This window comes from Catharus ustulatus, chromosome 9 (assembly GCF_009819885.2).
Source record: "Catharus ustulatus isolate bCatUst1 chromosome 9, bCatUst1.pri.v2, whole genome shotgun sequence".
Lineage (NCBI taxonomy): Eukaryota > Metazoa > Chordata > Aves > Passeriformes > Turdidae > Catharus > Catharus ustulatus.
Genome location: NC_046229.1, coordinates 23,498,463 through 23,642,641, shown reverse-complemented (window position 1 = coordinate 23,642,641; position 144,179 = coordinate 23,498,463). Strand labels below are relative to the sequence as shown.

General features: G+C 37.9%; 1 long non-coding RNA gene across 12 annotated transcripts; it reads right to left on the bottom strand.

Moving 5' to 3' along the window:
- Positions 1–24,223: 24,223 nt before the first annotated feature.
- LOC116999969 lies at positions 24,224–85,896 on the bottom strand. 12 transcript variants are annotated; one of them, XR_004418678.2, is made up of 6 exons: positions 85,517–85,895; positions 55,794–55,901; positions 49,969–50,087; positions 28,539–28,599; positions 25,247–25,321; positions 24,224–25,165 (listed from the first exon to the last, which is right to left on the bottom strand). It is a non-coding gene; the product is annotated as an uncharacterized LOC116999969 (long non-coding RNA). The 12 variants fall into 12 exon arrangements; XR_004418671.2 differs by having other exon boundaries at positions 24,224–25,009; positions 25,094–46,032; positions 85,517–85,896; XR_004418670.2 differs by having other exon boundaries at positions 25,247–46,032; positions 85,517–85,896.
- Positions 85,897–144,179: the final 58,283 nt, after the last annotated feature.

Here is a 144,179-nt window from a genome sequence, read left to right as displayed (position 1 = left end):
GGCCGAGGCCAAGCCCATCAGCAACAGTGGGGGTGCTCTGGGGTAATATGTTTGGAGAGGGAGGGAAACATTGTGCAGTTGCGTATGGAGAGAGGGGAAAGGAGTGACAATAAGTGAGAGGAGCAGCTCTGCAGACACTGAGGTCGGTGAGGAAGGAGGGGCAGGAGGTGCCCCAGGCACCTGAGCAGATGCCCCTGTTGAGGCAGCTGTGCTCCTGCAGCCCAGGGAGGGCACGGGGAGCAGGGATCCATCTGCAGCCCGTAGAGGACCCACATCAGAGCAGGTGCATGCCCAAAAGAGGCTGTGCCCTCAGAGGAAGCCCACACTGGAGCAGGTTTGCTGACAGGAGTTTTGAATCCCCTGGGGACCCGTGCTGGGTCTTGTTGCTGAGGGACTGCATCCCATGGAAGAGATCACGCTGGCATTGGGGAAGTGTGAGGAGTCCTCCCCCTGAGGAGGATGTAGTAGCCAAGACAACATGTGATGAACTGAAAGCAGCATCTGTTCCCCATCCCCCTGCACTACTGGCAGGGAGGAGGTAGAGAAGTCAGAAGTGAAGGAAATAAGGAAGGGCTGGGGGAAAGGTGTTTTAAGATTTCTTCTTATCCTACTGCAGTTTGATTATTAACAATTTAATTTCCCCAATTCAAGTCTGTTCTGTCACAGTGCCCACTGCTGAGTGATCTCTGTCCTGTCTTAACCCAGAGGCCTTTGTTATATTTTCTCTGCCCTGCCCAAGTGAGGAGGAGAACGACTGAGTGGCTCTGGTGGACATATGGTATTCATAGTCCACCCACTGCATATGTCCCTGATCACTTAAAAAAGAATTTTCTAATGTTGTCTCAGCTAGATAGACAGTAGAGGACTTCTGGGTCCCACTCATATATACTTTCTAGACAACATTTGTCATGTGTGACAGTTTCAGGTTTCAATGTCAGGCTCGCAGAACCTCACGATCCCATGGCTTTTCTTTTAGATGGATCCACAAATCATGGTGTAACAGAACAAACTTATTTTTTGCTGCAGGATACAATTTTATGCTGGGTCTGCCCTGCCCATCTCACAGAAGCTTTCTTCAAAAAAAAAGCTATTTATATTTGCTTTGCTATTCAGGGTGTTTTGACCTTGAATTGCTTTGGGCACAGCAAGAAGCAGCAGCTGGAGAAGGAAGCAAAAGGCAGGCAGAGAAATGTCTGCTGTGAGTTCCCTCAAGAAGCCTGGGCTGCCCAAAATGAAGGAAAACCCTCATCTGCTATGAGGAATGAAGGAAAAAGTACATGGTCTTTGACAGAAGTAAAAGCTCTTGACTATTGCCAGGAGCTTTGCATTGCTTGCTGATTGACATTATGTCTGCTGACTGTTTGCCCATGGACCCTAGCTCCAGGATTTCTCTCTGACTCAGAGACAACAGCTCCCACGCAGCTGCACCAGCCTTTGCAACATTCACCTCGGCTGCAGGCACGGGCAGCCCAGGAGAGAGCTGGCAGGACACTCAGCCCCTGTTTCTGGGCAAAAAAGGGGTCAGCAGGCAACAACTAGGTCATGCAGGAGGTGAGGGGGTCAAACCAAAGACTAGGAAAGTTTATTCAGGTTGACTGCGGAGCAAACACCATGGCTGTTGCTCCCAATGCGGATGTGTTTGGAATGCCTTGTGGCTCTGAACTTAAAAGTATTTTAAAGGGATTGCATTATATATCCTTTCTAGTACTTTATGAAGCTATTTATAATAGTTGAATACCAGGAGTTTAGGATTAAAAAAAACCTGAAACACCCAAACAAAAACCCCACAGCAATTCTAGAAGTAGCCTTTCTTTTCTTCAATCTTATGGTTTTATGTCAGATGGATAACACAGAATTAGCCATATTACTATTTCAAATTGGCATGTTCTGTTGAAAATGAGTCAGGAGCTACCCTGTAATACCTCCTGAATCCAGGAGAGCTAATGCAGACTTACACTAACATTACTGTGAGGAGAAATTGGCCTTTTTTGGACATCAATGATTTCCAAGCAAAGAGATACGTAGTATCTCCAATAGGGCTTCATAACCCCTCATTAATGAGATTTGTGAAATTTGAAGAGAAAACAGACTGCTGAGCAACAACTTTATTCTTTGCAATCTGTGCAAGCTAGTGCTATATACAGTTTACATTTAATAACAAAATACCTGCCTCGAGCACCTTTTACACTTTAGCTTGTACGTGCATTGTGTCATAGTATTTTATTCCAATTTCTATCAGATAACTCTGCTGTCTGTACACATGGGGAGTTTTTACAAGGCTTAGTAAAGCTCTGAGTCCCTGAGGCTGGATTTTTAGTTCTCAACCAGGGCATTCTCTGCCATAACTTTCCATCACTGCATCCAACATTCTTTGTGTCCTTTGAAAATCATGGCTGATTAAAAGTCCAATGCAACAGCTGTTTGTGATCATATGATTGATATGTTTTCTAGACAGATGCTGAGTATTAGATGCAGAATCATTTTTGCAGAGCTCATGAAATTTGGAATTGATGTTATTTTAAAGTCACAGTAGGACATAGCTGCTCAACAATGCAGATTCTTTACAGACACAATTAAGAATTGGTGTTACTCAAAAGTTTGATCACACCACTCAAAAAACCTGCCCCCATAGGCATGGTTTCAGGAGGCAAAATTATAAAATTATTTTCATGAATCAGAAAGTACTCTGGAAACTTCTAACAACTCACTATGCCCATAGATTATTGCACAATGTAATTTCTTTTCGATGTTTAGAAGTGAACTCCCCTTGTGAAAAAGCTTAGTTGTTAGCGCCCATTAGCTGGCCATTATGAGAACAGCTGCTCCTGGCAAGACCAGGTGGAGCACAAGTAGGGATGTGGCAGCTAAACAGTTTGCAGTATAGGAGACATTAGGTTTTGTAATTGTCTTTAAGTCATGAAAAATTATCTTTGTGGTCAATCAAGGGCCTGTTGCCTGACATCTCCAGCTGGGGAGGTGTCCCAGAGCACAGATCCTCATCCACAGCCCTGCCCCGAGGCTGGCACTGAGTGATGCCTGGGAGAGCCTCACCAGCACCCACTGGGAACTCGTGTTGTGCCTGTGGAGCAACCCCTGAGACCTTGGTCAGTAAGGGATAAGGGACAGCGACAGTCCCCGTGCAAAGAACCCGAAGGAGCTGCACCAGAGGTTTGCAATGTGGCATGGCCCGGGGGAGAGACTGCCTGAACTGGGGGGCTGCACTGGGAACTGAGGGAATGCACCAGAACCTGAGGGGCTGCACCTGAGATGTGAGGGGTACATCAAATCCTGAGGGGCTGCACCTGAGATGTGAGGCGTACATCAAATCCTGAGGGGCTGCACCTGAGATGGGAGGGGTACATCAGGGTCTGAGGGGCTGCACCTGAGATGTGAGGGGTACATCAAATCCTGAGGGGCTGCACCTGGGATGTGAGGGGTACATCAAATCCTGAGGGGCTGCACCTGAGATGTGAGGGGTACATCAAATCCTGAGGGGCTGCACCTGAGATGTGAGGGGTACGTCAGTGCCTGAGGGGCTGCACCTGAGATGTGAGGGGTACGTCAGGGCCTGAGGGGCTGCACCTGAGATGTGAGGGGTACGTCAGGGCCTGAGGGGCTGCACCTGGCACCTGAGGGGCGGCACCGGGGCTCAGCCCACGCTCAGGTCCCCACAGCAGCTGTACCAGAGCAGTCTCTAGCTGGCAGCAAGCTCTCTGTGGAAGGTGTCCAGGCAGTGTCCCGTGAAGAGCTGGTGCTCCAAGGTAGGCTGTTCCTGATTGCTTCCCTCAGAGCCCTGCTTTGCTGCTGGGTATCTGTGTGGCCTTGTGGGAGCTGGGGTTGGTGGGAATGTTTCCTTTCTCCTTGAAGAGAGTTGAGTCTGAAGTTTGTTAAAGGCTCTGGCTTCACACTCAGACAAGGCTGCTGTTGTGTGTATTTGGGAGAAGCTCCCTGGGTAAGCCCAGTCTCTGCTCTCTTGCCCCTGGCTCTTCTCTTCACTTTACTGCCCTTGCATTTTGGGGAAATGCGTGTGGAACGCAGAGAAGAGGCGTCGGCTTTTAAAGGGCGTGGACAGGAAAACTAGGGGAAGTTTTTGTCAAAGTCAATTGCAGGCTGAGGTGACTCCTAACAAGCGTTCAGGAGGGAAGTTTGAATGTGCCCTTAACTCCTGTGTGGGCTCTTGGTATCCCTGGCTGTCTCACAAGGATTTGTTTTTCTGGTGCTGTCACAGATCCTGAGCTCTGGTAAGATGTTCACTCTTATGCCAAACTGGGCTCAGAAAAGTAGGTAAAAGTGTGTAATGCTTTTTAAGGAGGAGCAATGTTCAGTGATGTGTCTTTTCTTCCAGAAGGTGTATTCTGTTGACAATCCAATTATACATGCAATTTTTCTTGGTACTAGTAAGATATTTTTTTTTCCCCGCCATCCCCTCACGAGTCCTACTTGAAATAAAAAAATTTTATTACTTCCCTTTGCAGCATGGACAAAGAAAGAGGATGTAAATGTGTAATTACTTTACATCAGAGGTGCACCTGAAATCAGTTAGAGGGTGATGGGGAGGGGGAAGCAAGTTTATTCCCATTTGTGAAGTTGAAGTCTGCCTATGGAATTTTTATACACTGAGACTAAGGTCTAAATAAAATTGCATTAATTTCACGACTATAAGGCACACTTCTGGGTGTTGGCAAATTTCCGAACTTTTGCCCATATATAAGGCGCACTGGACTATAAGGCACACTTCCGGATTTGGGCCAAAATTTTAGTCAAAAGGGTGCGCCTTATAGTCGTGAAATTACTGAGTTTAAGAACCTAGTCTTGAAAGGATCAAAAGCTTGAATAGGTGGTGTTTATCTACATCTTACTGTTTTTCCAGGAAGATCCCTTTCTCTTGATAGAGGGCTTTGGTTACAGAATGAATTAGTGAAGCAAAAGTAACGTGGTAGTTGCTGACATAGGGAGGGAACGCCGAGAAAATTGCAGTAATTTATGCCCTTGGACCATCATGTATGCCATGGGAACAAATAAAACACAGCATATGAAATAGACATTCAAAATAGGCCTTGCTCTGTGTAATGGGCAATACAAAACCTCTGTGTGTTAAATCTGTGGGGTTTTAATGTAAAACTTAAAATATATGTTGGGAATCTACTTTTATTTAGTGTTGAGCTCACTTTGGCAATTATGGCTTTAAAAGGATTTTTAAAGACCCAAATGCAGAACCAAGTAAATTCTTTTCCCACTTAGCAGAACCTGGCACCTGAAAAAGGACAGAAAAGAGTTCTGAAAATATGGGGGACAGGGATAAAAAACACCCAAATATACAAATAGAGTATTTCTGTGTTTGTGAAAGCATTTTTTTGGGACAGAAGAGGTTCTGTTTCTTCCATAACTGCTGTTGGTTTCCCTTCAACTAGGAATTGATTACAAATGTAATAAGTGCAGAGGAAATGATGTGTGTTTATGTTGTGCTAACATGCGAATCCCTTGTAGTAAATGAGGGTCAAAAAGATTTAACCAGGAAGTTGAACCAATCTATCACATACAAAACCAAACCAAATACCAATTTAACATCGAGTACTGTTGTTTGCTATAAAGGAAAGCAATATATTTTGTTAATTTCAGATTATCTCAGTTACAAGCTACAAAATGTGTATGGACTACAAGTGCCCATATATTAGTTAGCTCTTGTGATATCTGTTTTCTCTTGTGCTATCTGTTTTTAAGTTGTCTGTTTCATTATATAAGCTGGAAATATTTGTATAGATTCCTAAACTACAAAATATTCTCAAACTTTTGCCTAAGTGGCACTTTTAGATTTACTACATATAGTTCAATTAGATTTATTTAGCTGATCCATGTTGTATTTTCTTTAGGTATTTCTGCTTACATCAGTAATGTAAGGTTATTACTCCATTAGTTCACACTTATTTTGCCCTTAATACCAGAAACTAAGAAAATGGGCAGCTATGCAACCTGAACAATGTTACAGAATTTGGGCTGTGTGTCTGGAATAGTGTGACTGTAGTCCATGTAAAGCCAACAGAAAAGTGCCTTGGGGTTGAGAAACCCCTTTGGAAAAAAAGGAGGTCAAGCTGTAAAATAACTTACAGTGAGCATAACTTCCCTGAAAAAATTTCAACAACTTCATTTTGGATTCTTCCATGCTTCATCGGGATAATTTCATTTAAGCATGGATGCAACTGCAATTTTTACAGCTTGATGGGATTGCTGTGATGAAATACAATAGTTTGGGTACTGTTTTCTATGTGGAGTATCCAGTAATTGTAAAATTCTCATAACACAATCAGGGTTGATTGGCTGGTTGATGATTTATCTGTGAGAGGGGCATGTAAACATCTGGCCAAACAGGTGGTGCCTCTCCTAAATGCATCTGCAAGGAGTGGAAAGCTGTGGTGCATATCTGCCCTGCTGAATCCAGGCTGCCCATCAGCATCTTCCTGTACCTGGTCCCAGCTTCTGACTCAGGACTGTGTCCACGTCTGGTATTGTGACTCTTTAATATGCCACCTTTGAGAGCTCCAGCAGTTAAAAGTTGAAAGGGTCTTCCTAAGAGCTATCTTAACCTCTAGTGGACTAAATACAGCATGATTGAAAGCAGATGTTGGATTTAGAACATGGATGGAAAAACTCGAGAAACAAGAGACCCACACTTATGACCCTATGGGGTAGATGGCTACACTGAAATGAGGCACTGTATCACAAGGCTTGTGAATATGCATTTATAGTGTCCAATTTATATATGTATATTCTGCTAGTAGGGGTGCAGATGTACTCTGCCACACAGTTTTCTTTATTAAGCAAATGTGGTTTTTGAGGGAGACCTAACATTGTGTTCATAAGGACAGCTTTGCTATAAAGCTGACTCTGGGAATTTAGGGCATATGTTTGTTTATTAATAGTGTACTTTGTTCTATGTATATAAAGAAAGGTCATCAAAAAGAGCATTTCTGGTTTGTAGTTTGAAATGCAGATCTCTGCTAAAGCTTGTTTCTGTTCCAAATATCTGCTCATAAAGATATATGGGTATGTGTGCAGTTTAGACATTGTGAGATTAAACTCTCAGAGGCAAGCTTTGCTGCTCTGTTTATTAACAGGCAAAAGCACTGTCTGAAAATTTTACAATAGACGAGTAGTTCTAGACAGACAGCAAGGCACCACCGTGGGGGCTGATTGCTCTTTATATTTATAGATAAGCACGGAAGCAATGTGTGAAAGATTGCTTTAAGGGCTGAAGTTTTCTAGTATAGGGTACAAAGTACCAGTGGCTGCTTCTGAGAACTGTTGAGAAGATGGATTTAGGAATGGGACCCTGTTTTTAACAGCTGCCCAAAGATACCAAGTGAGAATTCCCAATTCTTTCTTCTTAGAGACTTTTTTTTGAGGTTGTAATGCTTCTTGTGTTAGTGAGGACTTTCTTGATTATCACCTGACTCAGAATGCCTGATGAGAAGCAGTGAGCCCTTGAATAAAGGTTTATTAGTATGTTGCATAACCTAATATCTGGGGTTGCTAATAATCAGCAGTTCTTTGACTTAACCTAATTATTTTTTGATTTAATTTAAATAATGCTCATTTGAATCCTGTTGGAAAATTTGATAAAGAGCTGGCTTCCCACTTGACCAGTTAAACCCACCATGTATTTAGATAATACTTGAAAGCTGGGTTATCAGTATTATATCTGTGTTTTAACAGGGCCATTTTCTTGCTTGGGAAGTTCTTAGATTTATCAAAGAGCAGTAATTTATTTTTTAAGAGGCAGTCTTATGTATCATTAAGTATGATTTGAGACTTCAGACTTTAATTTCCATACCCCATTGAACCTAATATGACTAATTCAACTTAGAAATTGAACATTTTTCCCCCTAAATCTTGCATAGCATTAACATTGCAGTAGCTGATATTTTAAAAACCCCAACTTTATTTTCTTTTTTCAACTTTGCTTATCATGTGTATTTTTCAGCCCATTCTCTAGAGAAAGACTGTTTGGGACCACCTTTTTCCACTAACATGTCAAAATACAGGGTAAGAATAGTGTATGCCACAGGTACTCTTGTTTCCAGAACTGCATTCAGAATTGGCTCTTTTTTCAATAGTTCTATGACTTATTTGAGGTTCACAGTAATGTCATCTATGCTATTCAATTGTGCAGCTTCTGCTTAAAAAGCTTTGGAGAGTCTGGAGTGCAAGCTGGCAGCTTTCTCACCCTCACCTCTTGTGGTTTGAGAGCTGACTGGGAGGTGAGCACCCCCAAGGTGTTGAGGCACTGATGGACTGAAACAGTGGCTCTGCACAAGCCTTTCCTGTTTGTGTGGGAGCTGCGATAGAGCTAAAGGATGCCTGTTAGCAACATCCTGCATCGAGTTCCTTCAGACTCGCGCTCATAAGGTCACTGCTTGCTGTGATGCTAGAGTGATGCTTTTTTTCTTTTCCTTTGCAAACTCATTAAGGTGGTCTAAACTGCAGACTTACACCCTTAACTCCCCTGGATGCCCAGGGTGTTTGGGTGCTTGCTCAGTCAGGGTGAGCTCTGGCAGCTGCCTCAGGTGAAACCAGTGCAGGCACTCTTTAAATCCTGGGGCCACTCAGAGTCTCGGGCATTAATGAAATTAGTGTTTTAAGGATGTTACCCTGTGTCAGTTTGGAGATCCTGAAAGCTAATTTAATGACCTATTATGCAAGCAATTGTGCATTATAAACTCTTCATTGCCACTTGGGTTCATGTCTGACTTCTGCCAGGTTATGTACATCTTATTTGTTAGGACACTAAGAAATTAAGATTCCTTATTTTCTTGTGTGTGATTTCATTTCCTTAAGAATCTTTACCTGCAGTCTCATGTTTGTTCATTCCTTGATCTTAAAACCCCCAAACCCCTAAAAATACACTAACTTCTTACTTTCCCCACACCCCCTGCAATTTCACATCCCAAAAAAGTCAACTGCAAGTTACATTAACTAAGATGTGAATTCCAGTCTGGGTTTTTGATGCCAGCCCATCTTCTTCTGTCTTCTGTTGTGCAGCTTTAGTTGCTTGTATGCACTATCATTTGGCAATTTTATATATTATCAAATATATTCAGATAGAACATTGAATTGCATTTTACATGTATGACAAAACCCTTTTCCAGAAACAGTGAGGAAAAATATTACTGATCTAATTTCACTTTCCAAATTTAGGGTGAAAGGTAACAGCTTTGGAATGAGACTGAATAAGGTGATCCTCTTTTTCTTTGTAGTGGAGAGCAAGCATGTCATATCACCAGGTTTCCAGTACCTGAACAGTTACCTGGAAGAAAACAAATACTGGACCCTTGGAGATAAAATAATGGATTTCATTTGTCTAGTTTTCCTTGATTGTTTTATTACTGCTTGGAGTCTTCAAAGGTGACTAAGACATGTATTCGGTTTTCACTCCTAAAACACTGGAAATCCAAGCCCAGACAGTAACTGAACAAACTAACAGCAAGTTTTCTGTGTTTCACACAGACAGTTGAAATTACACTCAAACATATTTTTTAATTTGCCACTTTTTATTTCATTCTGTATCTAACACAGCTGAGCAGATATCTGAGAGGCATGTTTCTATACTGCTTCTTGTGAAAGATAAAAGCTTAGCTCACTCTCGTAAGGACCAACTTTTAAAATTAGCAAATACAGAAAACAAATTAATTTTGAGCAAGGTGCAAGTGAATAAAAATGCTTCTCTAGATCACTCAGTGCCATGCAGCCTCCCCTTAACCTTGAGTATATACAGCATAGTTAAAAGATGCTATGTTTTTGATCAGGCTACTCGGATTTTATGTAGATTCCCTTGCAAAGGGAGAGTCTTCTCAAAATGACTGGAAATTTTCAGGAGAGAATTGTAATTAGTGAGAAGAGGGGTAAGTGGGGTGTGGTTGAGTGCCATCATTTATAGTGACATCTTCACCTTTCCTGCACATTTTTCCTGGACTCCATTATGATTAAATACTATTTTTGTGTGTAGAACAAAACCCCATAGATTCTGGTAATGCCTCAGTCTGAAGGAAAGTTGCAGTGGTGCAGGAAATGCTTTGTGTGTGCACACTGTCTCTTTTTGCTCACGTTCCTGTGCTTGTATGTAATGTTTATAAATCAAACGGACATCTATTTCCCTTTCCTTGATTGTAGCCCTTGGTTCTGATGAAATAGCTTGAAGACTATGATATTTAATTTTTCTAAATAAGGAAAGCAGCAGTCAAGCTTACTGGAGTGCAGGGTGTGTAGAGGAAGCAAGAAAGCGACTCGGGTCTGAATTTTGCAACAGGTCCATGAAGTGGTTTGCCCCTCAAACTTTCTCTTCAGTGGTGTCCACAGAAGATGAGTATGGATTCTGTCCCCAACCTGTCAGTTTGGTGTGTGACTTCTGACAACAGCTAATAAAATCCTAACAAATTTAAGATGCTCTTTGCATCATAAACACTGCTTAGCAAAAAGCTTTACAATCCTCCAGTTATATGTGTGCATCTGAGCACAGATGTTAAATAAAGCCAGACCTTTACAGTTCAGTGATTGAATTAATGCATTTGAAAGGAGGAGAGGGGAAATGGTTTCAGGACAAACCAAACCCAGATGGAAGAAGGTGGGGTTTAGCTTTCCTATCAGTTTCTTTTGGGTGAACTTAAATACATGGTCTGAAGTTAATGTATTAATTTAAGAATGATTTTGTATTTGTTTAATCCGCATTAAAAGAGCGCTTTAGATTAACATGTCCAATTTATTTCCTTGAAAATATGGAATGAAATTAATGTGAGATCTGTTCCCCCCCACCCCCATTTTGAGCCATTGATGATGCAGTTTAACTGGAAATCGCAAAAGACTTGTTCTGCTAACTGTTTTATGGTTAATCCATTATTTCACTGAGGGGAACAGGATAGGGAAGTCCAGTTATACAAAATGCTTGGGCTTCATTGCATGTTAAAGTGCTGCTATAGGTTCTTCAAGATAGAGGATCTGAGGGAAGAATGATTTCTAAACCTGAGCTACACTGAATGTCAGATCTGTCCATATAAAACAATACAAAAAAATGAACCTGTCATACAGCCTTTTAAAAGTTTTCTCTAATGTCTCATTGGTGGGTATTGAGTTTTTTGGCTCAATATTCTTTTTAAAAATTTATTGAGATACCAAATTACTGTCTCTTTCCTACATTGTATACAGTAGTACTAGATTTAGGAGCATTAATTTTTTATTTCAAATAGAATTTTTTATGAGCAAAGAGATGTTAAATCTTTCAGATCAGCAGAAATACCCACTGTAATTCTAATTTTGGAGTCTTGGTTATATGATAAAGGCAATATTCACACATACAAGTTGAGGGAGCTATTTTGATCACAGTCATAAAAAACCCTTGCACAGACTGCTGCTATGTATGAGTGTTTACCCAGAGCACGATGTATGTGGACAGTTGGAAAGGTTAGGGCTGTGGTTGTGTACTGAGCTCTGTACAGAGTGCTGCAAACAGGGATGTAAAAAACCTACACAGATTGTTTCAAATAGTGGTGAATACTGTGGTTTTGGCTCCACACATTTATGCCTTTCTAGATGAAAGTAGAACATAAGTTTGCTAGAAGCCAGAAGATTTTTTTATGAACTCTAACAGTCTGGGAAAAAAAGAAGTTGGCTCAAAGAAAAGAGAACTGAGATGAAAAAAATTAACTCCCGGAAAACAGTTTTTGCTACTTGTAAGAAAATCACAAATGCCTTTTATTGTTCTTGTATTTCTATGTTTTTCTAAGTTTTGAGGCAGAAAGCAAGAGCAGTCTGACTATGACTGTCTTAGGACAAAGCAACTTCAAAATAGTATTTCAAGAGGATGAAAATTTAGCTGGGTACTGCTGTGACTTGTCTAAAGCCTCAAAGAGGCACATCTTGTGCATACAGAAACATCACACAGTTGTGTGAAGAAGAGTTGCTATAGCATAAGTATAACTTGTGAACATTTCTTAAAGGAAATGAGAAATCTTGATTAACCAAAGTGGAGAAAAAAAATTGCCTATTTGTTTTGATGTGGCAGTGCAGGCAACTTCATGGTGAGATCTGGTATCAGCAGCTGTGCATGGGTATGGCTGGCTGAACATGTTGGCAAGAATGGGATGTTTATCTTCAAACTCCACCCAGAGACAAAAATTTTCAATAAATAAATAGAGCAGTGAAACGTTTAAGGCTTTTTATCCTGGTCTGGCCACAAAATAACTAATACTGCTTTGCCAGAATTCATAATGGGTTTCTCAGATGTTGTTTTCCTTCAAAACTCCTTCAAATTTGAAAAATACCCATAAAGAGGTGAAGAAGACCTGGTAGTTGTACAAGCAAAATGTAAATATATTTTTGATTATTCTGTCAGTTCCTATTGCAATGCTAGAAGTAGGAAAGCTTATTTTGAGAATGAGCTAGCAAAGATTTTGTGCTACATCACTAATCTCATCCAGGGAGCAGGACAGGTGCCTTTAGGTGTGTGTGAGGGAATAAGGCAAATGATGTGCCAGATACTGCCAGTCTCTGGTCCAGTATAAACCTACCTTTGAGTGGACCCCAGTGCAGAGTCTGACTTGTAGAGTCACAGTAAGGCAATGGAACCAGATTGCTGACTTAAAAAATGAGGGTCTGGAAAAGCTGGGTACCTGGGTTAGTAGGGCTGTTGCTGCAGAGGTAAGCCCAGCTGGCTGTCATTAATGCCATATTTCTCTAAACCAAGGGAATTAATGATTGCAAAGGGCTTTTATCAAATATGCAATGAGCAGGAAAAGCTGCATACCTCTTATTGGTGTCCCTCCATGATCCTTTTTCTGGACATTTGTTGGCCTGTTTTCCTCATTCCTGCAAAATGTCTCACCTCCTTTTGTTGAATTGTATTTTTTGATCTATGCTATCTGATGCTTCTCTATTCTGTCTTGGGGTTTTTTTCCCCAAGTTTTCATTTCATGTAACCATTCTAAACTTTTTCTCACTGAAATGTACCTATGATCTTTTTTTATCCATCAATACTGCAATTCCTTAATCCTCCTTCCATTCCCACCTGACCTAATCCACGCCATCATCCCCCTGTGCCACTGGTGTCCCCAGTGCTTGGGTCACTTGAGCACGTTCTTGCTGTCCTGAAGCACGACTGCCTAGGAACCAGCAATGATCCCTGCAGGCTTGACCATGGGACATGTTCCGTTCCACTATTGGTCTGCAGTGAGAAAGTGGGACGTGTATTTCTGTCTGCAAGTCTTCAGTTCTGGTATGCTTCTGCTCAAGTAGTTTTTATTTTCTACTGCCAAGTGTCCTGTGCTGACAGTGTCAATCTTATGTGAAACTCTCTAATTTGTCTTGCAAACTTTTCCCTTAAAAATGCCTGAAACATGTGCTTCGAAGGGAAGATTGAAAATTTAGTGGAGGACTGGTGATGCCTGGAAAGAGGAACAGTATTTTGCATCTTTAAGAAGTGGGAACAGGGTAAGGGGAGTCACACCATTGTCAGTTGAAGTTAATTCCTTGGATTAATATTGGAATAAATAGTCTAACTTTTAAAAATCTCCCAGGATGTGAGGAGAACGAGTTGTATTGAGGATTTGTAAGGAGCAAACTGTAAAATTTCCAATACAATGGGATAATAGGTCTTGTAGAAAACAGAGAAGCAATAATGTAGCCTTGAACTAGTAGGGTTCAAGGCAGTTGTCAGTTATTTACCCTCTAAATAAAAAGCTAGTGGGTGGGTGTGCAAAAAATAAAAAGCTATTGAGTGGGGGTGTGCAGGCTTCTGTCCCAAGTCAAGACTATTCAACAAGTACATTGGGAACCTGATGTTGAATTTGAGTGTCTTGGCTAGCTTTACAACTAAGGATAAAATTGGGAAAAGAGCAAGTATTGCAAGTGTGTAGGGGAAACATATGGCCCTTCCCCCATCTTTCATGGACTATCTTTGGGACAGTCCTATGCAATTAAACATCAGAAATTTGGTGCTGTTCACTTGTGTTGTAAAACTATTTCATTTTGCATAATCAAAATGCTTATGTCTTTAAACAGGCCTGTGAAGATCTAGCAAATTCAGTTGTCCCAAACTAATACTATTTTCATGGTACTTTTTTCTCTGCTTTTAAGAAAAAACCTAAGAAATAGTGAGGTGATATAATGGTTAAAGAGATAGCATAAGAATTGATACTAGTGCTTGTCCCAATAGGACAACATTTCACATCTGTTATTTATGATGTGAAGCACTGGGGACAGCTTCAGTAACTATGTACATAGTAATACCTTTAATTAGACTAACAGAATAAATATTGCACACAGGCTTTAGGGAGCTCATAAAAGATCTACCCCTGATGGAGAGGAAATTGGTGCAACTAGAGAATAACTGTACACTGGGAAGATCACTATCTCCTGACTTCTTGTGCAGCAAGATTCTTGCAGCACTTATGGATAAATTTAAGGTTCCTCTATGACCTTTCAGACAAAACCTTCCAGTGAACTTGGAAAGCTTCAGAGCAAAAGTTACTTGTCAGTCAAATGACAAATGTCAGATGACCTTCTGCTATCAGTGTGCTTACATTTAAGATTGAACCCCCACTTCTCCCCCCATATCTCTTATAAGTACTACAGATATTAGGTTATTAGAGCAGAAAAATATCTTTACCTGAGCCTTTTTTGCCTCTCTTCTGAGCTGCAATGCCTGAGGTATAGAGCTGAAGCTTGGGGTATGAGGCTTTGAAGTTAAAGCATAACAGGCTCTTTGTTTTCTGTTTTCATTGCCATAAAGAGCACATAACTGCAGTGACAGAGTTCAGTGAATAAGTGCTTTACATGGCTGCCCAGTGCAACACCTGCTGGCAGCTGAGTGTGACACCCTGCAAACCTCTACCTATGGCACAGGAAGGGACACAGAAACCCCTTGTTCGACCTCATGTTTTATAATAGTCAGAAATATACATGTACTAGGTTGCATTTTCCTCCTTGGAGCCAGTTTTTCCATGTGTTTTAGCCAACGCAAGACCTGCAAATAGAAGGAATAATTTTCCAGCTCAGGACTTTGGAAGTACAGTAATTTCACAATTATAAGCCGCACTGACTATAAGCTGCATCTCTGGGTGTCAACAACTTTTCGTTCTTTGTCCGTATATAAGCCGCACCTGATTATAAACCGCATGTTACAATACAGAGTGTGATAAAAGGTATCTGTTCTATCACCATCTGTTGAGGATGAGGGGCAGTGATCCTTATCTCCATGGGAGATATTCTGCTAATGGACCATCCATTGAAACCAGGCAGGGCATTGTTCTTTATCTTTTCACAACCCATCCTTCCTCCAGAGAGTCATTTTCTGCTAATGGCCCATTGAGTCCCACTGTGTGACTGATAAAATTACTGCATCCCATTGGGAGATGCTCCAGCCAGGGGGAAGAGCCCAACATTTCTTACCAAGATAAAACAGAGGTTTTGGGACACTAAGGGAGCCCCTTTCTCCACTGGACTCCAGAGGAAAACCGGATTTCTGCACATCACCACTGGACCTTTAGAGGGAAACTGCACCTTGTACAGGAGCACTGCTTCAACTGAATCACATCTGTCACTGCAGGAGGATGCAGCCACCATGGAATGGGACTGCTACCAACACCCTGCCTGATGGGGTGTCAGGTTGTACTCTGGCTTTGTCAGGGTTTGGAGTTTGTTTCTTTGTAGTACTGTATTTCTGTTTTAATTTCCCTAGAAAAGAACTGTTATTCCTAATTCCCATATTTTTGCCTGAAAGCCCCTTGATTTCAAAATTATAATAATTTGGAGGGAGGGGGTTTACATTCTCCATTTCGAAGAGAAGCTCCTGCCTTTCTCAGCAGACACCTGTTCTCCAAACTAAAACAGCAACTTTTTGTTCTTTGTCCATATATAAGACGCACCTGATTACAAACCGCACTTCAGGTTCGGACCAAAATTTTAGTCAAAATGGTGCGGCTTATAATCGTGAAATTACTGTAACTATAGCACTGTTACAATTGGATTGTGACATCTGCAGCTTGTGGGGCTGCCTTCAGTGGTCTGCAGGCAAAAGTGGACAGGGTATTTTAATAATCTATGGATGTGGATTGTGGCCTGTGTCTATCTTGAAATAAAAAGCCAGTGGTTCAGTCTCCAGAAGGAAAAGCAAAATGGGATTTTAAAATTGGACCTTTTGCACAGTTGTCACCAATGATGACTTTCATATGAATGCTTATGGGGGCTGGCGGGGGGGCAAGGGAGCTAAGGTAACAAAAAGTGAATTGCACCTTGTGGATGTGGAGTGTCTGCTCAAAACATGGAATAGCAGTAGCCTCTGCTGTTGTGGAGAAATAAGTGAAAACACATGAACTACCAGAGTGGCTTGGACTTATGTTCTTTGTTATCATTTGCATGCCTTGGTCCATTAACATTAGTGCCTATCTTCTTACAGTACCTCTCTAAATTGCTATGTTCATGGGTTTGGTTGTTTTAGTTTAGTGTGTTGTTGGTTTTTCTTGTTTTTTTTTTTTTTTTTAATGAAGGTCTGTTTGTCCTTTGAAGAATTATGGGATCTTACAAAGAACATGTCTTACAGTCCCTGCCAAATCTTTTTCTTACTTACTGAATGTTAATTTCTAAATGCAAGGTTTGAAAAAGTGATCCCTCTGAGCCATTTGGTATGAAACAGTTTTTTAACATTCCAGTTTTATGTCACGAGTTAATAATTTATCCCACATAAAGTGAAAATTAGTGTCCCTATTTTGCTGTTTAAAGTTTTATCTGAAACATCACTAGTGGCTATTGCCTGAGATGCAGGCTAAAACCATATTAAAAACTGAACATCTACTGTAATATTTCATTCTCTATTTAGTTATATTAATAGTTGAGAGCTTTCTTGGTTGGAGATGTTTTGTCAACCATAAGAAAAAATTCTATACACGTATAAATAAAACTTGGTGATGAAAAGTAGGTCAGTCCTTCAGTATGGCTTTTAGCTACATCTTAAAGATTTTTCTCTGCAGTGATTTGCTGATCCAGTTATTCTTAATATCATAATCCTTAAATTTATAATCCTCAGTGATAGTTAATGATTGCTAACATGCATAATTTTCCTCATCCAGTGTCATCAGTGGCAGGGATACATTTGGTCACGTGTTTATAAGTGGCTGTCTGTTTCAGAATCTGGTTATTTAAAGTGTATCTAATTTAATTACCAAACAGTGAATACACTGCCTGCAAAAGTCACTGACCTAGAATGTTGCCTCTAAGCTTTTGAGCATGGCTGATAGTGGAATGATGTAAAATGACATGAAAGCTGAAGACATAATTGCTCATTGTGAATCTTTTTTTTCAGTAGCTAACATTATTCCAAAGATGAAAAGTGACAGTTATATATTTTTGGCAACGTTTCCCTGTAGGAAAGGAACAGACAACCTACTTATTTTTTCTACTGTTAGGGCTGACTCAAAATTATATTCATAAGAAGTTTATTTACTGACATTATAGACTGAATTTTTGAGCAGTCTGTACCCAAGTACTAATTTAGGGCTCTTATAGTCTAGGTATGTAGTCATGAAAAAGGAGCTGTTGAAGGTTTAGCCACCGAATATCACAAGATTATTTCTAGGAGCAAATGCTGTGTTTTGGGAGTTTTCAAGAAAATAAAAAAACAAAAATAAAGCATTCAGAACTCAGATGCTGCTTCTGAATATCTGGTTCTACAAAACTTAAAAATGCCATCTGGTGATAGCTTTACCTTCTCTACAGATTCCATCAGACCGGGTGTGTGTTGTTCCCATTGCTTGCAAATTTACACTTGTAGCTGATGGGAATTGTACATATGTGAAAGCTTGGAAAGCAGTTACTGAGCAGCCTTATTTCCAAAAGAGCTGATAAAATATAGCAGCCAACAGTCTTAAAGTGAACACAGAGCCTGAGCTCATGCTGCAGTGCTCTGTGCAGAATCTATGTTCACTTTAACAGTGGCTCTTACAGCTTCTGATGATGATGAAGGTACATCAACTGCAGTCAGCTCAGGAACCATCCAGTGTCTAGGTGCCACGCAGAGATACCAAGTTCTTTTCTCAGCAAGTGTGCCTGTTCAGCTGTGGGTCCTCCTCCTAGAGGAGGATTGTGGCTCCAACACCTGGGAGGTCAAGTGCAGCAAGCTGCTAGTGTGCTCTTACTCTTTTGGGATCCAAGTCAAAATTTCTTTGTAGACTTGAGATATATATATAAAACACTTGTTATATATAATACTTCATTTATGGTAGAAAGAAGGCAAATAATCTGTTTTGATAACTACAAACAGTCATTGAAACATGATCTATTATTTGCAGGCACTTTGATTAAATTAATTTGTAGTTGCAGTTCATCAAAGGATGGTATATCCTCCCAGCAAATAATTCTGTCATGAGTATCCTGAGCTAATCTGATGGTGTCCTCACAGAAAATGAATGAGGTGGAAAGACTTCTGTTTTGGGAAAATGTAACTCTGGTACTCACCTTAGTAGAGAGGAGCCACTAGTGTTAGATATTAAGACTGGCAAGGCACACACCTACGTTCAAGCAACAAACCCCTATGCACAGGCATGCATTTCTCAGACTTACTCCTCAGCACTGCTCCTGACTAATTAGCAATAGACACAGTAATGCCTTAGAATCTCAATACAAGGTTTAAAGCAGCAGTCACATCCCCGTATAGATAGGAATCTCTATAAGGAGGAAGGAAAAGCAATGGTTTGGCTTGGCTTATTTTTCTCCTCCAAGGATGCAGTGCCTTAAGTTTTTCCACAAAAGGCATTGATGGGATGGGTGGTGTAGCTATGGAGAAATGAAGAAAGGGGAGGTTTTTTCCTTTGGTTGATTTTGTTTTTAGAATTTGCTCTTAACAGTCAGTTTGTGATATTCACTTTGAGCAGCCCTGTGGTTTGGTTATCTCACTCTTGATACGTGTCAGCTAGTTCCAGAAAGCCATTCCAGCCAGCACTTACCAGCACTTGTACATGTACCTGCATTGCCTACATTGTGCAGAACAATAAACTTGTCTTGTAATGACTGATCCACATCTGAAGTCCAAATGTAGCTCTAGGACAGAGAGGGATGCACCTGAAATAAAGAAGCCCCTGGGTATTGTGACAGGAGGTATTTTAAAGGATGTGATAATATTTTGCTTAGTTTTTTTTTTCTCCCCAAATGTAACCAATGGGTGGCTTACTTTGCTGGCTCTGTGTCAGAATGATGGGAAATGATGGGAAGTGCACAATGCAAAGGGAGAGAGAGGAAACAGGCTGCCATTGCTTCAAATATGTACACTTGTGCTGTGAGAGCCATCATCAGCCAAAAATAAGCTGTGAGCTCTTTCCCACCCACGTAGCTCAAGCTTTATGAAGCGAAGGAGACTGTCATGTGGTGGCAAAGGCCAGATTATCATAATGTGGGTGAGATGTTTCTGCCCAAAAATATTCTCCTGTCTGTTGTGTTCTGAAGCTCCTTATTTGTACCTGCAAAGCAGTAATGTGCACCAATGGAGTGGTGAAGTGTCCATGTGCTGTCTGTGTGGGGCACCCACAGTTTGTCTGTAGGCAGAAATGCTCTCTGTGTAGGTGGAAACGTGTTTTTTCATGTACATGTTCTTTTGTTTCTCCTCTTCCCCCTCCCCCAAGAGTGACATCTACTTCTGCAATTTTCCCATAGTGTAGGATGTGTGGGACCATACTTCTTTTACAGTTCTCTTGTGTGTTGGCTTACCAAATCCTCAGCTTGTACAAACTGGCATAATTCACTAAAACTGATAGATGTATCAAAAAAGTACCAAAACCAGTAGAGAATCTGAATTCGTTAGTAGCAGACCATGATCCACATGAACTTCTGGAACCATCTACTGCAGTTGTTGTGGGGATGTACAGAGTTATTCCTGGAGAGTCTACTAAAATTTCTTCTAAGATTTGCTGTAGGCCACAGCTGGCTGCTGTCTATAAAGTGATGTCCTTTTTTTTTTTTCTTTCCTCCTGTTGTCTCCTACAGTTATACCCTGAATGTCTCTCAAATTTCCTTTAGTTTTGTTGTCCCTCTAGCAGTTTGTGGCCTCCCTAGAGCATGTTCACTGTCCCTGTCTGTGGGAGAGCCTAATTTCATCATGTCTGTCAGTCTGGTAACCAGCAGCATATTGATACTGAGTGAACTGGATGGCATTTAAATGTAAATCTACTGTCATGAACCCTAGGCTTATCATGGCTCATTATTTTGAGGCAAGCACAGTAATTAGCACGGGGTGTACTCTATAATAATTAGGAATGTTTTACACATCAGATGGTGATGTTGAGTTTTGAGGGCAACCACCTGGACTCGACTCTCACTAGCTAAAACAAATATTTTTGTATTTATTTTTGTTTCAGTGTTTCAAAATGCCTGTGGTAAAATACTTTAACTGTTTAATCACTAAATAATAGATCCATGCAATCAATTAGCTGAACAGTATGATTATTGGGATAAGTTGCTGGTATGCAGAGGTGACTCCATACACAGCTTGTGTGTTATAATTTCTCTTGAGTGCAAGGTGAGATTTCCACTGTCTTGAAAGCCAGGCACAAGTTGCTTTCCAGCTCTCTCTCCTCTTTGCCTGACCTGGTATTTGAACCTTCTGAACAATGGTGTTGTAGATTTGTGGTATCTGTTCCATTTTTTACTTGTTTTTCATCATAAAGATGTAGAGTGACATTCCTAGTGGAGAAAATTATGATGATTAAAAAAAAACCCTGCAAAAAACCCCCACCAAACAAAACCCAGAAATTTATATCATCAGGTCTCATTATAATCTATTTTTGAACTTGTTGGATTAAAGCAGATCTGTTAAAACATCAAAAATTTCAGGGCTATCTTGGAAGCAGCTGTATTTCATGAAGTAAAATCAGTAAAGATCTGAATATGTACCGTGCACCTATATTCTGTCTGCAGAACTTGGGGGCTTATTTCTGATTTACTGTAAAATGTAGACAGTTTCTGTTCTCATTCATGGCTTGTGTGGATTAGCTTCTGTAGCTGAAGCTTTCCCTAAATTTTTGGTATTAGCTCATATCCAAACCTAGGAGGAGGAGGGTATTTTCATTTCTAGTGGCAATGCAAAGGCAATCTCATAAGACGATGTAGAATCTGGGCATTTCTGTCAGTTTTCATAAGATTTATATTTGAAAGCTGTGCAATTTGAAGACTTGCCCTGTTTCCTCCTCAGATCAATAATTGCTAAACTCAAGCATAAACCTTCCTTATGTGTGTCTGTCAGACCTATTTGTATTAGTGTGTGATTACTGGTTGCTATGAAGTGAAGGCTCTACCACAGCCATGGAAGTACCGAGCTTGCAAATACCCTTTAGGTGCAGACAGCAGGAAGAGTTAATCATTGTGCTTCTGCTGCCTCTTTTGCAGTTTGTACTCCTAAAATAATGTGGGGAAATGCAGTATAATGGAAAATTTAGATTTTTAAAATTAAATTATGATAGGCTTCTGCTTGTAGTCAAAGTTAATTCCCACTACTATGTGTTACCATGTAATTTCTGACACTAATTTTCAAAACATTAGTGATTTGGGGAGATGGGTGGAGGGGAAGGAGGAGCTATGTTTTGCAAAACATCTCTTAAGTTCAGAAAGTTGCTAGTGTTGCATTTAAAGGGGATGAAATAGTTATTTTAAACTGGGAAAGAACTTGTGGACACTGGGTCTATGGAATAATGTCAGACAAATTTAAATGTGTGGTGCCATTAAAGATCCTTTTTTTGGATGAAAAGGATAAGTGATTACTTGTAAAATAGAGACATCAGATTATTTCAGCTAGCCCTGGCTGGGCTCTTTGGAATGTGGTCTAAGTTTCTGGCACTTGCACTTGAAGGAGGATGTATGGGGAAAAAAAGTAAAGCTCAAACAAAATTAGACAAACCTAAATAAAAGAGAAGGCAAGATGTAAAAATTATTCTGTAGTGGGTGTCACCATGCAACTGCTTGGAAAAGTAATTGGTTACCATTATAAATCTGGCAAGTAACAAAGATAGACATTAATAGGAAAAAAAAAAAAGGTGGTTGGAAAGAAAAACAGATATTTACATGAGGTAAAAGTCAGGATTGCAATCACTTTTTTTTTTTCTTCCCAGAAAGATATGGTTGGAGTCTAAAATTGTCTAGATATTGCTTCCATTTCAACTATAAATGACTTCTATGTTTAACTCTTTAACATACTGTGTCACTTCACCATCTGTAAAGCAAGAGATGTTAGTGTGCTGGTGTCAACTGTGCCAAAAAGAAAGTCTATCATATTCATCCTGCCATGGTCCTGAATATCACAGACTATTTCTATCATACGAATTCTTTGACTTGTAGTTTTAGAAGTAAAACCGAGTGTGTTTCTGTACTTGCTAAGCAGAAGTTAAAGAATTGATACAGAAGCTGTTGGGTTGGATGTTTTAAATCATCTTACGCCAGAAGCCAGGGAGAAAAAAATAGAACTTAGAGGTAATTAAAAAGCCCAACAAGTCCAAACTTCATAACACACCCTTAGTCCCACCTGTGCTGTCCTCAAGCGCGGTGATGTGCGCACTGGGGAGCAGCAGCTGATCTCTCATGGAGGGAATGCATTCCCTCTCCTCTTCCTCCACCGCTGGAAAAGCAGTGCTCCTATTATGTCAAGGTCCATCGCATTTACTGCAACTTTGATATGCTTGACCTAAAAATATTGCTCGGAGTGAATTATTTACTGTGACTATGAGGAGCAATTTTCTAGAATGTTTCTATGGCCTGTGGCCATTGTACTGAGTACATATGTATGATATTAACAAAAAACATGAAAATTGCCATGAAAACTTTCCACAGTATATCACAGTTATTGTTGCCAAATTGGGATTATTCTGTTGCTTTAAAGCATAAGGCAACACACATGCAAGCCAACATTTGTTATGGGATGTGGAATAATGGTGTTGTTTTCCAGTGAGTATCATTAAATAACTAGTCTGTAGGGGCTGATTTCAAGTTGTATGAAGTACTAAATATCTGTGCACTAAGGAGACATTTTTCCATTACTGTATGAAAACACAGTATAACCAAAATCACTGATAAATTCCCATGCTAGGCACTATTAAAAAGACAACTACTGCAGATTCTCTTCTTCATGTGTATATTTTGAGGAAAAGTACTGCCTTAAAAACGGATGCAACTTTATTTTTTTCTTGCAGTGGAGTCTGTCACATATATACAGAAACCACTCATGTTCTAGGGCATTAGTTCTTCCAGTGTTGAGGAATTCCAGTTTCTTCTGTTTTGATAAGTATTTTCATAAGTTTGTTAAAAACACATAACGCATCTATAACTAGCATAAATAAGTGTTATACAAAATGAAGATCTGTTTTTTTAAGTTTCAGTAAAGAACTTGGTTTGGTAGCAAAAACATACTAGCCACAGCTTAATTTGAAATTTTCTCCTTCTAGAACATATATCTCTGAGTCTTGCTTTTATCTACCTGCAAGATGTAAGTCTGTAGTAATTCAAATGCCCATTTTTGTAGAAATGGTAAACCCAAAGATACAAGCTTATCTCTGAACAGTGTTGCTGAGAAATCATTTATCCATAGCAGCTCTTCCTTTTAATACTTTATTCTTCAGTCTTTGACCATGATAGTATTTGGTGAGCAACAGATTGGGTTCTTCTCCAGTCAATATTGGAATGAAAAAAGATCATCTTCCCAAACACCAATTTTAAATAATGTCCAAATAATTTCAGGATTTATTTTGCTAGCATGGCTATGTATGTTGAGGTGGAGGGGGATGATAGGGGAGTGTCTATAAATATGTTTCACGTGGGACAGAGGACTTTCATGGTTGAAATACATTTATACCATTTAATTAGACGGATAACAGTTCAGTAAGTGACTATAGATGTATTGTCCCATGCCAGCCTTGACACTTTTACGCTGTTCAGTTCCTACACAGTGAAACATGGGTACACCAAGCAAGCTCAGTACAAAATAACTTGTGTGACTGATGTGATAAAGAAACCTTGTAAATAATCAGAATAAACACTCCTATAATGAGAAGAATATGAGTGATATGATGTACTGTGAGTTTTCCTGATTTTGTAAGCAATTCCTGCTGCAGAGTATTTGAGTTGCACTGAATCTCAAGGCTGAACTTACCTTGGATGGTTGTGTGAGGTGAGAAATGTTATAAAGAGTTATAAAGGAATAAGGACACAACTGTGGGCTTATTCGCACTTTATTTTCTTATTGAGAAATTCAGAGCATGACATAGGCACTCAGTTTACAGTAGCTCTACAATTTAACTGCTTTTCCATTATTATTTCTGGATATAAATTTGTCTGTCATCTTTCAGATCCCTAAAAAGAACAAATGCAGTAGTATTTGTCTTCTTAAAATCAGTTTCATGTAAAATGAATATCTTTTGATGTAACATTTTTATCTGTAACTCTTAAATCCCATTTGTTCCCAGCTGTATTTGTCATGACAAATATAGAATAAATGTTTGAACTCTTCAACAATGCCTAGTTAAATGGCAATTAAATATTCTTTCTTCTTATGTCAGAGTCCTTAGGAGTGGATATACAGAGCAACCTGTCCTGTTATTTTTTCTGCATACATACTAAATAAGAATTTTCACATTTTCAGTGGTACTGAACCCTGTGAGTACAATACCCCAGAAAAAGACAGTGGACTTGCTTTTCTAGCCAGCTAAGTTCAACACACTCAAAACCAAGCAAAAAGTGGATACCCACAACTATTTTTCTGACCAGAAAAGCGTAGCTTATAAGAAGTGTTTGCTTCTCACTATTGCCTTCAGAGCTGCTGCTCCTCTCAACAGCAACTGTACAATGTGGGGCCACAGTTGCATTCATTGTTCAGTGAGCTTGTCCACATAGTTAAACCCACCGACAGCAATGAATGTTGATTGTGACCTTTTTGTAAAGCTTGGCAGGGTGAGGGAGAAACATCATGTGATGGTTAGGTTGCTATCTTCGGTGTTAAGGCCTGAAAGCATGAAGTAAGGAGGAGGATGGTTAGCTGGAGGGTACAATCAACGGTCGATGGTTTTCACTTTAATTCCAAACTCACCGACAGCGTTGAATGTTCACTGAAGCAACCACTACAACAGAACTCCATTGACTTGACTGCATCCTCAAATGTCTGAAAGTAGGGGGGAAAATCAAAATTCACACAGTGAATTTAGTCATACAGATGATGCAACTTCAATCATTTTTGCCTTACCGACACCAACACCCTTCTCTGCCCATCATCTTTCAGCCTTTTCTGCAGGGATCTGGCAGCTTCCCAGACTTCTTTCTATGAAAAGAAAATATGTTTCAGTTATTCAGGCTTTAAAAATAAAGGTTAGAGATCCAGGCACAAGTGGATTAATGTTGTCTGTTATTTCACAAGACTGAATTTCACAGTGAAACAAAACATGAGATCCCATAAATGAACAGAGCTGGCTAAGAGTTTTACAAATTAGTGTTGCCAATTAGAGATTGCTCAATTTAGCAAAATTTCTTCCATTGATATGATTCAATTGGATTAAAACTTGTTCAGGATTGATGAAAAATAAATTTCCTTTAAAGAAGACTTAATTTTTCAAAAAATAACTTGGAGACAGAAGGTCTTTTTTCCTTACAAGTTTTCACACATGCAGAACCTGTTCTTGTAGTTTCCATGAGGAAAAAAGGTGAGCATATATCAAGGCTTGACCTATATTTATTTTCATTTTTTAGAATGTGTCAGCATGCTGTGCACATATAGCTGATCATCACATAGTAAAGTCCTTACTCTTAACAATTTCCACAGTAATGCAGCACTTTTTCCTAATCTTCTGAGCTTTTCAACTCAATTGTCCTAATTATAGTAAAAAATAAATAATATTTTTTTAAAAAATAAGGTTGTAGTTTTTGTGTTGTAGAAGGGTTTTAGAGGCTGGATAAGGCAAAACATGGTAATCCAGAAATTTTACCTTATTTTCATTTGGGAGCAGAGTTCTTGAAGCTCAGCTTATCAGAATTCTTTTTTGCTAGGTCTGCTCTTAACTGTGCTGAAATTGTGACTGATTCATTCACTTATATGAATTGCTGTTTGTTTGTTTACCTTATCCTTTGCTTAAAAATGCCCCCTCTCTCATCTGTCTGTTGTTATTTATAAGATTTATAAATGTTTATGGTTTTGCCTGTACTTGTGTGAAGGGAACCCTGAGTAAATCAGTGTGCTGCCCGAGCCTATGTTGTAAACAAACACTGTGACAAGGGCTTTGTCTTAACTTTGTTTCAACTAGTTACTCTGCCTTTAGAGGTATTTATTACATCATTTAACATAACTGTATTTTCCATCTAACTAAAAGAAAGTCATTAATATAGCCTAGTGGAGAACAAGACAAGAATAGAATAAGCTAATTTTTTTCTTTATGGTAGATTAGATGTGTTTTTTCATGAAGGTCACTGTGATTATGAATATAGCTAAATCAAATAGATTTTAATTAAATCTGGCAGCCCACCTTTCTTTTCCAATACAGCAACACAGGATATTTGCTGCCAATACTTTATTTTTGATTACTTTTATTTCTCCATTTATTTGTACTGAAATTTCAAAGGTTTATTTCCATGGATGTTAGGAGAAGACCTCTGCACATTGGCACAGATGATGAGAGAATAAGGCTCTCCAACTTAGTCTTATGTGCATGTGATCCGTTCAACATTGTTCTAGCCAAATAAATTAACTTTAGAGTTTGGGGTTGCTCATGTTTAAGATCTGCCCCATTATTAGCTTGTTTTCTGTATGTAATTACTTTCAGTACTCGTTCCTATGCCCTCATTCTCTGCTTCTGTCTGTCACTTCGTATGTCTGTATGGGGGCTTGCCTGGCTGATATCTGGCAATTGGGAAGGGGTGCAGGGGAAGGAGAGGAGCTGTGTAGAGCTTGTGGCCGGGTAGATTACAGCTTACAAGGAATTACTTTCACAGGTTGTTCTTATTGCCTCCCCACCCCCCATCATGAAAAACCTCAGTATTTCATTGGTCACCTAGCCTCTGAAATAGGCTGAAACTTCTAAGTACAAAAGGTATTTCTGGGTTCCAGTCCTGATTCCTGATGTGTGAAGGTTATGCAGGGTAAATATGCTTTCATCTTCTTTCATCTGGTTTTCATTTTTTTTTTTTAAAATCCCTTACCAGGCTTAGCTAGCTGTTACAAATGCCAGCTTTATTTTAAATTTTATTTCAGATCTGCAGGCTTATGTGAACATTCAGATTGGATGTATTTTTTTTTTTAATTTAAGGTTAGTAGGTCATAAATAAACCAAAGCACTTTCCTTGCTTTGAGCAATAGGGTCATGATGTACATGAAATATCGCTTTAAAAAAAACTGGAACCTAACGTGAATTGACAGAGGAACATGAGGAAGTAGTTCATCGTGTCGCTGCAAAGGCCATAGGGATTTGGGCTGCTAGAGCTGCTTGTCTTAGGAATAGATTAGATATCTTCTCTGATGACCTGTACTTAATTTAAGTGACTGCCTTTGCAAGTCCTTCCAGAGGGCAACTGTGTGAAGTAGAGCATCTCATCTTCAGTCTTCAGTCCTTTTCCTCTTGATGGCCTGACCTAAATTGAAGATATGGTTGTTGTGTTGCACAAATAGACAATTACTTCAATACTATGTGAACTGCATCTTCAGATCTAATTAATTACCTTTTCCATTTTGACCTTGCTATGTTGAATCAAAAGACCAACATTCTAGCTTTATTGTACTGGTTAATACTGGGCAGCTGTTATACAATGCACTCATTTAACAACTGCCTTTTGTAAAAATGAGGCAAAAGCTCCCTCTCCCTGCTTAGATATGGTGGAGCTGTCGAGTACTTCTCTGCCCTGCTTATTGCCCCACCTTTTCCTTTCTTCTTCCTCTCTTGCCCACGCAATGGCTAGATGAGATATGAAAGATATCATCCAGATAGAAGTCTGGCTTGCAGGCCACTTCAAACAACTGCCTTAGAACTGTTACCAATCTTACTGCTGCTACAGCAGGCGGATTGCTGAGGAACAAATACTTAGGTGAAGACACTGAACTCAGCCTTGGGGCCCTTGTAGCTTTAAGTACTTTTTCTAATGGTGCATTAAAGCAGTCTATCCAGCTTGTATACTGGTTAAAATACCATGTTAACAAACTTTTAAGGTAGATACTCTGTGTGGCTTACAGCATCATTTTTCTTTTGCTGACATGGAATTGTTTGTTAGCGGAAGGTGGAGTTAAAACGTTTTGAAGCCAAATATTTGTTTGTATAAAAGGAAGACAACAGAACAGTGCTTATACTGATACTGCAAAGTTATCTCATGGATGCAGTTGTTGGCTACTTCCACCTTCCACTTGCCCTCTCCCACAGTCTGTCAACAGACTTCCAGTTATACACTTGGGGACAGGAAGAAATGCAGGTGTGGATGTGTTTTTTTAATTGCTTTGTAAAAGTGAATTCTAGTGGCAGGGTCTAAAATTGGCAGCAGCACACTTGGGGTCAGATTCTTACTGACACAGCTCCATTGATGTCAGTGGCATCTGCGTTGAACCAGCTGACACCGGACGCTCATCTGGAAAAAAGTGAATTAGAATGATAAGTTATTAGTTCTTTTATTTTCAATTTTTTGTGTTGTGTTCATCTTTTTTATTAAACCTTTCTAAAATGACAGATTTTCATGTTGTATTGACATTTTACTTTCAATAAATCAGCAGTAATACTAAATCTCAGTAAGTATTGACACGGCTCTGCTTCCACTGAAAGGAATTAAATCCAGTTGACTGTAGTTATTAGAAATTCAATTTGTTCTTAGATGACTTCGAGTTATATGCTGAAATAAAAAATCTGTGCAGCTATCAAGACAACAAAAGGTATTTGTTTCATCTGTGATCTTAAAAACTGCAAGAACAGAATCAAATAACAATCACTGTAATCTAAGACTCGCTGTATTCTACAGACACTAACTGCAGTTTCTACCGTGTGTTAAGAGTGTAGCATCAGCTCCTAATTACTGATGCAGTAAATCTAAGGCTAATATTTTTCAAGAAATCCAATCACACAGTTGTCATCTTTTCACATTGGCTTAGACCTATGGAAGCACCTCTGTTACCCTCTGCTGGGGGAAAAAGAAAAAAAGTAAAAGTTTGAGGAGTATTTCACCATTTACTGGAGTACAGCCATCTCTGGGGAAAAGTAGCAGCTGCATAACATCTTGAAGCACTAATGCATGCCAGCCTGAGACAGAAGTAAAAAAACTGTGATTTGCCTTGTTTAAATTCTGCATTCTACAAGGCTGCTTTTTTGTACATTCCTCATAGAATAACAAGGTGGAAAAACAGAAGACACTTTGAGGTGAAATATTGTCCACAAAACTAGTTTTTAAGCTAGATCAAAACTTGTTTGACATGCATAACAGTCACAGAGTGACCTGAAGTTCACTCTGTCTTTAATTAGAGTTCTGAAGGCCCAGGAACTGTGATATCTCCTAACATGCTGCTTCATGTGTTTGTAGGCTTTGACTAAGTTTTTGAGTAAGTTTGCTGTCAAAAAATTGACTGTGCTCTTGAAATGAAACCCATCAGCTAATATTACATGTTTGCAACACAGGCTATGAGGTGGGATACTGATTAGCCAAGCTAATTTAGGAACAGAACAAATGTGAGGAGCATCAGTGATATTAGTTCAATCAAATATTTGATTGCGCTTCCAAAAATAATTTAATTGCAGCGCTCAAGACTATGCTTTGCCCATTAGAATTTTACCTGATTAGTATTTTATTAAATCTTGATACTAAAGAAACTTCCAAGTCCAAATGTAATGTGAAAGTACACACAGTAATATTGGCTTTTTGCTTACTGTTTGGATTTATTGTGTCTCAATCAATATAAATTGTTACTCTTATTTAACAAACCATAGTTGCACTCATGTTCTAAAGCAGACTTTTATATCTGCCCTTTTGAGCCCAACTGCAATTTATTACTTCATGTTGTTAGTCCTGTTTGAAATTGTAAGCACTTTTCCAGCATACAGGATGCAGGCCCTGGCTCTATGAGATTTGCATTTTATTTAAAGCCAAGAAATTGGTACATAAATTCTAATACTGCCTGCAATTTCCCTCTTTTGGATCACAATTCTCCACTCTTTGTTACTGGCACACATTACTATTTATGGAAGATATGCACCTATTTCAGTGTCCATAAATCATACGCAAACATCTGTTCTTTAGATCAGTAGATGGAATATGGTAACTGGTTCTAACATTAATGTCCATGAAGTAATGCTCACCTATTGATGTTAAACTTTATTATTTCAGCCAATATTTCAGTAATTTAACTTTTCAGGCAACGTTAGTCAAAACAGTAGAAATTGCAAGCATAGTCTGGCATAGAGTTAGTTCTGTGTGGCCTGTACCTGAAAAATGCCAAGCAAAAGTTGTAAGATAAAGGGTAAACATTCATAGCTACAGGATGAGCCTGGCTAAAACACAAAAGGTTACGTTAGTAATTCCTTCTGCACTCATTGCTGTCTTTGAAGATAATTTCTTTCCCTCCCCCTTCCACTGAAAGATTTAAACAGGCATCCTTTTCTTACTTGATGAATCTGACTGCATGTAGTGATCTATATTTTTGTCTTATTAATATGATCTATTTCCCACGTGATTCTGCAGGCAAGGTTCTAAGGCCAGTAACTGTGAAGCTGTGCTCTGAAAACATATTGTAGGTGTGGAAACTAGAGCTGTGTATGAGGCAAAATGTGAGAGGGGGAAAGACAATATTGTAAATCTACAATAATTCTACAGGATGGGCACAGGATGGAAAGGCAGAGGAGATCAGAATCTTCTTATTCTGTCTTCACTCTCAGTGTTAGGAATTTTGGATAAAGTGATTTCACTTGTAAAGAGTAGAACCTTCAGCATCTATCCTGTTTAGCATTTATGTCGCCTTTATTTGGTTGTCATGTGTACTGTGGATACATCGGTTGTTTTTCAACATTTCCTTTTGTGTTTGTATCCTTTTTCAGGAGAAGAGACTTGATACTTTGAGACTAGCGAGATAAATGTCAGCATAGTTAAATTTTCATGGGAAGAACATATGTATAAAAATGGAGAGCAAAAACAGTCTATATTTTAAAATGTTGAGTCCTTCTGTAGTCAACCATAAGACATAAGACTGTAGTTCTTTTTCTGCAGAAAATGGACTTGCTTTTAAGCTGCCTACTAATCTTCTTGGTATAAAAATTCCCAAATTGCTTCAGAATGAATTCAGAACATCCTTTTAGGATTTTTGGAGTACTTCAGTACTGTTTGCATGTTGTCTTTTATGTTCTTCACAGTGAATATGTGAAATAGATACATTTTAAAAAACATGCTTGGGGCTTTCAAAACCTTTTGTTTAATTTTTGCTCCTGATTTTTAAATAATTTTCTAGAATTTTCTATAAAAAGTGCTGTGAGTGTAGGTTTGCTTAAGAGATCCTCCACGTGTCCATGTCACTGCCAGAGCAGAGTGCAATAGCAATTGGCTTTAATATCCCATCCCCCTCTTCATTCTGTGTTGCCATAGGAATGGTCTGCGAGATTTACCAAATTCAAATAATTATGGTCCTGCTGCACAAAGTTTCTTTTGATCAAGAGCAAGTCATTTGAACCCTGATGTTTAGTGGGTAATACTTACAGCCTCATAAAAGTGTAGTGATGGCTGATATCTCATAGTGCTTTGAACATGTGAAGTGCTATATAAACAATATAGGGCTATTGCACAGCTCGAGCTATTAGCATTTGGGGCACAGTGCCCCAGGCCCTTGGAGGGGAAGTCACGTCTTCACTGGAAAAGAGGCACCTTTTTGAGTTCTGTCTGCTTCCAGAGTAGGTATCAGGAGCTCTCAAGGTAGCACAGAGATATGAAAGACTCATTTTTTCAAATACTGTTCTGTTACCCTGCACTGGATTCTAACTGGATTCTAATTAGAACTGTGATTCTGATAATGTGAGGATGGTAAATCGTTGCCTGGTTGCATTATTTCCTTTGCTGCAATTGTTTTTTGGCATTTCTGCATTTTTTTTTTAAATGAAATTTCTGCATGTAAATCTATTTGTTATTAACATCCTCTGTATTTTTCATGTGTAATTTGAAACAGATGAGAAATTATGCTTAATCTTTGTTCCCAAAAATATCACCACACTTCACAGAATTTAGACCACAAATGCAATTTGAGAATGTGTAGAACACTCCATGAGTGTCTGCGTAAATGCTGGTGAAGCCTTGTTCTTAAGGTAGCAATACAAGTTAAGAAAATAGACCAGGGGCATTTGCTGCACAACTGATGTAACTGCCTGTTAGAGCTGAAGGTACTGCTCAGATGGGAACAGTTTTCCTAGCATTGATGAAATTGCCTGATTTGCTTTGTTTTGACTCTTTGTGACTCTGACATTTTTGACATTTTGCACACTCTGATGAACAAGGGCTTCTGCTTAGGACCCACAATCCTTGCAATCGCTAAAATATGAAGTCTGGGGCACTAGAAAAGCTCATGACTATCTTCAGGGAGAAGAGGAAGTTCCTTGAAGACTTTCCAGCCAGTCGTTGCTCCAGTTTAAAAACAAAGCAATTCTTGGTCCAGAGTTAGCAAAACATTCTTTTTGCTTTATGGTGTAACTTCTTTTCACCAGTAGAGACTATTCTAAAGGATTGCATTTTTCTGCTTGCTTGTTGTGTGGCTTTTTTAATGTCTCAAGCTAAGCTCTTAGGCATGATAAATGATGTAAACAAGTTTTGGATTTTTGTTACTGTTATCTAGGAGCAGCCATTCAAAACAAATATGCTATTGACTCAACTCTAAAAAGCTCTGAACACAGAATAAGCTCAGACTTTGAAGCACTGGGCACACAGTTTAAATATTTAGCATAGCAAAACCCATTGCAGTACAATTACTTGTACAGGATCCAATGATTTAGAGCACAAATGTGAAGCATAATCCCATGTAGTCAGGGAGCAAATGCCTAGTTAGTTTACTATTTTCTGGTTGCTCTTTTTTATCAAGACTGACACACACAAACACAAAATACCTCTTCCTGCTCTGCCAGAGGGTTTTTTTAAGTGATACATATTTTTATACAGAAAAATAGCCCACAATAAATAGAAATTACCAGAACTGTTCTAAAGGCCTTATCTTTATTATTAAAAACAGCATGGCCTTTAATGGTTTGTAATCTGCCTGTGTTTTTGTGGCTTTCTCAACATCCTCCTTCTTGTCCTTGTTGAGCTCAGCAACCCTTTGAAAAGCTTTGTGTTCCAGTGACCACTTTAAACTTTCTATTGACAAAATAAAGCTGGACTCCTAATTTATTTCTCCAACAGAAGGTGTGAGTTGAAAGTGGTCATTGGTCCAAAAACCAATCACGAAGACTAAGTTGATTTCAGTGGGAAGGGGGAATGATGTCTGGTTTCCTTTCCTCTGTCCTTCAATCCCCACCTCCCAGAGTCCCAAATAAACTGCAGTTACTACAGCTTTCCCTGAAGTCTCCCTTTTCCAACCTCACAGCAGCAAGGCTTTCCTTTTTTGCTGCAGCAAGGAAAGGTAGGCCAGGAAATTGTATTTGACTCCTCAACTCAGATTGGTTTGTGAATCCAAATTCTGTCTTTTAAAACTGTGGGAACACTGAGATGACAATGAAGTAAATGAGTGAATGGATGAGGGAAAACATGTACAGCCAAATAAGTTAATAAATTAAACCATTCTCTTTGCTTCCTGTGCACTTATATGTCGCCTAAAAATACATGCAAGCACATATGCAGACAGTTTAATGTGAAAAAAAAAGTGAAATATCTCTTTGTTTTAGAGATTTAAACTGATCAGTGCATCTGTATCACCCAGAAGCCTCAAACATTGTCAAAATGCATTTTTCTACCACAGGGTCTTGCTTTTCTGCAGTACCCAATGCATTTAAATACAAACCCTGTAATGAATTAGTAGGTTTAGGAGCAAATGCATGGCATTTTACAGAGTCAGGATTTTCTGTTCAAGTCTCAAGAGATCCCCTATCACCATCCCAGTAACCACTCCTAATCACAGATCCCAATCTGAAAGATCATAGGGGATATCAGCTATTCTGAGGAGTTTTGTTTCTCCATCAGTACCTCCCTGGATTTATAAACCAGTGTTGTCTCTTCTCTTGCTAAAGGTTATCAGGGAGCTTGAGGCTCACAGATTACATTTTCTGTGCTGTTCAAAGGTGTTCTATTTGTATTTTTCTTCAGAAATATCTGGGTAAAATTCCATTTGGAGGGAAGTTCCATCCCTTAAGCCCTATGGTAACTCTATACTCTGAACACCTAAAGCAGAGACATTGTGGTGGCTCTTAACAGATAGGGTGAATTTCATTTTTACTGAATACAACCCAGGTGCTAAAAAGCTATAGCTGAAAGTGCTGGGTTAAAAGCACAAGTCAGCTGGTGCATAAATATTACATGGCTATATCTTTAATGGGTTCCTGTCATAGACTTGCTTTTGTTTAAAGATTTCCATAACCCTGCTGATTTATTGCATCTTTTCTAGAGGTATGCTGTTAGCAGGAAACTCAGTTGAAGCACTTTCAATCACGTTGGAGGATCATTATACTTTCACTTGAATAACTAATTAGTTGCAAGAAATTAACCACTGCTGTTTAGCACAAAAACACTTTCCTTTTAAGAAGGGCTTTCATTTTTTGTTGTGGAAAATGACCTCAGGCACTTGAGGAGGTGGGGCAGAAAGGAGAAATAATGATCCTGCTGTCTTTTAATATAACTTTTGTTTTCAATTCCACCTGATAACTAGCAGGCAGCACAGCTGTCTGAATAGGGCACTGCACTTGGACTTTGGATAAATGTGTTCTGATCTTTCTGATCCCATGGCTCTGACAGCTGACCTCAACCTATCGATTGAGACTGGTTTAAGGTTCCAAAGCTGTCACTGAAGGCTTGGGAGATGGAGTATGAGACTGAGGAAGAAATAAATTAGTGAATAGGATGGAAGGAAGGGTAGAATATGACCAAAGAAAGGATATAAGCAATCTCATGTTTCTGGAACTTAATTTTCTTGTGAAATGTAGATTTGTTTTTTTTTCTTTGCACATGAGGTCCTGTCTTGAGCTTAGTATTATTGTTGTCACATGGTGTGCACAGCACTGCTAATCTAATGTCAAATACAGTGAGGTGAGGAGGGAGAACAAACAGCTGAAATATTTAGTTATTCACCATACTTCTGAGGTAAAAACTGGAGGAACTTGAAGACAAATTATTTCTGAGATCTAGATCCCTCTCTAATACAAAATTCATTCAACAAGCCAGTAGAAGTAGCAGACCCTAGACACATTTTTGTCTAGAACTGCAATTTTTGCTGTTATTGCAGAAATATATATAAAATATCAATTTTAAATTATAAAATAAAAGTACAATAGGGTGCACATACAAGTCAGTCACCTCCTTTCAGTCTTCTCCTCTTTCTAGGAAGAGAATTCTTCAGGTGTTAGATAAAAGCAAGAAGTATTGGCCAGTAAGGTGAGGACAAGGGGGAAAGGGAAGGTTTATTGGTATTTTTTGCTCTCCTCTTCCTTTTCTCTAAACACACAAGATTAGAAAGTTGTCTTTGGTATGTGTATCTGAGATGTGATATGAAAATGCTGGGAATTATTCAGTGCAAAAAGGGAGTGGGCTGCTCATGACAAACTCTACCTGAATATAAAATATAAAGGTTTCTATAATGCTTTTAGCACTTTTACTGTCTCCTCTGTTCTTTGCCTTCTTTCCAATCCTTAAGCACTTATTTTGGGTACCTGAATGTCAAGATTAGAATGTCATTCAGCTCTTTATGCAGGTAATCCAATATAATTATAATGCGTTTTCTGCAAATATTTACATAAATGCAGTACATTCTGATAGCTATGGGTTTGACTTTTTTCTAATTTGCAACGTTTTGGTACATGAGAATGCAGGAAACAGAGGTTTTCATGTGTACATATCAGGGATCCCACCTTTTGCTTTCTAGAGAATTTTCTACCAGGCTTTTTGAAACAATATATTACCCTGAAATTGCATGCAGAGAATTTCAAAAGGACCAAGGGATTAAAAAACTTCTCAATTCTTGACACTCAGGGGAATTGCTGCTGAAAATCCCAGTGCTTTTCTTTTGTGCATCACTGAAGACTGTGTAAGAATATCACTGAAATCTTGGTGATAAGTTCCTTGGAGTTTGTCTCTCAGGTGAACACCACGCAGTAGCCCAAGATACTTTAGTTCTGGACTTGGTGAGAGCATGGTGCCAACACCAAGGCTGTGGGTCCACTTCCCTATGGGTTGTTCACTCAAGTGGGACTTGATCCCTGTGGGTGTCTTCTAACACAGAATATTCCGAGATATGAAAACTCATTCGTTGTAGTAATTCTAGTTGCATAACAAAGAACTGAATATAAACCCATTAAGAGACACCCAAGTCAGATGTTAATGACAGATGTCTCAATTTCCCTTTCCCCTCTATGAACATGTTCTCTGCTTTGCTCTCATTACCTCACTTTGCTTTGCTTGCTCTTTCATTTTGATCTGTAACTGTTCAGAGAGTAAAAAGTGTCTTCAAGTAACGGGTGCTGACTTCAAGGGTTGTTTCCAATTTTTGTTAAGACTTCTGCCTGTGGTTCAGACTTGGTGCATTTTAGTTCTTAGATCTAAATCTTGAAATTCCTTCCCACTTGGATACTCTTATTCATGCCACACCAAATACTGACTTACTAATCTTCAGCCATCACATGTCCCTATGTCATGGAAAATATATGATCCTTCTTAGTATGACCAAAAGGAGTGGAAAATGTGGAGTCTAAAAAAACTGCATATCTAGGGAGAAGAGAATGTAAGACTCTTCTTTAAATAAAACACCTTTGAAATACATTAAAATACATAGACAACTATGCCTCCCTTGCATTTACACTTTAGTTATTGGATGTTATCACAAAACCAGAGCTGATCATAAATGAATCAAGTGCAGAATAGTCCTCGACCTCTTTACTGAGAAACTGCCTTAACTGAATACATTATGACCCTGAGGGAGAGAAATATTACTTTAAGTGGATCATAGGAAAAAGCATGTAACTATGTTCCATTTTTTCCATCTAGGAGACTCCTATGTATTACTTGTGTGTAAATGTAGCTAATTTTCTATTTTCAGTAGCTGTGGTCACATGCAGTTGAAAAGACGAAGTGAGAAAGTGGGTTGGGTTTGTAATGCATTTGAGAATCCTTGCTTTTATTGGGCCTGGGCCGAGTAAAAAATGTGTAGGGATTAGCTCCTGAAGCACATTACAGGTGATTTCAGGCAAATGGAAAGAAAATTCCACTGTGGGAATTGGAAAAAAGTTCTGAATTGGAGAGACTGTGCTTGATTGTCTGGTATAGTCCAGAACGATTTTTTTCCCCCCCTCCTTTTTCTCTGCAATTTCTTCCTCTACTGAGGATATAAACCAAACTTATTTGTCTTCCTTTCTGGTTTACCAATGTGAGTCTGTAAACATGTCCTCATCCTGACAAGGAAATATGTTTCTGCAAAATTTTGCAGAGCACAAGCATCCAAAAGCTGTATATCTCATCAGTTAATGAATGTTAATGTTCAGCACAAAACATGGCTGCTTTTCTTAAATGGTCAGCAGCTCTCCATACAGAACTGGTGGCTGCAGATGAAGTTTCTAGTGTCCAAAACCCCTTAAGTGCAATGAAGGAGTATAAACCCACTATCTTTATGGTCAGAAATAATCCTTGGAATTTTGCAGTTCCTGAGTGGAATTAGTAATAGTTCCACTGGTCAAAACAAATCTGTTCTTTTCTGATTATACTATGTCTCATGAAAATGAACAATTAATAGTCTTGCTTGCATTATGGCTTCTTTGTGTCCAATACTTTCATATATATTATAGATATGTGGCAGAATTGCATAGTCAAAGCTGAATGATGAACAGAGTCTGTGTTCTCTTTGCTTTGGTAATCTGCCCAGGATTTTTACCTCACGACCTTTATTGGGAGAAAAAAAGAGAGAGTAGGTCTTAAGCCCCAAAACTACTTTATTTCTTATTCTTTCTTGTGCTTTCTTGAGCCTTTGTATAGCACTAGTATCAATTATTCAATCAGTGTCTTTGAAAAGCACCTTCCAGGCTGCCAGATTCCTGTTGCAGAGAAGCTAGATGGTGCCAGAAATCAGTCACTCTGTGCTAAATATTGCTGCTGGCTCTATTCCCCGTCTCTCAGAGTCAGTAGAAGTCTAATCTTCCGTTCTTCAGTGAAAAGATGGCAGGATGTAAAAATGCCATGTGAAGTTGCTGTTATGTAACAAATGTTTTGCCATCCTGCGTGGTTAAGGAGTTAAACTGGTCTCTGGTCTCAAAGTGTGGGTACCTTCTATTATACAGAATGCTTTTATGCTCTGTTGATGTGGTATTTGTCATTTAGTTCTTCACTTGCCAGACCTTTAGCTCTGTGAATTTACAAATTCCTCTGGTTTAAATAACTGGTTTGCTTGTGGTCAGGTCTAAGCACCAATGTCACACTGCCTTGCACATGCACAGAACACCACCCAGCAGAGTTCCTGTAAAGCGGCTCAACTACCCCCAGCATTCAGCACCCAGGTGATGTTTGTGCACAGTTGCCATGCTGAGAATTGAAATGATGTAATATTAAAATTAAACTCTGAAAAAGTAATGCTGATGGTAAATGTGCAAACAATTTTTTTCATAATGTGAATGTATCTTCATGGCATTTCCAGTTTTTATAGAATCCAGGGACCTTTCTAAAAATGCTAAGAGCCATTTGTTTGTATAAGAAGAAATAGAATTAATTTTTCAATCACACTTAAAATATGCAGATAATTTTTAGTAGGCATTTAAAACAATCATAACAAAATTAGCCTAGTGTAAGACTGATCAAGCCACTGTATTTCTGTTAAATGTGTTCCACAGCTGGGTTAAGGTGCTTAATTACACAGTACCAAAATATCTGAATTCTCAAAATGGCCCATTCAGTGCTTGTCTCACCATGGAGGAGCCCAAAGCCACTGGCCACAAACTATCTGCCAACTTCTCTGTTGCTAGGGCCAGGCTGGAGCTGCACCCCCTGTGCAGAAGTGCCCTGCTGACCTCACTTCAGCGTGTCTTGCACAGGACTGTGTGCAGTTCCCTTTCCCTCTGCTTTCTGCTCCTCTGAGCAGGCATCAGAGCAAATCCTAAACATGAGGGAAGATGGCATCTCGATTACCAGGTGTATTCTGTATTGCCAAATCAATGTTTAAATTTTTCTTTGCTTCTTGAGGAAACATTTGGGAGCGTCCCTCAGTCACAATATCTTGCTGTAGCTGGGGATGGGTTTAGGTTTGAAATCCTAGGTCTGTGCCCTAGGGTGGGTAAGTGGTTTCTTCAGAGAGAGGCAGTACAAGTACCTGCTCCTTTGTCAGTTGGCAGAGGAATGTTTTCAAGACCAAATTCCAGGAGGGAGTTTCTGGCCATATTGTTGTGAGGCCAGCAAAAGTTTAAAGGCTGCAGTTCTAGGCCTGTGGCTCTCACTATCCTCCTATATAGTTTAGGAGGACTATCTTCAACTTGCAGACTTCTGAGAGTCTTTTTGTGTGTGCAGTTCCTTAGGCATTGCCTAGATATAAAAGGCCTAGTTCCTGTGTATTGCCTAGATATAAATCTCTATGGGTATTTTGGGTATCAATGCTTGGAAGATAACAGCAGCGTTTAGCTGAACTGTAAGTTCAGACCTTTGGTTACTCTAACCCATTCTCAGTACTCTTCTTTGCCTTCTAATTAGGAAATGGCTGCAATGACTGTGGGTTATGGTTGACTCCTCTTGTCCTTAACTAAGAAGCTAATGTATTCTTTGCTGGGTGTTCTGCTTTCCTCACAGGCCTAAGTTGATATTGCTCCTTCTGCTGAAGTGACAGCTCCTGGGTGATGTGTGACACTGCACAGCCAAGAAATCTGCATGCAGGATGTGTTTTCTCCAACTCCACAGTTTCCCAGGAAGAGGTTTAGCAGGTAAACCAGAGACCCAAAATCTGTTTCCATTATCAAAATCTTAGCTTCAACTGCTAATTCTAGAAATATGAATCAAGTATTTATGCCTATGACTTTGATAGCTGAAACATTATAGCATATAAATTTGCATAACATTACATAGCATATGAATTTGAGGGTCTGAAAAGAATTTTTAGAATGCAAGTTAACTTTTTGCCTAATCTTACACTGAAAGGTAAACCTGAGAATATAAAAGAAAATAACAATTATATGTAGCAAACTGTGGGGTTTATTACTCTGTCGACAAGACAGACAAAAACAGAAGGCTTGTTATATCTTACAAGCTCCTTTTTGGAGCTAAATGTTGGAAAATGACTCTTGGAGAAATTTCTTTTTAGAAGATTATTAATATAAAGAATTATTAGTGGGAGCATAGTATACCTATTAGTATACCTAGCAGTATACCATAGTATACCCTTAAGGCAGATTTTCTCCTTTGATAACCTTTACTTTGGGTGCTATGATTTACCTTCAGTGTAAGAGAGTTGTAGCCTGTCCTACCTGCAAAGCTGAACTTTAAAAAGTGCTATGCAGTTTTCTGCTACTGTGTCTGTCAACTTGAGTTGGTCTAATAAAGGAGTGCTTTCCTTTTCAGGTGGGGATTTCCTAAGTATTTTCCTTTTAAATTGACTTTGAGAGTAGTGAACTGAGTTTTGAGCTTTCTTACTCCTATTTGACTGCTTTATTACTGAAACTTTATGCTGATTTTTGTTTATTGTTCAGAAGATCAGGTAATTGAAATTAATTTAGTTACTCTTCTCTAAATGCCTTTTGGGCATACTTGGAAAAACTACGTGTACAAATGTGCTGTAGTATGAATCTTGCTGACTTTCGTTTGATTTTTCATTCGTTGCTTTGAGACAAGGAGAACAAAGGTTTCTTGTGTAAAATGAGAATACAGAAACATTGCAAACATGCCTATTCTTGTGAGAGGTGTGGCGTGTAATAGCTCATGATGAGGTGCATTTGAAGAGTTACTATGACTGAAAAGATGCTGCTTAATACATAGCACTGGTAGAACTACTGTTTCTGATTGTATTTTTCCCCTTTCCTGCTTCTCCCACCACTGCACTGCTGTTCTGCATTTCCCCTTCATGAGAGAGGGAGTTGATAGGGGAAAACCAGCTGGCAGCAGAAGCATGCTTCCAGCTGGACTCCAAAGATAAAACCAAAAAAATATGTTGCAAAAATGCACTGGAAAAAGGGAAATAATAGCCTTGGGAGCTCTCTTTCTGTAGTGAACTGTGGCAGCTGGGCAATTGCATTGCAAGGGGTTATGTGTCTGTGGTTTATGACTAGTTGGTAATTATAAACTGAAGATAATTCAGTGCACTATTTATATCATTTCTTGTCAAAATTTTTGTGGATCTTCACGTGTGATTCTGTTTAAATTTGACATTTTCATCGTACTGTATTTACGTAGTTTACTGCTTTTCTTATGTTTGGGAAAACTATGATCAGAAAGCTTTTGCTATATTAGGTGATAGAGGGATTTTTTCAGGACTGAATGAAGGCATTGATGTTTCGGTGGGTTTGGAAAGTCTCCTTTTGGAGTTGGTTTTGGTTTCTTTGCTCTTCAAGTATTCTGTCCATATTTCTTCAAATCAAACATAGGCATTTAATAATAATGAAAACTGATAATATTTCATCTGCCAGGTATGTGATTTAAAATGTTTGTTGAAACCTGCAGCTTAAAAAGAGGTGTGTGGATGAGCCCAGCAAAACAGTTCCCAGATTATGCGAATTCATGTTCCACTCCAGAGGGTATCTAATAATCTGATTTAGAAAGTAATTAATTATTGAACTGATATGCAAACTCTTTCTAGTGGGGTAGCTTAAATCTTACTCAAATTTATTTGATTTTCATATCATTAAATCTAAAGCAGTATTTTAAAATCATAGATATGGTAGGCCTGCTGCAAGTTTCTCTACAGCCATACACATTTGAGTGATGGTGAGCAGTGAAGAGTGTGGACAGGAGGAAGTTTCCACCTTGTGTCCCCTTCAGTCCCATCATATGTCCCTGAATACAGGTGGTTGCTTCTTCACTATGCAAGGAAATGATTTAAATATGTGTAGCTGGATTTTGTCTGTAGAAATTAAGTATTCCAGACAGTTGTGCTATCATTGTATGCAAGTTGAAATCGTAAGATGTAGTTGAAGGAATTTATCTGGAGGAACCAGGAAAATGGCTGAAAAATTTGCAACTCATGAATACACAGAAATATTTTATCAGGAAATTCAAAATTTGGTCAACAAGAACATGACTGAGTGTAAACATGTGTGAATAAAAGAGGGCCTTTGAGACACCATGCAATAGACTTCTCTGATGGTCAAGAGTGGGAAAGGATTTTACAGTGTCAAGTATTTTTGTTTGCTGGACTTCACAGAGCAAAAAATTTCTATGCAGTTGAGAAGAAAACCAAAATATTTTTGTATTAATTTTTCTAAAGGCTTATTTCTATCAGCACTCCACCAATAATATCTGCTAGAAAATATACTGAACTAAACATTTCATTTTTTCTTGTTCTATACAAATACTGAAGAATGCGTGTATTGGAAAAGTAGTACACTCATTTCTTTATCATGCATCATAAATTGAGTAATAAAATGGTGTTTTCCCTTGATTTAAAAGGAAAAAGATATGAAAAACTTATAACAAGGTGTAAAATGGAATGCATTCAACCATGAATATCCCTGACAATCTTAGAAATATGTAGTCTATCGTGAGACTTGTGATTTGTAAGCAGGAATGCAGAGGGTACTGATAATTTTCACTTTGGTTTGTGTTCAAATGCAGTCCCTTTCCTATTCTGTCAGTGAATTTCGTGTTGCCTCATCAATAGGACATATCAGTAAGTTTAAAAATGGACCTGGTATCTCAGTTTGGAGCACTGGGTAGAGTAAAAGGCATTTTACTTTTTCCCAAGTAATGTCTGTCATTCTACTCCTGAAACACAAGTTACAGCCAGCTGATTTTGAGTATGAACAAAATGTTTGTCAGGCAATACTGCATCTTTTCAAGAAGATATCTGAAGAGAATATCTGGTATTTTAACCCTTATTTAAAGGTCAGAGATCAAGTTTACTGAATCAACTAAAGGAGGCAAAATCTATGCAGATGATCTCCAGTTATTGAGAATTCAAACTGAGTATCTTTTAATAGATTCTTTTGGGGGAGACTGTCACATCCACTTATAAACTGGGAGTTGTTCTAGGGCTAGCTCTGGGCTAAACAGTGTATCTTCAAAGTAGTTTTGAAAAAGGCCTGATGTTACTTTACTTTCCTCTTTGTGAAGTTAAATGGAAAATCTTTGTGCTGACTTCTAAAGCTGAGTTTAGGAAAGGATGATGACTTCTGTGCAAGGAGGATTTTCTGTTTGAATTGTCAGAAGAAACCATCAGTACTTGGAATGAATCTAGTTCGGGCTGACTCCAACAACTCCTTTAGAGCCTTTAAAGCAGTTGTAGGGAATGACATTAATTGATAAGAAATTAAATATTAGGGGGACATCGATAAATATGGTCAGATTACAATGATTCAAAAACTAAAAGCATCTGCAAAGGCTTGTCCATATCAAGATTCAGTGCTCATATCAAGTCACCTAGAACACCACTATCTAGTAGTTAAGTCTAAATTGAGTGCATTTAGCAGTAGTTACCATGGGTAGTATCTGATGTACCACAGCTGTTCCTTTTCACAAAGGAGCATATATGTCACAAGGAGTAGTTAAATGTTACAGCTAAAATGTGCATTTCTTCCAATTCAGTCATTGGCTAATATAAGCTTACATGTACATTTAAAATCAAATAAATATATAAAATTTTACCTTGCATTATTACTGACATGTGAGGGAAGACTGGGATCTTCTCTCTTGCTGATACTTCAAATTTGGACAAGTTGCCAGAGTTAATGGCAGGTTTTCTCTGATTTGAGTAGCACACTGGACTAGGTGAGAGACTGAGGTTCCTTCCAACCTCATTTACTTCCAGAGCATCTCTAATTTTAGTCATGCTGTGTATGGATTGATAAGTTTTAACTGCATAAGAGACCCTTCTGTTGATAGTTAGAAAGCAGAAGACTTTAAAGTAGATTTACTTTTAAATGTTTGTCAGCTATTTGAGAAGAACTTCTGTATTCTGAATGATACTGACTTTCTGTTCTAAAGGTCAGGAATCATAAATAAATCCTTTTGACTACTGACAAAAAACTGAAAAAAATCCCAAACATTTGGGATCTTCCTGTGTGTGCATGACTTTCTCCAGTGCCCACAGTGTGGTGGCCTTTTGCTGTGGTTTGACTGTGACAAAGGAAGAGTGAAAAGCTGGCTGGAGTTTTGTCATGTTTCCATAGTCCTCTGTCCAATGCCAAATCATTTTAACTTGGGATGACGTACAAAATGGAGTGTGGGAGGAGATAAATCACATGGCCATGGAGGGAAAAACAAAGCCATAAAGAAGCTAAGCCACTAAGATACTTAAAGCTTTTTTTCATTTAGAAAAAAGTAGAATAATTTCAAGATTTCAAAAGAAAATTGTAGGCTGATTTTTGTCTTCACCTGCTCAGTGGAAACAATTTTAAAAGTTTAGTTGAACTGTTAAGTATATTTAGTTGCCCTAGATGTTCTTGGCAAGTTTAGAACATGCACAAAAGTTTCAATGAATTCCTGGTATTTAGCTTTTCTGATTGAGACTATGGCTTTTAATAATCAAAAATCACTGTCATTTTGTATGTGACATTAAAAATGAGCCAATACAGAATAAAATTAGCTGACTAACTTAATAATGTGATTTTTTTTTCTTAATGTGACTACTTTGAGAGTCTGAGTGCTTGAAATGATGAATTGCACATGCAGAAATTAGGAAATCATGGAATCTTGAAGATTGTTCCATACATAAATCTTTCATCTTAGGTGGAGTTGTCCATTTGAGGCCTACATGCAGCAGACCAGCTTATAGGAGCAGATGTCCCTCCCCCAGGAGTTTTGTGACCTTGAAATAGCTTGCTTGAGGCTTTTGAGATTGAAAAAAGTTTTAAATGCTAGATAAAATTCTGAATACCTCGCTCTTTAGTAACTTGTTATGACCAGTTTATCTTTTTAGTAGCATAATATAGAAAAATAAATGTTTCAGGTTTAGTCATGTAATTGTTTAGAAATGCCAATATATTTTCTTTTAAGATACTGTCAAAGAATTATTTGTTGCTTAATCAATATTTGTCATTGTGAATAACTGTATGTAAAGGTCAATACATACAGTATTATGGTTCTGGGAAACGGTATTTCAGTAAATATGAAATACTTTACTGAAAGTAAATACAAAAAATACCTAATACTCAAAATAACCCAAAAGAAACAAGAAATCCCACCTGATGTAGTTTAGAAATTGGTTTGCTTTGAAGCATATAATTTATGACTCCCTAGCGATGTCCTGCATTTTAATTTTAAAATCTCCCTTTTCGCCTCTGTACTACTTGTACATCTAAAAATTTCATTGCTATAAACAGGAGACTCGGATATGTGATGAATGAAGTGTTGCAGCTGCCCGAGTAAGAAATTTTTGTGGTGCTAAAGATAGACTTGTCTCTTGTATCTATTCTTTGGCAGAGAAAAAGGGTGATTGAAGAGAAGTAGAGTATATGAAAGCACAGCTAAAACACAGACACTCTGACATTATAATACAGTGTCTCATCGGGTGATGTGGTGTTTTGACTACATGGCTGCAGCAGCTCTATAATTTAAATGTCATTAATGGCACAGGAAACAATAGCATGGAGACAGGAATACTGTAAAATCTCTGGGTCTGTACTTACAATGCAGATGAAATAGCCCTTTGAACTTGTGGTGCCAAATGTTGTCCAAAGTTACCATTCTTCCATGAGGAAAGCAGTTTGTTTTTGTAGTATTTTATGTCTTTCTTTCCTAGCACAGACAGACATTTTCTGTTTAAATTGCTTGGCTTGTGTCACTACAAAAATCCCAGGCAAAGGGGGGCTGATTCTATTTTGCCTCACTCATGTCCCGTTCACACATTTGGTACAGAATTCGCTATTGTCAATAGTCATGACTGTGTTTTCTTTGTGCTCGTTGTCTTTTGAATATGCTTCTTTATACTTTTCCTAAAGTCACACACAGAACTAGTTTCACCAGAAGCTCTTGGTGTTCAGCTGTAACAGAGTTACACAGAGTCCTGTGACTGCACCCCAGCTATAATATCTCATTTGTCTCCACTTGGCTGTTGTAATGTTTTCTGCCGTTTAGACTTCTTGTCCTTTCCCTTGCTCTCTTTTTTCCTTTTTCTTTCTTGCCCTCATTTAAAATTATATCTGACTTCATTTTGTTTATTGAAGCTGTGTGTAAGTACACGTTTCTGTACCTTCACAGATGTCAAACATTTAATGCACCTTGGTGTAATGTGTGCTCTAATTATTTGCCAAATCAGAGTGAGTCTTTCCAGAAACAGCTCCTGATCTTTGAAAACCTTGCAAAGTGTATACAATATGTTAATTGTGAAGCTTATTTTAGAACATATTTCAAAGGAGGAGAAGAAATGCTGTGTAAGTAAAACTTGTTTAAAGTGCTTCACTGCTTCTAGCAGGATACTGTTACAATAGTTGCATTCTTTCCTTATCCTGATCGAATTTGCCTTTGCAAATCTCACTTAGGCGTTTTTTCCCCCTTTAAACTAGTTCACTGTGTGTAGGTCCGGTACTATACCATGTTAATACTTAGCTGTTTCCAATTTTGGCTAAGTGGATGAACTCTTGTCAAAATATTCATGCAGTGTTAACAAAAATTAAGCCAACTTATACTCCATGAACTATAATGAAATATTAAGAATTGCTGAAAGCATAGGTATGGAGTTTCAGGCAAGTTGTTTCTCTTTATACTATAAGTCTCACATTCAAAATGTGGTAAATGTGGGTATTTAGGTATGCCTTTCTTTTCTCACTTAAAAACAAATAATACCTAAAATTCAAAGTGTATGGAGTAGACATGGATCTACTTAATACTGAAGGTAAATAGAATTGAAGAAGAAGAATTAATTTCTTCTTATTTTATATTAACTTAGAAACTTTGGTTTTTAGCAGAAGTAATTTATTGAGCATTTTCTTTATCTAGTGTGTCTCAAGTGTATAGAAACAGGGTCTTTTGTATCTGTGATCATCAAAATGTCTTTCTACTAAACCTGTGCATTCATAGAACAATTCAGGTTCTTCCAAAATATTGATGCTGACATGTGCAAAAAAAGGAATGATCTGAATGTTTTGATCTTGGAAGCAATCTTGATCAGAACAGTCAATAAAACACAAAATGGTACAATTGGCCAACTGAAAGCAATTGTCTTTGTTTATTTCTCTCCCAATGTAGTGGGCTGAGCGCTGGCCTGGCCTGCTTGGTTTTCTCTTTACCAAAACTCAAGCCACTTCAAACCACACTCAATATTATTAAAGAATTATTTTACTTAGGCCACTATTCCTGGCTACTGCAATCAGTACTTTTCAGTTTTGTCTGAAGAGAAGTTAATAATTTGTCTTGCATGTGTTGCCACAAACTCTGAGGAATAACATGAAACCAAAGCAGAACTTGAGAGAAGGAATAGGTAGCATTCACCCACATTTACCTTGTTTCTAGTTAGATCAGAATATGACTTAGTGAAAAATCTCTCCTTAGTGGCAGGTTTGGTAAAATCAGTCTTTGTTATCACACTATTTTTCTACTTAGGAAATAATTTCTGAAATGAGAGGGAGCTATTCACATGCAATGAGATTTAAATATAGAGTGAATCTGCACAATTTCTCCATGTCAGAAAAACACAGTATACAATTTGACAAACTTTTTCCTAGTAAGTGCCTTGTACACATGTAATTTCTTCAATACCAGGATGGTTGTTAGTTTTCTGTGAACAGCCCCAAGTATATTTTATAACCTGAGCACAGTTCATTTCCTCATGGAGCAATGCAGTCCCAGCTGCCCTCGCAAGAGCAGAATTCCAGATGTTCCTGTTTTGCTGTACAGAGCAGTGCTGTAATTGTTGGACAGCAAGGATACAATTTGGCTCTCTGATAATGCTCTATCTGTAGAAATACTTTCACTGTGGCTGCAGGAATGTGTACATACATTAGGAAGGAAACTATGCTATGGATTTCAGCCTTTAAATGCATTCATATGGCCCAGGTGATTGCAAGAACCACTTGGATCTGAGAATATAATTATGACATTTTCAGTATCATGTAAGGAAGGAATTAGCCATTATTTAAAGTGGTGTACATGGTAACATGTACATGGTAACAAGTGATTTGAACCTGTCATTCATTTAATAATTCAGGTTGGAAAAGGCACATGAGATCATTGCGTCCGACCGCGAACGTAACACTTCCAGGTCTACTACTTAAATCTTCTCCCAGAGCACCACGTGTACATGTCTTTAAGTACCTCCAGGGATAGTGACTTCATCACTTCTGTGGGAGCCCTTTTCCAATGCTTCACAGGCTTTTTGGTGGAGAATTTTTTCCTAATATCAAATCTTAATGGCCCCTGTGCAACTTGAGGCTGTTCTCTCTTATCCTATCACTCGTTACTTGGGAAAAAAAGCACACTTGACACTCAGACATGTTCTGCTGCAGCCTCCTGTGAGATAGTTATAGAAAGTGATAAATTCTCCCCTGAGCCTCCAGACTTCATAACCCCAGTTTCCTCTGTTGTTCCTGGATAGACTTGGGCTCTAGACCCTCCACTTCAACCATGCAACTTCTTGCTCTAGTCATGACTGCAGTTTGTGTATAAACCTATCTATGAAAGAGGTTCTAGATGTTCAGCTTCAGTGTTTCTCCTGCTGTTTCATGGAGCTCTTTTTATAGGACACTAAAAGCTTAATAAAGCTTGGAGTTGGTAAAAACAAAGCATGTGAGAACAACTTTAGTTGTGGTTGTTCCCATATTTTTTGTATTATTTCAGAGTATGTCCTACTATGGTCAAATGTGCATCTGTTCCAATTTCTTGAATGTGTTCATGACTGAGTTGGGGGCTGATCCCAAGTTTCTTCCACACTTAATAACTCCTCTTTACAGATAATTTAAATACCTTAGTGATCAGTGGTTAGGGCAGAAAGCTTCTCACATACCAACTATAGCTACCACTTGTGGCAGAAAAGAATGAATGTGAATCTTTTTTCTGTTCTGAAACCCTCTGTGGCCATTTTTATTTTCCTAGTTGGCGTAAGCTGAAAATGACTTTTTAAAAGAAGGTCTAGCAAGACTGATTCTTGATTTCATGTGATGATTCTGATGTTTTATTGTAATAGAAATTTGTAATCAAGATTAGCAAAACTGTTAACAGTATGCAGTTCTGCCTTCAGGATGAGAAAAATGGAGATGCTTCCTGGAATCCTACTTACTGGGAGAAAGATTGGAGGGGCTAACAACATGGGTTTAGGAGTGTGGAGAAAAGGATCTTCTCTCCCTTCTGGGCAGTAGAGTTGAACATTCAGTTTGCTTTGTGGTCTAGGTTTATTACTAAACTCTTGAGCAAGCCTGGAGGCATTTCCTAAATGAGGCTGCAACTACACAGCTTTTAAACTCAATTAGCCCTCTCTCCTGAGTTCTGCATGCCCTGTCAGTTCTAATGGACTTTGCTTGGCTCTGTGACAGAGAAGGTGTTGGGGGTCTCCAGAACCAGTCCCCTTCCTCCAGATGGGGTGGAATGGCCACATGTTATTGTGGCCCTTGGACAACAACAATTTAAAGTTTCTCCAGATTATTAAAATGTAAATTTTGCCTAACGGGTGAAGGGTGAGGAAAAAAAACCTAGTCAGTTGGTAGTCATTCAACAGCAAAGAAATAAGTTAGCTTCTACTACCTGATGTGAGACTCCTTCAGAGTGGAAAGAGTACCAAACTGAGCTGTACTTTGTGTCATATCAACAGGATGGGTTGGCCCAGGGTCTTTCTTACACAGTGATCTTCTCAGGCTTGTGGTCTGCAAAATGCAAACATGAGAGAAAGCAATCCTATCACAACTAATAGCAACAAAAGTGTCTTAAGAAAATTGCTATTCCCAGGAATACAGATTAGAGTGTATTTAATAGAGGGGTAGAAGCTATATCATACCATTAAAAAAAAAAAACAAAAATAAAGACAAAACACTGAATGACTGCCTTAAGGAAAACCCCCTTGTTAGTCTTCAAGCACAAGAAAATACTTGACCTGTTTTGAACAGCAGTGTTTTATAACATGCTTTTGTTGGATCACAATCTTTTTTCTCTTCTCTGTTTGATCTAAAACTCCAACTGTGTTAATTTAAAAAAATTAATGTAATGCATTAAGCTTGTAATATGATTAAAGGTATTACTAGAACTTTACAGAAGGTGGTTTTTTTTTTCTCATTCTGTTAGTTTTGCCCTGCAACTGCAGTTCTATGCAAAACTGTAACTAGATCAGATTGTGAAAACTTAAATCTTTTTTTCCTCTGTGGGGAAAATGCAGGTGGTTTTGAAGAAATACTTATTTCAATGGAAGCTCTTCTGGGAAAGTGTTTTGTGTGAGGACAGGAAAAAAACCCCCTTGCTGCCCTATAAGGGTTGATGGCCTAGTGTTTTGGTGTGCCTCTGGAATGTCAGAACTCTGTTGTTGAGAAGGGCCTGGAAACCTGGATTTCTGATACTTTGTGTGAAAGTCTTAATGATCAGACTATCTGTCTGGAAAGTGATCATGCTGCTTACTTTTTCTCTTCCACTTTCTTTTATGATACACACCTTTTCCCAAAAGAAAATTGAAATAACTTAGACATACCTCTCTTTAGTCTAATAATAAAATGTCAAAAATATTTTTAGCTCCCTGAGAAAAGAATATTATTTTCTGATCAGTTTTAACAGTAAGGCATCGATCCATTGTTCATGTTGTCTAATAATGAAAAAAGAATAATAATGATATAGTTCACTCTTAGTAATGAAATTGAAGCAACTGTATGTGTATGTAAGGAGGATGTTGTGGCTGAAGAACTCTGGAGCCATGGAAACTTCTTGTGTTTATTCTACTGAGTATTGCAAAGGAACACCTTGATGTCTGTGCACTTGTACATGTACTTATTTTCCTTTATTTATGCACAGTGAAAAACTAGAGCTAATGTTGGAAATGTGAGTGCTTCTTTAAAAAATTCAAACCCAAAGACAAGTAAACAAGTTTGAAGGGAAAAAAGTCCTCTTCATAAAACCATAGTGTTTCTCTATGGAAGAATATAAAATAATCTGTCTGATATGTCTGGATCTCTTTTCCATTCATACAAAAACATGAAAAAAAAGGTTAGCTGCTCTGACTATTACATCATCTCCTTTGAAGTACAAATGCTAATTGGAATCAGTCAAATGTCTGTCTAAAAGCATGTGTGCTAAGATACTACAGTTCTTTCTTTTATGTACTTGCATACAGGCATATCTGATTTTCCCTACAGCTTCTATCAGTGAGGGAGGAAAGGTGGTCCTTGGATCATGCTGCCATGATCCTCATTTTTAGTACTTTATGTTTTATTTTTTATCACTCAAATGTGGTTTTGAATGTGCTTCTGAATCACTACAAAAAGAAACAGACACTGCAGTCCATCTCTAGCTGAGTTTCCACCTTGTTTAAAGACTGGTGCTTTTCTCTTTTGTTCTTTAGAAAAGATATTTGGAAAGCAGAATCTAATTAAAAACTAAACTCTTCACTCTTAATTCAAGGGCACAAGAGGTAGCCATTGGTGTGTATGTTTGATCTCTGAAATATTTCAGTCTGCTGTGTCATTCAGATGTTTGTTGGATGGACTTGGAAGAATGCTTTGGTTGCCATTTAGAAAAATCTAGTGCCCGCTAGTGCAATACATGATAAAAGGAAGCAATGCTCAAGACCTATTGTCTGTGGATTGCTGCAAACTGCTTTTTGTTTTACTGCTTTTAGCTTGCTAACTGCAGAAAAGGTTGTCTCCATGTTTTCTTCCTGTTATCGATGTGAAATTCTTCATTTCAAGTACTTTCGCATTTTGCTTTGACCTGTTTTTATAGTTTTTAGTGCTGCCTGTTTAACACATGTGCAGCAAACTGCTGCACTGCTGAGTTCCTGCAGATGTTGTGAGCCAGTATGACTTTTATAACTGCCTCTCTATGATGTTCAGTCATGGAAGCCTTGGTTTAGGAAGAAGAAACCCAGTCAGTCATAGATGTCTTCAAATGTCCTGACTTACACCTGGAAAAAACTGTATGGCATTTTCTTGTACTGTCTGTGTGCTGTGCTCTCTGGGATGGTTTACTTTTGTGGCTTTAAACACATTAGGTAAAGTTTGGAGCCATCCAGTAATTGTATGTTCCAAGTTCCTTTTTGCATCTACAGCAATCCTGTTAATGTTACCTTTTCAAAACCCTTTGTTAGTAAATATCATCAGATAAAAGGCTTTTGTATTCTGGATTTCTCCTCTGTAAAAGTCCTGTGACATAAACACAGTATTACCAGCTTGTGACTTTAGGTTTACTGGGGATTTTAGCAGGCTGTTAACAACTACAAGTATGGCATTTTTTACCTCCTGATTTGGGGGGAATTTTGTTTATCAGATCGCCTCTGTTCTCCTGATTCCCTTGTGTATAAACTTGTCCTAAAAGAGAGCCATCTCTGACTACATTTTGTTAATTACGATTTCAAAATGCTTGCAAATCTGAAAATAATTTCGCCAAGAGTATTCCTCTGTTGAAAGAGTGACCAGGACAGTACTAGTTTTCATCTGTATTTTGATATAAAAATTCCATGTATTTAACAAATCATAATTTTCATTATTTTCAAGATAAATTTCAGAAAGACAAACTTTAAGCAGCGTAGTATCAGTGCATTTATCTGGCATGAAATCAGCCATCAGGACTGTGTCCTAGCCTGTGTCTGCTTGTGCCTGGATGGGGGAGTTAAATTGTAGGGGTAACCTTTCACATGAGTGTGCTAGGCAGTGTGTGCAGGACAGGACATCATAACATCATTCCTTGAATGTTTCAGCGGAGTTTTTGCTTCCTGTTCTGGAAAATAGTGTTTTCTGTGATGTATCTTATATCTTTCTCACTCCTTCCATCTCTACCATCAAAGCATCATATCATATGCAAGATTTTTCTTTATTTTAACAGCACTTTTTAAATAACTCTGCTGAGTCTGTCAAGTCAGGTGTGTAACCAACATTGTACACAGCGTTTTTTTTAGAAAGTGAGATTGAAAAGGAAATAATTAAATCATCACTACTGGTCAAGAGTTGCACTGAGGCATTTTCCGGGGGAAAAAAATTTAACAGTAAAGCCAGGACCCATTGGTCCTATTCTCTGTGCTGGTTCACAGCATTGTTTTTCTCGCTTCCTTAAGTCACACCAAAAACCTTGGCTGCAGGCCCCTCCAGTTTGGGGTGGAATTAGAAATAGAGAGATTTAGACTCTTTAAAACTGATATTCTAGCTCTTTTCTTTGCTAAGGTAGAATTAAAACCATAAACTATTGGTAAATGTCAACTAACCGCTAGACTTGAAAGAACCAGCAGCTGCTTTCTGCTTATGAAGCAGAGAAACTGTGTGGGAGGAGATGTAAAGAACCTCCTCAAATACCCACTATAACAGAGGGGCGGGGGAGAGACTGTACTGAATATGGGGTTTAACCTTTAGAATTTTTTTCTGATCTCTCATGCTCTTAGACTTGTATGAAAATGCAAAATGGCAATTGATTTGTTTCAGGTAAAAGCATCAGACAAAGGCCCCATGCCACCTAAAACTAATTTCTGATAAAAAATGGACTACTCAGCTTGCCCGTATCAATTTTGTGTCTGTTAAAGATTTATGGTATGAATCTCATAAACAGTTTTCAAATGTATTTAATGAATAATTGTTTGCAAAGGGCTTGAAGTGTGCCTCAAATCAGATGCAATGTTTCACTGCAGCAGTATTATTAACAGCATTGTTAGTGTAGTATTGAAATGGTAACACTTAGAAATTCATCTACCAAAAATCTTAAATTATGAGTTTTTCTTGAATACATATAAACATAGAGTGGGAGGTATTCATTCATGATGTATAAAATGAGATAAAAAATAGGCCACAGGTTTGCGTTAATATAAAGTGAGACAAATTCTAGCTTGGCAATGCTAACCAAAAGCTGTCTAAACAAAGCAACTAATGTTTATTCTGCTCCTAAAAGGAAGTCTGTAACTGCTGTTGAAAAAGGGTTGTTCTGGGATGGTTTTTGGGGTCTTTAAGTAACTTATGCAGTAATTCATAGATCTTTCATCACTTTCTGATATGAAAAAAATAAGTATAGCTTCAGTAGCTCATGGCAAAACTATTTTTAGCCCTTTTAAAAATATTTGTGAAAACTGACTAGAATATGTTGGGGAAAAAAAGATTGGATTGTTTGGGTTTGTTCCCCTGAAAATAGTCAATTACAAGACAGCAAATGTATCTGGAAAGTGTGGTGACAATCTGGCTTTTATATTTGGAGGCCTTTTTGAACTTAGATGCTGACTGCACAGGGCAGATGAAACAGCTCTCAAGGAATGATAAATATTGTTCAGTATGAGAAGACTGTTTTTACATGAAAAACTCTCATTAAAAAAAAGGAATAGAACTTCAACTCTGTTATTTCACCTGCTCTTCTTTTAAACATGTCCATTCTTGTTTGCTGACTACTCCCACTATGGAGCACTTGTCCACAGTCCTGGGAATTACTACTAACTCCCTAAGATGGGGGTGGGAAACTAGAAGTGGTGAACAAGGGCTGGAAGGGTACCAGCTGGAGGATATTTGTGACAGATCAGAATAACAGGAAGAGAGAGAGTAAAAAAGAAACGGTCAGCACTTCTGGCTTTTTAAAAGTGGGGTGCAAAGGACTTGCTGTTATGTTTTTGCAATGTCTTGTTTCCAGACTGCTGGCTTAGTCAGCCACATCTTTAATTTGCCAGTTTATAACAGCTGCTTTGGCTGCTACCACAGACAGAGAAATTATAATTTCCAAACCTTCATTTCATCCCTCTTACCTATAATCCTCAAGTTCCAGTCTGTCTGACCACTTGACTAGGCTTTTTAATTAACAGATCTTCTTGGGGGCCTTTAAATGTGTTTTGCATATACAGGAGCTCTAAACAGCCTTGGAAACTCTTGATGAGATGAAAAACATCCTGCTGGGAATATAAAATGGCACATAGTGCCTAGAATAATGATTTCCATAATTGAAATTTTCATGTGCTATATTAAAAGGCATCATTTACCTGGGGTCCTGTTCTTTTGAAAAGAAAAATGTTCTAGTTTCAAGAACTTCTCTATTTAACACTATCTTTATGTGGTTTTGTTGACTTCTCAGAAGAAGGCTCATGGGCTCAGCAAAAAAGGGACAAAGCTGAAGATGAATACTAGCCCTTGATTATTTTTCTTCAGTTGGTGATTCAGATGTACTTGCTTTGCTCAAATGAGGCAGGTGGTGGAGTTCTGTAATGATCTTTACTCTGTACCTGAGACCACTGATCATTTGGCTGAGGTGGCACATTGTTAATGATGTGTTAATAAACAATGTAATTTGGGAAGGTAGACTCTTCTATGGAAGGTAATAGCCCTCCCTGCTGCCAGTGTCTTAATGTAATTGAAGAAAACATCTTGTTTTAATCATTTACTAATTGAATGGCAGAGTAACTAATCTCTGGGATGTACCTTGTAGACCTGATTATGTGTTTCATCGACTTCTGGGGAACCGGCACGGATGATGTTGGTCAAATCGTCCTCAGCTCTCTTCATTGCTGCAGCTCTGTGGTGATTTGTCTAGAAGACAAATAAAGAATTTTGTTTGACACTTCAGGATATGCCCAATGGATCAGCCAATAATTGAGCTTGACATTCCCCAAGGAAAAATCACTAGTGTCACTGTAAAAGTCTTAGTGGTTTTGTACAATCTGTACTGTTTTTCTTCAGATTTTCAGATAAGATGAGTTTTGCTTCAAGCTAGCTCTAAGTGAAATTAGATTATTCAGAAAATTAAGATGTGACACAATACTGTCAATAAGCCTTATATTTTCAATAGTTGAAACATCATAAATAGTTACATCAGTGATATTTTTTTCCATGCCATTCTGACTTGCTGTTCATGTAGGATCATGCAGACATATAAAACAATAAAAAATTGTCAGAAAATGAGCTCCTGGATTATTTTGCAGTTGTACAGATCAGTTGTCAAGATCAGTTTCTGAAAAATCAAATACTAGACCTGTGTGTGTTGGGTTTTTTCCATAGTATACTTCTGAATTAATTTTCTCTTACAGAAAATTAATCCTGCTTAACTACTGAAACGTAGGTCGAGGTAACAGTCTGATCTTTACTGCTGACATGCACCAATCCTAATGAAACCTGCACCACTCCTGCACTTTTTTAGTAGCTCTGACTATTATTCCAGTCTCAACCTGTGATATTTAAAAGCACATGAGGAACTACATAAATGCCTTCCCCTGTCCCTGAAGTCCCGTGGGTTAGGTGATGGGATTCTTGAAGACTTTCTAAATTGTCAGTCAGGAAAGAAAATGACAGGGCTCAAGGAACAAATATTTGAGTTGCTTCTCAACGACACTTTATTAAATTGGATTCCTTTAAACAAGTTTAGTACCAAGTAAGTGTGGTATATTAGATCTAAAAATATTTTTTTCAAATCTCTACTTTTCAGTGATCTAGTGGTTACTTTTTGAAGAACTTGTGGCCTTGCAAAATACTGTAATTACATAGCGTGTTTTCAAAAAACCTGGTGTCTAGTATTAACCATCTTGTGGTTTCATGGAAGACATTTTGAGAATTTTGGATCCATCTTGTTCAGCTATGCCTTCTCTGTTATGATTAATGGAGGAGCATGCACGTTTAAATTCTTTGTAGGCCTTTAAAAAGTCTCACATTTTTTATTTGTCTATTTTATAGGACATGAAAAAAGCCCCATCACCCCTCAGGACATTAAAGCACAGTGCTTTAATTACACAATGCCCATTAATGCTAATAAATTTCATGCTAAAGACCTGTGCTGTACCAGTGCCAAGTCAAATATAAGTCTGCTTCCTTTTGGAGCCCTGTGCCATACGCTGCCCGGACACGCGGCCATTACAATGAGCTCAGTTCCAATAACAGACTTCAGACACAGATGCAAGATTTCATGTTGACTTTTAACAACTTCTATAGGTTGAAATAATGCTAACATTTTATTTTCAGGTAATCTTTACAAGTGTTTGGGTAGGGATAGTGTTAGGTGAGTGATGGAACATGTGTGAAATAAAGTGATAATATTTTTCACTGCTGCACTCTTTCTTTAATCTGCTATAACTTGAATTTTCTCTGTAAAGATTACTTTGTAATGATGCCCTAAAGAATGAATATAAGATAAAGCATGTTTGTAACTGTTCATAAATCTTATTTCATTCTCTGCTGTTCCTCTTACCTAAGTCAGTAACTACAGCCTTTTTTTTTTAAATATAGTTCTGCTGTTAGCATTTCTAAAATCTAACCTCAGAATTAAATCTCCTTTTATCTTGGAATATTCCTGGAAACCAGGCAGTCATATTACTCTTCATCTATGTGTACAAGTACAGCACTTCTACTTTCAGGGTGGGTGGGGCAGAGCAAGAGTTTGGGATTCAGTTTATGAGAATTTGAAGTGAGGGGACTGTGTCAGTTAGGTGTATCAGACTGGGAGATGCAGACTGTTTTTAAACTCTGCAGTAAGATAAGATAAGTAAGATCTCTTTGTACTAACAAAATGAAAATGGTGGTTTGGTCTGGTTGAGAATGGAGACCAAATGGACACAGCTATGCATTTAGGAAGGGCTGAGTGATGGTTGGATGGTAAAATGCATTAAAAACCCCAAAACAATTTAGATATTGACTGGCTATGAAGTGTTAGAATATGCCTAGCCTTTGCAAGTGGGAGGATGGTGGGATTAGCTAAAGGATTGTGAGAAAATTTAATGAAAAATAAATGTGGATTTGTAACTAAATGGGCAGCATTGAAGTTTTCTGATGTTCCTGATACATCACCTCAGGTGTAATGTGGAGAATAGGGCTGGGTTTTGGTTTGAGGTTTTTTTTTATAGTTCTGGACTCTCTCCAATCCCTGTGCATCAATCAGTGTTGATATCCTGAAGGGGATTTATTAGTTAGTCAAAGGATTACCAGCCCTTTCTTTCTTAGGTCTTTTGGCAGAGCAGTCTTCAGGAGTAGACAGAAGGGAAGAGAGGCAGCACCTGGGTTCAGAGTCAGAAATGTGCCGCATCCTCACGATGAAGGAACAGGAACAGGAGGGTGAGGAGAGGGTGAGCCCAGCAGAGAGCTGAGCTCTCTGCCCATGGTTCTTCCTGCAAGGCAGAGGGCCCTTGGGGGTCTTTTTAGAGTGCTCTCAGCAGTTGTTTATCCTCAGTAACAAACCTGTCTATTCAGGGCATTAATCACATTTTTAGAAAGTTTATTATACAACATTTTCTATGTTCTGTTTATACTGTGTTAGTGTTCTACTGAAAGACTGGAAGACTTTGGCTGAACTTGAGAACCTCTGCAGAAGCAGCCTCCCCTAAGACAAAGGAAAGGTATATTACCTGTAGAGAGTTTGCAAGAATGCTGCATGTTGATAAGCACTAATTATCAGAGCTGGGAGTGCTTTGGAAACCTTTCTGATGACTAAAACTCCATTTTACACCTCTACTTCCTAAACTGCCTGTCTAGTGGGACCTTCTGCTATTTTTAACAGTGGCTTCTTTTGCCACTGAGTCCTAAAAGACTGGAATCACACTTAAAGCAATAGTTTCTAATCTTATATGCTGTTGTGAATATCCTTTTTATTTTTAAATTAGTGAGAATCTTGACTTCTCCCAAATCTTCCCACTATTAATTGGACTTTCCCCCAACTTTGACTAGTCTCAAAGAGAAATCCTGTTGTTTTTTCTCCTGCTCTGCTTGCCTGCATTCACCACCCCTGCTCAGATGCAGACCTGTTCCAGCTCAGCAAGGAGTGCCAGTCATGGAAGTAGTAAACTTGTGAAAAGCTCAAAAACTTGGATGTGCCTAGGTACCAGGCTTTTAAATTAATTGCAACTTTATTAATGATACCCTGGGGGAAGCATCTTTTAGTAGTAAACACAACCAAACAGATTTGGGCTAAAAAGCTGGATTTACTTTGTTTTGGTTGTGTACTACGGCATTATCAGGAGATGATTTAGAGCTGTGAACTCTTACCTTGGATCATGTTAAACTGAAGGCTCTCCATGACTGAAAATGTTTCTCTGAGTTTATGGGAGTTCTCCCTCTCCTACCCCCTGTAGCACTTTGCAGTTTAAAAACAGCCGTGTGTTAAATAGCATTTGTTGAGCTTACTCAAGAAGCAAATTTAATTTCACTTTTTCTTGAAACATTCATTCCTGCTCTGCTTTTGAGGTTACACACGTGCCAGTGTGCTATTCTTCTCCCTAGTAGTTTCTACATGAAATCTATTTTCCCTGAAAAAATGGAATCTTTGTGTCTTTGTCTCCTCACTAGCTTTCAGGCATGTTTTGGCAAGGGCTCTGACTGTTGAGGCACTGGAGAGGAGGGGCCTTGCACTCATTTGTCAGCTTTTCTTGCATCTGTAATTTTTGCCCACTCAGCAGTACTGGAGGGGCTTAAAAAAGGGGGAGAACTTGCAGTTGTTGAAAGTAAAACTCTTGAAATAATTGCTGGACTGTAACAGTTTGGGAAAGAGGTGTATGCGAGAGAGCAAATGCTTTGACTAAAACCAGCTTTAGCTTTAATGTTTTAGCAACTCTCCATTTCGTGTAATTGCATGCCTTTTCCCCATAGATCTTTACAGGCAATGGTACTGTGTTTTTATAGATTTGTTCATTATGTTTTGATAAACTGGCTTTTCTTAATGATGATGAAAATAATTTCACTAGTGTTCAAGACTTGGTTGTTTCCAACCAATAGTTTAATTTAAAATGCTTAAGTCTTCTCTAACTTTTGTCCTAATCCTTTCCTGCAATCTCCCTTTGCAAGCTGGGTGCTTTCATCTCCTCATGTAATGTAACCAAACAGAAATTAGTTAATTTTTTTTTTTATTATTAGAAGACAGATCCCTTCATACTAAGGCAAGCATTTTTCCTCTTCAGCTTTTTATGGAATATTAACGTTGATCTCTCCTCCTCGTTTCAGTAGGCTATTTAAGCTCAGGGCTCATACTGTGAGCTGTTAATTAATCAGTGTGACAGATGAAGAAAGTATCCAACTATGAAAGGAAACCTTACTTCAGTGACTAACAATAAGGATGTGAGCCCGAGTGATTTAAAGGATTTTTTTTTTTTTTTTTGTGAATGTGTGATAAGGAGCCTTAAGCTGTTCGAGGTAACGATGGGGGTTTTTTTGCTCAGATTGTGTCACTGCACAAACATTAAAGGGCTCATCAATATTTTGTCTTGAAAAGTCTAGACAGGAGTTAAAAGAGCCTCTCCTACAGTTTGAGGAGATCCTGTTTCCCATAATTAATAACAGGAAGCAAGTAAATAAGACTTTACTGACAAATGAAACAGAAACGGTAACGTGTACCCAGAAACATTAGCTCCTGGCTGAGAAATGTAGCTGAGGTCTGTTGGTTTTAGTGTACAGGAAAAGATCGCTGTGGGGACACATTAGAGCTTTGCTCATGTCTAATTCAGTTATGTTCTAGCAGACTAAAAGTCAAAAAGTAATGATAATGCATTTTAATTATTGAGAGTGATTCGTGACCTTTGTTTACATCTGTGTTACAGTCCAAGAACTCTTCCCCTGTCATTATTTGAAATTCTTTGAACTCAAAAGGAGATTTTCATGTTTACTTAAAAGCTACCAGAAGGCATTTCAGACATTTCCTGGAACAAACTGTATATATATATATTTTAGAAAGATAAGAAATGAAAGGAAACTTGAGGAAAAGCTTTCAATTTTCTTCCTTTTTGACGATTGCATTTTCCCTTCAAAGATACCTTTTCAGAAAGTAGTTGGAAACCCTTCTCTCCCCCTCCAAATTCCTCTGGTTAAAATCAGTTAAACAACAAAAGGAGAGTGAGACCCTCATCTCTTCTGTAGCAGTGTAAAACCTGAGCACTGCTATTTATCTCACCGAGCTGTTAAGTTCATTTCAGTAACCCCACATTGCACAGACAAAATTCAGCCTTGCCCTTGCCTGCCATACTTCTGATTTCTTTGGTTTTTGGGTTACACTGGAGGGGGAGATTGGAGGCGCAGGAAAAGGAGGAGGATTCTGTGTGGCTGGGGGATTGGTTGTTTTCCCAGGGAGCAGCAATGACTGAATGCAATATTCAGAAGTACTGGGAAGCACATTTAACTCTGTGTTTGTGCTGGACCTTAAGTCTGAGCTTGTTGAATTATGGGTTCATCGTCTGGCATGCTGGCTATATGATACAACTGTGTAATACAGGCTGTTTGTCATCTTGGTGCTGACCTTGAAAAGAGAAGAAAAGTGAATTTGTTTCACTGATTCTTAGATACACTGGACAGTAAATTCCTGCTTTAGCTATTTAATTTCCCCCTGTAGGTGAGCTGTTGGACTTTCTGCTAAAAATGACAAGATAGGACAAAATAAGCTTGTTTGTAGAGCTGCTGTTTTTTCCTTTTCTGTATATTTTAGAAGATTAACAGCCGTTGCTCCACAGAAGCATGGCGATGAATACTAAATAGTCCACCATAAGGCATTTTGGAAGGAATTCAGTAAATTCAAAGACACCCCAACACTATATTCCATAACTTTCTCCACTGACTGTAGCTTGTACTATGAAAGCAACAGACTATATCCCAAAAGAGGACCATGCTGTTTACAATACCTTGTCAGGTTAAAATGTTCCCTGGCAGTTATTCTTTTATTGTTGACTGAGATTTTTGGGCACATGCATCTAACCTTAAGCATAGGCTTCTCCCATTTTCCTCAGAGTTTCTATATTTCCACAGTTCATAACTGGACTTCTGTTATCTTCTAAATGCCTTTCCCTCCCCTGTTTAGTACTGAGTTCTGTCCCCTTGAATCATGCATGCCAATATCTAGCTAAACTTACAACTTTTAAATGAGACAACCTGTGGAATGTGGTGCTACTTGACACAAGTGCTTGGCTTCTTACTGAAAATAAATAGCTCAGATGTCACTTCAAATGCCTATTGTAGAAGGGAAAAGTTAGAGGCAACTATTGAAGGTGCATTTTTCAGGGTACCTATAAGGTATTTTATCAAGTTTTTCCCTAGCTCAGAGCTGTAATAACTCATGAGATCCCAATGAAGTTTATTGTGGAAACAGAGCATTTTCTTTATTACAAAAAAGTTACCCTTCACAGCAAAGCTGTGAATAAAATTGCATTACTTTTTCATTTATTTTGGACCTTTGAAAGTAATTTGTCTAGATCTATTATGTGCAGCATATAGGGTTAGCATTTTTTCTAATTAAAAAGGAAACAATATGCAAGTCTCTTTAATAACAAACTCGGGTATATCCCATGTCATGTCCCAGAAAATATTCTTATATTGAGCCTGATCTTTGTATTCAGTTTTTGGTGTGGTTTTGCAGTAAAAGAAAGCAGAAAATTTCCATGTTTAGGGTGCTTCTTTTAGAAAGAAAGGTGATCCATCAGTGAGGAGTTTGAATTCTTTGAATTGTCAGATTATATATTACCAGAGCTGTGTGCACTGGTACATGTAGGTTGTTTAAATGCATATTTCAGAGAGATTAATGACTACAGTAAATATTAGACTAATGTAGAGTAAAATTCCTGATATTACCTCAGTTTAATCTAAAAGGTGTTGGTATGAAAAACTACAGTTCTAACAGGACTAGGTAGGTACTGGTAGCAACATTTTGCTGTCTTTAATCTTATAGTACATAGTTTCCAAGTGGAACTCCTTCTAACTAGCAGTTTCCATGATAGTATCTAGATTTCCTGTTTATTTTATGTGGTATTGTAAGGATCATCTTGTGCCTTTTTCCAAAAGAATGAAGACTCTCTTTAAAAAGGTATTATCTAATCTCTACTCTGTTAAAGTCACAAGGTTCAAAGTAACTGTAGGTACCCTGATTATACCTCACCTTTTAACACAATATTTCTTTTTGTCCTGTAGGATTTTTAAAATTACTTCTAGCATACTTTTCTTGCTGTGTGTGCTTGTGATTTGACCTGGTTCATCCCTTTTCCATAATTTTTAAATACTCTCTATTTTAGAAGTAAAGATTTATTTCTGATTCAACAGAAGGCTCCTTATAATAAACCTAACTAGAAGAAAGTAAAAGAAAACTAATTTTCATTCAACTTCAAATATTAAAGTTGCTAATTACATTCCAGACCATCATTTAAGTATGTTAAAAATCTATTTTTTGGTACTTCACATTTACTGTAGGAAGTCTTTGAAATTTCCTTTAGTTCATAGAAGTTGGCAAGCTCTGCTTATTTCTTTTAAGCAATAAACTTACTTTGGCATACAATTTAAAGAAGCTATTCCTATTCATCCTCCTTTTAAATTAAATAATGATTGTATGGGTGAAAATAATGTAAATTGTTGGGAAGGTGTTAAAGTAGAAGCAAGCAGATGGATTAAGACTTAAAGAATTTGCCCCAAAGTTCCTTTTAACATGACTGCTATTGGCTACCTCTGGAAAGTTTGACCTAGTATGTGCAAAAGCTCTCCAGGCTGTCAGGGAGCAGAAGTGAAATAGAAGAACTGTACTGAACTGCCATCAGGTAATAAAATTCAAGGATAGCCAATAGGATATGTGAGTTCAGGCATTTAATTTTCAAAGATGTTCACTTTGGAGATTCAATTAAAAAAGACATTTAGACTTTCAGTTTCTTCTTTGCAAAACAGGGAGCAGAAGCTAGCTGCTAAAATTAAAAAAGATCTTTGAAAGGGACAGACACTTACTGCTACATTTATTTCAGTGATGTTGTAGAGTGGGGAGGTCTCCTGGCTCTCCCAAGTCTTTCTGTCCTGCATCCTACAAGGGGTTCAGAAGGAGGGGCAATGCCCTGAGAGCCCTCACTGTGCTCTCACTATTGTGACAGTCATTAGGAGTCAAAAATGGAGAGAAATTTCAATACTTCACGTGCAGAGTCTGGAAGCTAAAACTTCTGCTTTATACAGAACAGTAATTGAGGGGGGGGGAAAAACAAAAAGAGTAAAATTTCCTGTAATGCCCTCTTCAACCATTAGAAACTCAAATGCACCTCTGTAATCAGAGGAAGAAATAGTAGAGTTGCATCTTTTTTTTGGCAGCAGAGGAGTAAGGGAATACCTGGCACTGTTATTTCTTGATGTCCTAGTTTAAGTTCAAACTCACTAAATCATTGTGCCTCATGTTCTCACTCCTTCAAACACAGCTACCTGTGTTTTTTGAAAAGCCAGGAGGTAGGAATATGAGAGGATGAAACAGGATTTTTATTTCTTTACTTAAACGTTCTCATAAAGGATTTTGTAGCTAGCTTGGACTGCACCTTTCCAGAAGCATTATTTCTCCCAAGTAAATATAAAGTGACCAGTTAAATAAATGGATTTTTTGGTTTTTTTTATAATAAAGCATGCAGAGATGTAGAACAAAAGACAGTGGTGCTTTCCTCTTCCACTGCTTTTCCCTAGAAAGGAGGTAGTTTTACATTCTTGTAAAGAACAAGTACTATTCTCATTTTTGAGTATCCAGTGTTCTTTCTTTTTTAATTTTTTAAAGTTCTCATTTTTCACTAGACTATACTATTGCCATAGGTGTAGTAGAAGCCTTCAGTTATGGTATAGGAAGGGAGTTTTGTTAAACAACTTTCACCTTTTTTTTTGCCAGGCTCTGTACAGTACTTCCTCACTGAAGTCACTACAGAAAGTGGGACAGCCATGGCAAACTTGTTTCATAAGTATATAATACTTATGAAATAAGCATAATATATAATAGATAATAATACTATATAATATCTATAATACATAAAAATATTTTGGTATATGCAGTTAGTCTTGGTTTTTTAAAGTAATAAGGCATACAATATCTCATTTTGCTAATTAAATTAGCATATATAGACATTAACATTTAAATGCTTCTTGCCTTCAAGTTAGGGCAGGTCAAAGTTTCTTCTCATCTTGTTTCAGTTTCAGAGTTTCAAACTGCTTCTCAACTGCAGTAAGGCCATGACTGGGACACTCTGGGGGTCGTTCTGGCTGCCTGAAACTTTTGGTTTTTTGTTTGTTCCTCCACCACGAGTTGCACCAATACAGGCAGCAGAGCAGTGCATGGCCTGGGCAGTGTTGGTGCTGTGCAGATAATGCAACCTGGCCAGAGGTGTGGGTTCCTTGAAGTGGTTTCAATAGTACATTGTAATTCTTTTCAACAATGACAAAAACTTTTAAATCACTCTCTACCCAGCAAAAAACTTTTTGCCTCATGGCACTGAGTTCTGACATTGCAGAAGAGTGCTTTGACTCTGCACTTTGAATGCTTCTAGACAAAATTTCTCTCTGCAAAGATGAGCAGTACTTAGTGAACTGAGACCTTCTTGGTGTTCCTTTTGTTACTCTTTTTGATTGACTGTTAAAACCATTTTCCCTCCTAATCGCTAAACGATGCAGAATTGTATATTCATTTCTTTAAAAGTGTTACCCTGATCCTTCTGCCTTAAAATGTGTAGAGAACCTCCTGTAAAAATTAATGTAAGGAAAGAAATCAGCCTAAAGTACCAGAATTACCTGCAGTATGTAAAATAGTGTGCATTAAGGTTTTACTGGTGTTTCTTTGTTTTTTGGAAAGGCTTTTGTGGGGGTTATTGTTACTGTTTTTAGTCTGGAGATCTCTAACCTTGATGAGAACCCATTGAAAGAAGAAATTTTGGTCATCCTTCACCTTCTATTCCCAAGCATGCTGCCATGATAAAGGAAGATACATATTAGTTAAATATTTATGTGTCTTTCAATAATATAAACCTTTCTAATTGAATGGTATTGTGTCTTTGTAAAGAAATAGCTACATCTTTTGTTGGATAGTATTTTTTTAAATGATACTGCAATAAACAAACCAGCATTTCAACTTGGGAGGCAACTTCCTGGTGTTAAAAACAAAAGCAAGTCCAGCACGATTCACAATGAGAAATTTCTCTTGCCCTAAATTTGATGGTAGCTCAAAATACTTAAAGTTTGAACTTGTATGTTTTATTAATTCCACAACTCAGACAAAAATTTAAGGACCCTCTGAAAGATTACCCCCTCCTTTTCAAATTTTTTTGAAGTGTATGCTCTGCCCTCTTCATAGCTTTAAAACAGAAGATGAAGGCTGTGGTTAAAGGCTCTTCTATAAATTCCTGTGAAACACTGAGTTTTCTCCATGAGAAGTCCTCTGCAATCAGTACCAAATACCACACTGGTATGGCTTGGAAAATGGCAGCCTGCAATAACTTTGATAAAGGCTGAAAATGGCTCCCAAGAAGAGAAACATCTCTTTAACATGCTTAACAGCAATACCATGATGAAGGTTTCAAAGGCCCTGCAAAAGAGTCTCAAGTACCTTTGTCAGCTGCATATTTCTCAGCCTTGATCATAAGCAGAGATCTGAAAAGATCTTTATCTTCTCTGGCTTGTTACAGGTATCACCTATTTCATGATGGTGGAATCTTCTGACACCAGAATTATTTTTAAAACAGAGCTGAATCTCATTTATTTTCCTCTTCCCCCCACAAACTGCACTAATCAAAGTCCAAAAGTCATCCTTCCCCTCTCCTGAATAAATTTGCATAACTCATAGCAATTGCAATTCTCTATTAAAACACCTGAAAAGTAGATTTGAATCTGGGATTGTGATAAATATACTTTATCTGGAGGGCTGGTCTTAGGACATTGTTATGTTCTATTGAATGGCTTTACCGCATATTTTATTGGAAAAATTGGGATAAGTAGTTGCACTTGTCCAAAATGGACTGAAAACTTTTTACTAGAAATTATTTGGATTGGTACTGTTTCAGATAGGATTGCTTGCATATTTCCTCACAAATTTTGTATTTAGTTCTATCTTGAGTTGTTAATTATGCCAAACAACTTCGAGGTACTTCGGGCCCATTACATTAAGCACTAAATATCTTAGTGGGAGGCCACGTTGTTGTGTGTATGAGGGTGAGATGAAGTAGCATTACTCAGTACGTTGAATGCATGTGACCATGGAATGCTAGATTGCTAATTTATATGAAGTCCTTCACATAAAGAAATGAATCACTGTCTACCATTCATTGCTATATTTTTTAACTGGCAAACTGATAAATACTTCATGACCACAGGTAAGCAGAAAACTCACTTTTTCCAGCCCACAAAACTTTGAGCTCAAAACTAGTCCTGTTCTACTTTGAATTTCAGTGAAATTTAGGAAGAATGCAGAGATCTGTCTGAAGTAGTCGATTTACTGCTAAATGAGAAACAGCTATTTTGGAGTCAGTGTGTCTGTTTTTTGACTATAAATTCCCTTTTAATCCCTGGAAATGTTTTCTGAAGGAGTTTTCTTTAAAAATGGTACCACTCCACATGAAGTTTAACTTTATGAATCACCATCCTCCAGCTTGACAGAAAAGCCGATATTCAAAGACTGCACTTGTGAATTAGGAGTCAAACATGAAGTGAAATCTTCTTACGTTTTTGGTGAGAAGTGGCACTTGATCCTTGAGGCAAAGAAATTCACTTCAGCCTACGTGACACATCACATTACGAGCAAGTGCACTGGCAGGGCTGTACGATGAAATGCCATTTTCTGTTAAGTTAAAAGTAGGACACTTTTTTTCCATTTCTGAGAGCTCTATCACATATAGTTGCTTTTGGAAATTAAAAATGGCAATGGCCCTGTACAGAAGTGGCCTATGAATTACAGAAAAGCAGCTTATGCTGAGAAGTATGGCACAAGAAGATGCCAGGCATTTCATGAGGAGAGAATGCGGCACAGTCATGTGGAGATTACAGAGCCCACAAAATTTAGTTATGCTAAGTCTCTTTTTCTTAAATAGAGAGGAGAATCAATAAAATATAATTAGTTATGTTTTTTAGCAGTCTTACAGATGCTCAATATATCTTCAGAAATGGTACTGTAAGTACAGAGAGGAAAAAGATAATATGGAGAATTTTAGGCTTGTTAATCTCGGTATCCTGATGTAAATTACGGCTGCTAGGGTTTCAGGGTGATGTACTACTCTGTGCATCATATACCATACAGAACTCCCTAGATTTCTCAGTTACTCTATTGCAGTGTCCAAAAGACTGTCTGCTTTGGTTTATAGTAGGATGAATAAAGGGAATAATCCTAACACAGCTTCTCAGAGCTTGGGACTCAGGGAATAAACAAAGAGGAGTTTCTCATATTGCATCATTCTGAATCTGGAACAGGAGCCCAGATGAACCTGGGTGTCCTGCTGGCTTCACCAGTAGCTTGGTTTTTCCTTAAGGAAGCTTATAAAAATATTTCAATCTACACTAATAGGTCTTTTTTAATTGCCATTCTGGTGCTAATGTTGGAATTGTGTTTTACATATGGATAAAAGCAGCTATAAGGCCATAGAGGTGATGGAATGAAAGAAGAGAATTTTATTCCTTGCACTATAGTGTGATAAATTGCCTTGTTTAAACATTTTTGTTGTTTTAATAGCTTTGAGACAATTTTATTTTCAAGATTTTGAATCAGTGAAAAAATAACAAAGACTTAAAAATTAGAAATATACTGCAGTGAGGACTGTAACCCTAGCTCACAAAAGCTTTTGCTTATAATAATAAAGATTGGAGTTGTAATTAGCTTTTTTGGAGTGTTTTTCACTCCAGCTGCACTAGACAATACTCTGACTTGCAGTTAATACATACAGACATATCTACTTATTTTCCTTTGCATTGCAGCATGTGTACTTCCCTAATTGGCAGCTTGCCATTTATATGTGGAAAACAAGATTGTGTTAGCAAGAGGGAGAGAGTGAGATATCAAACATCTACAGTGCACAAATATCTGAGTTAGGTTACTCAAAGGAAAAGAGATTTAAGTTTGAATTTATTTGTTTGGATCATAATGCACTTAGATCTTCTGTCAGGCTAAACATGAGCTACAAATAACCTAAGTCTAAGTTAGAACTCAGACTGCCACTGTGAGATTTTCACTTTAGGGCCACCTGTTACTTTGATTAAATGTGGAATCTATGTAGATATCCAGTAAGACTGGATAGATTCAATAAATCCACTCAAGTTTTCTCTTAATATTGAAACCTCTGTTAAACTGCTAAGATCCTCTTCTCCCCTAATGAAGGATGGGATTTTGAAGGCATTCTGCTTTACTTTGGGAAGTTAAATGCCATAAGTAGGAACAAGATGACTAAATACAATGTTCTAGGAAACAAATGCTCCTTATACCCTACAAAAACTGAAAAATTAACATTGATATCCCAGACATTGTTGTAAATTAGGTAAGTGATGTAACAAAAAGAGCTCTATCAGGCACTATATCACTGTCCTTTTAAATGGATGTATTGCTAATCTGATTGAGGATCACTTGGCACCAATTTCATATGGTCTTGCTAGGCCAGCACAGTCTATCTTGAAGTAAAGCATTAAAATAAATTCTATCTCCCTGGGAAAGACTTGCTATGTCTTCAAATTTCTCTTGCTACATCTTAAGTGTAATTGATTGTGAGTAGAACCAACTGTAATCCTGGATCCTGCCTGAGAAGTCAAATTTTCCACTAGTACAAAATAATTATTTAGAACCAACAAGTTTTAATTACCTACCTAAATTCTAGAAGACAGCATTTTAGCTCTTTTTGAGAATGGATCTTGCACGTTTTAAGACATTCATGGCTTAAGGGCACAGAAATAAAATAAATTTTTTAAATGCTTCCAGGAAGATTCAGTTTAGGACTTCAGTTTCCTTAGATGCCTTTTGTCAGCATCCCTTTTTCTCTTCAGTGTATGACAAGTGCTTGTAGTAATTCAGGTGTTGCAGATGGATTACAAACTGAGAAGTATTGTGTGTTTTGTGCCTGCCAACGTAAGGAACTGAATGAATAGGTTTTGAGTACTCAGAAGCGATGCCTTTCTAGACAGAGTACTTGAATTAGACAAACAGACTCTGAAGACTTTCTGACACAGGCTGTCTGCTATAGCTTGCATAAATCTGTGCTGAATGAATACACAACCAGAATTACTTGAAGAGAGTCGACACAAGTGGTGCCAAATGAAACAATTCTCTTAGATCTGTAAAACTAAGGTGGTCATCAATGAACATAGTCACTACTGCATTAATGATTTAGTTATTAGAGATGATAGGAACAGTGGAACACAGTTAAAATCAGCAAAGTTTGCCTTCTCTATTCCAATCTTGAATTTTATAGTTCTCATCCTGAATTTAGGGAGTTCAGTAGCTTCCTTGATGTAATCAGCTAGAAGTGACTCTGTTCAATGCATATAATCCACTGTTTTAACAGTCTATATGATCTCCACAGATTTTAAAAGAATTTCCCACTGATGGAGCTAGCCTTCAACCCAGCTTTGCTGGGAGTTCCAGTTTGCCACACAGGAATTCATACATTTCCAGAAATTTGAGCACATCTTTTCTTTCTTTGCCCTTTCTGTTTATTCAATATAGTAGCCCCTATCCTCTAGACAGGTTTTGTCAACTGAAACACAGCAGGTAAAACAAGTAAAGAAATTTGTCAGACAACACAAAGTGATCATTAAAGCACCAACAGTAGCCTCTTAAATACTTTTGATTTTGGTGTTTCTGTGAAAATCCTGCTGTTATGTGATGCATACATCTAACTAACTTCAACCTTTGAGCTGACTGTCTGGTAAAATGGTGATACAAAATAAAATATTGACTCTACTAAATAAAAACTCTGACTCTGGCCGCACAGTTTAAAGGATAAACTAGTCACTCCTCATGATCCAGTTTCAGAGATGTAAAGCATGTTGTCCTGCTTCATTCTGCCAAAAAAGTATTTCCCTCCAAAATACCTGTATTTTCCTCATTGTCTCAGCCTTGCAGATAAAGCCAGTCATTTTCCCAAATGGTCTAATTAAGCAATATCCTTTTATTAGTTGGCTTAAAGGACAGTGAGAAAAATATTTAAATACCTGCTTGCACTTGAAGTTTATATAAGTCTCTTTTAGTCTGAAATAAGTTTTTATTAAGTTTTCATAATAAGATACTTATTGAACATTTGTTCCTACTAGGCACCCTTTAAGAAATACAAAAAAATATGTTAGGACCATTATGAAGAAATAAAGTGAAAGAACTGTTTCAATAAAAAATGTTATCAGCTGAAAATTGAATTTTAATTCAAGAGTATATAGATAGAGAAATGAGATGTTCTTTCAATATAACTGAGATAAAGTAGTGCTGGTATGTTGAGGAAAGCCCTTACAGTTTGTTTTGGAGAGACTTTTTTAGATTTTGCTAATGTCAGTGAAAGGTAGAGTTACCAGCTCTGGAAGGCACAAGTGCCCAACTTCCATTTGCCTCAGTAAACTTCTGCTTTTGTTTTTAATCAATCTGGAAGTATTTTGAGTATGAAAATAGTGAGCATTCTCATGAAAAATCTGTTTTAAGGCTGCTTTTAACTGTAATGTTTAGGAAATGTGTTCTTGATGTATCAAGATAGGTATTCTGGTAGGTAACAATAGGAATGGCACTATATGAGGGAGAGAGACATTGTCTCCTTGTTCTGAGAGCAGGATAAAATGTGAGGCTTCTGAGGCTGTGGGAAATGAGTTTTCAGTACATGAAATGTTTTGACTTTTAACTAAAAGATTGAGTTCTACAGTGCCACCATCTTTTAAAGATTAAATCCACATGGCACTATATGGAATACAATATCCATTGTTCATACTTCTTGAATGACTTGGAATCATGTGTTAACATGATGAAACCAGATGGGATGTTCAAACATTATACTCCACTCAGTGGTAGCCAGATGTCTCTCCTGGAGAATGGGGGAGGGATCCTCCACAGAGAAACTTCAGAAAATATAGCAACTGTCAAATTTTGAGCAATTTAGTCAAGTGAAAAATATGTTTTATTTGTGATTCAGTAACTGCTTATCTATTTTTAGGCACATTTGATCTCTCATCTTTGCTCCTGTGCTCAGATATGGATGTATCACCTGATCCAAAATGTCCACTCCTAGCCCCGCTTCCCCCTTAAATGAGGAAGTAAAAGTAAAATTAACTTGGCAAGTGTGCTGGGAGATACAGGGTTTGCTTTTGTGGCTTAACTAACATCTTACAAACAAAAAAAAAAAGTGGAAACAGGGCAGCAGAGAACAAAGGGGGTAAGTCAAAAGCAAACTGCAGAACGTACTACTAAGTTTTCAAAAAGTTTATTGAATGTCCATCAGCCACTCAGAGAGTTTGTATCTCTATATTAGATTAACAAATGTTTCTATTATGAGCCAGTTATATCTGCAGCCAGATTTGCAGAAAATTCATGGGTATCTTCCCGTGTCTTAAAAAACAAACCAAAACAAAACCTTTTCAGTTGTGCTACCTTTGACCCTTAGAGAGATTCCACTACATTGGGCTTGCAGCCGTGTGGAGAGACTGTAAATATGTTTAGACAGGTGGTACAGTCTGAGGCCTTCTTTAAGGAAATGGAAAACAATACAGAAGGTCTTCATTTGGAAATATTCTTGTATAATGAAATATTCCCAGTATCTTTCAGCACAGAATGCCTTTTCCAGTGAATCTTGCTGCTTGTCGTGAAATAAAGTACAAGTTTTCAAACAGAACAATTGAGGAGCAGTCTCCCCCACATTTCTCTTTAATGCTATCTTAACATCACTTATTTTACATTTGTGTAGTAAAAAAAATGACAGCCAATTTAAGTTTCTAAATTTAAAGCTACTGGATGACAAATGTTTGGAAAGGAGGGGTGCACAATTCTAGTCTTCGTTATGCTTGCCGCCTCCTGTTGTAGAGAGCTAAGGAAAAAAGGAGCAGGAAGCTCATTAAGATCTTGTAGCCAAAGGCCACAAACCCCTCTCCCATAAAAGTCTCAAATTTTCTTGACTGTCTCCTCTTCCTTTGCAACATCCAAAACACGCAGCGAATCCTGAGGGCATCCAGCAGGAAATCATTGCTGTCTACTCTGTGTAAATCCCAGAGAAGGAAAGAAAAGGACAGGATATAGGCACCACATAGTGAGTTAGTCATCAGAGAAGAATTGCAGGAGGAGTAGAAACCTTTTCTTAATAAAATAAAAGGTTGGGAATTCAGCCCAGTCCCACTGGTCCTTTCAATGGCCTTGATGTTCTCACAACCTGTGCATGCAAGGCAGCATTCTCCTCTCTCCAGCAGTGTGTTGCAAACACGATGGAGGCTGACCCCACTGTTGGGATGAGGCTCAATGTGATTCCCTGTGCTGGCTGCTACAAAGGTACAAGTGTGTTGCCATCTCAGAGAAACCACACAGTTGTGTGTCTAAGAAGTAGGTTCATGACTTTGATACACATTCAGCATTAGTCCCTGTTCCCTTTGAACAGTTTCTTACAGTTCAGGATTCTTTCTCGGTGCTATAAATTTAAACCAGTGTTTCAGCAAAAACCATCTTGATTCCGCCTCAAAAAGGACAGGAACTTCATCAGCTTTTTAAGTAACTTAGGTTTCACTTCCTTCATTAGCAGGATGATAGATTTTTTTTTTTTTAATATAAAAGATCTTAAGTTACCCCAAATTTAATACTGAGTCTGAAAAAGTCAGCTAGACAACTGATACTGAAAGAATAGTACTGATTAATCATTCTCTAAATGAAGTTGAGTAAAATTTATTCCCTGAATATAAGTACGAAACTGGCATAGGATAGTGGTTAGAGGGATATATTCTCTGCTTTAAAAAAAACTAAATACAAACAACCAAAAACCTCCACAAAATGAATGTGTTTTGTGGATTTGACCATAAAAGAAAGCATTTAAACTATATAATTGCAAATAAATGCAACTAAAAAATAAGTTTGCCAATGAGGTGAAAAAAGGGGAAGCTTGGATTTACAAACAAAATGTCAGATGAATTCCCACAGACTGAAATAGCAATGCCCTGTAAGTTGACTTAGCAAAATTTCATGAGACTCTGCTTCTTGCTTTACTGCACTATTTTCTGTTGGGAGGAAATAACAGAAACTCATCAGATTGCAAGCTGGGGTTTTTTTTGACGTTTCTACAATAATGAAAATGTAGATTTGAAGTCCTGACCTTGCATCAATTTAATGAAAGTGTTTCTGTGTCTTCGAACTCCTCCATAAAAGGAACTATTCTACTTGCATTTATGCTTTTAAATAACATTTTTTAAACTCTCATGGTATGCAGAGTAACGCTGTATTTATGTAACTAGTTCTGATTTTTACATCTTTACACTTTGCTGTTTGCAGAGGAATACAGCGATTCAGGGCAGAGTTGTTTAGAGAAGCAGATTGGATGGGGGTAGAAGAGGTGGGTAAGAAGCTGCTAATCAGCAAATGGATTTCACAAGAGGAATCTGTCTCTAGTTTTAGAAATTTGTGAACTGATGCTCTGAAGCAAACCTGAGCTCTGGTCCTGACATGAAGAGAATCTGGAAAGAAGGATGATTTCTCTTCCTTGTGTCTGATGTATTAGGAAACCATTTACTTTAAGAAAACTGGGGGATTTTTTAAAGTGTTATGCAAGACTGAACTATTACATAAGAATTACAGAAAGAGACACCTGGTTGTTTGGGCGTTTTTTGTTATGGCTTTTTTCAACTGATGTGAAAAAAATATAATGAAGCACAATTTGGAGATGTTTTGCTTTAATTTCCTTTCTTCAGGTAAAATGCATAGGAGTGAGTGTAAGCTAGAGGATAAGGGAAACATTCACAGGAAAATGAAGGGTCCATGGACAACATTTTGTATTTTAGGTGCATGCATTGCACGTAGGAGAGACTGATAATTCATAAGAGTAAATGAATCAAAGGACAAGAATAGTATCCTATTTCTGCCATGAAGCAAATTTAGTTTGCTATATGACAATTGTAACAAATCAGTTTAGAATTTACAGAGAATAAGACTGAGTCTCTTCTGTAAGCCATGATTTTGATGTTCCAAAATAGCAGAAAATGAATTTATATTTTTGGTAATATAGTTTTTCTTGAATTAGAATCTTGATTAATTTCAGTTTTATTCTTTTTCTTTATTCTAAATAATTGTCATCAGTCATTTGCAAATGTTGCAAAACCTCCATCTTATTTGTAGTCCTGAAAAAAATTTAAAATAACCATCGAAAGCAAGATAGACGAAACCACTTTTCCAGACAGAGGATTCTGAACTTCTGGGAGTGAAGGACCCAAATGGCTGCTTCCACTGATACATAGCAGACTCAAAAGTGATGATCTTGACGAGATAGTAGGTGAAAACTGTGAGAATTTACTTCATTCTGTTTATTTCAAGTCCAACTCTTCAGTGCTCTGTATTTCCTTTACAGAAACAATGTCTGTTTTCAGTCTGCACAAGTAGTTGAATTCTCAGCTGTGCAAAAAATACAATTATGACAAGTACACTTGACCTTCAGTGAAATTAAGGAGAGTACCACCTGCACTAAATATGTCTTGTAAACAGTGTCAGGGAGCAAAGGGATACAGTCTGGCTAGAAATCAAATCCAGTTGCATGGCTTACTGCAGTAGTAACTTTTCAAGTTTTTAAAGTTTTGACTTCTAATAGTACTCTACTCTTAAACAAGGAGTGTTGATGAGTTGTTAGCAGCTGCACTGTGAACAGGAGCACTCTTAGTGCTGAGATAAAGCTGCCCGGCTCTAGAAATAGTCAGTCATGCAATAATCAACCTTTTCCCCCCCGCCATTATTCTCTTGTAGTTGCAGTGTTGCAAATTAAATTGAAAAATACAAGAAAACTGTTTCAGGACCCACTTCCCAGAATATTTTGACCTCTTGACCTGTGCCTACTCCTGGAATAAACTACTATATTAAGATCCATGTTTTGTTTTAAAGAGAAATCTCTCCCAAAATCAGGCCCTTTAAAACTATCTGGGCAATAAAGATGGCCTAAGCTAATTTTTATTTAGAAATGCCATAGGAAAAGACCAAAATATTCTTTTAGAGAGGCACAGTGTCCTGTAAGCAGTATAGCTGCTTAGAATATCTAAAAGGTCATCCAGGTAAAATAAATGTTTTAGTCCAGATGCAAACATATCTCTGTCATAGCAATTCCCTAAATATAAACCCTCATCTGAACTCTTATGTAAGTCTCACCTTGAAGTAATGCTGTGCATAGAGATGTGTTATCCTGGGTTACTCTGGCTAGACTAGGAGGGTTTTCCATAAAGCCTACCTGCTGCTATTCACCTCTTTTAAACCAATCCTTTTCTGCCTTCCTTTTCCTTCAATGTAATGAACATTTCTCAGCATAGCTTAGTGAGGAAGGGATGTGGGGAAGTCAGTCATTTAAAAGTTTGAAATTTCTAAATCATAGCTTTTAATTTTTGTGGGGGCATAGTTAGCTAGTACAGATCACAAAGCGCAGGAAGCATGACCAGGCAGTCTTGGATTTGCAGTAAGCTTTATGGCACTGCAGAAGGGTGAGTTTTAATTCCTGGTATTACACAGTGAAGATATCTGCAATGCCAGGTGAAACCCAAAGGAGCCGAAGCCCGGCAGCATTGGGTGCATGGGGAAAACGGGTTCCATGCTCACAGCGCCCTTGCCAGAAACAACACAGCATCCCTAATGCTCTTGAACATGGTGGTACCCAGATCATGCTTTCTCCTCAGAAAAGTTAAGTTGTAGGCCTCAGAAATCTTAGCAACTATCTGCTAAGCATAAAACATAGAGAAATAATTATGTGTGTACTTTTATATTACCTTCACTACTGAAAGCTGCAGAATTTATAGATTTAATACCCTCTTTATTTTTGTAAATCAAAATTGAAATTTTAGAGACCTTATGTAATTTGTATCTTATTATTAGTTTTTAAAACTCCTGTTTTCCTTTAAAATTTATATCAGTCCAAATCTAATTAATAACCGTAGAAGAAATCAATTTTTTTTCCTGAGGAAAATGAGCTGCATTGCCTTGACTATTTTGTAGCAATGCGTTTTGGTTTTTGTCTTCCATTTCCATAGCAAAGAGAATTAATTTAAGAGAGATCAATAGCATTGCCAGCATATGTTGCACACTCCTGGTATAATTCACAGTGCTGGTGAGCATGAGACGAGTCTATACTTAATTTTGTATCTTGTTGTATAGAATTATGTAAATTAAATACTGTCAAAAAGAAACTTTTGTTTTTATTAATTTCATGCAGTAATAGTAATAAGGGAAAATGTGTAAAACAAATCATTGTGTGTACTTAGGATAAAAAAAATGTGCTAACCCTTGATATTGAGTGGGCGTAATGGATCTATAAAGTGCTCTGTGCACTTTGCAGTGTGTGAAACCTGCAAAAACTTTCCAATAATGTTAAAGCACTTGCAAAAATGTTGCACCTGGAGCAGGGAGGAGTGAAGAGGGCAAAGGTCAGCATTAGGCATTAAGACACTGACTAAACAGACTTTACACTCGGTGAAAAGTCCAGACAACCCCTGCAGTGTCATCTTACAACTCTGGTTTTCTTCTTTTCAGGACATAGTAATCCATAAATACACTCAAGTCACCAGCAGCTTAGCTCTTCCCCCGCTTCTCCCCCTTTTTAACTCTCCTTTCATTTATAATTCTTACATAAAGATCTGAATTTTTAACCCTTTCCAAGTCTTTTAATCAACCTTGAGAACTGCTTTTCTTCACTGTTGTCATTTGCTAGACTTATCTTTTTTGATTCTTTCCTTTGCAAATTTTTCTCTTAGAAAAATGGTTTTAAATAAGTGAAAAAAATAATGCTTGAAAATAGTAGTACAAACTCAGTGTATGGATAAGATATTCTAGGAAATTGTCAGATTTTTACTTCTGAAAAAAGGCAGATATTAAACTCTGTAAACTACTTAAAAGCAGTCTTTGTTTCTGAAGCTTATTAACTAGACATTCTATGAAAAATATCTCATGGGATGTGGTATAAAATTTTTTCTGCAACTACTTCTGAGTTTAGTTGTTTGGATAGATGAAACTAGTTTCAACTGGGGTGCTGCAAGAAAAGAATCATCTTGCTTGCCATTGTTTTTTTTTTCAATCAAACAAACAGAGGAAAGCCTCATCAATTTCTCTAAACTGAAAAATGAAGAGATAAAACAAAGAGGTGTTTGTACTTTTATTATACAATTAAGTCTTTCAATTTTGGATCTATTACACTTAGAAGATGAAAGCATGAGACCAAACTGATTTTAATAATTTTATCTGATCCCATTATCCACATGCTATGGCTTAAGAGACTGACTAGACTTCTAATATAGTCTGGAGCCTTGACAGTAAAAATAGGCTGGTGAAATACAGCCCATCAATTGCATGTAACCATACACATTTTGCTCACTTCCTCTCCTTGTTCTGAGCACTGCACAAGGCTGTACTTCCACAGAGGATATTTTCCTCTCTCCCACTTTTCATTGCCCTACCCTTTCTGCAAACCTGATGGGATGTTCAGCAGCTCTGTCACACTGTCTTTTTCATTAGTTTTTACATCATGTGAGCAGCACTAATGCAAGATAGCTGAAAGTCTGAGTATTTCTTTCATACTGTGCATTAATATTGATTATTGACAACATTAATAGGAAAATGTTTCAGTTTTTGTTTTGTTTTTTTTTTTTTTTTTTTTTTTTTTGCTTTGCACAGAGATCCCTCATATTTCCTCAGGGAGAGGAAACAAAATTTCCAGTTCCATGGCCATTACTCAGTCACATAATGGTGGCCTCAAAAGGTGTCCTGTCAAGTCTCTTTGCCAGTGCAGGCTCACTGATTTCTGTTCCTGCGCAGTGATTTTTAGCATTGCTGCCCAAGGGTTTCTAACTTGGTCTGTTCAGTGGTGGGAAGCAAAGAAGCGTTGATAGAAACAGAAAGGTGATTGTGGGAACACAATTTAATGGGGGCAGAACCCAGCAGAGGTATTTGCTTTTCAGAACAATGTGCTCTGTAGAAATTAAAGCCCTGTTTCAGCACGATGCTTTGAGCACGTGCTGAACTTTGAGTGGTTTTCTGGGTGGCCTTCAGGCTTTATAAGAAATAACACACTCAACGCCATTCCAGGATGAGCTCCTTGGTGCAGAACACCAGAGGCACTGTGTGTCCAGGGCCCAGGATTGAGCTCTGGGCATGCAGTGCAGCATTTAACCTGCTCTGTCTCACTGGCACCCTGGCACAGCCTGTTCCATAAGCCATTACTGGGGTCAGTGTTTTAGTGGTAGGCCTTGCATGGGTGTTGAATCTTGAGCATCTTTACAGATGGAGCAGTATCTTCCCTTTATCCTGTATGCTGATATTTTGTTGCAAATTAGTGAAAAATAAGAAATGAATGTTCAAGTACATAAAGAACAGTAGAAAATTAAGCTAGAACTGAATGACATTGATCTCTTGAGAAAGAGGCTTTATATCTTGTCTTTTTGTATCTTTCTTGTAGAAATACCACACCAAAAATGATCTCTGTAACAAAAACAAAAGACCATTGTTCTGTCTAGTATTTTATGTTGTTTTCAAGCATCTGAGGTCTCTCCTGAATCTTCTTCTGTGGTATCTCATTGCTGACCTCATAATTATAATCACACATTCAAAACTTAAATTCTGCTAATGTGACGTAGATGAGAAGCAAGGCAGTTAAATGACTTGCCCAAGGCTATGAAACATCTCGCTGGAGAGCTGAAATCAGACCTTTTACCATGTCTGCCTGGCCAGACCCAAGGTCTGTGCTTTGTTTTATGTTCTCAGGCATGTTTCTTCATGCAAATGTTATTCAGACTGCATGCTTGACATACAGCAAAGGCCATGCTGCCCACTGAATTTTCTCCTGGATTTGTTTTTCACCTTAAGTTTAAAAATTATTAGGTTTAATGAAACCCTTATTTTCTTCAGGTTATCTTATTGAAACCATTTTCATAACTATTTTTCAAAATTTATATTCCACAGGTGTTGTTTATTGATTTAAGCGTATATTGATAATATGAAACCACCAACCATTCAAGCATCATGTTAAACTGTGAGGAGTGGAGTGAATTAGTACAAAATAGTAGAGCCATAAGTCTGTTGCTACTTTTTTTAACCAACCACACTTGCTCTATATTGTTCAGTCTTTTTCCCCACCCCCTTTTCTTCTGAAAGATTCCCTTTACCCACTTACCTTATCCGTGGGCTACATAAACACACAGGTAGGACTTTGTGCATCCTGCAACAAGTATGCACTTTACTTGCTACATCTCAGATATTGTTCTATTGCTTCACACACATCTCACTAAATGCAAATGAAATTGTAGGTAAGGCTGCCATGATGTCCTCTGGGTGTGCATTTCTGTAGGTAATGTTTGTGTGTGATACACACAGTTTTTATAGTCTGTGCCTCTCATGGAGATCACACAGACAACAATTGAGGCTGATCACAACCAGTGCAGGTGGGTGGGATGTGTGTGGGCAAAACCTATGTAGGCTTATTTGAAGATTACAGATGTTTTAAGGGTCAATATTTTGGACAGCGGAAAAATATATTTTTCAGACTGTTCTAAAATGTGCTTTTCAAAAATTTCTTTAAGTACCATATCCTTCAAATCTTCTATCTTCATTAGAAAAGGTAAAGCAATTTTCATGCTTTAATTCAGCCACAGCTTTCAGTCTTTGGTCGTTCTTTCCTTGAATTTGTTTTGGGAGGTTTGTTTCGAGTTTTATGGGTTTTTTGGTTTGTTTTGTTTTGCTTTTTTAAAATATTTGCCCATTAAATGATGTCAAGTACTTGCTTGTCTGGTGTCAGACGTACATTTTCCTTGTTACAAGCATTTCTAAAAGAGGAACTCACTATGAGTTTTGCCTGAATGCTACTAGATTTGCTGCTGTACAAATAATATAAATTAAATATTCTTAATTATTTTAGCTCATACAAGAAAAGATTCAGGACAAAGGAGAGATTGATGCAGTGTGCCTTACAATGGTCCTACTGATTTCTCTACTGGCCTTTCCTCTGCACATGGTCAATTAGAATTGAAAATCCTGTGCTGATTTCATTCGCTGGAATTTTTAAGCAGGTCAGGAAGAAAGATGTTATTGAAAGGAAAAGTCTCATCTAAATAAGAAAAGAACACGTGGCCATCTGGCCTAACTGTACCATGCTGAAAGTAGTTTTGACTTTGCTCTAGTTTGAGCTTTGCAACAGTTTGCTAAAATATCCAACAGAAATATGTTTACATTAAAACACTCTGTGCTTTTTATCTGTAAAAATGCAATGTGCTGTTCTCTTCCTATCTGTAATGCATGAGCTCATTTGACCCCATTACCTTATTGAGACTGTCTATGTTTCTTGTAGGTTCTCAGGTTACTCCAGCTCTGTAGAGGTATCAGTGAAACGACCAATCTTTTGAAAGTTTTGGAGGTAATTCTGAGTGCTTTATTTCTAGGACTACAAGTCACACTTCTTGAACTAGGAAAGGCTCAAACAAGCCAATGCAACTGGAAGCATGGGGGGAAGAAAGGAGTTGAGAATTTTGCAAAGGAAATTAGAACTTGAAGTTGGTGTGAGTAGCACCATGGAATTTGCAACACCAAATGTAAACCACAGGCCTGAGACAAGCTGTAATAGATACCAAATTTTTAAGGAACGGAGTAAAAAATATGCATGAGATTCCATGATCATATTATTTCAGCATCAACTGTTAAAAAGTTTGAAGAAGTCAGTAAAAATCCAGAGGCCAGCAATTTTCAAACAAGGTAAATAATTTCTTCTTGTAAAAAAACTAAAACACACAGCTCCAAATATCAGGTGCATGGACAACAACAGCAGGAGAGGATAATGCCATTTTTAAAGTAACACTGGTCAGAGATCTCCTTCTTCTCTAGTCAGAGCTGTTGTACCCAGCACTCACAAAACCCAAGAGACCTCACTGGGAGAGGGGGAGAGTGTTGAACTAAACATGGAGGCAAGGACCCTGTATTCATATTCTCCGGCTTAATGCTTCTCTCTTATGTGATTAGACATTACTTTTACAGTGACAAACATTGCATAAATTACCAGTTGAAATAACCTTCTAAGACAAGATAGTGTGTAAATCATTTCTGAAGTTTAGAGGAATTGATTTGCATAGGATTTCAGCCTTTAGGAAAGGATAAAAATATGATTGCCTTGTTATTACCTTAAGAAAATGAAAGTGAGCACTTCATAATTTAGCTGCAGGCATTATTTCGAAACACATTTTTTGAAACAAGCGACAAATTTTGTTTTAAAACATAGTATATCAGGAAAAGGAGAAAGGAAATTATCACCTTAATACTACTGAACATGTGTACGTACATATAATTTACAAATATATACTCCCCATGTATGACCATTGTGTAGAGTTTGCTTGAATATTTCATATAAGGTGTGTAAATTGTTCATTTACAAAAGCATTCAATCCCTTGTTCACTAAAAAATGAAATGCAGGAATGAAAATTTGACCACAGCTCTTGATTCATTCACTTAATTTTGCTGAAATCTCTATTCAGGAATTTTTACTTTGCTGTGGATATTGCTGCCAGTACATGCAATCTTTTGTTTGCATGTCCCCGCTATTTGGAAAGGAAGTTTCTTTTAAGCTTGATTTTATGGGATACTTATGTTTGGTTCCTTTTCTCATAATGTTTATAAGCAATATTAGATAAAAAAACCTAAAAAATTTCTTATCTTTCCATTAGGATACCTGTTACAGTCATTAAAATAGAGTTCAAGCCTTTCAGGGAGTAAATTAAAAGCACTGTACATGTGTGCATGTGGTTGTGTGTTTTAAAATGTATTTTCTTTCAGTCTTTTTCATCCAAAGTTCATATTGAAAAGCAAATATTCGTCATCATGTTTATCACACCGTAATTTGTACCACAAGATAATGAAATTCCAGAGAATTTAGAAAATAGGTCGGTCTGCACAGCATACGTTTAAAAATTAAATAGAATCCAGGCTTTGAATCTGCCTTTCCCCTGTATGTGTGCTAACCCCACCCATAGCCACACCAAACGGAGAGCAACTATTTTGGGGAGTGCTGCATTCCCAAGCCCAACTTTGTGGCACGGTGGCACTGGGCCACTGGGCTTTTCTCGGGGCTGTGGCAGCAACAAGGCCAGGGCTCGCAGGGCCAGCTCAGTGCCCTGCCATGCTCCCCTTCCTCGGCTGCAACACAACCCAGCCACAAAGCAATTCGCTACTGCCTCCTTAAAACTATCATAAAACTGTCCAGGGGCTCTTGCTAATCCCTCGAAACACAAATATTTGTAAGATTTCAGCTCGATGGGCACTCAGGAAGGGGTATCTGTACAGTAGCTACTTGCCTTGATGTAATATATGCGCGTACTAAATCTTTACATATATTTGAGAGCTACACAGCAATTATGTAAGTGATGCATGAACTTAACATAAAATACTGCATTGAGTGTAAACCTAAAGTAGAAATCACAGCGAAACGGGAAACACTGGATGTCCCTAGTTACACTGTGTTGGAAAGTATGTGCGTGTGTTTTGTACATTAATGTGTATATATGTTTAGAAAGTTTCTTATTTTGTATTTTTTTATACATCAAAACAAAGTTGAAACTGAGCCTGGCCGACATAAGGAGGAAAGGCTTGTGTTTGTCTTTAATCTTTTCTGCAGCACGTTTCAGACTTCTGTCTGATCTGCACATAGCAGAGCAAGGGGCTTGCCGTGCATTGCGTGCAGGCTCCTTGATTGTGGAAGGGGAAAAAAAAAAAAAATCTGGCTGGAATCCAGACAGGCGAGCGCAGTGCTCTGTTGATCATTGTGTCTAGCCTTCAGGTGTCTCAGCTCACAGTGGGCGGCGGTTGGGGGAGGGGGAGATAACAGGAGGGCAGACAAAGAATAAAACTGTGTATTTACAAAAAAAAAGAAAAAAAAAGAAAAATCATATGTAGGAGATTCTTGTCAAATCCGTTTTTAAAAAATGCTTCTTTTAACGTCCCTTTCCCTGCAGTGGGAGCAAGCAAACATCTGTCCAGGAAGATTTATTTAAGCCATAATTAGTAGCGTCTGGAGTCTTTCAACAATTTCTCCTTATTGCACTTTTTTTTTCTAAATTTTTTTTTACAGAAGAAGTCTACTCATCTTTCACTTAGAAACTGTTTTCACTTCATGCATTATTAGAGATCCAACCCTGCCAGGACCGAGTCAGATTTCTATTGTCTTTGCTTTTTCCCTTCTGATCGTAGTTTTGAGAATCTAACTTTTGGTAGGGAAGGGGAGTGGGAAGGATCAAGCAAGCAGGGGGGAAATACCTTATTAAAGGTCTTAGGAGCATGTGGGGGGGGTGGGGGAAGAGCAAAAATACAAATCAGTGCTGTTTATTATACGGTTATTCGTTTGGGTTCAATTTCTTTTCCGAGGAAGAAGAAGAAGAAAAGCGCTGCTTTGTCTGTTGCTTCTGTTTGAGAACTCTCATAAATCTTGCCCAGAAAACAACTTGTGCTTAAGGAGATCTGGCCAGTAAAGCTCTGGGAAACAATTTCAATGTCTCCTGCTATGGATATTCTCCTCTTTCTGCCCCCTTCGTCCCCACTGCCCCCTCCACCCCGACCTTCTGACGTTATACCGTGAGAGACCCACACCCTTTCCCACCCCACCAGGAATCCGAGTGCAAGCTGCAATCTAGAGCTAAAGTTGCTTATCAAGAAGCCTCTCCTCATGTTGAGTGAGTCCAGATATTGCACTAGTTGTGTGTTTTCAGTCCAGCCATAACCCTTTGCTAACACTCCCCCCGTTGCCTTGCCTCTCCCCCTCCCCCCGTGGAAGGGGTGGGATGGGAACCTTGCTCGACTTCATTGTTCCAAATGTAAGAGCTATTTGCCCCAAAGTGTCTTCGCTGTCTTTCATAGCTAATTATAATAACTGTCAGATGTCTGCAAAGTCGGGGCTGCCCTTGCTGGCGGAGTTAAAGTTTGCCTTTATGTTTTCCCCTTGGGGACAGATCAGGCCTGATTAGACACAGAGTACAAATAAAAGTGAACAACATTCGTGTGTAGGGCTTTTTGTCTTTGTTTTTCTTTATGAACAAAGCAGCACACTGGCTAAGTCAGGAAGCAGTGTGTCATGCAGCGTGCATGGAGGCACTGCCCTGGAGGATAACTCGCTTTTGCTTTTTTTTTCCCTCTTTCTTTTATTGAAGCATGCAAGAAATATTTCTGAATTTGAATAACACTTTAGATACTTGTTCATCTTATAAGAAAAGTAATCACTGATTTAGAGCACACAGCATTTTGACATTTTTAAGAGATTTGCTTTTCTGACTGAAAATAAAAATAAATAGAGCCCATACTCACAGTTTTGTTGTGCTGTGCAGGTCACTGTCTCCTTTTGCAGCGACAAGGAGGGTTGGAGAATGTCAAAGGTGCAGAATCCCAGATAATTCAGGAGAAATGTACAAATGTGCTTCCTGAAGTCGCCTGGAAGTCAGCTACTTGTGCTCAGACATCCCATTGCTGCTCTGCACGCTATACTATCTGCAGTTCTGAATTGAACTAAATACTGCCCATGTGAAAGACAGGGGAAACACAGTCATGTGGGACACACAAATCCACTCTATTGGCTCTGAAGGCACAACTTCAGCATTCTTGCATTTCCACCATTGGTTAACAGTTCAAGCTGAAAGAGTCTAGGTCCTCCTAGTGAGTCCGTTTTCCCTTTATGCTGGAAGAATGACTGTAGGATTTTACAGTGACAGGATTAGTTAAGAAAGGGACTGAAGTCATCCCTTTGACTGAAGCTGGTGGGTGGGGATTGGAAGCTGTGCTTTTCTCAAGTCGACGTTTTTCCTTTTTCTGCCTGCATTCTCAGCGTCAGGAAATGCTTGCAGTTAACTTGTGCAACACAGAAAAACTGAAGTGACTTTTTCGGGTTTGGGGTTAGGGACCTAACTTTTAGAGTAACAGAGTGCTGCAGACAGCACAATGATTTTTATGGGAATAACTAATCTGATTTACTATTAATTTTTCCCTTTTCAATTTTTTTTTTTTAAGCTCAGAAAGGGCTATATCAGTATCATTTATCCTGAACTTCTGCATCACATAAGCCAGATAAAAGAATCCAGCAGTTTGAAAACCTAGACTAATAATTTGACAACAGAAGAAAGATTTTACAGAACTATTGGGTCTCTGGGGAATATTATGGTATGATCTTAGTAATATTTTAAAAGAAACAACAAATTCCAGAAAATCTGTAATTGCTGATATTTGAAAATAATTAAGATATAAATACTAAGTAGGAGGGAAGATTGGCTATTCCCTATTTTGGTATTCTGTCATTTGTCTGATTTAGTTATGCAGCGTGAGCAGTAATTTGAAACGGTACTCAGTCATGTGTGACATACTTCTCCAATTAACCCTTATTAAAAAGACCTTTCCCAAATCCCACATGCATGTTTTCCTAGAACTACAGAAAACAGAGGTATGACAGATTTGCAGGATTTGTGTTCATCTTCCTCTCTGGGCAGATTTATTTCCTCTTATGCGTTTCCAGTGCTGTGTCGAGTGTAGTTCTAAATACACTCAGCGTGTGACTCCTATTGGTGGACTGTTGAACTTGGGGCCCAGTTTAGCAGTTGAAGTGCTTCACTATGCTTGGAAATTTCCCAGAATAATTAATCTGAAATAGTAAATTCATTATATATCTGAGGTGTACGCAAGGCCAAGCTCAGGCTGCTCTGCTGGCAATCATAGCGTGTACAAGATCCTTTTAGCAGCTTATGCCTGGCCCTGACTGTCAGGGCATCTTTTTGTTTCTTCCAGTCAGGCTTGTTCAGTCCACCTTAAACCAATGCTTCTCCCTCCTCAGAGTTCACCCTCTTAAGCTATTTATAGACTTTTATCATCACCTCACTGACCACCCTTGTCATCACTTAGCTGAACACCATATTCCAGGTGTAGCTGCGTAAGATATGGGAACATTCCTCCATATCCTGTGACCTGGTATGGCTGCAGCAAATCAATATGTGTTTGCTTGATATGTGAGCAGGAAAAAATACATCCCTTAAAAATAAATTGACACACCTGACAAATAGGATTTTAAAGAAGATGAAAACAGTAAATATTCTCCTCTGAGTTAAGAAGGCCTTGTAAAGACCTTCTTTGTCTCTAAGTGCTAAGAAGATGCAGAGTGGGGGTTTTTTTTCAGCAGGCTCACTTATACTGTTTAGTAACAATATATAAAAGGTGTGGTTTGGTGGGTGCTGTTGTTTGGCTTTTTAATCTTCATGAAGAAAGATAATTGTCTGGTTTGGATAAAATAAGGCTACAGTAGTAGCGTCAAAACTTTCTCCCACCCTCCAAAAATGTTTTCAGTTCCACTATGTTTTCCACATCTGGACTCCAGAACACTGAGGGAAGAGAACTGAAAGCCCTGGGAGACATTTTCTTTTTTTGCTGTGCTGGTGGTCTTCATAATTTTGGTTGGGGTTTTTTTTGTTGTTGTTTAATTCAATTAAAGAGGGAAGAAATACTAATAAAAGAAACCCTACTCTAGAGAGCAGTAAACTCTTTGTATTTAAGACCAATACATGGTCTTGTCTTAAATACATCTTTTTCATGAATGTCAGTTTCTGATTTTAAAATGCTGAAAAACTCTTTACAGAGAGGGAATAAACATCTGGGTTCATTTATTATTGTTTAGCTCTTTCCTCAAACAACTGAGGAGTGGATTTCAGGAAAATCTAGGGACTCCAGAGCAATGATTATTTACCTGCGTTTCTTGAGCCATGAATCAAAGACATGGATAATACAAGCAGACATTTTTGTGACTCATAGTATTTTGAAGACCAAATTAATACTTTGCTATTGCTTCCAGAGAGAGAACTGCATCTTTATATGTATTTGTGCATCTAAATGGACATTTTATTCTCCTTGTCATGTCCATTGAAAAGAAAACAAAATCAAGATTTAGGCTACATCATATTCACTCTCCTTGAATAACAAGCTGCTTCTTTCACAACTGTTGTTAGTAAAGATGAATTCATAATTGTAAGAATCAAAGAAAAAGAGCATCATGAAACTACCACAGTGTGAAAAATAACGTTACTTTTCAAACTCTGTCATTGTGATGAAGTTGATCACATGAGATAAGATGCTGGATGAACTGGGCTGTCAGAGTCTGGAGATCCTGTTGCTCTGTGGTCCTCTATGACTCCATTCTTTAACACCACAAATCTCCATTTCTGGATTTGGGTTAGGGTTTTCTGGTATTGCAGCCTTTTTCCCCTGATCTGGCAAAGATTGATAGGGATGCTGAATTCCTGTATAATAGACATCCTGTTCCTAAGAATTTTTAAGCTTCCCTGGCCAGGAACACTAGGAAAGAAAAGATATGACTGAAGTTAAAAATTATAGTTACTAAAGGAGCATTTTCAATATTTGGAAGCATTAGAGAGCAGATGGTTGGTGAGAGGGTGAGGAAAAGTAGGATGGCCTTGAACGTCTTGTACAAGGTGCATTCACAAAGAACTTTTGAAAACAAGTATTGATTTTTTTCATGTAGAAATATAAGCTAATGTCTACTCGGGACGAGGAAGATTTTCCCCTTTGCTTCTTCTTAGTAAGGCATACAACGTTTAGAAAGACAAAAGTCAAAAGTTGAGATCAGTCCCTTACAGAAATAAAATAAAGGCATTGATGCAGTTTGCATGTTGATATGTTGCATGGATACTTCTGAAAATATGTACAGTAATTTCACTATTATAAGCCACACCATTTTGACTGAAATTTTGATCCCAACCCGGAAATGCGACTTACACTCAGGAGCGGCCAATATATGAAAAAAGTTCTGAAATTTCCAAACCTAGAAGTGCAAACCGAGGTGCCAAACCGAGCACCTGCCAGTAAAACCTGGGATTGCGTGATTATTACAAACTGGTTACTCTGTTGCGCGGGAGGTGGAGGCGGGCTCCATGCCAGCAGCGCGGGGGGGGAGGCGGGGGGGCTCCCTCCTGCTGACCCCGCAACCCGGGGGACAGGTGGGGGGGCTCCGTGCCTGCCTCCCACCGGCGCCGCAGGAGCGGGCGGTCTCCGTCTCCGCCTGCTGCCGCGGGAGCCGGCGGACTCCATGCCCGCCGCTGCCATGGTGGGAGCGGGCAGGCTCCCTCCCCACCCGCCGCCACCACCACAGGAGTGGGCGGACTCCATCCCCGCCTGCCACCGCCACAGCAGGCGGGCTCCATCCCCGCCTGCTGCTGCGGGGCAGCACTGGGCTAGGGCGAGCGAGCCCAGCGGCAGCGGTGGCCAGCCCCGAGCGGTCCTGCCGAGCGGCAGCCCTGAGCTGGGCCACCTGGTCCCATCGGCAGCCCCGAGTGGGCCGAGCCCACCCGGCTCCGAGCCGAGCCAGTAAATCCCGCGATTCTGTTACTAATTGACAACTTTGTTGCATGCGGGTCCTCGCTGCGAATGACAGTGCGGCTTATAATCAGGTGCGGCTTGTAATCGTGAAATTACTGTATTTTAGCTGTTCCTTTAGACAATCAAATGCAGTCCTATCACGTGCATGATGCAGATTTTATGTTGTCCAACATTTTTAAGCCTTTCTGTTTTTATTTCAGTGAAAGGTAATTGAACTTCATAGACTGTGTATTTGCTTACAACTTTGCCAGAGAATTTTTGCTGCTCTACACACCTTTGCTTTTTATAATTCAGCAGTAGGTGGTATTTGCTAAAGTTTCAGGTTTTTATATTAGTCACTGCTAGTAAAATCCCTTGAGACTGGTAGTGCATCAGCAACAAAGAAATCAGACAAAAAAAACCATAAAAAAAAATCCCAGGAGATACTGAAGAAGCAAGAAAAAGGCAGAGAAAAAGAAAAAGTCATTGAAAATCATTGAGGGAGAGCAAGTGGTTGAAGGGCACGCAAAAGCCATTTTATGGAGAAGAATTATCAGAGCTTGGAAATATGCACATGCAGTATGTGCACGTATTCTGGAAATGATTCTATACCCCAGTTAAGAACAGCCCAAAGCCAGCACAAGGAGTTTTTCACATGTGTCTAGTACAAGAGGGTTGTGAGTAAAGGTTTGTTCTCATTTGCACCAGGAGGGGTGAAAATAGCTGAAACGTTGTCTGAGCAAATCATCCCTGCTGTTTATGACCCAGTTGGGCAGACTGCAATATCTACCACTGCCACTAAGAAAAATCATGAGTTTAGCTGTTAGTATCATAATGGATTTTGTGAAGTTTTGGGAGGGAGGGCGGGGAGCAGGTAGGCTTTGCTTTTGGTTTTTTTGGTCCTCTATTTCTGTAGAAGAAATGAATGAAACCACATGAAATGCCAGGAAGATTGGTATCCCCTCACCAGTGAAAGTCAGGCTGACTTACTCCTCTTTTGTCTGCAGGTCTGTTTGCTTAGGGACAGCTTTTGGTGGGTAACTGTAATACAACTGTAATTTAAACACTATGAAAAAAGTGATCCTGATATCTTGATCTGCATACTGGAATTCATACATTGTTGAGCTCATAGTTGTTATATATTTATAAACCTGATTTTGGTTACAGGACTGTTAATGAGGAATTCAGATTTTTCAGGTGAACTTAATACAGTAGGAAAAAAACACAGGACTATTAGCTAATTGATCCTAAAATTTTTACTAATTTATTCAAGTGAAAATTGAAATAATGTGTTTAAAATTGTATTTGTAAAAGAAAAATTCTAGATAAAATGAGATGTTATTTAAACAGTGGGGTAACTGCAGTATACCTCAGATCAAATTGAGTGACATGAAACTTTTAAAGCTTGGCTGCAAATGAGATCACAGAAAGACTTCATCAATAAAGTTAGAACCAACCATGCTTTTGATCAGATAAACCTAAAAATGAAAGATAAGTAAACAGTTTCTATATCACATCTGTGTGTTCCAGAAAGTCTGGTAATTTCTTTTGAATAATGCTTTTTTTCTTTCCTGGGTAATTTCCTTAATTTTAACAAAATCTTCCATTTTGTCCCTTTTCTTTAATATTTTTTTCTTTTAATTCCTTTCAGAATAAACAATGTATTTCCCCTAAAAGACACTTGCCTGGCACTCAGCTGGCTCAGTTTTCATCCTAAAAATTGAAGGTTTATAGGGACAGTCGGACTTGGTGACCATAACAGGAATTTTTCCCTCAGACTACTCTTACAAGGTTATGCAGTTTTTTCTGGTTTCAGAGGCAAGTTCTTTAATCCCCAATTAACCCATAGTAATATATAAACATATACATTTTGGAAATTATTTATCAAACTGTCATTTCCTTATAGATGTCTGCAATTGGCACTTCATATTTTAATTTCCTTGTAAAGATTCGTTTCAAAATCTAGAACTTACCAAATTATGTGCAATCCAGTATTGGTGAAGAATGATAGTATTTATCAGTCCATATTTCAAATATAGAAGTCTTTTCCTTGAAAAAATCCTACATGGTCTAATTTTGAATATTTTTTTATTGAATCTATTATTCCCTGGGATAAATAATCTCTCTCTTTACAGAGAAAATAGATGAATGTTTAAGTATTTCAAATTATATTAATTCACTAAATTAAATAATATATTCCCTGCACCATCCCACCCCTACAGAACTGCAGTATGCAGGTGAGATTAAAGCATCACCAGGACACACACCTATCGTAGTTGCAACATCTTTTTCAGGAAAAATATATTAAATAAGATATATATTCCAAATTTTTCAAAGTAATATATTGTTTGTGGACCAGTATAACAAATCTTGGACATGATATTTCTTCTTTGTCAAGAATTTTGATGTTATGAGATTCCCCATTTTTAATTCATAGTTCTTGTTTGGTATCTCAGTCTTTCAGGGATTAAGATAGTAGATAGTTTGCCCCATTTCTGTTCCAGTTTTGGGTGGTCCTAAACCAGGACAGTTTCAAAAGGATTTGTTTTTTTTAACCATCTGCTTTCCACATTTTGCTCCTTAATGAAATAATTTATTTTGTTGTTTCCTTAAAGGATGCTAATACTTCATAAAAACAGCAACATTACCATAGTTTTCCTTACAAGAAACCAGACCTGTTACTTTAAGGAGGCACATTTTTCCTCTGGTAGCTTATGAAAATTTAAATTAAAAGGATTTAATAATTTAAGCAGCATAGTTTAGTGACTGAGTGTTGAAGAACAGAGGAGTTTGAAATTGCTTGCAAAACATGAGGCATTTCAGAGAATATAGTTCAATATTGCCTTCAGGCACTGAACCTTGCTAGGTGCGTGCAGGGTACAGATGTTTTCAGAAATAGATTATTGTATATTGAACAGAACTACTACTCCGGGAATGATATTTTCATCTTTAATTATATATTTGGTATCGATTAATGAATTTTGTATTCACTGCAGAGTGAAGGATTAATTTACCAGGAGGGTTTTGATGTTGGTTAACGAACAAGGTGTAGACAGAGGGGATGGAAGTGGCAGGGCAGAGGGAGCAAGTCAGTGCAAACTGCACTTGTTCAAATATTTCCAGTTGCAAAAGTATGTTTGCATATTTGTCTGATCCTTGTAGGGGAATAAAATTATGTACTGAGCCCTCCTGCATGTCATCCTACTTAAAATAATCTCTACTGTGTTTTTTACTATTTTTTTTTTTAATGGAGCCATCATGATGATATCTAAATATCCTATTACTCCTTCCCTCACTCTGTATCGTTTGTTCCTTTCCATTGTTTAATTAAGGATGTTATTTATGGTATTATCACAATCTAAATTGGCGGTTTCTTGCTTGAGGGACCTTGACTGAGATCCTGACCTTAGTGAAATCAAGGAGAAGAGTGGGTTTCAGCATCTTAAGTGGCACCAGGATTTCACCCTGACTTTATTCAGGACACTTCTGGACAAAGGGAACAAGTAAGAATGAAGTGTTTGAGTATTAAGCCAATTATCTCTTCTAATTAGAACATGTATAGGGAACTCTTAAACTGAAGAAAGGGTGAAATCTGCTGAATAAATTATTCCCAACAAATAGTGCACCCAGCCCTAGTCCTGACATAGATAAAGCTGCAGTGGCATCAAAGTGTCTGTTCTTACAGGGTGTTGTTCTGACACAGATGTCAAATGATGAATCAACATGAGGTGAACAGATGAGTCTTATTCCCTGCCTTGCTCAGCTGGAGAGATTAAAAAGGGTGGTCAAATAAGCTCCAACAATGCTCTTATAACCTCCTTTAGCTGTAAAAGATAAATAAAACTGGCCAGGAGGTAACTTCTGTAATTCCTTTAATCTGCTTTCCAGATATTACAAAGTGTAGACTGCAAATATTGTGGGACCTTTTTACCACAGCATGGAGGGAGGCAGGGAATCAGTGAGAGCTTGTGGTCAGCCCCTCCAAGACTGAGAAGGGACCTGAAAATTGCAACCAGTTCTTTTTGTCTGGTGAAATAGGTGTTGCTAAAAAGGAGTTTAGCTCTGATTCATTTCCCTAGTATTGAATTTACCTCCGTATCTTTTGCTGGACTGTGGTGAGGTACCTTTGAGACTAAGTAAGAGTGATGGAAATAATGAGGATATGAATAAAAAGCAATTGAAACCCTATGCTGGAGACAGTATTCTGACTGTCCATATTCTTGGCAAATGCCATGAAAATCATAATTTTGTTTGGGCTTCTGTTACCCTGGTGAGTGGCACACGTACCCTCAGCCCTTTCCCATAAAATTGAGTTCTTAACGAGGAAAAATCAAAAGTATTGGAGAAAAAGTGGTTTGAGTGTTTCCTGAGGACAGGCATGTAGGGAAGTGCCTCATTCATAATATTCATAACTCTTGTAGGACCCTGGTAGAACTGTGTGAGTGCATGCTGCAGGAGCAGGGCAGTCTACGTGCAGAACCTGCCGTGGCAGCTGGGGCACATGGAGTCAGGCAGCAGCTCCAGCTCTGCAGCCTCAGAGAGGAAATCAGAGAATTCACATCCCATGCCTCTCTATCCATCAAGATGTCATTCATGCATATTAAATGGCATAACACTGATAAAGTCTAATTTTAGCTGAAATAGTCTTTACAGCACCAGATTTTACTTTGGGTAATAAACCAGAATGTTATAAAAAAATTAGATTCTTTCACTCATTTCTTCAAAAGGAAAAAACAAAACCAAAAAATAACCCAAAATCCCATTATTTTTTCTTGCCTTTTTTCCCTTCTTCTCAGAGAAAGCACTACCTTTATAGTCTTTGTTCTAAATGTAACATAATTTAAAATCAGTGTAATTTTGTATCAGATTTTTTGGTATTTTTAATGCTCTTTTAGAAACCAATGAAGTTGAAATGCAGTTTGCAGTCCTTTAAAACAGTGAAAATATTTTTTGTTTCAGTGATGGATTTTCCCGGAGTAAAGATGATAATTCATGTATCTTGGTTAAATTTCTGTAAATTTAATTCTAGTAAATTTCTAAAATTTCTACCAACTAGTATCTTTCACAAAAGTAGAATTATTCTAAAGATTAATTTTATCTTAGTGTTAAAAACTGTACATCACAGGCAAACAATCCATGTAGAAATATGTGCTTGTTCCTTTGAGAGAGGTGAATAGATAAACTGTCCAAGGTACAGGGAAATAGAGCATGGATAATGCGGGTTTGAGATATTCTGTTGCTTAAGTGATGCATTAAATCAATATTCTGCAAAGCTTTTTCTTGTTAAGTTATTTACTTGGCTGCTGTCACAATTCACCATTTAGGTCATCATCTTTTTAAAAAAAATATTTTCTTGTGGCCTAATTTAACTTTATATAAATACTTCAATTCCTCAAGTAATGACAATGCTTCAAATGCTGAAACTAGCACTGTTTTAATGCCAATATTTACACTCACATTCCTTACTTGGTTAATATGTTAAGGAAAGAAGAGAATTTCAAGTGAATTATTAGTTGATCTGCATGGAAATCTGTTACTACAAATTATCATCAGAACAAATAAAAAGTGGTCTTAATAATTTCATAAAAAGGGAAAATTCTTTAATCAAGTTCTGGGAAGAGACTCATGCAAAGAACGACAAGTGTTCTTTCTTCACTCACTTTAACATAGTATATGCATAAATGAGATGTCAGAAGTTGCTTCATTTCAGCAGTCAAAAGCATTCAGAAATGATTGTGGAGATAAGCAGTGCCTTGTTGTAACAGGAGCCAAAGGTATGTGCTGGGTGAGGGTACCTCAGGGAAACCCTCAGCCCCTGGCTCAGGCAGAGCTGCACAGCTTCAGCACCCTGGAGGGATTTCGTTTGTCAAAAAAAGCCAGGCACATCCTGGGTCATGAATCACCTCTGCTGTGCTGAGCTTCTACTGAGTCCACATAACAAAATCATTTTAGACCAAGCAATCCACCTGATATTTTTTTCCCTTAATCAATATTCAAAAGGGCAAGATCAGATGCTTCCCTTTGTAAACTGTGCTAATGGTCTCTCATCTATACAGTGCTGTCTGTGAGATACTGTTTATGTAAAGGGGAATAAGTGACAGGGTCTACACAGGTGTGCTTAAGTCTGCACTTCAGTTTAGATGGTTTTGTAGTTTTTAAAAAGAATTTTTGATGAAATTAAAATTATACAGTGATGGTGCTTTTCTTTTTCTTTCTAAGCAGTTTCATTTAATTTTAAACTAGACTAAGAAGCTGTTACCAAAGAGAATTCACTCATCCTTTTTAGAGTATTTTAAAAATATCAGTTGTTCAAATGGTGATGAGAACTGTCAAGTGCATGCAGGGCATTTATTTGGGTGAAGGCAACTGCAAAGATTATGATAGATTTTTAACGAAATTATAAGTAATGAAGCTTGTAGAAGAGAGTTTGGGATTTCTGCATTCCTTGCCTCTTCCAAGGGATGATTCAGCTTGATCTGGAGAGATTAGAAAAGATAGAGCAGATTCATTAGTTATGGGAGGAAGTGCCTTTTCATGCAATGTTTCGTAAAATTGTGGAACTCACTGTCCGGATTACTGAGGTCAGACCTGTTTTAATTACTGTATGAATATCAGCTGGTTTGGTGCCATTGCATTTTTTTCTTCACAGTCTCTGCCAATCCTATCAAGTTTTGTTTATCTGTTTCTATAATGCCTTTTCTCACGCACCTTTTCCAGTTTTTAGGAACTAAATGCAAAAAAAACCCCATCTACTGTATCGATGCTGCTTTTCTTCAAGTTGCAGAACCTTTTTAAAGCACACACAGATCAGGCAGCATAGTGAGAGAAGTTAAAATTTTCTGGAGTTACTGAAGCTACTTTTCCAATTCAGAAGGCAATGAACAACTACGTATATAAATTAGTATGTGTATAGGTATATATAAAAGTACTGAATAAATAAAAGTGACAAGATCCTCTTCAATCTTTTCCCCCATCAAGAAGGATTGGGTTTCATACCTTTGATAATATTTTAACTATTTTTAGAAGTACTATATTCTTTTTATTAATATGAAGTATGACTATCAAAAGCAGTGAAACTCCATGTCCTATCTAGATAAACCTCTTAAACTGCATGAAGCAACAGTGTGTGTAATAAAAGGACTTGCAGAGTAGAAAAATACATGCAAACTGAATCTCATGTCAAACCCCCTTTTAGTATGTTCTTTATTGGGCTAAGAGGGCCAGAGGATGCTACCACTGACATGGAACAAAATTACAGAATACCTGAACTGATGAGAACAAGAAGTTCCAATGAACAAAAAATTCACCAAATCCAAAAATGTAAAGTACTGACCCCCTTTGACCTCAACAAGTTGTTAATTAGCAGAGGATTAACACCCTTTTCATGTGGTGGCAATCACTAGAAAATAATGTGCATGCATCAAAGAACATTGGGGTCTTCGAACAAAAGATTAAATGCTGAGATTCTGTGGATTATGAAAGTGGAATCTGAAAGGGTCACTACACTGTCCAGTTTGCAATTTTGAATGTATTATTGATACCTTAGAAAGTAAAATATTTTGGAAAGAAGAAGACTTAGTAAAACAGAGTTTTATACACAATTTTTATACAGAAAAATTATTTCTATTGCATTCATTTCTCAGTTGGGTGTCCTTAAAGAGTTAAAGCAACAGTTTTAGAGAAAAATCTTAACACATTTTAAAATATTGCCAGTTTATAATAAGGTAGACAAAATGGAATTTTATTAATTAATTTTTCAAAAGGGCTTTAGAAAGTTTAATTCCAATTATTAATTACTTTGTGGACACCAGGTTATTCAGTAGTCCACATAAAGCCACAACCGAGGATGAGTACTGTAGAATAAGTGACCAAAGCCACAACTTTTTCTAAAAGAGAAAGCTTTTCTATAAAAGTTGGTTACTTCTCAGTTCTGAAAATATGGTTAATATTATGAATGTACCTGCTGCAAAACAGAACTGACTTCCTCTTAAGATGCACCAATACTTCATAATTTACTTCTGGAACAGGTTTTAAACTTCTGTTCTGAGTGGAGCCCCTGAGGCCTCGATAGTGATGGGGTGTCCTGTGCTCTGTGCCAGTTTGAGGTGCCCAAAGGGTGCTGAGGGAGGGCTGTGTCCCTGCTGGGCTGCTCCCCATCACAGCCTGTGCAGCACTGAGGTGCGCACCTCAATCAACTGGAGAGTGCAAGGAAGCTGAAACCCTTTACATTTAGCCAGGAATTGTTTGGCACTCACTCATTTTAGAATTGCCAGCATCAGAAACTTCTGCAACTGAGCTGTCCATGGGGGGAATTTATGCACAGCCCTGCCCTCATGCAAGTTTGTGATTTACAGCAGGAAGCAGTGGGCTGGATAAGCACTTTCCTCTTGTCATAAAGACCCTCTCTTTATTTCAATATCCAGACAAATATCTGGGTCACTAAACAAATGAAACTCTTGATTTGTCTAATCACTTGCAGGTAGCGAGTTCTGCAGATTAGTTTTGTTGTGAAAATGTATCTCTTTCTTTGTAACCTAAAGAAAGAGTGCTTTTGTAACTTCCTTTATCAAAAGTAGTACTGCTGCTGTTTTTAGAGGATGATAAATGCCTGTTAGACAACTTTTGCTGGTTATGTTTACTTCACCCATGTCTAGTTTCATCTTATTCAAGTCCCTTTTGTTCTTTCCACAATATGGATTTGGCATATTTAAGACTTCACAATGGAGAGGCTGTGGGGTGAATTTTACCCTGCGAGGGAGTAATGATGATTCCACCAGCCGTTTTCAGTGGTGCGTTCATGGCTGCACTCATCGCAAGTGATGCCTGGAGAGGCTACCTAGAGCAGAGGCTAGACCAGAGTAAAAGGATGCAGGCAGGTATTTATTGAAAGGCCTTCAAAGGGGGCACCTTGGGCAGTGCAGGAGTCTCATAGAGACTACACCCAAGATGGACAACAGTCATGAGTTTTTCAGATATAAATTTGGTCTATGTGCATATCAGAGGTTAATTGTCCAATTACAGCTTCAGGTAATGCAATCACATTCCCTCAGTTTACTCCCCCCAATTCACTTTCTGTTTACATTTTTTGGGGCCTGAGACAGTAAGATGTCCTTGAGTTTCAGGCCTAGAAAAAAATAGTTTTGTCTGAATAAAATGGGAGAATAGTAGCTGACAGGCTATGGAGTTTTAGAGTTATACACTAAAGCAGTACTGATCTGAAAAATATAAAAGCTAGAACTTAAGACATCACAAAGAGCCCATGCTTTGACTTGTGCTTAAGGTCAGTCTCACAGGGCTGACAACTGAGAAAACACTTTTCAGACAGATTGAGTGAATTGGACCTGGAAGTTTCTGAAAGATCATAAACAGGAAGCTGTGCAACTTTTAGACTCATTTCTTAACAGAGGCACAGTTGAAACACAAAGGCCTTCTCTCTATTGTGAATTGAATCTCCTAATACATGTGGTAGATTCTGTATCTTCAAGGGGATTTTTAAATTTTTAATTATATTCTGATGCTGACTAGGACACGTTCTCCTTGTATGTTTGGTTTGTGTCACTCACCTGTTCAACTGGCGAATAGACTGGAGCCTCCTGTGACTGTATAGGTCTGCCAAAATATACTGTATTGACCACTTAATTACCTGATTTTTGAAACTGATTCAGCTTCAAAGATTCTATGTTAATAGTTAAAAATAAAATTAAAAGATCCAACCTTCTTAAAAGGAAATAAGGATAAGCGTGTCTAATCGTATCTGACTGTATATGAGACAAGCTATTGGTAGCCTAAATAATGAGTGCATAAATAGGCAATCATTTAACTCTTTTTATTTCAGGTGAGTAGGAAGTTAATTCAGAAAGGGATCATATATCTCAACCAAAAGCATGACTGTATTTGATTCTCTATTATGCTTACTTCAGGATTCTGATTAAATACTGCCTGTCAGTTATATCTCTTCCTAATTAGATAAATGTTTCAACTGAAATTCTTGGAGGGCCAGATTTAAATTGTGTTTCAAGAAAAGTTCACATAAGCAACTTTGACATTTGCTTTCTGCAAGTGCTCATGCTAGCGGAGTTGATTATTTAAATACAGTTGGAAAGCAAGTGAATTCAAATATCTGTTTATGAAAGGTGTTTCTCAGATTTAGGAGCCAAGAGTACAGAGCTACATTGTGTTGGACTTTCAGCTGCACAGCTGGAACTGTTTCTAGGAGAATCTGTATTGGTTTATATAGCATTAAAATTCCCTCTTTTTTATCTAAGACAATGGTTCTGTAAATACCTCGAATTACTCAATCCCTGCCTCAGTGAAAGGCAGCACTGCCCTTTCCAGTAGAAATATGTAACTGCAGATGGGAGAGGTGGAACTTTTCCTTTTCTTTTGCTGGTATCCTTTTAGAGTGGTGTAAATCAACCATGAACTCCACCTTAGAGTATGATAGAAAAGGAAAAACATAACCAGGTAAATTCTATTTCGTATGATTTCCTACCACTTGAAATCTTAAAATTAGATTAAATTTTCTTCAGTGTTCCCATACTTTCAAAGGTCATGAGCACCATCTTTTACTGACAATAAGTAAAACTCATAAGTATTATTTAAAAATATTCTAAACCAATGTATGAATTTTTAAGATCCACATTCTTGGAGTTAAGCTCTTATTTCAGTACTTACTGTTTGCTTATAATCCCTTCTGTTAGCATACACAAATGCAGTTTGCTGCAATAACTAAAATCCGTGGGCAACAATGCATGCAATACTTAGAATTACTTACAATAATGATGGTGGCCACAGATAAAATCCTAGTTCTACTGGTTTCCCTTTCTCTTTGAGCCCTTGATCAGATATGTCTGAAACGCTGTGTGCTGAGGAGAGGTGGAATGCTTTCCATGTCCAATAAGAATACAGAATAAAAGTGTTAATATGTGCACGGTTAATGAGTCTATGAAATCCTGAGCTTCTCTTCCAAAACAGTCCTGCAGAATTCAGTATTGAAGTGACTGTGAAATGTAGGCTTAGTTCAGTTGTGAATCAGTCCAAGGTTTTGTCTTGAAGGAACACACACAGGCTTTCACAATTTTGCATTCTCTTTCCCTGTAGAGGAGTGGAAGGGGAGTGAAGGAGCCCATTTCCTTGCTTTTCAGAAGTTGAGTCATGGAAATCTTAATGGATCCACAGAAATATAACTGTGGGGAAGATACTGATGATGAGAATCGTACTCTTCTACTGCTCCTGCTAATTCCAGACTTACCTGCTGCTTATCACATGGTGGGAACTATTTTTGTTATTATTTTCCTTAATGCTGTTCATGTTCAAAGTTAAATTAGCACTACGCATCCCATTTATCACAAACTCTGTATGGAAAAGCCATATGGTGATCAAGGCTGGGAATTATGCCCCAAGTTTCACACTAAATGCACTTATATGGTCTTATGGCTACTTACACTTGGTGCCCATCTGTTAGGATGGCAGGGGGCCCACTGCTAAGTTGGCCAGACAATTGCCCTTGAGGATAGTTGCCAGACAATGTTTGAGCTTCCGTGGGCAACATAGCAATAGCAATGGAAAAACTACCAGCTTTGCTAAAACTGCCTCCTTATACCAACAATGGCATCTTACATAGTTATAGTTTCTACTTCACATGGAAAATCTATGAAGCAAAAATGTGGAAATGATGATTTCTGTCCCTGCAGAGATACAGGTTATGCTGCAGTGAGCAGATGTAAAAATCATCCTGGAGACCTGTTTCAAGTCAGACTGCAGTAAACTACAATTACAAATGTACAGTATGCAGGAAATTTCTCATCAAGTAGGAAACTACAAAACAGACTGATGTAACACATCTGTGGCAAAACTAAAGATGGGAGTTCTAAAAATGCTTCAGGGATTTAGCACTGAGCTTCAGAGAGCGAAGATCCTATGACTCAAGTTGGTATTCACCATGTGGGAGGTGGGATGATCCTTGCTATTTCAAACAACCAAACATATTTTGCTTCATACTAAAGCTAAGGAATGAAAGTATTATTTTGGGAGGGGAAAAAAAGTCCTTAAGTCTTTGCAGTTGGAAACAAATTTGGATTTTGAAGACAGTGCATGAAAATAAAAGCAGGAAGAGAAAGAGTAAGGAATAACAGTATGCATGGTATAGAAAATGCAGAGTGCAGAGTGTAAAAGTAGAGGTTAAGCCAAGAAAAGAGAAAGTAGGAATTAGGCAGCATCAGGAAGGTATCAGAAGCAGGGAGAAGTAAAAAAAGCAGGTAGGTTTGTTTATATCAACTTTTAAAAGTACATTGTACACAATTGGAATTGACTACATTGAAGATAAAAGCAGTCATGACTTCAGGAAGGAGAGGAAAACATAAGCAGGAAAAAGTATTCAGTCTAAGAAAGAAAAATAAGCTTTCATGTATACGAGAGCTGGGGAAAAAAAACCCCAAGAAATTAAAAGCAGGTGGTAGCAATTGAAGTTCAGCTCTTCCATTGACTGTGAAGGTTAGGCCTTAGAAGCTCTGAAGCCTTGATTACTGAGAAAAAAAAAATCTGCTTCTCTTAAGCTCTGTCTGATTCTGGCCAGCTCTCTTGTAGCTCGAAGGTCTACTCTGTCAGAATATCATTTTTGCCTTTACAGATGGCGGTTTCTTTATTGCTTCAGTGACACTGCCTTCTGTACCTGTAACTTTTTTAGGAGCTTTAAATTCTCATTTGTAAAATCAAATTAAGCAGATTTTGTCTTACTGAAAAATAGCAAGAGCTTGACATTAAGACTTCTCACAGGAGTCTAAGAGTTTTGATAGAGACTTTATTGGAAAAGATTTGTGTCCAGATGGACAAAACTAATTAAGAACACAATTTGGTGGTCAGAATAATTGCTTATGATGGAGAAAGTTGCATGCTAGGTCTTGAACCTGATTCATTCCAGGAAATATTGATTTCCTTTATGTCAGACAAGTGGACTGATCTCTGGATTTTCTGGAGGAAATAGTCACCTTTTCCTTGTCTTGTTTTCACCTTGTCCAGGGTAGCTGGAACACAGTATTTTTTTAAAAACATAAAAACTTGCAGTGTCACAGGTTAGAGAAGGCACACTCTGTGAAATGAATCTAGGCTGTCACAGGCTCTAGGCCCCATCAGGGTCCAGCAGGTGAAACAGGTTGCAGATCCATTGTCAAAACTCCCACTGGAGTTTTGGCAGGAAGGTTCCATTTCTCTATGAAGGTGTCACTAACCAGGCCACCTTGTTCAGGCCACCATCCCCTGCTGAAATGAATTGGCCAAGGAAATGCTTGAAGCAGAATTCCTCTTAGTCAATTGTTTCACTTTTCTTCAGTTTCTAATGTTTATTTCCTAAGTGTGTATTTTCTAAACTAATCATGCCAGATACTGTTGTATGTTCCAGGAGATTAGGGTAAACACGCTACATGAAAATGGAACCACTGAATTAAAAGATTAGTTTTTCTTAGAATCATATTTTTGTAAGACACCTTCACTCTGTAAATAAGTTTGGTTTCCTTGTGTTGGCTTTATGGTATTTTGTAGCCATCATAAGATGAAGAGGTTAAATCTGTAATCTTTAATATGTCTTTTGGCTGTATAAAATTCATAGATTCACATTGGAAGTTTTCAGATGGGAAGAGAAATGTGAATTTAATTTTGAGCTTGGCCCAACATCTAAGATTAACATCTGATAACCTAGTTATATAGTTCATTCTGGACCTAAGCTCTAGCAAAAACTTCTGTCTTTTAAGTTTCCCTGAAATAAGGGAAACACAGCACCTATTAGTAACCAGATGTAATTGAAGCAAAATACTTTCAGTTTTAACAGATGGGCCTTTCAAAACCAACCATATGAAACTAGTTTATTTTGAATGTTTTGTTCCTGGAGGGACAGCATTTTATTTAGTCATCATAGCTCTTATTTGCATATTGTGTTTCATTTGTTTCACAACCACATTAATTAGAAGAAAAGACTATCTTGCTGTAGATGACATTTCAGTTCCTGAATGAACAAGGACATGAGCTTCAGGCAAGTTGCATTAATTTGGTCTGTATAGAAATTAATAACAAGTGTACTTCAAACTTTCCCTTCAAAAATATTAATTTGAATGTTTATGCATAAGAAAAGGCCATTACTGACCCTTGGCCAAGAGATTATTTTGCTTGTTTATCCCCAAGAAAATATTTTATGTTGACAGTCCATTACATGAGTGACTTTTTAAACAGAAAGAGAGCACACAGTTCTTACAAAGCCTCGATCACAAATTTGTTTTAGAGGTTTGATTATGACATGAGAGGCTACTCTTGATCTTGGAAATGTGATGTTCAATGTTCGCTTTTACAAAAGTTTTAGACACAAATAGCATACTCCCAAATAAAAATCCTGAATGTTGGGCTATGGGTTATGTAATGATCAAAGAAAAACAAGAAAAGAGGAATGTTGATGCAATAAATAGGTTTTTGAAACCAGAAGAGGCTATACCAAAATTAGTCCAGTATATTCATTTTCAAAGTGCTTCCAGAACTATTGGCTAAATGCCTCAAAGTGAGGATTCCCTGATGAACTCCCTCTTACAGTGACTACACTGAAAAAGTGCACTATTATAGGGACATGTGCACTTCAGTGCCATCCTCAAAGAGGAAATTCTTAGGGGTAGTGCAAAAGTAGAAAAAATCTGCTCAGAACAAGAAATTTCATCCTGTGTACCTCATTTCTGGAATGTGGACTTTAAAATCTCAGAAGTTTTATTACATATTATTGCTAAGCAAAGCACGTACAGAGGGCATAGCTTCAGCAAGAAACCTCAAGTAGTCTGTGAAGCTGTGTTGACACTTTTTTTTTTTTTTAAAGATATTGCAATCTCATGCTTTCCATTGGAGGAAAAGACTCCTTTTCCCCCTCCACCTTTCATGAAGTGCTTTATATTTGCAGACTGCATACCTTTTAAGGTCAAGGAAAACTAAATTTGTCCTTTTATCTCTGGCTTTCCAATTATCTGTCTGAACTTAGAGCTTAGCATCCTGTTCTAAACTTTACTAAGTTGTTCATTCTTATGCACTTTACATTTTAAAAAATCTTATCTTTAAAGTCATTGTGATTAGGACATATAAATAGATTGTATTTAGAAGTTATTTTTTTATCACAGTTCTGATTTTGGCAGGGGGGGAATTTTGTAGCATCTTTATGTTTTGATTTTATTTACAATATCTCATTTCTGCCATTCACTTCCACAGGTATTTGAGGAATTTAGCAATATTCCTACGATGATAATGTCTTTCTCAGAAAAGATAGATTTAATTTTTACTTTGAATTTTCATAAATATGTTTTTTTTCCTCCTTTCCTTCAAGCCTATTTTCCTAGCAGTTCAGTAATTCTAGTCCCATTTCCAACTCAACCTGAATGCTTTGACTTTCACATGGACTGCAAAGGACCTTGTAGACTCTCAAAGAAGGAATGACCTGAGTTACAGGGAATAGGGAAATAGCTTTTTACTCCTTGGTGTACCTTCTTCTTACCTTAATCTGAATACAAAATGTCTACAATTTGATTATGATGATAATAATTTTAAAAACCATAGCCCCTTTCATGTTCATTGCAACAATAATTTCTCTAAATGAACAGCATAATGAATCACTCAAAATAATACAGATTAGGTTTCTTTGGCAATAAGGGTCCATCTTTTGTACTTGATTTTACCTGTACAATCAGAAATAAGGGTGCCAGGTTATGGCAACTCAAACGAGGACAAAGTGTGATTTGTAACTTGAAATATTTCCTCGGCACCCCAAAGAAAAGCCTCAGACAATTGCAGCCATCTACTTCAGCACTGAAGCCACTGGTACTTCCTCTGCTTCTGCAACAGTTGTATGAATTCCATTCATTATACCTGTATGTATTTTTTTTTTTTTTTGTTTCATTCCAGGTTTCCCAATGCACTTCTTGCAGATAATTGAACAGCTTACAAATCCAGTCTATTAAAACAATTGTATCAGGTTTTGCACCCAGTCTGTCTGGGTCCCTATTTAATCTCAGAAAATGAACTCTATTGCAGAAGCCATTATGTTGTTAATGCAAGCAAATTATGTTTGAGGGAACTGGGGTACCCCAGCAAATCTCCTTTGATTCTGCAGCTCTTTTCTTGCCTGAGTTTTGTTAATTTTTGAGTGCTGCTCATGAAGCCAGGAAAGCAGTAAAGTCTTTGAAAAGCATGAAATAAATTCTGTTCAGTGAGTGGGTAATTGTTCAAGGTCATCTGTTCGTTGTCTTTGTCTTGATTGTTTGAATTAGTAGCTAATAATGGGGCTGAACCGTGAATGAATTATTATCCATAGGGCATATTTTGGGGAGTGTCAGGAAATATTACAGGGTAATTAAGGTTATCCAATAGCGAGGCTGTGTTACCAGCAGATGTCTAGTAATTACTATGTTTAAAAAGTGTGGGGATTAAACTAAGATTATAGCTTTTATATTGTCTGCCTTTACAAGTCAGACTTGGAATTTATTCAGTTTATTCTACTGCCCTTTTTCTTTTGTTCTGATTCTGTCACTTAAATTCCAACTTAAACACAGGCCTTTCCTGGTGAATTAAAATAAACATCAGCAGATGGTATGCTGTACATGTGTATACAAAATAGCAGTGTGGTTATTGAGGACTACAAAGATAACTGCATTGATAAATACTGCTACTATTTATTTGTTAACAAGTTCTGATTCCATTAAAGGGCTTGAACATTAGGTCTATAAGGTCCTAAAACAGTGCAAAGATTGCTTTCTTTAAATATTTTTAAATACTGTAACAGTGTTTAATATGACAGGAGAGCTCAATTGTTCTTTTAAATTTAATTTGCAGAGTTGGGTATCTTTATGCAAAACCAAAAGTCCTGAGTTCAAAGTTTTGTTGTTATTACTGACCCTAAGCTGGCTTAGTGCTACCAGAGGCCAGGGAAGGGGAAGCATTTGTTTAGTCCCCGATCCAGCAAATTTGATTTTAGCAGATGGGCTGAAGGGAGATAATGTAATGGACAAGTATCTGTGGCATCTGGAATGTCTGGATTTAGCACAGTTGACTGGCACTGGGGTGGGGAGGGCAGCGTGGAAGCTGTCTGTGCACAGTGAGCCTCAGAGGTAATGAGAAACCTCTCAGTAGAACAGGGTGATGACTACGTAGAAAACGTCAGGACATTGAGTGCTTATAGCCATAAAAGAGGAAAAGACGGAGGTCTGAAAAATGGAGGAGAGCTACATAATGAACATGACAGGAAAGGGAAATGTGGATAGCAGTGAGTAAAGGTTTTCAGCAAGTGTTTATTTGGTATATGGGACCTTTTCAAAGAGGAATGAATTGGCAGATTGGTTTTTTTTTTTTTCCTTAACAATAATTTAAAAACACAATTGAAATAAAAAGTTCACTTTCCAAATTGTAGGTAACATCCTAAAGTCTAAACTCTGATTCTGGCCTACCAAACCTTTGCATAATTTTTTCATCTGACTAGAATTAAGCAGACTAAGCTTAATAAATCATTTCTTTTGTGTGCTGCTGGCAGTGCAAGAGGGGCTTACATAGGAGCACTATGGATTTGGAAGTCTGGCTGCCGTGTTAGTGATTCATGTTGGTGTGTGGCTTGCAGGTGAATCAGCCCATGGCAAATGCAGCTGGGTGTTGCAGTCCAAGCCCCTGCTCACTCTACCTGCAACTGTCCTATGCCAGAGATACCCACTGATGCCATAATTTCAGAAATTATTACAACCACACTAGAAGGAATCCACTGATATTGCACTGACACCTTATTTGCCTTTAAAATAAATGTTACATGTTTATGATGAAGGATTGTGCTGGTTCAAAAATGCTGATTATGTACTTGCATGTGTGAGCAAAGAAAAATAAGCAACAGTAACCTGACATGCCAGTGTGGGGAAATGGCTTACTGTGGACACAGTACTAGGATGAAACTTTGTCATGAACTGTCTAGGATGTGCAATGCACATTAATTGTTTTAATTGCATGTGGGATCTCATTATAGTCAAAAGCAGTTTTCAGCATCTAAGGGCCATGTGAAGTTTTTTACTTGGCTAAAAAACATTCTTACAAAATTATGCATTGAAGAAATTAAAAATTAAAGCTCATACAGGTTCAGAATCAAATCTAAAATCTTCTGATATTTAAAAAGGGACTAAAATCCAAATTTAATTTCTTTGATATTAATTTTCAAAAAGCCCCAGAGTTAGGACTTTCCACTTATCAACCCCTATTGGAATTAATGTCTGACTGGTGTAGAGAAAAAACTAAGAATATGGAAAGAGAAGGACAGGGAAGGGCAGAAACAACCAACAAAACATTTGAGATTTCTAAAGGTAAAGATAGAGGTGAAAGATGAAGTCTTCCTGTTTGAGATTATTCTGAGTTAAGGTCCATATTCATCCATGTACGTTATAATGGGTTTTTCATCTGTTTAGGTTTCCTGACTTTTTAAAGTGCAGACTCCTCATCAAATCAGTTAAGAACTTCAATATCTATTAGTTCCTTCACTGAAATACTGTAATGCCTCTTGTTTGTATTCCAAGTCATTGATATCCATTGATATGTTAATATGATAAATGGCAGAATCTGTAAAATGCTCCAAGCCTTGTGAAATACATCCATATTCCTTGGTTGTCCAGTTGTTACCATACAAATGTCTGAGCCAGAGCCTGTTTAAATTTAATGAGAGTTTTTTTACTGATCTCATTGTACTTTGGATACAAATAGAAAACTGTATAACCCTTTTTGTTTTTTTTATTAACAAGTTATTAGTTTTATTTAAAGAAAGTAAGATTGACTTTTTTGCTGTAATTAGTTAAAATGCAGCAGTAGGGAAAGAGTTCAAACACCCAATCATACCTTTTGATCTGATTGTAAATTAACAACCACCAAATAAGTAAAAGCACTGCCACTTTTACAGCATTTTGTATTGCTGAGAAAGGAGCTTAATGGAAAAGCTACATTTTACCCTAAAGCTTTTCTTTTACTTTGTAAGTGAAAGAAACACCAATGATCAAGTTTCCCTATGCTGAGTTCACTGTTGCAGCAGTAATGCTTTTACTGAAATCCCAACACTACCAAACGTCAGCCACAGCAGCATGTACACAGGGCACTGCATTTACTCCCTCCAGTGTGCTAATAATGACCTTGGCTACCTCAGAGAAGAAAAGCAGACTCTGCAACTTCATGAGGCTCTTTATACATGAAAGGGGATCAAATCAGAGCATTCATTAATAATGAAGGAATAGCCAATGTAATGAAGATCTGTCACGTGTGAGACCTAGACAAATCCAGTAAAGGTGGAAAATACAGTGGCAGTCATAGTCTAATTTTAGGACATTTGCAGGTTTCCTTAACCTTAATCAACATGTGGCAAAGGCAGGCTTTTGCTTACTTTTGGAAAACTCTGTGTGCTTCTCTGAAACAGGGAATCTTCTAAACTCAGATTAACGTTCAACATATGTAAGAACAAAAAATCCATTCTGGTGATGGGAGATCTGGTTAGAGACCTCAGAAACCGACTGAAACAACAGTAAAAGTTGGATGAGTTAGTGCGGTACATTAGGGACTGTGTAGAACATCCCTGGTTTAAATGTATGCTGGTTTTTATTGGCGTGTTTCATTTTGCTTTTCTCATTGATGCTGTTCTGCTGAAGTAGATTGTACAGGGGTTGTTAACCTCTATTGTCCATCTTTTCCAAAACAAGAATAAAGAGTACAGAAGAAGTTATGCAGAGTCAACACTTTGCTGTATGTTTTAAAGTAGAAGAATGACCATTGGTTTAGTACCACCACATTTGAGTCTCAAGTGTAGTGAAAGGTTGCTATAAAACAGATATAAAGTAATGAAGTTAAGAAATTAAGGAATTCTAGTGGACAAAAAAAGGAGTTTTTAATTTTCTTTTTTCAGCATTGGTTAGATTTAAGAAATCGGAGAACTTTGAACACCCTATGTTTTTATTTTAACCTCAGAACAAACATTTAAAAGCTGTAATTTTGGGTGGATGATTACTAATGACTTTCTTTGATTTAAACCTTAGATACTTCTAAAATTATCTCAACAGACATAAAATTAACGGTGTATGGAAGTGAGTGAAACAAAATTGCTCACATATAAGCAGCTAAACATGTGTTGGCATGAGTGGAGTTACAGAGATAGGGAAGTTGCACTGCAGCCCTCAATTTGCTGTGCCAAGGTTTTTAGGATTTTATGAGATGTCTCTTCTGTCTGCAGTCTGGGCTACTGGAAGGTGTCCCTGCCCATGGCAGGGGGTTGAAATTCGATGGGATTTAAGGTCCCTTCCAACCCAAAGCATTCTGTGATTCTGTGTGTCCTAAATCAGTGTTTCCACACCGACCCCGTGGCATGGGCCAGCCCCTCTCCCAGGCTTAAAACCAGGCATTTATAGCTTGAAACTCTTGATAATCAAAATGAAGTTTTAATAAAGGTTAGTTTGCAAATCAAATGAAATATTCTGTTATCATTTGATCTAAGCCTATTACTTATTAAAAGGTTTTGGTTAGGCCACTCAAGTAAGACTCCCATTTTTCAGAGTTTCATTCTTAATTTCATTGCATGGAATTTTGGCTGTAACTCTTGCTCTGAGAACTGTGCTAACAGTACAGCATGTGTGGTAATTCCTCATCTAAAACTCCAAGGTAAAACATGGTGTGAAAGTCTGTAACTTTAACTGGTTTAAATTTCAACACCTTTCAGATTATTACAGTTTAAATCTGAGGTATATTACGCATTTTTGTGGACATTTGTTTTCTATCAATCAAGAATGCATACTCCAACATAAAATCCTAAATGTAGGGAAAAGAATTTTCTGTAATTTCTTCAGATCCCTTTTCTACTTTTGTAAATATCTTTAAAAATATGCCACAAAAAGATTGCTTTATTTTTTTACTTCAAATATAACTTGCTTTAGATGGGAGAAGAAATAATTTTATGTTTATTTTAGATCTACAATTCTCTCATCTGACTCTGGACTTCATGAGCAGTATGGTTGGTGTTTATTTTTAACATGTTAAATCAGAAAGGAAATAAAAATGGTCATTTCTTGAAACATGATTTGCTGAACTCTTAAAAAGAAAAGGGTAATTTAGAAGGGTATCCTGTGACAGGAAATGACAAACTGCCTTCACCCTGGCATATTGATTTAGGAGGGAGATGCTTGTGCAGAAAAAGCAATACTTGTTCAAGTCACCGGACAGTCTGAGCATTTGAGGAGGAGGCGGGGAGGGGCTGAGGCTTTACACCAAAAAGGCTGGAGTCATCAGACTTTAAAATAGCATGTGTGGCCTTTTTCAGTGAAAATAGAGAGTAATGTGGCTATAAAAAGCAAAGTAAACTACCAGTTGACTGCCTCTTTTATGCCATACACATCTCTGAAGGTTAAATTTGTTATTTTAGAAAAACATAGGGTAGGTGTGAAAAGAAAACCCAGGTTGTTTGGCTTCAGTTTTTTATTATGTGAAATCAAAAAGTCATCTCACACTGGAGAAGCAAAAATACTTGCCTTTACCATTCTTGTGTTAATGAACAGAACTGTGCTATCGTTTAGAATTCCATTAATAACATTATCTAGTGTTTAATTCTTAAGCATAGTTTGTGGGCATAAATTTGACTGTCATATTGACTTGCAACCATGAAAAGGAAATTCACAGGTTCACAGGAATGTGAAGAATTAAATGTCCATACTTCAAATATTTCCAGTTTCTAAACTTTCTTATGTATCCAGTTTTCTAAAAAATGCTGGGTTTTTTAATATTAATATTTGTCAGATATGAGAAATGTGCAAATCACTAGTGACTTTTTGATTTTATAGGGTTATTGAAAGAAATGAAAGAAAAAAGGTCTACAGATATAAAGAGAAAAGTGAAAGTAGGCATCTAATTCTCAATATGAAATACCTGTAATGAAGGCAAGTCTCATAAAAGTTAGAAATACCTCTGGATTGCCTGAAATAGTAATGCTTAAAATGTGGTTATCTCATTTTGTTAACCTCTTTTTTTGAATTTTTTGTTCCTCATGCTTTATCCAAGTAACATTTAACATGACTATAGTCTTTTGGTTTTATTTCTTAGCAGGAGTAGAGTTCAGATATGTAAAAACAGAATAATGAAAATATTAATATACAATAAAAATCAGATTTGGAAATGGGCAAAAATTCAGGAAACCTTTGAAGTATTTTAAAAGATCTAATTTTATTAATCCAATGTTGAAAACACACTGCTTTATTTTATCACAGCCCAAATCTACTAAGTTGTTTAGAACTCTCAGGACTTCAGCTCTTTAAAAACCTCCCTAACTATCTTTGCAAGGACTATTCTTTGGCTTCTTTGGATCTCAATTTCAATCAGCTCTTTAATAATTAGAATTAGTAAGTCATGTTCTTTAAGCTACACAATACAATCACCTTTGATTTCATTTAGAACAGGGACCAACTGTTTGAGACATCATTTTGTACATGTGAATTCATTTTGCAGTTAAAATAATTATTGATTATAGCAGTTCCAGGCAATTTGATCCTGTTGTATCAAATTTTTCCCTTTCTATAACCCTTCTTAAATACATTGAAGATGATGCTTTCAGAGATTCATGTTCCTTATCTTTTTTCCTACTTAACTGCCACCGTCTCTCCTTTCTTCCTTAGGTTATGTTTCATACTGGAAGTGTTTTTTAATGCTCAGAAAATTGCTTACCAAAATATAATGTTTATTTGGGGAGCATTAGAGCTGTTGGACAGCAGTATCTTGTCTTTCTGAATTCTTTTAATCTATATGATTTTCTGGCTACTCTTAATATCACCTTTCTTCCTTCCCAAAAGAAACTTGTTTTTATATCTCAGGCCCCTTTTGGTTTTTATATCTGTATACACACAGAAATGAATTTAAATAAGTACTGACAGCTTTTAATTATTTAATGAACACACACCGTTAAAAGGCAACTGAGTCATAGCCATGGTATAAAACATTTGGGTGATCTTACACTTTTAACTTTGGGGAGTTGAGTAACTAATCAATTCATTCACAAATTAGAAATTTTATGCATTTATGTTTGGGTTTTTTCCCCCAAAGTATGGTCATAGTTTGTTCTATTATTGAGTTTTCTATTTCAAAGAAAGAATAACATTTTCAGAAAAGCTCACTGAAGTGAATGTAAAACAGCTTGCACAAACATGTTCACCTGGAAAAAGTAGCTGGAAAAGGAGCTCAACGATACAAAAAAAGCAGGGAGGAGAAATATTACTTTTTTTGGAGGCTGTGGCACAGGGAAGTTCCTCCCCGCTAGGATTACATTGTGAACTGGTGTTCGGATATTGGTTTAATGCAATGTGATAACCTGAACAGTAAATGTCTGAAGGAAGTTCATACATCTGTTAATTAGTTTAAAATATCTACCTCAGGGCGTGAAATCAATTAGGCTGAACATCTCACACAGCAAACTGGTAAATAAGCATACAGGTATTCCAGCCAGCATGCAGATTAATAAGAATTTTTTTTATAATTGAAAACCCATTTCTAGTGCTTCTGTCCTTTACATAAGACAGAGTGAGTCATTTTTCAGGGCCTGCAGACCTGAGGGTTTTCCCCATTGGTGTTGACAAGCAGGGAGTGTTGCCCAGTCTGTGTTCCCAGAGCAGGAGGTGCAGCAGAGCTGAGAGTGCACGAGGTGCTGAGCCTAAAGTGAAAATATCCCTGGATGTGGACTGGTGGTGGGAGTGAAGAGGCAGCAGTCCTTGAGCTTGGCAGACAAAACAGGAGAAAGAGGGAGGAGCTGGCCCAAGAAATAGAATAATGTCAACTATTTCATATGGGCTGTGTCTAACAAAATAGAATGACTGTGCCTTGCTGAGTAAGCCAGGCCAATATGAGAACATAATCCAGCATTCAAAAGATGATGATGATAATCATCATCTCCATCTGTGCCTGTGTGTTTTCACAAAAATGAAACAGAATCTCTTATTTTCTCATGTAAGTGATATGTGATAGCCTTTTTCTGCCTTTTCCCTCTATAATTAAAAATCAAGGGAGAGAAAATTTTAGAGATCTGTGAGCTAATAAACCTCTGGTTTTTGCAAGCTAGAAGAATATAATGGAAAAGTGTGAGTGCTTAGTACTTACACACTTCACTAGCATCTGTTGATAAGCAGTGCTGGAGGCAAGCCTGAGAGCACAACACACTGATAGCACCCCTCCAGCAGGGTCACTCCACCTGCTTATGAGCAGACCTGTCCCACCCAGACTAACAGCAGATGGCTGGTGGGCTGGGGAAGTTGTTTTCTCCAGCTTAGTACTGGAAGGAATCTTCCAGATCAGAACATTTTGCCAGACGCTGCTGTGTGTCTAGAGGGCTGGGAAGGGGGAAATTTTGCTATAGCTGAAACAGAGGACAAGAAACTGGGTCTCCTATGGTATTTCCCATAGTGGAACAGAAAACTAAAGATGAAAGAAAAAGATGAAGCAACAGACAGGAAAAAAGCCAAAAACACCACCAAAACCTATTATACCTTCCATATTTCAGTAAAGGACATGTAAAGATTCTACCCTTCCCGGGGTCACCCCTCTTGGAGCACTTTGTAACAAGGCACTGTGTATTGTACCACCTTTCTTTTTCCCCGGGCCAGTGTCCCTTTTGTTTCAGAACCTTTTGGGCAGCCTGTCAGTCTCTGCTTTTACAGTTTCATGTACTTAAAGAAATCTCACTAAACCAAACAGCCCATAGTGCTAGAGCACTAGAAGCTTTTCTTTGAACCTGCCAAGTGTTGAAGTGCCACACTGTGGGCAGGGTGACAGACGGTTCTGAAAGCAGAAAGTCTGCCAGGAAGGCAAATAAGGAGGCAGCTGCCTGGCTGTGGCAAAGGGAGGTCAGGAGAGTATGGGATGGCAATCAGGGGGATATGGAGTGACAGAAAGGTACCCAGGCACGGCTAGTTTGTTTAGTGTCCTCTGGAGGACTTCACTGGTCAGGCTGGATAACAGAGAGCACAGCTTGGGTTTTGCTAGACAAGGTGAGACCTGTGGTTCACCAAATGTTACACAAAAAATGGTGAATCATAGATGATGTGTGTATTTTGACATTTTCCCACCTATAAATACTACTTTTTACCTCACGAAACACAAACTTTGTTGTATTCTGAAACTAGAGGGTCCCTTTTTTGCTTCGTGATCTGTCTTACAGATTTGATAAACTCTCCCTCAAGACCCTGTAAGATGATATTAGCCAATAGTGCTAACATCAAAGGTTCTTTATTGAATATGATCAAGAAACCTCTAATGTCAATACAAGGGGCGTTTGTTTTGCAGCTGGTTGGCAGCCAGCCAGTTGCTGTGCAGTTATGGAGCTCCTTCATGCTGAAGTGGCTTTAAAAGTGTGGTGAAAAAGACTGATGGAAGGCCTACAACTCTAGACTGTGCAGGAAAGGGATTGCTTGTGTATTACAAAGGTAATATTTTTCAGTTTATGTTTAAAAGTGGTGCAAAGGAAAGAAAAAAATGAAGGTAAAAAAGCAACTGTATTTTTTCAGCTGCGTATGCCAACCTGGCAACCAGTGCGAATTAGTGAAATGTTACCAGTGACCCCTTTTCTCATCAAAGATGAATAAATTAAGTGAGGTAGAAAATTTAACATTAAATATACAGTAGAATAGCAGAAACTCTTGTGACCCTCCTTGCTAGGAATTTCATGCCTCTGGATTTCAGTTCTTGTGGTGGCAGGCAGAAACACAAGATGCTTCAGCCCTGACTTGATTCACACAGTGAGGGCTGAAAGTGGCAGCTTCCCATGTGAATGACCAAAGGTTATTTGAAATAATTTGAAATTATGCATTCAAAGGAAACTTAACAGCAAGTTATTTTGGATTTGGTCACATTTATATCCTAGGCTTGTGAGATGCAGTAGCACCTGTACCTTGGGCAGTTGCACGCCTTGTTTATGGATGTTTCTTTTGGTACCATTTGGATAAATCACCCTAAAACTGCAGTGATGTTATCAGGCATCTTCTAGTGGTGTTGGAGGTGTGGGGTTGGCTGAAGGCTGTTTTGATGAGACAGCTGAAAGACAAACTAAAGTTTTCTCTCTGCCATGATATTTTGGAGCAGAGCTGCAGGAGTCAATGTATCATCCATCTATATAAAGATCAGATACAGATGGTGGCATCGAGTAGCTGCAATATGGACAGATTATTTTTACTCAGTTGTATGTGAATGGATCCTATTCAAGTTACTGTGTTGTCTCCTTGGATTATGTATGTTAATTTTTGAATTCAAAAAATGTGTGCATCTCTGTGTCTGCTAATGCTCTGTCACCTATACAAAAGAAAGTGTGTGAATAGTGAAATTCAGCCTTCACCCTGTTTTCCCAGACCAAAAAACCCACAAGTTAAGACTTTAAGCTACCCTGAAGTGAATGAAATAAGACTCCATTGGTTTGGCATATTACCAGCTGATGCTATTGTTACCCATGAAAGCAGTGATAAATTTTGAATACTGCAGTGCATGGCAGCAGCGAGCGAGGCCTGAAAGGGGCATCAGTCAGTGAAAACTCCTCATCTTACTGCACTGCTGGCACAGGAATGAGAGAAGTTTGGTTTGTAATCAATGCTTTTAATACTGGTTACAAAATCTAAACTCTGTCTTACTGTTGCAGAATGGGTCTGCACAGAGTCTGGAAGCTGTGACACACAGTGCACTGTGTCCCTGCTGAGCTGGGGACAGGACACGGACGATCCTGCCAGTCAAGGGAGAGCAGCAAAGTGTGATAGCTGACAAACTGGAGCTTGGTGCTCACACTGACAAAAACACACAGATCTATAGATGGGAAATTTCCAAACAAGCTCTTAGGGATGCATAAAAACAAACAATCAAATGCTTGCAGTCTGATAAGGGCATGTCATACATATTCACTGCTGATTTGGAACAGGCATGTTGGAATCTGATTCTTGTTTTGTTACCAACAATGAGCTATTTCTAATTTTAGTGGTTTGCATGGTCATTTTCTTTTAAAAATGAAACTAAAATGTGTAAGATGACTGTTTCTTTAGAAGGCTATTTGCAGCCCGAGTTTAATTAAGATGTGGTAATTTTTACATTTTTTACAAGAAAAATAGTCTTTAAAGTCTTATAATTAGTGAATGTACTCAAATGAAAAAGATTAATGAAATTAAATTTCTAACTAAACCAACATGTTCAAATAGGTTCTTAGTGTCTAAATTAAAATTTTGAATTTAATTTAGGTCCTGTCCGTAGCTTTAGTTGATATAAAAGTATAAAATTGGCAAAAATTAACTTTTTTTGAGAATAGGAAATTCAGAAAATCAGCTTTTTGCAATAGAAAAATATTGTACATGTTCTATACTTGAATGTTTATCTCATTTGAATTTTTTTGCATTAAAAAGAGATGTTTTATGAATTAGAAAAGTGAAAAGAAAACATAAACCATAGGCTGAACTTGTCTGATGTTTAAACACAAACATTAAGTAGCTGAACAGCCTTGACATCAAACTAAAAAAACTATAATTATGCACTGGAAGTAGAAGTACAGCTATTTTCACTAAATTCTATAAAAGCATTGCTGATAATCATCTTCTGATTTTTACCTGATAAAAAATCTAGTGAAAAAATAGAAACCTGGGATTTCAGAATTTTCCTTTGAAATACTCTCCTACATAAGTAGAGAAAATAAAAATAGGAACCTACTTACGTATTGTCTTTGTTGCATTTTTTTGTGAGTGGTTCTGGATACTGTTCCTTTTTCCCTCCTACACTAAATTCTTCAGTCTTTTGTCTCTTACTAGCTCTCCCAAATCAGCATCCAAAACACCTTTCTGAATGCTTTAGCAGCCAAGTAAGCCCAAATGGTTCTTATTCTTACATCATGGAAAGCTTTCTAATACTGAGAATTTCTGATTACATTTTAACTGTTCACCTAGCTTTTGATGCTGTCCTATTTCTTTATAAATTCAATTTTTTAATTTTTCCTGTAGTCCTGTAATAGGGAACCTCTTACAGAAATGGAATTAATGCATTTGAATCCATGCTCTAGCCACACAAACTGAATCTGTAGCATCTCATTCTCAGGTTAAGAAATATTGCTTCAAAACTTTGGATGTATTTTACCTACAAGCCCACATGTGAATTAGCACACTTAGTAATATTAGCAACATAACAACAGTGTTAGCACTCTTATTATTAATGCATTTGTAATGTTTTTTGTTGGAGGGAGAGGAGATGCTGAGTGTAGTGTTTGTGCAGTGGTACAACCATTCCATAATCAGGATTGCTAATAAACATGAGCTGATTAGAGTGCCCTTTCCCCTCTGTGTCTGTCAGAGCCACAGAGAGCAGCCTTGAGATGACTCCTGGCTGCTGCACAAGCCATAGCTGAGGCCCTTGGCTGGGCACGGACTTAGTGCCAGAGTACTGGGATGTTTGGACGGAGGTTCCTGGATGATTCTCTGTAAACCCCCAACATTCATTTTGCTGTTTTGTTCATGAATACCTCAGAGCTAACCTTTCTGGTTAAAATGATTTTCTTTTTAATCTAAATTTAATCCACTCCACTCTATGATTAATTTGACTGAGTGGAATCCTGTGGTAGTGAACAGCCTTCTATTTTCAGCTGGGGGGAAAAACGGTTTTAAAATAGGTATTTAATGTTTGTTTTCCTTCTGATTGCAGACAGTGTCCTTACACTCAGTAAATACTTCTGTAGCACTTTTCAACATTAGTCCTTGAAGGCCATCTACTTAACATTCTCTCAGTGATGTTAACCTGTGCTTTGTGAGGTCAGAGGATATCAGCAACGACTTTACATTATATTCTTTTTCAGAATTAGCTATTGATTAACTCATTTTATAAATGCATTTCTGTGACATTTTGTCATCACTGTCTTCATGATTTGATTTAAATAAAAGCACTTCTCCTTTTTCAGGGTGGGGGTGGCCCTGAACCTTTAGCATTCTGTGTGGATACTGGTTTCTATTTTCTTTCGAGGCAGGTCTAAAACCAGATGGCAGTTTAGAATTTTTAGAATTGTGTACTCATCTTTTCCCCAAATGAAGTTTGGGAATATTCCATGAAATAATGGTTTATATTACCAGTTACCAAACTGTGTCATGCACAGGTTCTTCTGCTGCAGCTGCCCTTGTTCTTTTCCTTCTAACAAATAACTAAACCAGATGAGAGTGTTCAATATTTATATTAATTTAGAGTATATGTCAGTACACACTGATTTTCTGAGCTGTTCTGATACTCTCAGTTACTATCTAAAGAAACACCAGTTAGTTAAATATTTTACTGCACTTTTGAATAACTCTGTAGGTGAATAATTACCCTAATAAGGTTAAAATGTATTGTTGTTAATGCAGTATGAGTTTAAGTTGTCAATTCAGTGGATTGCCAGAGTCCTCTGGAAAATGAAACAAACATTAAATTTCCCAGAAAAGTCAGTAGATAGTGGCTCTTGGAAAAACCAGAGCTTTCATGTGTTTTGCAGGTTTTAAGAAATACTTTTTAAACTTTCTTGTGATTCAAAGAACATGGGATTATTCAGAAAAATGGACTGTATATTACTGTATTAGCTATTCATCTTGTACTGCGTGGAAAAAGAGCATTTATTTTTTCCTTACTGTGAAGTTTTCAGTAAAGACCACTGTAATCTTAGCATGGGAAGGGTATGTACTCAACTTTTCGGTCACATCTGCTGCCTCCACACACTCAGGACCGTTTTGGTTTTTTTTTCTCTAGACAAGAATTGTACACCTAATTTTAAGTTCTTTGAGATATTATCTCCTTCAGCAGCCTGGTGTGCAGATATTTGTAAACCTTCTCCCAGATGAGTATTTTCTTTTCTTTCTTTCTTTTTTTTTATTCCGGAAAGGTGGAAGTGGTGAGAGACCGTTGAAGCAGTGGTTAAGAAGGTAGGTGTCTGTGGGTATTGATGGGAAATAGTCGTTAGAGGAAAGCTGCATCACCACACAGGAAGGAGCACACAACTCTTGAAAGCATTTTCTCCAGCTGTTGCGGAAGAACAATTTAGACAGTAGAACTTGAAAGCCACAGATCTTATACCTCATTTCTAGCTGAGAGAGTTCTTCCAGAAAAAGGACTGATTAGCTGCAGTCTTTTAACAGCTCCCTCTCAAAGGCTCAGCAGTTTCACAGTAAAGATGGGTTTAACAGTAGGGAAACAATAAATTGCAAATGTGTAATCAAATTTATATAGGATGGCCTTCAAACTTTGCAATGAAAAACACAAACTATGAAAGAAAATAGTGAATCTTTGATTTTTGAAACTGAGTATGGCTCCATAATTTATTACAAACCTGCTTACCAATAAATAGCCGCCAGTGAAACTTATGAAAAATTACATTTTAAAACCATTTCTGAGTGTAATTATCTGCTCCTCCCCCAGCCCCCCATCACACAATTTCTGTATTCTTTCAGCTATTTTGCATTAACGGCTGGGCAAAATTTCCCTGTGATTGGGAGCCATTCAGTTATCTGCAGGAGCTGTGAGCTGACAACTCAGTGTTCCTCTTTCTTCCCCCACTTTCCTTAGACTGTCTGAAAAACTAGACAGACTGTTTTTCTCATATAAATGTCCAGTGTTCTGCCATCAAGTAACTTCATCACTTATTTCCCATGACATATTGTTGGTAGCTATTCTGCTTCTAAAGGATTGCCCACTAGCACCCTTGGAATAAATATTTGCATCTTTTCTTTGAAGTATGTGTTTGGAGACAAAGCAGACCAGCATGCGATTTAAGCCAATATTTTTCTTTCAAGTGAGATTTAAGGGAAGCAATATTATAGTTTATAAGAGTAGTACATGATTCACTTAACTGATGGCACATTTTATAGTCCCACTTCTATTACTGACCTGTTACATCACCATAGACAAGTTATTTCATCTCTGCTTTTGTCCTTTCCAAGGCAAGGGTGGTCACTACTTTTTTTTAAAGATCTGTATATTTTGAAGTAACATTTAGTAAATTCTGTCTTATGTAGTGAATATGTGTTCATGTGTGATGTCAAGTCTTGCAGTCGTATCTTTAGTCATAATTTTGCAGAATTTAGGGGAATTTTTTTGCAACACCTTAGAGTGACATTTGTCTATAGAAAGCAGCCTTACCCCTCCCAAACCCCAAGAAGCAGCCATGTCCTGTTGTTCTCAGAGGCACCCAAACCCAGGTCTCCCAAGCACACAGGAACTTCTCAGTAAGAGAAAAACCAAGCTGCACTTGGAGTGGTGTGTTTTTAGAACACGTTCTGAAGCAAAAGCATGTCCCAAAATATTTTCCAAAAACTAACTACCCTCTAAGCCCATAGCAGACCCAAACATTCAAGCATTTTTTTCATGCTCCCTCTGTAGTGCAAACCCCATGTTTCCGTATGTGCTACGTATTTCCATAACTTAATTTGTAATAGTTGGGTTTGAGCTGCTTTTGACATCCTGCATTGATAAACAGTTCTAATTTAAGAGGTATACATTTTTTATCTAGGAGCAATCTGCATAATTTCATATGCTAAAGGATGAAGAAGAAGGTAGAGATGTGATAGTTCACACATATTGAGAGACACAAACTGGCAAACTGTGGTACAGTGAGAAGTTGAGGGGCCTAACTGAGAAAGGGAAACCTAATGATGCCAGACAGGATTATTTTGATCATCTTTGGTATTCAGGATCTCAAGGCAGTAATAGACAAGAACTTATAGGTAATTTTGTTTGTAAAATAATCTGCACTTCCACTGTAGATTACTTTGGTCATTCCTACCTACAACCACAAGAAATTAGGCACATGAGGGTTTTAGATGATACTGTTTTGGCATCATTCTTTGAAAGGGGGAGACCATGGTACAATTGTTCAGAAAAAGGCTCCTGAATGGCAATAGTAATCCAAAAGGCTTTGTCATGACTAGACAAGTCTAAGCTTGGCTGTGTGTCAGCTGAAGAGAAGGAACCAGGATAAAGCAGTACACTGAATCGTCTGCAGTTCTTTATACTATTTAGCCTCTGCAAGAATAATCTTAGAAAAAACAACTTTTCTACAGCGCAGACAACTCCAGAACTATAAAAATACATAGATGATGATGCATTTGGTATGCATTAGCTTGACTTTAATGTCATGACCCAGAAACACTCTCTCTCATACTGACAATCTGTTTTTTATGTGGAGGAGAAAAGTAAAGGGTTTAGTATATACCTACCATAGTGCAGATGTTGCTATTTGATACCATGAACCAAATCGACTATGCTGTCTTTACTGGAAATCCTAGTTAATGTTTTGCTTGTGTTAATATTTCCATGTGCTGATCCTCTTGGGCAGCACCTCAAAGTACCTGTGTTTCATTGCTAAAAAATTTTAGTCTTGTTGAAAATCATTGGGATTTGAATTTTTGAGGTTGGTTGTCATGTTTTGTTTCAAGTTTCACCAATTGCTACATCAGAGCAATACATAAAACAAGGGATTTAACTTCTTTGGGCAGATATCCAGAAAGTATGTGGTCTGAAATATGGGAAGCAAGACATGACTCTCTTCTCTGCCTGAGATACCAGTGTCATTTTGAACAAGCCATTTAATATTTCTGTTCCTCACATCTCCAGTAAGGAAAGGAAAATTGTGGTAGTTCTCTGCTTGGAAATACCACCTTTCAGAGGTCACTGTATTTATGCTTGTATGTGAAATATCTTTGGTTGCCTTGTTTTCCAAACAATCTGTGCCTACATTCTGAACCAGTGTTGTAAATTTGGAGAAGAGAGTCCTCCCAAGGTCTGCACTTTGGTGGGTACATCAGATGCTAATTCTGTTTTCAAAGAGTCATCTGAGAAATATTTTAAAGGCAATGAAGTTCTATGTCATTATCATTTTAACCCCCAAAAGGAAACGAGTACCAAGACCTTTGTCCCATCCCACAGTGGGGGTGGGATGGGAAGTGATGCTCTTTGTGTCTGTGTACTTCATACACGAGTACGATGACACACCAGAGATGTATATTCTTATATGAGCAGATGGTATCTGTCCATAGCTCAGGCAGCCTGTGAAAGCCAAAAAACTTCTGAAAATCTTCCAAGAATAATGACTTGTTCCCCAAGACAAACTTATTCAGGATGCAGTTACCAGACAGAATTCAACATTCTGTATTAAGAGAAGCTGTTTGAGCAAAGGCAGTTATTACATGCTATGACATTTTGAAAATGAAATTGATGGATTCTTCTCACGTCTGGAGCAGACACTAATGGAAACTCCTGTGCAAATGCTGAGAGCATTTGAAGGAGCCGCTTGAGAGCTGACTGCTGAAACAGCACAGCTCAGCCAAGTCCTACCACCAGCTCTTACTCTGGGCTTGTTGATGCATGACTCCTCTCTTCCCCACCACCCATAAAGTTATTCAATGAGGAATCTGATTTGTTGCCAAAACATTTAGGGGAGAAAAAAGAGATGGTGCATACTATTTAAACTACTTTTTTTTTGGTTTAGAGACAAGTCTGTGTTTTTATGGAAGTTTGCTTTCAAATCCCTTTCTTTGAAAAACTGGTGGAAATTTGGTGTCAGGGGAGTAACAAGATTAAGTGACCACAGATATCTGAAGGGTAGGGGAGCACTCATATTCCTTTGGCTGCCACTTTTTCTATAAATTCTCTTTGAAACGTTGTTCAATGTAGGCAGGGGGTAGGCAGACAAAATTTTAGTTGTTAAAGCAAGCAAGAGAGAATTGCATGCTCTTGCTGTCCTTTGCCTTTGCTAACTCGTTGAGCCTAACTTAAAGCAAAATACAGATACTTGTCTGCTGGGATTTCAAATAAACCATCTGGCTAACTAATGTGATAATTAAGTGTCTTGAATTCCATCCCACTAAATTGTCATTTAAAACAACAATGACAACACTTTAGTGGTTGAAGCTTTTTAACTTTTTTTTTTTTTAATTTAATTCTATGTGGGTCATATTTAAATCTCAAAGCCTGGGTAGCTGGGCTGTGAGACAGACTCTTCATTTTGAACTGCTGACACACATTAGTTAAAATCTCATCAATACTATAAAGGACTGGTTAATTAATTGTTAAATAAAACCAAAACAAAACAGAAGCCCCCCCAATAGTAAATATAAAAGCTTAAATGGGCCTTCTTTGGAAAGTACTCTTGTTTTTGCATATGTATTAATTATTCCTTAATTTCACTGAATGGGTAGGATAAAGAGTTTTCTTGCGTTGTTTGCAAATTGCTCATAAACTCTGTGCAGTTAAATTTATTTTGTGGTTTTTCCCTGTTGACACTTTGATCTATTTGAAAATACATAGCTGGAACTCTGAATTTTTCCAGTACAAATGGTGAAATTTGGAAGAATTTAATATATTTTAATGCTATACAAATATTGTAGAGTAATAAAGTTGTAGAGCAGTGACCAAGCATTGGGCCAGCTCTGAGCTAGAAGATAAGAACACAGGGCTGAAACCAATTTCACCAATGTTTCCTCTTTATACAGATCCCTCTGAACAAGTACAAACTGCTCCTCAAAATGCTTCAATGGAGCAGTTGGACAGTTGTTGAGTGACTGAAAAGTGCTGGCTTACACTAGTAATTCTAATAAACTTAGTGAGGAAACTTGTGATAAAGTGTTACTGCAGAAATAATATCTTTACAGTTTCTATTGACTTTTGTGATTAGCACAAAAAAAGTTTAATTTTTGTGAAAACCACATAACCTTAGTAAAGGGTTAGCTAATGGGTGTGCTTTTGTGTGTCTAAGACCTATGGATGGTTCACTTTTAGCTGACATGTTTTAGGGAATAAAGGGAATCCTGTATTTGATATAAAAATCAGAATTACACAGATGCTGGCTTGAAATTATTTACTGTTAGTCACTAGAGTATTCCTGCTTAAGCAGGGAGTTTGGACTAGAGGAACCCCAGCGGTCCCTCTCAACCTGACCCATTCTGTCACTGTGATTTCTGATCATTACAATGGTGAGGAGGTGAACACAATTACCAAACACAGGATGGGAAAAGTCTGTGAAAGTCATTGCTATCTATATTTAAACCAAGCACAGAAAAATTGCAGTTTCGAGCAGGAAGTTGGACCAGATGATCTTCAGAACTACTTTCCAAATGAAACCATTCTATACGAGATGTATTTTAACTAAACATTACCCTGACCACTACTCTTGGTTGTTTGAACACCAAACTTCTGGTGGGGAAGCTCTTTTCTTTGGTGAGTTATGCTGGAATTAAGTAGAGGGGGAATAAAGGAGCCCAGAAGACCCAGGTAGTTGGGTTAATTACCTGACATCTGGTAACACAAGTAAAGGTCTGAATTTTGATCCAGAAAAGGAATTATCTGCTTTTCTTAATCATCCTTTATTTTTGATTGATAGTGAAAGGTCCATTTGTTTTTGATGTGTAACAACAACAAATTATGGAACATCAAAAAAATGTGGCAATTCCTGGTTTCTTGCTAGCCATACTCAACTGGACCTTAGACTTTATGCAGTGCTTTTCTCTCCTGACTATACCAGAGAATTGCTTCATGATCTATCTTTCAAAATAACTTTCTTTTATGTCATTCTAATTAGGAATGTCTATTAATTACTTCAACATATATTCTCAAGAGATACATATGCATGTATGGTTTCACAACTATTTTATGAAAATTATTACTTCTATTCCACACAAAACTGGGCTAAGGGGGTGGTTGGACAAAGTGCTTATAAGGAATATATGGTGATCTAGCCAGTTTAAAGTCTGTACTAAAAATATAAAAAACTGTCATGAGAATTTCAATAAAAAGCATAAATTTTTCTGTGTCTAACTGAATGCCCAAACCAAAGGTGTTGATAGAAACAACTTCTTCTGTAGCCCAATAAATTTTTGAGGTCGAGAGACTAAGTAGCTCACTGCTTGGCTCTCAACAAATGAGAGCCATGGTCTCTCCTGGCATTGGATAAAATGAGGGAGCAGCAGGCTGCCAGAAAAATAGCTGCAATTCTTACTGGTGCAGTGACTGTCGATCTGAATAAATGTTGGTGAGACAGTGTCTCAGAAGTGAGATGGAACCAAATGAGGACACATTATTAGGAAAAATACGTTACAGTTTAAAGTCTAGTCCTGAACTGAATAGTTCTCATATGGTGCTAATACCCATTTCACTCTTCTGTGGAGCAGGCCTGGGATTTAACATCTTGAGATTGGCTTAATCTAAAACATAATGTGTTTTCTTTTATTTCACATATGTGTTCTGCATTTCCCTTTTTCCAAGAGCTAGGATCAGCATGATAATATGCTGTGATGAGAGAAATACAGAGAGAATTGTTGTGATATGACTACAGAAACAATATGGGAGCTACAAGAAAAAGCGTATGTTCTCTTTTACAGGTTTATTTTGTGATACAGATGGTGCTTCTATTAAGATTAGAAAGAAAGATTTTTCCCTGTTGGTCATGCTAAGTGTGTGTATGTATGTCCCATACTCCCCAAAAAAATCCTTCAGTAACTTACTAGAATTTGCAGCCAAAGGTTGAAGCAGCCTGAAACGATAAACTCTGAACATGTGTCTGTCTTCTACCATGGGAATGCTGTAAAGGAGGATTCTGTCACAAAGCTTGAGATCACTTCGATTTTTGTGGGTCTTTGTGTCTGGATCTACTTAAATCTAGCATTGTAAGACAAAGGACTGAAAGATTGTTTTAAAATAAGAGGATGATTTATAGCATTAGTTTATCAAAGTGGAATAAAAAAACACATATAACTTGAAAAGCATTTTGTGTAAAGATGTCATTTCCTTTCAGTACTAAAATATAGGTCTATCCCATAATATATTCTTTTGTTACATAGGGCTGCACTAGAGTATGGAACAAAATATATTAATTCCCTGTCATAACAATGTGGTATATGCAATTCTAGCAGAATTGTTTGTCCAACACAATTTTCTTTCTAGTCAGAAACCCCCTAACTGCCACGCTGAAACTGTCTTTCCTGGCAAAGGAAGCTCCCTTGATCAGCGCTACATACCCACAAGGGATTTTCTTTTGTCTTCTTTGGTCAGAAGGTTGTCTTACTGTGTGAAACTAGTTCAGTATGGTAAATGAAGTCTCAGCTGAAAACTCATTATGTAGCACAGTGCCTCTCCCCAGTGTGTTGTTTCCTTTTGCTAGAACCTCTACTTTTAAATAAGTGAATATGGAAAGTACATTAGAACTATAAATACTCTGTAAAGGAAAATCCAGAAAAGAGACTTGCTGTTTTTTATAAAAGGAATCAAACATCTTTCATATATTTGAACTGTTACATTTGCATGGAAACTCCTCTTTTCCCTCGTGAGAATTCTAGGGAATTTATTGGATGCATTTGAGCATGCTCACTGGTGTTAGGAAGTAATGACAGAGGTTATCTAAACAAAACCTTCTATTTGATCTAACCTACAGCTTTCTTTAGTCTTCACAAGACTGCAAACATAAAATTCTCTTTTATTATAACAGGCACATAACAAGTCTGGGAAGGCCATTAAATTCTGCTGTATAATTAATATTGAACATAGAGTCTCTGTGCTGATACTCTAAATGGAAAGAGTTGGAAACAAAAATGAATAAGCCCCTGGTATCAGCCTGCACAAATTGAGTGGGGGAGAAGTTTCAATATCTGGTTATAGGCAGACACTTAGGTGCTCACCTGCTGTGCTGCCTGAGGGGCTGAGCTTTGCTGCTGAGCATTGACCAAACAGTGAGGCAGAGGGGTGACCACGCAGCCACACCTTCACCAGAATGTCAAATGTGTAATGGGAGAAATGTGCAGCAGTGCCAGCTCTTCTCTTCCTTTATTCTCCAGGTTTTACTGGGTATCATTTCAGGGGATTGAGTCTTACTTGTGTAGGTCAAGCTAGAAAAGTCTAGCCTAGATTGACCTCAAGAAGATTATTTTCTGAAGCTTTTCTGCATCTAAAATGGAAATTCTTATGCAGCCTGTACTGCAGTGCAGCACGGCCTCTGCTGAAAGAATAAGAACATAAGGTGTCCATTTTTTACCAGTAGTATACAGTGATTAATTTGGTTGGTCTGAGATGATACCCCTAAGTGGCATTTGCCAAATAAAAGTGATTTGTGTTTTGGTCTTAGACTGTTACTGCTTAACCAGAGGAATGGGTTCTTTGCAGCACAGTCTCTAAATCTACATTAAGAAACCTTACAGAAACATTCTTCATACACGGAAATTCACAATTAATGCTTCATAGCAGTGCTACCCAAATTGAATTACTTTGACCGCTGTATTGCATGAAGTATGAACAGATTGTTTTGTTATTCACTGGACAAATGTTTGAATTTTATTTAGCAAGTGAGTTTTCCAGTGCAGAAATGTATGTTCTAAAGATGGACCAAAATTTATGAATTTGTGTACAAAGGGAGTGGGTAGCAAGGAAACATCAGTATAATTTCTTCTGGCTGACTATTAAAATGTACAAGCTGCTTTTTTTTTTTTTTTTGGCCATTGTATTGCCATGTGACTTGCCATTGTATTGTCATATGACTTGGAAACATTTAATGATGGATGGCTAAGCTTGTGTTATTATATATACAAATATGTTTGTCAATATCTTCGTTCTCTGAAAGGAACCAAACAGGAAATTGCATGTCAGGTCCTTTGATGCAGTGTTTTCTTATCACAAGTAGGAAAGTCTGCATTACAGTCAGTATTTTTTCCATCACCTGTATTCAGGTTCTATGTCCAAACTACCCCTACATTTTAGAAGTTAGCATAAATCTATCCCATATAAATATTTCATTTATATTGTTATGAGAAAAGCAACAAAAATTAGTCTTAGTTACTCTGAGTTAAGATGGTATTTTAGCAAAATAAAACAGTCCCAGACAGAAACATAAACATGCTTTAATATCCATATGGTTTATCTTGCTAAGAAGCTAGGGGAAGCTTGGTTCCTTACATCCATTTACAAGTATTTAAAATCCTTCTAAACTTTTCAAACTTTAAAACCTTTTAAACTTTTCAACTATTCAAAACTTACATTGCCTTGGCAACGAATGAATAATTTATGTGATGGGATTCCATGTTCAAATTCTCTGCTTCTGCAAATTATATGTGTGATGTTAGGAAATGTAGCTCTTCCTTTTAAAGAGGTTGTTTCACATTGGATAATAGGCATTTTAACAATTGTTTTTAAGCCATCTGTTCAAATAGAATGAGTTGTTTGAGGGTTGGGGTTTTTTTAAGCTTGATTTTGCTTCTGCCTTATCTCTGAAGAAAATTGCTGTGCAGGAGAAAAAAGTGGATCTATAAAAGGTATTGCCAAGAGAAAAGAAAAAACAAGAAGAATGAAATAATCAAAAAATTGAGAACATATATTTTTTTTGTAAAGAGGGTGGGTTCACAATTTACAAGTTAGAAACTCAAGCAAGAGAAGAACCAACCTGCCTGTGAGACTGACAATTGTGTAACAAGGAGTTAATCCAGGCAGGCCCGGGGGACATCATCTGCTCCTCCTCTCAGAGACTGCACAGCACTTCTAATACCCTGTAACAAGCTTAAAGCCACGATAAAAGATCTGTGGTCACAATTACAGTGTGCCACTGGAAGAAGGACACTCAGCAGCTTTATTGCTGTCACAGGACATGGCAGTAGCAGGGACTTGCTGAGTGGAGTTTCCAGGTGAGCCTCAGATGCCAGGCTGGGGCTGTGCGAGCAGGGCAGCCCCACAGAGCCTCTTCTGCCAGGCAGCCTGTGGGGAAATGCCTTCCTGGCTGCAGTCTGGCAATCTGTAAGTGCTCGAGCCAAGCATCACACAAACTTCAGGGATTTTTATATCAGCCAAAGGGTTCTGTTCCTATTTCTAGCTACAGCTACATTTCTTCAGAAAAATACCCCAGGAGTTAGCTAATGTGTCACCTTGGGGAAAGTGCTGGGGGAGAATAGGTGATGAAAAGAAAAGCTGCTAGGTCCTGCAGCAATCAGTGAGAGTGCCGAAGCAAGGGGGAATACAAGCTTAATACAAAGGTCCTATTGAACCATTTTGTCACCACCCTCACAGGATGTACAAACAAACTGTGTGGTTTTAGAAAAATGCTCTCTGTCTGCAGAGAGCTGCCTCTTGCTCCATACCCCTCCCCACCAAGCAGTTAGGTCAGACATATGAGGCTCTCTGGATTTTGGTCGCTGTGGCCATAAAATATGGGACTAGAAAGAGATGTAGGAAGGGGATTTTCTATGTTTTGCTGAACATCAAAGCCAATCCACATCTAACATCAGCAGCTGGCTTCTGTTATGGTTGAATGAAAGAAAAAACAGAATTCGAGAACACTTGTATCATTAGGACAGTCTCCTCGTTAAACACTTCCCAAAATACTCATGTAGTAAAAAGCTAAAAATAAAAGTTAACTGCAAATTTGAGATATTTAAGTATTTTGCTTTGTTAGTATTTTTGAGAGAGGCCTGTTTTGGAATAAATAATGCTTGACCAAATCAGTTTTTAAGGTGATTGTTAATCACGCGTATGTTAATATTGGCTTTTTATAATTGATACTTTACTTCATTGAAACTAGTACACATTAGACTGGCTTTGGTCTTTCTAAGCTGCTCTGAACTTTAAGAAAACAGATGATAAGGTCATATACCAGGCCTTTATTAACAACACCTTTGTAGCATTAACACTGAAGAACCTTTTTATACCTGAAACTTTACTTTCCTTTTTCTCTGTTATTACCTTAACATGTGGTAATGAGACTGTGACAAAGAAACACAGCCAAGGCTCTCTGCACAGGCCTGAGAAAACAACAGCCTACTAGGTTTTATTGTCTTTCTCACCCAAACACTGGGAATTGGAATTTACCCTTAAAAAGTTTGATGCCTCTTTGATTGTTAAATCAAAACCTGTTTATTAAGCAGTGTGTGTTTGATATGTGTCTGTCTCTAGATGCCTGATTCTCATTACTTCATATATTTAACTTGAATGATTGGTCAATTCCCATGAATGATTTAAAGAATTTGATATAAGCTGAAATAAGTTAAATGCCTAATTTTAAGCATAGATAATTGAGTGACCCACTTCCTTTCTGCATAAGATGTTCAAAGAGGCTTAATTTCAGTTTCTGATGGATGTGTTGCTGTTTTATCCATCACTCTTAATCCCAACCTTATATAAACCCCACACTGGTGTACTTCTAAGCAGAGACAGAGACAGGAGTTTCTGTGTGTACACTCAGAGAGTGAATTTCAGCCTGAAAAATTTGAATCAGACTTAGCAGTATTGTTCCTTGGGCCTGATGGGGGTACAGCATCCTGTGCATGGGTGCAGGGGAAACATTTCTTGTACATGTCTGACAGGCTGATGGAGCTGCTGGATAAAGCAGCTGCTCTGTTACTCCAGTCCATTCAGACCTGACTTTCAGTGTGGCAGTTCCCAAGCCTTAATCCTCTCACTTCCTGTGTAGGAATTGCTGTGTAACTCAGTGGGTTTACATTCAGACAGAAATGTTTTTATCACTCTCTTAAAGAATTGCCCTTTCAGTGGTGCTGAAAAAGAACAGTAGTACTGTGATCCTTGTCTTCAGTGATGCTATGTCCTCTCCATACTAGCACACAAATTATGTAAGCCCAGGACCCCAGAAGGTCCCACTGTAGAAATAAAGACCAAATGCTAAGATTTGAGAGGGATTGGGCTTGTACAGCTGGAGTTGAGTGATGTATAATAGTCTGTGACTGCTTTCCAGTTCTAAAGGTAGTGATTATTGAGCTTTGATGGAAATAACTCTGGAGCACAGTTATAACTAGCATCAGTCCACTGTGGATCAGTGCATTTTTTAATGGATTGCCTTATCAGAAGCTGTGCTATCCCATATGTGGCTTACCCAAACAAACTTTTCTATGAACACCAGAGTGCAACTTTATGGACCCTGTAAATCCAATGGATTTCCATCCCGCTTCATTAAACTCCTTCTGCCCTTACATTTTGTTTTCTTTCACTTTCCCTGCTCTTAGTCCCTGGTCTCTTTGCTATGCTGCCAGGAATCCTCATATCTCTTCACCTTGCTGGACTGAAAAGAATTCTGCATTTATTAGTGTATTTGGTAACAGTGAGTGTAATGTAAATGGTAGTAAAGGTTTTCATCTCTAAAAATTTAATGAATATCAAACAAACTGAAATATACTAAAATTTGTCAGGTTTTCAATTGCCTTTTCCCCACTGTCTTTGAGGGGAAATCCAGATCTTAAATTATAGCAGGTCTCAGTAAATGAACCAGAGTTGTGAAAGCTGAGACCATTGGAAAACTAAGCAGCAAATAGTTCTCTGCAGTACCTAACAGCAATGGCTGATTTAGAGAAAATATCTATCTGCTTGCTGGGGGTGGTATTAAAGCACTTGACTTATCCTCCTTTATTGGAAGATATGAGGAAGCTTTGATATAAAAGTGCTGATACTTTTTCAGCCTCAGTAAACTTCTAAAAAGCTTTAGTGAGCTTCAGTATAGCCATAAAGCAATGGAGGTTTATACCATATCCTGAGTTTGTAGACTGTATCTCAGGTTCAGGTGATATTCTGGAAGCCCTCAAGCTTTTTCAGAAAATTGACTTGGGTTTCTTGGGCATGAGCACTTTTCCAATCTGCTTTACAGTAAACTTTTTGATTGCTGAAATTTTTTGTCCACCATGACTAAAATCATGTAAGTTATTTTTTTTTCCTTTCCTGTCTAAGCCAATTCATTTCATGTTTGAACCAAGATGCCATCTTTTCCAAAGACCGTAGATATAGCAGTGTCAGCTAAGACTGTAGGAGCAGCAAAAACAAGATCAGTTAAATATCAGAAATAAATTTGGTCATAGACCTCTACAACAACAACAACAACAAAACATTCTCTTTATATGGGAAAGTTCTTCAGTACCATTATGTTAATAAATTGCTTTACTCTTGTTTTCTTTCTTTCCCCCTTAAGGCCTCGTGATTATAATTTTATTCTCTAACACCTAAATTTAGTTCAGAATCAAGTACAGTAGCTCAATAGAACACCACACATTAAGATCCACATTGAATTTCACATGACAGGCTTTACATTTGCTGAAGGCTTGGGGGCTGTGGTTTTAACAGTCATCTCACATTTTGGCTGAACACAGTTTGATGCACGTCTATGAAATTTGTGTTTTGCTCACACAGGGGATGATTCAAGTCTACAGCTGTCGCAAACAGTATGTAGGACCTAATTCATGAATAAGCTGTCAGTTACTATAATCCCAAAATAAAAACAAATTACAATCACAAGAGGAAATTGGTATGAAACATAAGAGTGGAACAAAAAATCAAACCCATTAGTATTAAATTTGGACACAGATTCACCTTAAGAAATTGGTGTGCCTACCTCTGCCTCAACTTGTATTAATGCAGTTGGATCTTTGTAAAGCACATCTCACCTATGACTCTAGAATTTTGAACACTTGAATAGTTTTACCCTTGAAATATAATAATTCATTTACAGTGCTGTTAAAATGGCTGTAATGGTAAAAACAATGCAGTCACCTAATCATGCTGTTGTCTCTGTATTTGTCAGCAATCTGCATGTAAGACAAATATTAAAAAGTACCATGTAGGGAAGTTGCCCTTTCATAGCTAAAATCAGGGTTCCTCAAGAAGTTAAGAAACCAAGCAACTTCTGGAAGTGTGTGATGTCTTCTAAGGCTGGGATAGAAGCATCCAACACAAAATGTACTTTGTAGCAGATTTAATAATGTCACCTTTCTGTGGGCAGGACTCTTCATTTGGCCATAATACAGTGTTATTCATGTATTTACAGAAGTTTACTGATGTAACATTTCAGACACTTAAATGACATTTCTAGTCTTTTTCCAAGTGTGAAAATAAGCATGAAGTGCCAGTTTTATGGAAGTGCTGATGCACTGAAGTATTTTGAAAGTTATTATTTGATCCAAGTGTATGTGTTTATGTCCAGATAGTAGAAAATTATATATATTACTCAGATAAATATGAACCAGAGTTAAATATATATGTGTGATATATAACTAATTAAGCTAGTACTTGGTGAAGAGTAAAAACTTATAATGATTTGACACTAAAAAAATGTTGTACAGGATTTTACAACCATTATTTTTACTGAAGTAAATAAACTTCCAAAAATATCACAAGAAGCCTATTTATTTAGTAGCAGTATCTATGATTTTGGATTTTTTTTAGTTCTCTTATTGCAAAAATTGTCCCCTAAAAGACCATTTCCATTCATCTCATTTGTATGTTCATTTTCACTTGGGCTTCTCTGGCATAGTACTTTTGGCTTGAGAATATCATTATGCTTTATTTCTAAACCTTAATTTCTAATCTAGATTTAGAGCATCAACATTAATGCAGTTCCCCTGTTTTTCTTCTTTCTTGTCACTTGAATAACCATCTCCACCCTTAGCCCATTCTTTGAGAAGAAACTTTTCCTGAAAGCCTCTTCAGCCAGAGCTTCAGAGGTGCAAAGTTCCTCATCATATGAACTTCCCTTCCTCTCTTGTGTGCAGAGCTGGGCAGCCCAGGGGCACTGGAGCATGCTTGGGGTGACACGTGTCTGGGCTGCTGCAGGCTCAGATCTAAGGGACATGTGTGCCCCAGTTTGTGCCAACTGTTGGCTAAGAACAGTTCAATACTAATCTGATCATTATTAGCACATCACAAGAGTTACAGTGGAAGATAGTCTGGCTGGTAGAAACAGGTGCAGTTCATAGTCATCAATTTTTTTGTATGGGAAAGCTCCATCTGTAGCCTCTGGTGAATGTCATGTGTTGTACAGGATTATTGTGTGACACAGGTATTTAAAATCATAAATTACTGCACTTGAAATGAAACTAAATCGGAACAAGCTTCGAAATTATTATTTCCATGTGAAGTACCTGTCACCACATGACAGCAGCACAGTTTCTGTTGAAGACCAAAAGCATGCAACCTGTGTGCCTTGAAACATATATGAAACAAGAACTTTGGAAAATGGCATATCATTGCTACAATCAAGACAGAGGAATTGTTTGAGGTAATTAAAGCTGCACTATATAATAGTTAATTTGTGTATGTAACTTCACTTCCAGTTCTACTGTCTCTGCACAGATCCCTCAAGTGCTCTTATCTAGTTTTCTCCAAGCTTGTTCTGACAAGTTTGAATAGTGGTGGTTTGTTCTGAAGCAGTCAGTCCTTCTAAAAATGCAAAGAATTAATCTTTTGTCAGTGCATACCAAGTGCAACAAAGGCACCGTTCTGTACAGCCTGATTCAGTGGCTGTTTTTCAGCAAAGCTGATGACTGCATTTCCAAATTGTGAAAATGTAACACTGCTGGCATGGCTGGAGATTTATTTTTTTCTCATGTGCTCAGTGACAAATAAGCTCACAGTTTAAATTGTTGCTATTTTAGAGGAGCTCATTTTTTAATTATAGTTGTTGGATTTTAAGACTACGTGCCTTACTTTATGGATATATATAGTCTTACTTGGTTTTATTTGGCATTTAGGGAAAATGTCATACCATTTTCTGAAATGTCCTGAAATATTTAAAAAACATTTTTGGCTATAGCTTATTCTTAATTCTCAAAACCTTTAATTTATATTTTTGTATTCAAAGAGAGAATCTCAGGAAAGTCACAGTTGATTATAATAATAGTTATAAAGATTTATTTTGGTTTATCTTATTTTAATCAACTTTAGCATAATACCTATTTACTTCTTCAAAGTTACACCGATGGTTATTTTATATCTAAATAGAAACTGGAGCTTTTGATTCTTTAGATTCCTATTTTCATGCTGATACATGTTCCTACATCAGAAATTGACCCTACCTCACTTTTATTATGAAACCTTGGATGATTTTTACTTACAGATGTATAAAATATTCTCTGTCCCTGGAAGTCTCCAATCCTTCTGAAAGATCTTGCTGCAGTTCATGAAAGACTATTACCTATAAAAAAACTTATTATGGGCTGTAAAGAAGTATAACTTGAAGAGCTATGAAATAGACTGTGAAACTTTAATTAAATCTTACCTATCAGACGTAGGCTGACAAAGACCAAGCTTTATTAATAATTCACAGATTAAAACCACCAAGGAACCTGAATAGAGAGATGGACTCCTAAACTCTTGACTGTAGGTATAGAGGGGATCCAGGCAGAGAATGATAAGCTTGTAGTAAGGAAAACACCTTTAGTTTAGTTTATTTGGGGTTGTTTTTTCGGGTTTTTTGTGGCTTTTTTTTGTTTGTTTGTTTTTTTAAACGGGATAATGAGATTTGTTTTGGTTTCTGAGGATACATCTATGTTCACATTCCTTGCTTTGTACTGTGTCAGGAATTCAGCAGTGTCTGCCATGAGCTGATGTTGGAAGATGCACCAGGAGTGTTTGGTGTCCCTTCCCACTTGTCCTAGAAAAGACCATTGTGGCTCTCAATGCCTGCATCCTGTGCAGGTCTCTGAAGAGAGAGTGCACTGTAGTTACCTTCGCCCAGCAAACATTTAATCATTTCAAACATCATCTTTGTTCTGTCACTGTAGTTGTTGTCCCCAGAGCGATCTATTTGATATTAGTCCCCAAGTGTTGAGCATTATATTTCTTCTGTTTTATTCCAGAATTAGCTTGAAAAATGAAAATTATGTTGTAATGTCTCCACAGTTTCTCAGTACATCAGAAAAAAAAATAACAATAAAAATTCATGCAGATCAGTATAATCTCCAAGTTTATTTCATTTTAGTATCACTATTTCAGTTAATCAAGTGGATTTGAAGCTAATTCTTCCCTCTGGTGAATGGACAAAATCAATTACTCAGAGTTATCACTTCCACAATCTGTCCCTTAAAACATTGTCTTTGAAACTTTGAATGTAACCTTCACAACTAAGGGAATTAGAAGCTTCAGGTCTTTATCTGAAATTTCAATTTTAGTTTACCAAAAACTTTTCTGCGAACTAGCTTAATTTAGGCTTCTTCCTAAGAGAGATTTCTGCCAAAACTTTCATTCTTCTCTCCTATGGAGTTGCATGCAGACTCAAGGAAGTCCTTGTAAGATTAGTGACCTCTTGGTGAGTCCAGATACAGCACAAAGGTTATAAGTCATCTTATCAAAGCTATCAGTCTCACAGTTGCATTTCATTGCTTTCGTGTAAAGACCCTGCCACAACCCAGTGCTGAAGTGGCTGGGCAGATGCTTGGGAGCAAAAACCATGGAGATTGGTGTGAGGGCTTCTAGAGACTGCAGACTTTGAACAGAGATTAAAAAAGGGGAGCATGGACAGTCTGTCAATTTTTTGGAGCTTGATTTTATACATGTACAAGTTTCATCTTAATGACCAGCCCTGAGGAGAGCATGTTAAAGCAGTGCTGTAGTACCTTTTTCCAGGCATGTGGTAACTTCCAAGTGGATGCAAATGATCCATTCTTTCTTTTGATGTGACTTCACTGAACCCAAAGGCCAGATAAATGGTTCTCTATAGCTTATTATAAAATTACTAGGCCAAATTGGAAACCCTCAGGACATACTCAAATCCTTTAAAACTTGCCAAGTGTGTTAACTGTCCCTGATTCCTATTAGAATAGCAAATCTAGAGCCTCCCCTCTCTTGACAAAAGTGGTGCTCTCCAAGCAACATAAAACTGCAGCTCAACAGGATTTCATTCTCTGGTTTGTTGCTTTTAGGTAAATTCAAAGCATGCTCCTTTCTGCTGAATTCTGTTTTCCTTCTTTGTGTCCTCTCTCTGACTCTCACATTTTCTTTACTGAACTATTTCAGGTCAATACAGAGTTTTCTGACTGGTCAGGTACCGACAAAATGTTAAATATATTGCCAAAGGTTATTTCTTGTGGGAATAGTTCGTTCACAGTTACAGAAGGTGGTATTTAATGAAACTGGACAGAGAAATTCTTAGCATGTCTAGACAATCAAAAAATGTTCTAAAGAGACAAAGAAAACAGACTACTGGTTTTCTTTAGTAAATTTAGTAGCAAACACCAAGTCCTTCTCTTGTCAAGTTAAAATGTGATCATTGCATTTATTATATTTGCGTTTATTCAAAACTGTCTTCACAAGGTGAGCATAATAGAGCTTCTGAAAGATGCTTTATCCTTAAGCAACAGCATTTACTAAACAGGCTGTATTGACTGGAATATCATAGGCAGATACACACTGTCCCAATTGGAAGTGTATGCACAGATCCTACCACTGTGAAATGGAGTTACATGCCCTTGGCATGTGAGGACTAGGGAAGATGCCTATTTAGTCCTCTTCTGAGCATGCAGGTTCAAGTCATACTACTGCATCAACCTGCTGGAAATCAGCTCTGCAGAGAAATACCTAGGGGTTCTGGTGGACAGCAAGCTGTCCATGAGCCAGCAGTGTGTCCTTGTGACCAAGGAGGCCAGTGGGATCCTGGGGTGCCTTAGGAGGAGCATTGAGATCACACAGGGGGTGATCCTGCCCCTCTACTCAGCCATATGAGGCACATCTGGACTGCTGTGCAGTGCTGGGTTCCTCAGCATGACACAAAAAGCTCTTGAAAGGGGTCCAGCAGAGGGTGACAAGGGTGATGAGGGGACTGGAGCATCTTTGTTGAGGCTGAGGGAGCTGGGACTGTTCAGCCTTGAGAAGAGATGACTGAGAGGGGACCTGGTCAGGGTCTGTCAGTGCCTGTAGGGAGGTGTCAGAGCATGGGCAGGCTCTGTTAGGGGGTGCTGGGCTGTGGGACAGGAGGCAATGGGCAACTTCCCTGATGCATGTGTACCTCCAACTGTACATGAAGAAGATCTTCTTTACTGTGCAGATGACTGTGTAAAGGAACAGATTGCTCAGAGAGTGTGGAGTCTCCCTCCCCGGGGATATTCCAGACCTGTCTGGCTGCAATCCTGCACCATGTGCTCTGGGATGACCCTGCTTGAGCAGGAGGTGGGACTGGACAATCCACTGTGCTCCCATCCAGCCTGCCCTGTTCTGTAATTCTGTGATATTGGATAAATGATGGTAGCATGTTTCTCTTGAGGTAACTGTGTACCTAGACAAAGGTCCATATTGCTGATATATAAATGATTAAAACCTACTCGAATTAGTAGAAGGTGTTATGAAATGAATGAAAAAACAACAGGGTTTTTTTCTTCAGACATGATAATTACTGGAATTAATCCTGGGATTTGATTATATTTTTTAACCCTGATTAACACTCTGTTTAGACTAAGCTGAACTGTTTTATCTACCTTGCCCGCCTAATTTATCACTAATAGGAAAATTAAATTTGAGAGATGATGGAATAATTCAGCTACTTACAAGGTTGTTTGATGCAGTGGTTGCAAGGTTTTATGTCTTTTATTTGAATTACAGTTTATATTCAATCTGACAAAGCATAAAAAGTGAAAACATGGGCATTTATCTAAATATGTTTAGTACTCTTGTGCAATGTAAACACATCATATGGCCATCCTTTTAGCTTAAGTGACCATTGCAAATTCCTCAATCCCATACTTTATTCCTCACTTAAAAAGGCATCTGTCATTTTCATGTCACTACAAAATCCATGAGTCTGAATTGTTTGTCTATCCTGTAAGCATAGTTCATATGTGTTGACTGGTTAAGGAATGGCATGTGGCAGGATGCATGATGTTTCAGTTAATTAATGTGACCATATTAATTATCTACAAGGACAGTCTAAACTTTAGAGTGTGTAGCTGCTAACATTTAATCTTGGTTCCCTATTCATTTCTATTTTTTTTTTTTAGCATTTAATTGATTCTTGCATTTTCTTTTAGTATGAAACTTAGTGAAACTTTTTTGCAGCAAGTCAATTGTTTTTAATATGGAAACTATTTCCTTATTGGAACAGAAATTTTACTATGAAAATGCAAACTCTTCTTTGTGGTTGTGGCTAAGACATTTGATTTCAATAAGGCAAACTTCACAGTTATTTTTCTAATGCAGGGTTATTCCTGGTCATATTTTTAGTTGCAGGGTTTCTAGTAGACAATTTATGTAGGCTACTATGTTTTGTTCTCTGTTAGAATGGTAAATGTAAGAACAGACACTTGAAGGAAGTCTCTAGCCAAGAATAAGATAAAGCTATTGTCATTTAGGTCTTTTATTCTGTGATAACGTTTTAATCTGTTCCAGAAAGACTTAGTTGTCTCTTACAGAAGCAGTTGTCTATATGAATGGGTTTGTTTCTGGTGATATCTGGGGCCTCTCTGAGATACAAGCAAATATGAAAGTGTCTTATGTCTATATGAAGACCAAGAGCTGTTGCAGAGGGCTGTCCTGTTCTATGGCATTCTCAGTGGCCACTTCATAGACTCAGTCACCACAGGAGAAAGGCAGGGAGCTGTTTCAGTTTGAACAGGAGAACTGTTAGATGAGGATCAGGTTAATAACTTAAACTAGTTTACTGGACCAAGAAAGTGAGGAAACATTCCCTAAGAGACAAAGATGATGACTATATGGAGTGTTAGACAGCAAGACAGCCAAAACACTGATTCAGAATCACAGGGGCTCCTTCAGAGAGTTTACCTGACCATGTACTGAGAGATGCATGGCCAGTACTTCCTGTGTGTGTCTGGATGTGCTGCAGTGCAGGGAGGAGCTCTAATGTACAGCCAGGACAGATCTTGGCTCCTGTGCAACTGCACAGCAAAACCAACTGCTCATTTACCGTAGATAACTCTGGAAATTTTTCAGTTTACACTGTATTTGGTATGGGAATTGCCTGACAAATAACACCAAAGAACCACTGCCTATGTGCAGGCACAGGATTTAGCTTCAGGGTCTTAATAGGGTTCTACATCCAAAAATTCTTCTGAAAGCACACAGGAATTTTCCTTCCTCCAGTGGCTGCAGAAATAACCTACTGTCACATCCCATCTGCCAGCAGGGAAGCTTCTCTATGTTCACACTTCAGATCCTCCTCCTGCTCTGCCTGCCTATTTTGACTTCTATAAGGCAGTGGTATCAAGGTGATAACTGGTGTTTCCAGTCAAGCAACCACCCTGAGGATATCAGCCCTCCCTAAAACACCCCCTCTGGCAACTGGCCCCAGCCACTCTGGCACAGCAATGAGGTCTGGAGCCAACCTGAGCCCACATGCCTTCTGTCTCCCTGCCACTGGAGATAAAACCCTCAGGAACCTCTCTGCACACCACCTTGTGTTTTGTCTGATTTCATTCCTACACCTGCTGATATTTTTATCAGCATAATGGAGTTTTTATATAAGCTTCATGGAAGCTCCAGTCTGTATACAATATTGCAGTAGAAATCAGAGATAAAAGAGGTACTGCTATGGGAGCTATGCATAACTTTTCTGTTCTCTTTGTGATTTTAAAATGCAATTTCTCTTAAAAGGCTTTAATTTTGAGTTAAAGACAGATCAAACTTACCTTCTCCTTCAAAATGAGAGGTGTGAAAGCCTTTTCACTGCTCTGGTTTTGGGGAGTCTTGGTACTTTATTTCAATCCACAACTGACTGCACAAGGGCACAGCACAGGAGGGATAGCTTTCACCAGTTTTCTGTTGGCAGTTTGGGTGCATGTTTGCTTATACTGTAATAAAACACATCTTGCCTCAAGACAGGTCATGTTAAAGGTTGGGAACAATACAGATTTTTGTCAGATAATTCCATTTTTTGAAGTTTCATACAGAAAACTGTAATTTTACATGGTGGATTCTCCGGCTATTTTTTATCTGTGTTTGGTTCAAAGATTGTCTATCATGGGAAAGTGAGACTGTTGGTATTTAGCAAGATGATGTTGTTGAAGTACCACAGCTACTGTGGTATCTGGTGACTTTGTGCTGGGGAATGCAGATTCCATGGATAGGTTTCTGCTCTGTTGTATCCATTTTTATTACATGCTGTCATCACAAAATACCATACTGCTGCATCTTGTTCAGACATAGAGTCACAGGAATTTGCAGCTTCACCTCCTATTTCAGTGTATTTATCAACTTTGTAGCTTTGAGACCCCATTTTAAATATCAGTCCAATTTTGCAAGGAACTTTTATGTGATTTTGTTACCCCTTAGTGAGCACAGCAAATTACATCCAAAGGCACTGAGAATGAATACAAAAATTTAAATGTAAAGGCCCTGAAGAGCTCCTAGCTAGTGCTGATGGTACAAAGCTCACACCATTGGCACTCAACATAAAGAAGTGTCCTGGATGTTATAAGGAACTGCAGGCCATTTTTGGGGGTGGCAGATACTCAGTCATTTGAAATGAAAGGTGTTTACTCACCCAGAAGGAGAAAAAAGTCAGGCTTCTGCTACACTCCTAGTTTCTGTGGATTTTACACATCCTCATAGAGCACAGAATCACAGAATCAGCGAGGTTGGGAGAGACCTTTGAGACCATGGAGCCCAACCTGTGACCCCCCAGCACCCTGTCAGCCAGACCATGGCACTGAGTGCCACATCCTAATTCTTTCCTGTAACATCTCCAGAGACAGTGACTCTACACCTCCCTGGTGGCCTTTTCCAATGCCCAATCACCCTATCCATTAAAAGCTTTTTCCTGATGTATTGGATCTATTAGGATGGTATCAAAGATGGCTGAAAATAAGGAGGAAAAAAAAATTAGTCTGCAACTGCAGCATTTATAAAGGGCTTGAAATACTGTTAGTGCTGAAAAGGTGGCATTTCCACAAGATGCTGAGATTTAGTGATTTTCTTTATAAAGCCTCTTACTGAGCATCAGCTGCAATCTGGTTTCTCCAATGGAAATATTTTAGTATAAACCATAATTACTTTCTTTGTCAAATGTATTTGTATTTTACTGAAATGTATTTGTTAGGAATGCCACTGTTCAGTTATATTTGGACAATAGGAAATATTTAGACAGCACCTTATAATGAAAAACTTGTTAATTTGAAGGTGGTTATTAATAGATATCTCATGAATTACACACTATAATGGTAGAATTGATTTTTCAGAAAATAAGAAAAGATTGAAAAAAATCATTCCCTTTCATGCTAAATCTACTTAATAATAGTTTTTTTATTATTATTCTTACAGCCCCTCAAGCAAATCAGGCTCAAATTCTGTCTGACGTGCATTTGTTTGTATTTAAGACATTAACTTGTCTAAGAAGTGAATATGATAAAGGATCATATTTCAAAACTATGAATGTATTCCAACTTTGTGAATCAAAGACCTTCTGACAGAGCTTTTACTTGTCAAAATAAAATATGTATTTTAACATTTCTATCTGAATACTCTGAGGTATATCCTCTTCCAATCCATATTTAAAATGCCAATTGCCTAACCCAAATTGAGAACATCCATATATGAAAAGACTTTGTCTACATGCTTGGAATTATGTCATTTTTACTTAGAAAATGCATAATTTTAAAAAGTCTTTACTAAAGAAGAAGACTTTACAGCTTCAGTGTAATGTTAATATTAAGAACCACAAGTATTTCTTAAATGCTTCACTAATTCTTTTATTTTAATTGGAGCAGACTTTACTGCTCTGTCACAAGTTCATGTTTTTTCTATGAGCATTGCACATGCCTATTTAGGGTTCTGTATGAGCACATTGTACAGATAAATTTAACAGGGTTATCACAGGTCACAGGGAGCCACACATCTATGTCATGATGGTTTTCAAAGACTTTATGAAACAGTATTATGACTGCAAATTTTCTCAGTTCCAGATGAATGTTTTAACCAAAGGCCTATTGTTATATTGAATGTTTATTTCAGGCTCTCAGGAGTCTTTTCAACTACAGACCTTGGAGGAGATTTATCCCTTCTATTCTGGTGTCTCTCTCTTCAGAAGCCCACAGACATAAACACAGCAAAGCAAGGAATCACAGGAGAAAACTCAGAACATTTTCAGTTAAATACCAATGGCGTGTTAGTATTCACTTCAGCCAGCTTGCAAATTGCACTGATTTGCCAGAAAGAAGTTAAAAGCAAAATTTGCAATGACAACACTGTGCAGGACTCTTTTAGGTAGCAAAAAAAGGTCCTTAAAATCCTAAAACACCTTGCTGGCTTGAATAGAGATTGCATCATTTCTTCTCTGTATAAAACTCATCTTTTTACCAAGCTGAGAGTGCATTTCTTGTTTGTGAAAATGCCAGCAGCCGGGTCAGCCCTGTGTAGCATGACAAAGCACAGAGGGAGAGGCAGTGCTCACTCGGAGCTGGCAGCAGCAGCAGCAGTCCTGCCCTGCACAGGGCACTGGAGCTGAGGGGTGCGTGCCCAGCTCGGCTGCTGCAGAGCGCTGCGAGGGCAGGGCTGGCAGCAGGCACACTGCCACTGCTCCCAAGAACAGTATTTGTCAGGATAACATGTTTTGTTTGTTTGCCAAAGAATATATTTGATCAAAGATCTCAGGGCTTGTCTGTCTCAATATTTTTGTCATTGATTATACAATGTCTGTATTTTCTAGGTCACTTACGTATTATGCTTCTATATGAGCATGTCAAAGAAATGTATTCGCTAATGTATGTTTAATGTGAATGCATCTGAACTGTTATTCAAACAATGAATATTTCTTACTCTTTAATATGTTCCACTCAACTCCTTTTGGAAATTAACATCTTTTTATATATATTATCCATAATCCCAAATACTATCAGCAGATATAATAGGTTTAAAAAACCGTAATGTTTACAGTTGA